At 39.9% G+C, this 144,179-nt stretch overlaps 1 protein-coding gene across 3 annotated transcripts; it reads right to left on the bottom strand.

Annotated features, from left to right (window-relative positions):
- Positions 1-71,391: 71,391 nt before the first annotated feature.
- IBTK (inhibitor of Bruton tyrosine kinase) lies at positions 71,392-125,813 on the bottom strand. 3 transcript variants are annotated; one of them, XM_061989878.1, is made up of 29 exons: positions 125,619-125,813; positions 116,595-117,261; positions 114,153-114,249; positions 112,872-112,996; positions 111,794-111,904; positions 110,828-110,998; positions 109,608-109,725; positions 107,685-107,865; positions 106,372-106,495; positions 104,112-104,289; positions 102,696-102,870; positions 100,748-101,338; positions 99,975-100,061; positions 98,661-98,743; positions 98,516-98,553; positions 96,737-96,833; positions 96,248-96,349; positions 95,412-95,529; positions 94,379-94,439; positions 93,549-93,676; positions 91,672-91,784; positions 90,906-91,048; positions 90,030-90,193; positions 88,119-88,211; positions 86,839-86,997; positions 81,720-81,872; positions 75,270-75,338; positions 75,036-75,168; positions 71,392-72,770 (listed from the first exon to the last, which is right to left on the bottom strand). In XM_061989878.1, the coding sequence occupies exons 2-29, from the start codon at positions 116,916-116,918 to the stop codon at positions 72,645-72,647; spliced, it is 4,062 nt and encodes a 1,353-aa protein (XP_061845862.1). In that variant the 5' UTR covers positions 116,919-117,261; positions 125,619-125,813; the 3' UTR covers positions 71,392-72,644. The 3 variants fall into 3 exon arrangements, with proteins under 3 accessions (XP_061845862.1, XP_061845864.1, XP_061845863.1); XM_061989880.1 differs by having other exon boundaries at positions 86,839-86,994; XM_061989879.1 differs by lacking the exon at positions 125,619-125,813 and adding an exon at positions 125,091-125,459.
- Between the last annotated feature and the right edge of the window lie 18,366 nt (positions 125,814-144,179).

Raw genomic sequence — 144,179 nt, 5'->3', positions numbered from 1 at the left:
AGAGATATCAAATGAGCAAAATTTTAAACTTGTATTGTTGTCATTGATGTAGATCCAAGCTCATATTCTTCACATATCCAAAATGCCCACTGGAGAAAAACTGCTCTTGAAAAACTATCTTGGGAGCTGATTTTGTTGTCAGCAGAATGACACAGATTCATAGAATCATAGAATGGTAGTGGTTGGAAGGGACCTTTAGAGATCATCCATTCCAAACCCCATGCTGAAACAGGTTCACCTAGATCAGGTCACACGGGAACTTGTCCAGGTGGGTTTTGAAGTTCTGTGAACATTCAATGGTTCACCACACAGAAACATTTTATGTTACTGATATCGTATAATCTCCTGGTAATTTAAAAGTAAAAATATGTCACAGCATATATTTTTTTTACAGAATATCTGTAATTATCATGTTATGCATGTTATTAATCCGTGAAGACATCCTATATGGATAAACTACTCTCCAGCATCTTAAATGCTGATTTATTTTCATAAATAAAACTTTACTTCAAATTCCCCTTTCCAGAGAAGATACACATTTCCAAAAAAAAAAGAAAAGAAAATTAAGCATTATTGCAAGAAAAAATAAAGATTAATCAACTTAATAGGCACAGACCAGATTACTTATAAGATGTGCACAAAGGAGATTCTTATTCGCATTTTGGAGGTGCACTCTGTAACAAAGTTGGTCTCCATCTTGAAGTACTCCAATTTTAACAGGCCTCTCTGTCCTGACAGTACTTTGTGTGCTTGTGGTTTGGAAGCTACAGCCCTCACCCTAACATGAAACATGAAACTAACATGAAACTCGGTACTCATTTAGGAATAGCTCTCAGAAGGAGCTGCTCTGCCTTGCCAAACCAAACTCTATAGAAGGACTGGCATTTCTTGATCCCATCAGTTACAGATGATATCCCCTTCCCTGCATTACATCCCTGGACCCTTCCATCCCACAGTTCTCATGTCCCAACCCACTTTGCACAAATTTCGCCTCATTCTTCACTGACAAAACTGAAGTCGTGTTTTCCTTGTTTTCCTTGCCCCTCTCTCCTCAGTCCCTTCCCTACTTGTGCATCATCCTTTGCTCTTTTTTATTGTCATGCTTTTTTACTTATAAATAGATGTCTTTTTGTATCTGACCTTTGATTTGCAAAGCCTTCTCCACCCTATGGCTCAGGAGAGGCCATTTCAGTCTTTCTGGTTTTGCAGTTCTCCCAAGAATGTAATTTCCTTGGGAAAAGGAAACAGAAAAAGAAAAAAAGAAAGAAAATCTTCCCTTTCATATCAAAATCCATTCATCCCCTTCTAATTTTAGTTTCCCTAGTGGATGCTATCCTGTAATTAAAATATTGGCAGATGAGAATATTATAGATCTTTCCAGTTCAAGTGAAACGTGATAATTTTGTTTCTGACAGTCTAGTAAACTGACTGTCTGAAAATATGTAAAGCTTGCAGGGACCGCTTTACATTACAATGTTGGATTAACTCCATTTCCACAGGTAGTATTAATAAGACTAAAATCAATGAACAGCTGATTGAGGCCAATATACCAGGGCCAATGATGACATCTACCAGCAGATGATTTAACTTCCTTCTCAGAGGGATGCTGTACACTTTCTTGGAAACACTTTATTCACTTGTGCACAGAATGTCAAGTAACAGCACCATTGCAGAGCCAAGTCAACAGAATTGTTTCCTTCCTGTGACCTAAGTCCCCATCTTCCACAGACCTCCCAGTTTTTCTAACCTGGGAAGAAGTATCCAAATTATTATGTGACAAGCTCAATGAAATAAATGCTAGTGTCCACAGGCATAGTCATACATGCATTTTTGCTAGTAGCTCCACTTGTATGAGAACTCCTAAAACCACAGATTTGTATTCTCACCCATCTTCCATTTCACTAGCCATTCCTTCCATCCCCAATCCCATTTCTGTCTCAACTTTAAATACAGATGCACCATCGAAACTGAGGAATCTGTGAGCAGCATTGCAAAGCTGAGAACAAATGCCTGGGGAAGGGCAGTACCTCTTAAATAAGCTTTATGACAGATCAGAGAGTTTCAAAAAGGAGCTATCCCATGACATAGAAACAATTAACCTTTTGTACTTGATATACACTCGTGACAGAAGTAACCAGGGTTTTTATATTTTTAGATTTACTTTTTTTTCACATCAGCAAAATGCAAGGGTACAAATTCTAGTTAGCTTCCCACCCATCTGTTTTAGAGATTCTAGTCTGACAACTGAAGTGATACAGCAGATACTTCTGTCAATGAGGATGAATGGCAAGCTCAGGTGGTCCTACTCTGGCAGGGAGGTTGGAGTAGGTGATCTTTTGAGGTCTCTTCCAACCCTTAAGATTCTGTGTGATTCTGTGATATGCATAAACTTCAAAGAGAAGAGCCCATGAGTGCATTAATAGTTTTATCAGTCCCTGGAAAATAAGCAAGGATGTGTCAAGGAACACCTACAGCATGGCACATGCTACCCTATAACTTCTTTCTGTCATCCACCTTACAGTGCAGAATCTTATCCAGTATTAACTGTGTGGATCATCTTCCATCTTTAAGTTTTCTCTCATAATCAATAGGAGTCAGAATCTCTCACAGGGCACATTAGGCCTTGGGGAAGGTGGAGGGAGAAATCAGTCATGTATCTTCATGCAGCACCACTCAGAGATAGGAATGTAGAGCTCTGCTTTCCTCTAAAAGAAGGGACAGAAGTTATAAGACACAGGCTGTCTTTTGTTTGAAATTGTGCAGATGAGCAGTTCTGTGCTTTCCTTTCTATGCAGGGCAAATCTATTTTTAACTATATAAACCAGGCTTATTTAGATAGAAAACAGAGTTGTGTTTTTAAGTTTTTTTTCAAACCATGTCTTACATTTAAGGAAAGGCTAGCTCTATGTTCCTAGACTCCTATCTTGCAGTACCATTTCACTGATGCAACACACCATGGTGAAACATGAATAGAAATATTCAAATTGTGCTGGCTCAGTTTTAATCGGATTTCTCTGTTATCACCTTAATAACTCTTCCTTTGTTGTTACCAAGATCCTGTAGGAGTTTGCTGGTAAATTTGCTCGGCCTCCCAGTCCTTGTACAGACAGTGTGTCATACTGCCTGTTTTGGTGTTAGCTATCCAAAGGGAGTGGTGGATTAGTTGGAGACAGACATACCTTTCAACCTTCAAATATAGTTATTTCACTCCAAAGCTTGCAGGACCAATCTTCTTAAAGGCTTCTGGGTAACTAAAATAAGAGTATTTTGACTACGGTGAGTGAATCAGAGACAGAGGTGACAGAGGACTGGAACAGGCTGCCCAGATGGGTTGTGGAGTCTCCTTCTCTGGAGACATTCAAAACCCACCAGGACAGCTCCTGTGTGACCTATTCTAGGTAATCCTTCTTGGCAGGGGGTTTGGACTGGATGATCTTTCAAGGTCCCTTCCAGCCCCTTAGGTTCTGTGGTTCTGTGTGATTCTGTGACAGAGATATTCAGTATTTCCTGTGTCTCTAGTGACCCACAGAGCAGAATCTCAGTGGAAGCACTCAGAAGGAAAGCAGGCTTTTTGTATTAAGGATGTCTTTCCCCTGCTCTCATGCGTATGCACTGCAGCTTGCCAGGAGGAGGCCTGCTTTCTCATTCATTCCTTCTGCCTGCATGACTTGGTTACCCTAGGAGCCTTCAGTGCCTTCTGCAAACCCATTTCTTACACCTGGGAATAAAGAGTTAGCCTCCCAGATTCCAGTTATAGTAATGCATTGGCTTGGTTTTGAAATCCAGTGTCTCTTTTGCATGTTCCCTCCTCCTGAGGATGAGTTCACTATACTAATCCCAAGAGATTTTAGTGCATAAATTACATGTCAGAGAACATTACACACCCAGCCAATGTGCACAGAAAGGAGGGTGAATTCAGTGAAACATTGCTTCTTGACATGAACTTTCTCTTGCTTGCCAATATAGGAATATTTTCAGTGAAGGTATTCAAGGTCATCTCGTACAGAAGAGACAGATCATACACACATGCATGATTGCTCCTTTAACTATAGTTAACTTAACAGCAAGCTGAGTTAATACTGGCAAAACTAAAATAAAATATTCAGACACTAAAATTACTGTGCAGGAGAGTTACAGAATCTGTCCAAGAGGTTAAATAACAGTACAAGATACAGTGGACAAAATGTTAGTGGTGGAGAACAGCTTAGGTATCCAGTCCATTTCACCATTCTTCATTATTTTAAAAGCAGGCATTTATAGTACCAAATTGCTGCACATTAGTCTCCCTTTTTTGCCCCAAAGGATCTTCCTCAGCTCATCTGAATGGTCCTTGTCTAACTGCAAGGTCAAATTTAAATTAAGTTTAGATATATGTGTGAACCTTTTTGTCAGTCATGTCATTGAATCATAGAATCATAGAATGGTAGGGGTTGGAAGGGACCTTTAGAGATCGTCTAGTCCAATCCCCCTGCAGAAGCAGGGTCACCTAGATCAGGTCACATAGGAACATGTCCAGGTAGGTCTTGAAGACCTCCAAGGAAGGAGACTCCACAACCCCTCTGGGCAGCCTGTGCCAGGGCTCCCTCACCCTCAAAGTGAAATAGTTTATATATTGCTATAATTGGTTATAGGAAAATAAAAATGAGGCTGCATGAATAGAAGTGCAGAAACATATTAAACTGAATGGGAGCTTCAAAGAATCACAGAATCTTAAGGGCTGGAAGGGGCCTTGAAAGACCATCCAGTCCAATCTCCTTGCCAGAGCAGGGCTACCTAGAGCAGGTCACACAGGAATTTGTCTAGGTGAGTTTTGAATATCTCCAGAGAAGGAAACTCCACAATCCATCTGAGCAGCCTGTTCCCTCACCTGAACAGGGAAGAAATTCTTCCTTATGATCCTTCGGAATCTCTTGTGTTCCGGCTTGTACCCATTGCCCCTTGTCCTGTCAAGTGGCATCACTGAGAACAGCCTGGCTTCATCCTCCTGGCACCTGCCCTTTATGTATTTGTAAACATTAATAAATCACCTCTCAGTCTCCTCTTTTCAAAGCTGAAGAGCCCCAGCTCCCTCAGCCTTTCATCATAAGGGAGGTGCTTCTGTTCAGGCTGATTGATGACATAGCAATACTGCATAGTAAAATAGGTAGGACTGATTGCAAGTAAATCCCAGTTCTCAAGTTGTTTACATGTCATTCATGTGTCCTAAATTGTTGTTAAATAGAGGTCCAACACTATTAATGTTCTCTCTTGACATATAGATGTTTTCAGACAGTGACAGTTCTTAATGTAAAATGTCATTCACGCTTGACAACAAAGTGGAAGACAACAATCCCTGTGCAGTATCCATCCCACCATCTCATCAGCCAGTCTTAAATGCCATCAAATTTGTGGCAATAAATTAATCTGATAGATAAGTAACATGTGAAACCTCTTCAATACTTGCAATATTCTAGCTTTTTGCTTTTTTTTTCCAGAAAAAATATATTACTGTTATTATTGTTCTTATTCTCTACAGCAGTGTTTGATCAACATTTTTCAATGTTCAGATCTGCTCAGAGGTATCCAGTCAAGCTACATATCCCAGCATATTAAATTTGAACTTGTGCTTTTGATAGCTACATTTTGGAAATTCCTTAGGTAGGAATTAGCCAGTAGACCATGGCTTGAAAAGCATCTCTCACTCTTAGCCTGTTTTCAGAAGCGTTGTCTCTTTTTTCTTATCTACAGTGGGTATTTAAAGGCAGTCTACTAATGGGCTCACATACAGCATAACAGCCTAACTATCCTTAACTTAAAATAAAACTAAACTCTTCAGCCCTCAAATGAAAAGATTGATAATTCCAGTGGTCACTAAAGGGGTCAGTATACACTGACAAAAGTGAATTTCACCTTGCAGCTTTTGCACAGCTTTTTCACCTCACAAAGTTCTTCCCTTCTCCTTTTCTCTTTCTCACAGCATGGCAGTCCTTCCTACTCATCTCCTGTGGAGAGGTTTTGTAAGATGAATACAACACGCTTGTCTGACTAAGCATGGATTAAATTATGAAAAAGACAAGATCATCATCTTCCCTGTAGGGAAATACTTACCTTGTTTCTTTGAAGGGTATAAACATGAAGAAAGTATATGAACTTTAATAATTTAGTTTTTTACCTTTGATCATGTGTAAGTACAGTCAGTGAGGAAGGACTCAGTTCTAGCCCAATAAAACTTTTACCATTTGCCCAAGAAGCTGCATACAAACTGTGAAATCACTTCCACAGGTCAAGCTAACATGGGGCAGCTCTTGGGTGAAGGCTGGAGAGGTACCAGTCATTTTTCTTGATATTTGCATGAAATTTCAGGTGGAGCTAACCAGGATAAGAAACACTGGCAGGGATAGTAGAGTAGTCAAGCTGTATTCTTCTAGGTGTATTCAGTAATTCAAAACATTCATTTCAATGCAGTTTGTCTCCAAGCAGCCTGATTTTGTCAAAAAAAAAGAAGCTCCTTCTGCTTTTTATATTAACATAACTCATAATCTGTTTCAGCACAGTAACAGCTCAGCATAGGAAGGTATTCAGTGAACTCAGGGTTATTTGCCTAAAGTCTGTCTTCCCTGTATTTCTTCCACATCTGTCTTCTGCCATTGACTCTACTCTTTCCACACATGCCAGCACTATACAACCATATCACTCACTAAATATCATGAGAGCTAATTTCAGTCACACATAGTATAAATGTTGGGCCTTCAGGGGGGCAATATACAACAGGAAGATGCTGACTTTGAGTCAGAAAATCAGTTCCATGCATGATAGGATAGCATAAGAGAGAAGACAGGTTTTTGTGGAGCACATTGGTGTAGCACTCACAAATTACCTCAGGAAAATTTAAATCAAAGGAAAGTAGCAGCATTATTTGTAGAGGTGAGTGGATTCCAGGCCCACGTTCTCCTCACATGTAAAGTGAAGGAACCAAATGAGAAAGGCTATTCAGAAGTGATCAGTGAATGCTGAGATGATGCTCAAAGATAAAATGTGAACTACTGTGCAAAACTCAATCTGTGTGGTCACTGGCATTGGGCAAAACTAACAGATTACACTTTAAAAAGGTCTGGAATTACTGCAAGTTGTTTTATGTTTAGCTACAAAGCATTTCAGGTGTTTCAGCTCATTTTGCAGTAGTCATTTCTTTCTTAAAGCTTGAATCATTTCCTAATGAGAAAAACAGTAGCACCACCACATAGAGTGATTAAGACAAGACTGGACAAGGTTTCTGTCAAAGACAGCAGAGCCTTAGCAGTGGGGAGTAGACTTAAGAAATCATTCCATAACTAAATGTTGTTCTGTATCAGACAGAAATTTCCTTTGGTTCTGCAATATTCTTTTTAAGTTCATGTCCTTTTGTTCCTGGGTCAAGTCAGAGATCATTACACATCTCTTTACACACAATTCTGTGTTTTACAGTACTTTTTCACAATACTAGCTTTTAAAGTCTTTTGAAGAATTACAGACTCAACTGAATCCACCAGACTACATCCCATAGGCACAGTCATAGAAATAGAAAAAGCAAAAGCAGAACTTCATATCTGAAGTGCAGTTCTACCTCATACAAACTGCGCCATCTCAATTTCAACAAGATATCATTAGACAGCTCACTAGACTATAAGAATGCCTTAGATTCATTAACTGAATGCCCAGTTTCTTCTTCAAATTCTGCTTTGAAATGTGATTTTCTAAGTAATTGTTTATTCATGGGTTTGCACATCCTTTATAGGTCCACATTTTCTTAGTTGTTTGCTTGACCTTATTGACCTGCACTTCTTCCATGGCAGTGTTTGGAAAAAAGAGCCAAATCAGTCTTGGCTTGAAAAGTTCGTGTTCTAATTGAGAATATTTCTGGAATGAGAAGTATTGCATTCCCAGAGCAGAAGAGGCCATACTTAATGTAGAGAAGGAGGTACGACTAACAGGATTCACCCAGGTACAGGACAGACCTCTGGAATAAGGTGACTCAGGAACAGACATGAGCAAGATCAAGCAAGTGGCCACAGGTCAGCTAGAGTCTTTCTCGATGGGTACTGGACAGAGCAGTAGTTGCAATAGAGATCACTAAAACAAGTCAGCTGGGGACTTAAGATCTGGATCTGGTTTGCAGGATTGATTAACTCTGACATCTTTGTCTCTTCTTCAAGGTCTTGACAGCTTTTAGCAGCTCTCTTTCTTCACAGGAGATCAGTCCTTGTCCTCATGGAAGCAAATAGATCGTGGTGTGTGTCTCAATAAATGAACTGAAGAAGAATCACAAACTTCTACCCATAGTCCCTTGGATATCTGACCTGAATAGATGGACGGGCCAGGTTACACTCATCAAAGCCCACAACTCTGGAATCAGCTCCTCTGGGAACAATCCAATTCAACAGAAAAATTAATTCATTCCAAAATGATTCGCAACAAAGTGTTTTACTCATTCTGAGTAAAGAGCTTTCACAGTTTTTTTTCCCCATAGGGAGAGCGGGAGAGATATTGGAACTTTCCACCCTAGTTCGGGTTGGAAAGAAGTACTGAAAAATTTCCCCAGAAATGGAAGGTTTGGGTTTTTCTGTTTTTCTGGTTTTTTCTCAGCTTGAATTCTGCATTTATAGGTGAGAAAGAAGGTAAGAGGGCAGAAGATAGATGAAAAAAAAATTGCAAAGGACTATGTTAGCACTATGCATCCAGTCTAACCTGTGGAGACCGTCATGAGCTCTTCGACATTGAAACATTGTAGATGTATACAATGCACCCACAAGCTTTACACAAGCAGAAGAAACCTCTTGCTCGATTTTTTTCTTTCCTTTACTCCTATCAGCATCAGGAACACAAGTTTTGCCCCTTTGCTAGAGGCTTGAATCGTTCTGGTGAGAGTTCTGGAGTATGATTTAGAAAAAGTTCTTTTTTTTTTTCACTGGCCCCATTACCTAATGTTTTGCAGCCCTGCCCAATAAAGATTTATTCATCTCATATGTTCCTGGTTGTGACCTTATGTTCAGCCACAGTTGGACTGCTTTGCGCTCCAAGGCTCTTGCCTCAGCATTCCAAACCCAGGAACCGCTGCGCCTGGGAAGACCAGCCTGCAGAGCCTCACTGGACAGTAAATTAGACCTTGAAGGCCCAACCTTTTTAAATCAAGCACTCAGCCTCATCTGTTTTGTTATTGCACTGATACTGCCCTGAGGAAAATCATGAATGAGAGTCCAATATATTTCAAATATGTTATTTAACTCAAGCATGTTTTGCTTAGAATCAGTTTGAATATGGCATGGTTTAACTTTCTTTTGAATATCCTTTCTCTATGTGCTGGTGTGATGAGTGTCTCTGATTCAGCTTTTGCACTGAAAATAAGGACCCATCATGTGTGTTTACACGACTGAAGTGGGCACTGTGCTCAGCTCATCAGCCCCCTGGTCTGGACTTATTTCACACATAAGTTTTCTGAAGTTAAATCTTATCCTTCCACAGACTACATGCAGCTGTGCGTGTAACTCAAATTTTTTCTTTCAGAATATTAGCCTCTCCTTTGCCAGTCAGAAGGTCATGGGGATCGTCTGCACACTTTGCTTAATCCCTTCAATATTCAGTCCCTCAATCCACCTAAAACCCGTGGCAATTCTTGGCCTGAGAACTAACAGTGGTGATACTTTCTCTGCTCAGGGAAACTCTGAAAAACACAGAGAAGGCTCAGAGCGTCCCATTGCACCGTTATAAAATGTACTGCTGCAACATCTTAGAAAAGATAATGTTTCAGTATCAGTAAAACAGTTCAGAGCTCCACACTTTCTAAGAGTTGATAATGATCAGAAGAACTTTGATATTAGTTACAGTTAACTTCTCGTATTTACTGTGCTGAAAATAAGACTCAAACTATGCCAGATTGACGGTCCATTGCCACTTATGAAGTTCTTTATGGTCAGTTTGACACCATCCATCAAGCTTTGTTCATGCATTTATTCCACAAAATGAAAAAGGGCTTTAACCAGGGAAAGTGAGATATTTAGTTAATAAAAATAATGAAGTGAATTTCTGAGGCACTCTAATGTACTCGGTACTTGAGCCTTTCAACTCGTATTTGCTCAGGAGAACATTTTATGAGATCTTCCGTTTTTTTAAATCATGTCATTCAGTGTATTGTTTATTCCATATATTTCACTATCTGAAATAAGAACTAAGACACCAAGCAAATAAGGAAAATAAAGCTTTCAGTATTACAGCAGTAGTTTGATCGGGGCAGGGGGGGAGTAATAAAGAAGTTATTTTCTCTGCACTGAATTCACTGTGGAGTTTTTAAGGGACTTTTTCTCTTAGATTAAGTAGCAGAAACTTGTGATTGATGTGCTGCTGGTATCTCAAAAGTACTCTTCATTGATTTGAGAAGGAACACATGAAACTAGAACCCTCATGTGTTTCTTCAAGAAGCAGAAGTCCACCACAATATCAAGCCCTTCCTTCAACTTTTCTCTGTGAGACAGTATCTAACAGGATTGCATTTCACTGTTCAGACAAATCTGAATTCCTTTCCCTCTGCCTGGATTTCTCTAAATAGGGAAATCCAACTCCCTTTGGATTCTTCCCCTCTGAGTGAGGATGAGAATGAGTCATCCTCCATTTTTTTGTCTTTGATGATGAATATTACTCTCAACCACTATACAATAATGTCAGGGATGAACACAGAGCATCTGGTGCTTGGTTCATTTATACATATAACTTTCCAAAATACTACAGAGAAAATAAGCACATGCTTGATTGTAAACACCTGAATAAATCTCCTGGCATTAGTTGAGATAATTCTAACATTAAAACTTGCTGGATTAAGACCATCATGCTAATTAAAGCCCTGCCCTATTTGTAATAATAATTTTGTATTGGTACAGCTGTGTCACTCTTTGCAGTGAAATAGGCTTAACAATTTGCTCTTTAGACAGTGCTTCTGCAAGCACCATGACATTCATGCTTTAACACAACCACTTATATTGCAGGTGCCCCCTTAGATGCCACCCAGGGTGTGTAGATATTTAGACTCGCCACACTTCATGGTCCCCCTGCAGAGTGCACTGCTAAGCTGTCAGGCTTAGACTGCTGATTCTATTTTTGGACCTGTGAGTTCAAAACACAAGGTGTGTGATGGAAACCTTTTGAAACCTTAGCCCATTCTGCATTCTGGAATTTTATATAGTCTTTCTTCAATGGTTCAAGTTTGGTTTAATCTGAAGCAGTGATAAAAACAGAATGCTGGGACCTTCAGCTATCCAAGTTAAAGGTAAATAATACTGTAACAGACTACAAAAAGCCACACAAAGAAAATAGTAATATTGACACATTACAGTTTCTATTGTCAAAGTCTTTTCTCCTTTGCCATCTTTTGCTCTCCTCAGCAGTGACATAAGCATTCTGTTGAGCCAGGCTCTTCTCACGACAGACAGGATGAAATTGTTTCCTTGGTTAGACAGCTCACCCTTGAGGTATGTTCAAAGAACATCCTTTTTTGAGCATCTATAGTTCAGCTTCCAATTACAGAGACATTATAAGCAGTAAGAAGCAGCAGGGGGGAGAATAAGATGTTCTTTCTATTCAGGCAGAAAATTCCATGCAGACAAAAAAAAAATAGGATTCAGCAGCTCAAAAAGTTTCTTTGCCTTTATTGTGCTTTAATTCATGTGAGAGAATTCACATATGTGTGCATGGTTGACTCCTTTCCTGGAGGCTGTTGGAACTGTAGCTCTCAGAATTTGAACTATTCAGGGAGCTGGGAATGTCTGTCTGATCCTCTGCAGTAACACTTTTATGGAGGAAAAACTCTTTTCTCCCAAGTATATTCTTACCTGAGAACACAGCACAGCCTATTCTCCATCTGATGATGGGTTTCCACCAAATTTGGTCTGGGCAAAACAACTAAGTAAATCTTGCTAATATTTCTACATGCTGCTGAGTGTTAGTCTTTTGTAGCCCTTTCTAACGCAATGTGAGATGAGAAAAAATAATTTCATTTTTAAACAGAGGATAACACAAATTCACTGCACAAGATTATTTCCAAGTTGCTGCCATCATTCAAGTATGAGATAGCTTGACAGAGACAAGGCAACACCAAGCAAGAAACAACTCTGGTTAGATATCCAGGAAAATTCTGCCTACCTCAGCTGAGATTCTAAACAATGCCTTTGAACAAATCTTTGGGAAAATCATCAGTAACGTTCATAGAATCAGAGAATCATAGAACAGTAGGGGTTGGAAGGGACCTCCTATTGCCACAGTTCATGACTTTTCTTGAGAATACAAGACTGACTTGATTATTTTCAGCCCGACAGTATAGCAGCCTGTGTTCATATTTGTAATAGGTCATAGAATTGGGGGTTGCTATGCAATGCTCTAGACTCGTAGAATGGTAGGTGTTGGAAGGGACCTCTAGAGATCATCTAGTCCAAACCCCCTAACCCCCTTAGTTCAACCTTTAATAAGATGCCTGTTGTTTACCTGGAAGCAGAGAGGCTAAGTAGCACCTACCTCAATCCAGCATACAAGCTTAAGTAGGTTTGTGTTGTTTGATCTCTTCATGTCACTTTTGCAGTTTCTTAGTTATTCTTTTACTTTTGGCTTTGTAGCCTCAGAGTAACCTCAGTCAAAATATCTGAGCATTGTCAAGTTTCACATCAAAAGTTTGTCAGAAGTAGAGTTTTATATGATTTCCACCCAATAGTAAATCCTTCCCTGCATCTGATATTCAGCAAAAGCTCACTTTAAAAGTTTCAAGTTTTGTGGTGAATGTTTCTCACAGCTCTAGGTTGAGGAAAGCTGTAACATTATAGTCCCCTCAGGGTTTCATCCAAATCCCTGTTAATTTGATATGCATCTTCATGACTATGAGAAGAAGTGGAAAAAGCAAAGGTTTTGCTGGTGTACAGAGTCAGATTCTCAAACAGCATGCTCAAGACAGTGCTGGACAGAACAATAAAACAAAATAGCAATGGTGGAGGTGGGGGGTTTCACTTGCTAGTTTCAAGTAGCAAATATTGAGGGCAAAGTTCCTGGGAAATGCTTTATGAGACACATTTCTTCTTTTAGACTCATTACTATCATAAACATAGGTTTAGTCACAGGAACAAATGTTTTCTGCAGATTGTTTAAAATACGCCATTTTTCACCCCCAGAGACAGTCAACTGCAAAACAAAGATGACACCCTCGTACTGCTCATCTCTGAGTGTGTATTCTGGTATAGTCTGCAAAGAAAGCAGCATGCAGCTTGCCTCATCAGTGCATCACTATATTTTCTAATACTCCAAGCACACAAGCTATCTGTTCAGCATTCAGATAGTACAGACATAGGCAAGAATATTGCTGGAGTGTTTATCTTAAAATCACAAGGGTGTAATCTATAAAGAGATCTAGGCACCTAAGAATCTCAACACTGCAGCTCAGCTGCTACTTACCTTCTAGCATGACCAAAGTCCCCTTTTTACTCTGTTTATCCCAAGGAAGTCTCCTGGGCATCTGCATTTCTGAAGATAGGTATCACAGAGAATCCTTTATCCCAACTACACAGAGCATCACTGTAGGAAATTTCTGCACCAGAGAGATCTGAAAGGATAAATGCTATCCTCCGGCACTAAACACACATAGCTTAGAGAACAATACCCTGAGATGACTAGAAGATTTTTGTCACAGGTGTGGTATGACCATATGCAACCTATGTCTGTTCAAGGGCACTCTGCTGGGTCCATTGTATGAATGTAGCTGTAAAGGCTTTTGGATGGAAGGTAGGGCCTAAATCTCAGGAAGGAGATGGTGTTCCATCCTACTGGGAATCTGTTATTCAAAAAGCAGGTTGCCTACTGCAGACTCAGGCAACATTTTTCAGTGTTAGTATCAGCCTTGGATGCTTGGAGAGGTCTTTTTATGATACTCGTGCTCCCTGGATAAAAACTGCCTCACAGATATGAATTAACCTTTTCAGTTTTGTCTCTCATTGTCATGAAAATGGAGAAGAGATATTATTTTACAACACATTTCATGAAAAGGAAATCAGTTAGGTTATTTCTTTTCTATTTCCTTACCTTTATTTCCCTTTCTTTTCCTTCCCAACCACTATCCAAAGGCCACGAAAACAAAAGCAGCTAAATACTAAAAGTTCTTTTCCCCATCTGAAAGTTTCAATTCCCTTATGTGTTTTGCAACACCAGTTTTAATTTAACATGTAGAGTACATTCAAAATCTGATTACACTTAAAACATTGTGAACCTGAAAAAAAAAATCTTTGCAACAGTCCTTGTTTAGATTATTTCAAACATAACACCTCATAAGGCAAATTCCCTTGCATCCTAACTCTGTGTTTTACAATCAGAGGCAAAGATTCTTCTTCAAGGAAGTGAACATTCAAGATTTCCCACCACTCAAAGTGTCCTACAGGAGGAATGATAGACCTGATGGTAACCTGATGGTAACTTCTGAGCAGGCACATAGCCTGTTAAGGTGCATTCAGAGGTCAATTTCCTGATCCTTACAGGCTTAACAAACAACACAGCCTGTTACACCAGTTGAAAATGAGGGCCCATAGGTCAATTGTACAAAATCACAAACATACCACCAAGTAGAAGGGATTACTAATCTCTATTCAAACAGACCTCTCTTGGCAGACTGTGTTATGCAACTTTTCCAAAAGCATGTTAGATATTGGCAGACACTGCTAAATATCATCCAAGTCCTTTTCTCTCTCTCTCACTCTTTTTCTTCCTCCTTCAGTCAGTGATTTTGGTGTCCTGGAGAGAGAAAAAATGTTCCATGAAGAAATCACTTTGAAGCTTAATTTTTCACTGCCAAAGTACTTGGGACACTTGTTTTTTCCAGTCTTTCTCTAACTCTTGTTATCACTACTGCTGACTCATCTCCTGATGCTGAGGGAAAAACAGTTTTATGGGAATATTAACAGGTCACAACTGAATTATTTTGGCTGTTATAAATGGCTCTGCAACTAATTCTCTGTGTTCCTATGAAACAGATTTTCATAATTTCTGGATCAAAGCTAGTATTCCAGGACAGAAAGATGCCCAGAGTGATGGAGAGTGCATAACCTTATCTCTTGGGCAGAAGGACCACCTCTAACTCAGCTGCAGTAAATACCTCTCTCCTGCATACTACTGAAGCAGTTCTTCACAACAATCCCATTCATCTTTCCCCAATGGGGAAAAAAATCTCTAACCTCCTCATAGGTGCTGATGAGGTTCAGTAAATCAGGACTGACACCTCAAGAATGTTCTGGAGAACACAAAAATTCTGTTCATTTTTTCCCCACCTCCAAAACTTTCACAGGGATTTTGTTTGTATAGAAGCAAAGAAACCATTGAATTATTTCTCCCTCCATGAAATCCCATGTGCTCTCTGCACACATAGGCACATAAATATGTTAGTTAAGTAATTGCAATAAATCACTATTTCAGTGACTCTCACCCTCACTTACTGTCTGAAAACCTTTGAAAAAGGAGTTAAAAAAGAAATGGTTTTATCAGAATTATTAGTAAATTTCTTTAACAAAAAATACCTGGACATTATGCTGTTTGTGAGTAGTTAATTGTACGTATTTATAACAACATTGTGTGTAACTGCATCCCATCAATCAATCATATAGTTTTATCCCTGTTCCCTTTCAGAGGCAGAACATTATGTGATGAGAAAACAAATGGACTATGCAGTTGAATATAGCATTGATCTGCAGTGAACCTTTAAGCCTTTCTGCTTTTCTCAACGTTTTTCAAGACTGTTAATCAAACAAGTGTGTTTTCATGTTAAGATGTCAGAGATAGCTCAGGAAGAGATGGGAAACTGAAAAATCATTTCCTCCTTTCAAGAACCACTCCTCGATATTTTCCTTACCATAAGATGCATTGTTCTAGCTACAAGGCATAGGTGAGCTAGTAAACCATGTAACTAACCCTTTTCTGGTGAAATTAAAGAACATTTTACAACCTGCATGTTAAAATGAGTCTTAAATTATTTTTAGGCAGAGTAGCATAGTCTCAGTAAGAGAGGGTAAGCTTGCTCTTGTCCTGATATAGGTTTGCCTTGCAGTTCTCACCTTCATCAGACAAAAATATCCCTCAAGCAGACTGAGCAATGGTATTCATGATGTATTATAGCATCTAAATCTCTCCTAAGTCCTATTTCAGTTGCCGCCTTCTTCAAATCAAGTTCTTGGTGCACTTCATTCTATGTCAGTCATTTGCTTGGAACTGTCGCTGAAATTTGGAATCTTTTTCATTGAGGTCTGCTGTGGCAATAGGCTGAAATATGTATAATAAAAAAAAGCAGGGAAGAGTAAATCTTCCCAGGATATGTTCAGCTGAGGGCTGATGTCTCAGATTACTGCTGGCATCATCTGCCTCTCGGCATTTCCAGTCCTAACATTCATGAAAATAACGATAAAATATGCCCAATGTCTGTCAATCCCTATTTCAACGGGGAACTTCACAGTTAAGCACGGCAGTTTGATTTTCTTTTCAAGCACGTACCTTCTTTGTCCCTTCACATAGAAATGACTTTCATGGGAAATTTAAGATAAATAGAAGAGAAAGTTCAGCACAGACATGTGGTGTTCATCAAGAGAACTTACAAATCAGCAGGAGTTTCCTTCACAGAGCTGGAAACCTTCACCATACCATCATCATCTCCTCATTTGGATCCCACCAGCTACCATGGCTGAAATCCATTAGTCCCCTCATCTGTCAGTTTGACTAGTAGCACTTTCAGGCCTGTAGCTTCCAGAGGCTGATAAAATGGGAAAATAAAATAACCTATCATGACAGCTACACCCCTATTTGTATTCCCAGGCGTGGGTCTTGAGTCAATTACTCCTTCAATTTCTATAAAATGCCAGATCACTGTAGCAATCTCGATAGAAAGTGTGCTTGCTGTGACACTTAAGAGTGCTCTTGGCCATGCATAGTACAGAAGCACACGTAGCTCCTCCCATAAAAATGGGTACTTGTGTGGCTATTTAAAATTTCCAGTGATGAGCAGTCTCTTCCTCTAAGCTTGAATGGCTTGTTTTGAAGTAGGCAAGGACAATCATTAGGCAGCATCTCCACACAAGATCACCATGTCTCCTCAGTCCAGTCTGCAGAAAATAGAGTAAAACAAAAGGGTTACTGCTTCTCATAGGTAACATCACACACAATTTTCAAATGACCTAGAAAGGATTAAAAGCATCACTAGCTCACATCTTTACTCCAGGAGACATTTCTAATGAAAAGCAATGTGTCTTTCTAAGGTCTTCAAGACCCACCTGGACACGTTCCTATGTGACCTGATCTAGGTGACCCTGATTCTGCAGGGGGGTTGGACTAGATGATCTCTAAAGGTCCCTTCCAACCCCTGCCATTCTATGATTCTATGATTCTATGATTTATCTATTCTTGTAGGTTTCTCCTGAGTTCTTTTCCCTGATGTTTCCATTTAAATTGCTTACTCTTTCTATTTTTTCATGACTGCATTAGCACCTGTCAGTTTTCAATTAACTGTTTTCAGTGTTCTTGCTCCTTAAAAGTTCTAAGTGTTTAATTTCTCCCATTACATTTCTGGTTTGCACCTTGCATATATTTACACTAATTCAGTAGAGGCTTTGTAAGCTGCAGGCCCTCACGTGATGCAATCTGAGGCACAGAGTATCCTGTAGGCTCCTGCAAAAAGGGAAGACACACTAGAGAAGCTCATTTCTTTTGTCAGCGTGAGAGATGCATTCCATGGCCTTGTTAGCTGAAACAGGACTGGAGGTGCCAGGTGAAATCCTGGCTCTGTCAGGAGAAGGTTTCTCACAGAGCTACAATGTCTCTATTTTTATCTCCCCTCACCACAGTTCTGTCTCAATCTTATAGAACGAACTTATCCATTCTCCAAAACACCACATTTCCTAATCTCATTTCAGGGTGTGAGGAACTCCTTTTGGAGGCCATAAATCACCTCTCTTGCTGCATACACCAAGCCAACCATTATGCTTTAAGCTTGGGACATTTTTCCTTTGTGGTTCACAACAGGGCATCTGAATCTAAAGCTCTTCCCAAGGTGAGTTACTCTGTACACATCCTGCACAATATCCTGGCAAGTAACCCAGAGCTCCCAATGGCAGAAGCACGGTGATCTCTAAAGGCCATTCACACAGAAGGTTGCCAAGAGATAGCTCTTTAGAACCAACTACAAATGTAAGGAGATTTTCTCTCTACCTTTGAGTTATTTTCTCAGGAAACATTTTTTCCTGAAGTTTTTCCCCAGCACAGTTGATCTCTGACCTAAAGCAGATTCAAGAAGTCCAAGAAAGTGAGTTTGTAAGTATAATAGTGGCTCCAAGCCAGCTGAGGAATCTCACTTGATACCCATAGAAGATGCTGTGCAAGTTTTCTAGTCTCATTCCTCCCCATTTATATTCCCAGTTTCCATTTCTCTCACTCCAATATAGCTCTCTGTCCAAGAATAATTATTATGATGGTATTATTATAAAATGAATGTTACAGGCCACTTTGATCATGTGCAGGTGTAAGGAAAATGTTTGATCCAAAAATCTGTAAAACTCTTGACTGCCTTTGTCAACAAAGTAGTATTCTTCTACAGTTTTTATAACATACAGCCAGCTATACTTGATTCTCATGGAAACTGGGCTTGAAAGAAGCTTTGATATCAATATATTTCCATTACAAACCCTTTGGGTATTTCAAAGCTCATTGACATTATGGTAATAACTTACACTATGTCTTGATGAAGACCTTAACCCAGGATGTCAGCAGCAGAGAAATTCTCTAGGATTAATAGTGCTGCACATAACACTGAACAAAAGTCCTTGTCTCTTTCTCTTTCAAGTTCTGATAGCTGGAGGATATAAGCAAAGGGACTGTGACACAGCCACAGGCATATGGGTTTCCCTTGCCTAGTTACCTTGCTAATGATCTGGATCAAAATTGGCAAAAAAAGCAGTTTGAACTCAGCTTTTTGTTCAAGCAGTGTTCAATCCTGCAGACACCACAGTTCTTCTCCATGGCAGTAGTCACTAGCATGATTCTTTGAACAGAATTCAAAACCTTTGTTCAGCATCCGAAAAGAATTAATTCTGTGACTGAGCTGTGGCAGAGTGTAATGAATAATCTCTCTGCAGTTGCTCATTTGTCTTGCAATAATCTTCACTACTTGTGTATGCTTTCACTTGTCAGTAGGACACTGAAACACTGATTACAGAGAAGTAATTGCCATTTATAGTCCAGCAGAGCAACAGACAGACCTGCACCAAAATCATTCACGTTCATACTGCTCTCAGTTCATTCTTTTTTCACATTACAGGGCAGAAGAGTCGAACCTGGATGTTTTGGGGACCGAGAAGGTCAAGGAAGGTTCTGCTCCCCCTCTCCTCTGACCTAGTGAGGCCTCATATGGAGTCCTGTGTCCAGTTCTGGGCTCCCCAGCTCAAGAGGGACAGGGAAGTGCTGGAGAGAGTCCAGTGCAGGGCCACCAAGATGATCAGGGGACTGGAACATCTTTCATACGAGGACAGGCTGCAGGAACTGGGGCTATATAGTATGAAAAAGAGGAGACTGAGGGAGGATCTTATTAATATTTACAAACATCTAAATGGTAGGGTATCAAACAAACATCAGGAGGTTATCTCCACTTTTTTGATGGTATCTAGCAGCAGGACAAGGGGTAATGGGATGAAGCTAGAACACAAAAAGTTCCATTTAAACATAAGAAAAAACTGTTTCACTGTTGAGGTGAGGGAGCCCTGGCACAGGCTGCCCAGGGAAGGTGTAGAGTCTTCTTCTCTGGAGTCTCCTTCCTTGGAAGTCTTCAACATCCACCTGGAGATGTTCCTATGTGACCTGCTCTAGGTGACCCTGCTTCTGCAGGGGGTTGGACTAGATGATCTCTAAAGGTCCCTTCCAACCCCTACCATTCTATGATCATAAGTTCATAGACCTTTTCTGTGTCTCCTCTCTAAGAGAAGGTAGTGGGCTCTCAGTGCAGACAATTAACCCGGATTAGGCCTTGATTTCAGACTCTGCCACAGCATTTGTGATTTTGAGCATAATGCTTAAGTTCTCAGTGGTTTTGCTCTCTTGTTCAAAGCTAAGTGTTCAGATTGCCCACTTCAAAAATGATTAATTTATTATTATTTCTACTATATTTGGCTGTTGCAGTGAAAAGCAGCATTGGGGGGATTTAAAAATGGAAGGAAAAAGAAAAGCAATGTTTGTTGTCTTTCAGCTGCAAGTAATTTAGATAAAATCGAGTCCATTTATCCCCCTTATTAAACAGTTGATTACAACATCCGTACTTAAAAAGGAACAGTTATCTCCACCAACAAGTTCTGCTGACAGTGTTAGCACTTCCTCCATAATCAGTTGGTTCACTTGTTTTAAGTAAATTAATGGTCTGCTCCAGAAGGAACAGCATCCTACAGTGCTAGTTTTGTGTGTACATACCTCTGTGAAACCTCTTGATACCGATATCCATGGCATTCCAAGAAATGAACATGCCAAAAAAAGCAAGAACTGTATCATTCCTCTCAGCTGACGAATAGTAATGCCACAGTATATTGAAAAATGACTGCATTTGGATAGTCTCCTATTTGCCTTTTCAGGGCTAGACATGTTATCTCCAGGTTCTGTGAGGTTTTGTTTCAATTGACAGGAGAAATGTTGTTAAACTTTTCATTTGTTCTCACTTTCATTCCATTTATTGTTTCTGAAACAATGAATGACCAAAACTTTAGCAAGGATGATAGTTCAGTTTCTTACTACGAGACATTGTTGAAAGGTCATTTATGGACTTCACATTAGCTCATGCACTTAGTTTGACTGACCCAGTGCCAGTTATTTAAGGACTCACTTATAAATGTCTTTCTTGCATTTTTTCCTGGAACTAATACCAGAAGAAAAACAATGGATAAAATAAAATAGAAATAGCTAAAATAAATGACCTGCCTTTGTCTTTAATGGAGAAGTCTATCAAAGGGAAGGAAGGAGATATGTGGCTAAGTGATATAGCTAGTATTTAAGAGAAGTGAGATGGAGCTGTCATATCCTTAGAGTCAGGTAATCAAATGGTGCAATTAGGTTCTGCTCTACTGATTTTAACAAACCTTTAACCATTTTCACAAGTGGGAAACTTGATTCTGATGCATCTGCAGATGCATTCAGCTACTGAAGCATCAGATGATACTGGCTTCTCAGAATCTGTAGCACATGTTGACCTGTTGCACAAGAAAAAGCCAGGGAAGTACTCTCTTAGGCACAGATATATTCATGTGAATGAAAACTGGCAGCTCTTTTTTTTCAATAGGATATAAAACTGATAGGAACAGGTCTGTAGTTTTCAAGGACAGCCATAAAAACTGTAATTACGGTACCAAATGTATACGGTGACCTTGCTAAACAAACTGCATACAGCTGTATTTTGAATGTTCGAATTGAGAATCAAGGAGAGTTGCTGAGTTCATGTAGCTTTGGGTAGTTATCTTTTGGTACAGTAGATGAAAGAACAGAAGGATTGTCATTCTAGTTACATTTATAAAAGAAAAAAAAAAAAAAAGTAGTTACACAAATATATTACAGGACAAGCAGGAAAAAAACAAACCAAAACCCCATTGTTTTTCTGGGCTTTCCTAAAAATATAATGTTCCCTGTGGGAAGAATGAGAAGTGCCTGGAGCATGGTGATGCTGAGGATTGTTTCTGTAGTGTGTAGTGCACAGATAGTTTATTGATAAGATTTATAAGATAAAGTGATACACCAGCTCTTTTGGAAAGGGAACATCAGAAATATCTTTTTTCCCTCCTGAGTCATTACCTTTAAATATAGTTTTCTCACAAGCAACGTGTGTTACATTGAAAGCTCACCTGCATTCCATGACATAACAATGGGGAAACAAAAATCTCCTGGAATGCCTTATTCTCAAATGTCAAACTGAAGTCATAGAACCATAGAATTATAGAATGCTAGGGCTTGGAAGGGATCTTTAGAGATCATCTAATCCAATCACCTGCAGAAGCAGGTTCACCTAGAGCAGGTCATATAGGAACACGTCCAGGAGGGTCTTGAAGACCTCCAAGGAAGGAGCCTCCACACTCTCCCTGGGCAGCCTGTGACAGGGCTCCCTCACCTCAACAGTGAAACTATTTTTTCTTAAATTTAAATGGAACTTCATGGTAGGGGTTGGTCCCTTCCAATCCCTACCATTCTATGATTCTATGATTTAAAATTAAAAAAGAAATACAATCTTTGGAAGATATTCAGATACTTCAGGTGATAATGCAGATTTTGTGTTAGAATGACCCTCAAACTCCTTGTTTAGACATCTCTCCTCCTGCTCCCTCTTTCCTCATTTAAAGAGGTTCAATTACAAAGACGAAACAAATATTCTAAGCAGTTATGCTTTACTGTGCTGATTAACATTCGTATTTACTGTGAACCAGAACAAACTTACCTGGGAAAGGAACTTCCACTGCAGTAACCTGAGCACTAAAGGATGTTTTTCAAGACCTTTTTCACTTGATAGGTTAATTTTCTAAAGTTATGTCACTATTGCATTGTTTGTTTGAATTTCAGGCAGTAATAGGATCCTTGAATTGGTTTTAAGTTCTTGTTGCATTCGTAGCGCCAGCTGAAGCCTGTCACAACAATCCTGCAGGAGAGTCTGCAGTTCAATTACTCTTTTCCTTTGCTTACCAGCTTCATATAAGTTCTACTGACATGTCCTCTTATCTTGTGATTCAGTCATAGGTAAAATGTGTATTCAAAAGAATCGAATAGCTGTCAAATACTATCAAATATATCTGGATTTCAAACTCCTTAGTGTGAATATATATGAACTGAGAAATCTGGGTTGGGACTCTTTTCTAGCTCTAACCTCTACGTGGGAAATCCTTACAGACTTCAATGTAGATAAACCTATACACCAGCCTTTACAAATGCAGGCACAAAAGATATAGCATCTGCTACAGAACAAGACTGCTAAAAAGAGTGGTTTCATTTAATAAGCATTGCTCCCTTTGGAGAGCATGAAATGTGCTTCTGAAAATCTGCTGTAAGTGCATGGGCACACAATGGCCGTGCTTGAAAATGTTGGTCTTAATTCTTGTTCTCTCACATAACCCTTTCAAATCTATTCTTCCAGCTGCTGAAAACACAGTATATAAACAAAACTCTGGCACTTACTAACTGATGTCCTTCTACTGAGAAAGACAAAGTGAGAACTGAGCTGCAGCCCTGTTGACCTCCAATCCTTGACACTTCTGAGAAAATTTATCCTCCAGAAGTGTCAGGAAAGGTAATAACTGCTTTTGATTTCTCAACTGGAGGGTAAATCTAGACATCCTAGGCACAATCTAAACAGATAGGCTACAAGTTATGATTAAATGAATGGCCCCTGCTGGTGTGACAAGTTTGTTTGGTTCACATTCCTGTACAGGCAAATATTTCTGTAAAACAGAGTCAATAATGGGAATCTAAAAACAAGGAAGGCAGGGGGATGGAGTAGGTATAAATGGCAAGGTGCTGGCAGCAGGGTCTGCAGAGTGGCCTCCGTGAGGACCTCAGGCTGGACATGGCCCTTTCCAGCTGAATCCTGCTGACCCACTGCACGGCAGAGCTAAGCCCAACAGCCACCTGCCCCATGGCACTTCAGGGACAGTGTATTTAAGAATGAGCGGTAAAGAACAAGGGGAAAAGAAAGAGAAAGAAAAACAAAGGACCTTGGAGGCCAGAGAAGTAGGAAATGATCCACAACAGAGTTGGTGACACCTCAGAGGACTGCAGCCCAGGAACAACCCATGCTGGAGAAAGAGAAACAAATAAGAATGAAGGAACAGGGAAAGAGTCAGGAATACGGACAGGTAGAAATAAACTGCTGATCTCAATGTCTTGTGCCATCCATCATCCCACCAAAAGGAATGAGCATAACCTACAGCAGTACAAAGGGGAGTAAGTGAGCAGCTGTGTGAGTGCTTGGCTGATGTTTGAGGTCAACCCAGTGCAGGAAGCTATTTACTTTGAGACTGCATGCTCGTTTTTCAAAGTAATAGTTATTTACCATGTATACCTTTCTAAAAGATAAAACAAAATGTCACATTGTTGCTGAGAGATCATTAGGTAAAATAAATCATCTTGAAAATCAGCTAAGTGTTCTAAGTTTAGATTTGTACCTACTTCTTCACAATAAAGCAAAGTGAACTAACTGCAAGAAGAGATCCTCAATTTGGGCTTCAGTGTAGGTTTCAAGTAGGAGTACCTGATATATAGCTGAAGGCTGCAGTTTCATCCTTAGGCTATAAGATTTACAGCTCCAGACCTCAGTGACAATTTAAAAGTTAAGTTAAAAGCCAAAAATGCAACAGAACCAAGTGGATCTTTAAAAGTCTTCTGCCGAAAAGCTTCAAAGTAGCTGAGGAAAATACATCATCCCAAAATATTTTGTCTCTTTTGCTTTAAAAATATCACCTTCAACACATCAATACCTGATACTCTTTCATTTTATACAGGCTTGCACAGTTATCATTGTTGACAGAAAAATTCTGACTCACCACTAACATTCAGCACCGTTTGATGCATCTCTAATCCAAGACGCTGTCAAAACAGGTGAAAACTCTTCTTAAAAACAGTGAGACAAACCCAATATATAATCCTCAGCCCATTGATATGGGGTACACCTGTCTGCTGTGTGCCTGGTTATCATTGACTGCATGTGCTCAGTATCTCACAGGATCAAATCAAACTACCAGTGGAAGTAGAAACATTGATTATCAGTCGAAATGCTGATTATTTTCATGCACCTGGAAGCCAAGTAATTCACTCTACATGTTTCAATTAACCAAATCAAATCAAACAATGTAATTTCTGTCTAATTGAGCAAAGATCACTTGCAAATCATTCTTAATTGTAAATCTGAACTAGGTTCCCAAACTTAAACAGTACTGATTTACACCTGTCAATTTCTATTTATTTTCATTTAGGAGTAATATTACCTGGGAGTTTGTTCTCACATTTAAAGGAGAAGAGATATCTAAGTGATAATTCATCTTTGGTGCTCGATGCAGTTTTCCTAAAGCTTTGCTTGCTTTACCATACAAAAGGCAAGCAAATTCTCTAAAGGAGAAGAATGGAATTTTATCAGACTCATTGCAGCAATTGGATTTCGGGTAAGTTTTAAAGCACAAAATCACTTATCTGAATGTGCCCTAAAAGCTAGTCTGTTTTCTCTAAATCTATCACTAATAATGGAGAAAAGTAAGATGATAACTCTCTCTAAAATCTTGTCCTCACTTTAAAATTTTATTTGATGTTCAGTGTCCTAGTAGAGATACAGGAGGAAATGCTCAGATGCTGCAGAGTAAGGCACCTTTCCCTTCATCTGAGCCTTGCCAGTTTTCACCTGCTGAGAATGTACCCCAACTCTCTCTCCCTAAACTTTCCTGATGTAGCAAACTGCTTACAGTGCAAATATTAGGTCTATGGTAGCCAGGGCTCAGGAGGAAGCAGGACAGATGACAAGATAAACAGAGCTCTTTTTCAGACAGCCACTGCAAACAGTACAACTTCTTCAGACCCCATAGCCCACAGAGCAGCACTTCAGCTGTGAATCTCAGTAGACCTCTTGAAAAAGGAGGTCATTCCACAAGAGCCCATGATTTTTCCAACCTATGTTGAAACTTAGGTTTAAACACATTCCTACTTCAGCAGAAACCAAGCTGGTTGCTGAAACAATTTGACCTACTGGTGTTGCAATGGCTGAAAAAGATTGTAGCTGGGCTGCAAGAACTCTCCTGGCAGCTCTCATCAACTCATCTGAATGCTAGAAGTCATTTGAACACATTTGCAGGTTTATTCAGGATTTTGTTATTGCAAGCAAAATAGAGAAATCATTATGTCGTGGATCTGGGATGGTAGTGATTTTCCACAGCAGCTCCTGCAGTGCTGTGCTTGTTGTTGGTATCAATGTTATGCCTACTGCTCGCACAGCATAAGGGCTGTCCCTCAGCATTCCTTCCCCCACCTTCACCAATAGCTGTGGGTGGGCACAACCTTGGGAGGGACCACGGCCAGAACAGCTGACCCAGGCTGACCAAGGAGATATTCCATACCATATGACGTCAGCTCAGTAATATAAACTGGGGGAGAGGAGCAGGAAGGGGAGGCGAGATTCATTTCTGGCCTTCCCAAAGCAACCGCTACGCGTACTGAAGCCCTGCTTCTCGGGAGGTGGCCAGACATCGCTGCTGATGGGAAGTAGAGAGTAACAGCTTTATCTGCTTTTGCTTTGCTGCTTATTTATTAAACTGCTTTTATCTCAACCCACGAGACTCCCATCTTATTTTCTCCCCTTCCCCGGCTTGCTGAGGAGGTGGGGGATAGAGCGGTGTGGTGGGCACTTGGCATCCAGCCAGGGTCAAACTACCACACATTAACAGGATGCTTTACATAAATCTACTGTTTAGTTGTATACTTCTTCATGCTGAAAAGGCACACACATAGGAGTAACTTCCATTCAGGTAAAACAGGAAAGCATTTCTACCCTAAATAAACAATGTTCATTAACTGCAGCACAGCCACAGTCAAGGAAAAAAAATCTAACCTTGGAAAATTTACAAAGTATTTCAAATGAAAGAGAATTCAATATCTAAAAGGAATTTACTTATTTATACCAGATACTGCAGATGAAATGCAGCCTTGAAAGAGAAGATGAATGCTCTCCAACAGTAAAAATGTCAGTGCTTTTTGAGGTGTGACCAGACTGTGGGAATCACAAAAAAAAACCCTCCTAACCATCTACTGAGCATCTTTTCCTGGGCTTTGAGATGATGAACTTGAAAAAACTTAGTTGAGTGTTTTACATTTCTGAGTAATAATAGCAAGCTGAACCCAGTGCAACCCATCTTTATCATACTAAGAAATACTTCTATTACTATAAAATGATATACACAGGCAGGGCATGCAATACAAATGAATATGAGACACCTCAGACCTCCATAGTCTAAAGATATGTACTTACTCATCGAAGGCAGAGCTCTGCAGTTTGCTTTAGTTTACAAGAAATACCATTAGTCAAGAGCATTTTAAAGCAGAAGATAAGCCAGAACAAAGTAAAAGTTCTGCTCAATATAAGCATCTCTAATCTGATAGCACTGGTGCATCAACCCTTCATCAGAAAGAGCTGTTGTCCTAAAATTAGAGCTACAAAACAGAAAAGGTAGTGGAAAGATAATGAAAACCTTTTCTTTTCCTGATCTTTTTGTCTCCTTTAGTTGGCTGGAGAGAAACTTACTTGTCTGAAAGGATAAAATCCTCTCTACCTTGATTATTGCAGACATAGAACCAGTGTGCTATGTTCTCCCTTGACTATTCAAATCTTAAACAATTCAGGCATAAACTCAATTTAGTAGCTGTTAAGAGTATGCCTTCATCCCCTGGCTTTGCAAGCAAACTCGAAGTATAGATTTATTCTCTGCCTTGTAAGCCATATGAGTTTGGTCTGATGCAATTTTGCTGGGCCCCATGGAAGTTCCTCAGGTAACATGAACTGGACAGTAGAAAATTTGTTGGACCTCAGGCATAACCGTTACTTTTTGAATTGGTTCAAAGACCCAAAATTACACTGGATATAAAAGAAAAAAAAAATCCTTGAAGGGTATTTGTTATAAAATTTAGGTTAGCTACATGTTATGTCCATGATGCCATTGTCCTGGAGGACTCTAAACACAGAAGAGATTTAAGTGACTTATCTGTATGGAGAGAAAGCCAAATCACACTAATAAATCAAAAGAAGAGGTCTTTTTGAAACTCTCTGTCTTTGACTTAAGTTGCAGTCTGCTGAATTCCAGAAAAAGGGAATACAATCCTTCACTGAAAAAAATCCCCAAAACAAACCACTTGAAAAACAGAAGGTCTTTATTTGCCATTAAAACAAGCCCAAGATGGTGAAACTGAACTCATATTATGGCTCTGATTTGTTATATGTTTACTGGGCTAATATCTGAGCCTCAGCAGTCTGCTGACTGCTCATAAACACGTTCTATTTAGCAACAGTTTTGCTGATGCTGTATAACAGATTTGTTGTCTTTTCCTTTCACTTTATTGCAAAGGATATTTATACAGAAATAGAAAGCTTGCTTCTGAGGAGTTTGTACGTTCCTTCTGGTGTTTCTGCCCCTGTTATCACAAACAGATGATCAAGACCTGACACAATCAGTAGAGAGGGCTGACAGGCCCCACTGAAGCAAAAGGACTTGCTGATGATTCAGAGCAGAATAGTGTCTCAGGAGGACTCACAGACCAAGGCTTCTGGACACTAGCCCAATTTGCCACAGATTTGCTAAGTAATCTGTCACCTCAACCTATGTATATAAGATTGTGTGTACACACATTCTTTAGTCCATTTGTTCCCCACATTTAATTGTTTCTTATTATTATTACCACTAATAATAAAAAGAGCAAGGAACTGTTTTGGCTTATTGCATTTGTCATTGCTCCTGGCAAAGTGTGGGGGGAAAGGCTACTCAGATCTGGTTTGAATCAGCTGTCATGGATTTTCCCACATCCATTGCATCAAGCACCCATTCCACCACTCATCTTCCATTGGGACACCTTCAACAGCTACATCTCTATATTTTTTATTTTACCTGCTACAGTTAAACATAAGTCTGGTAATAAAATGGATTCCAACTGATTAAAGGTATATGCCAGCAACCATGTCCACAGGCTTCTCACCATCTTCTCCCTACTGGCTGTCTGCTATAGGGGTGGGAGTAGTAGGTTCTTGAATGATTATTACATCATCAGAAACTATCAGTGTACAAAAATCTTTATCAAGTTTTAAAAACTGCAGAAGGTACTATCAAAGTAGTTGGACACTCTCTAAAAAAATTCAGATACGATAGAATCATAGAATCATGGAACGGTAGGGTTGTAAGGGACCTTTAGAGATCATCCAGTCCAACTTCCCTGCAGAATGTATTTTGAAAGAAAGAAACCTGCCTTATTTTGTCACTGGGAAACTGAATTAAGGCCATAGAGTGAAAATATCCTCAACACAATGTGAAAGTATGCTCACTAATTTCAGTTGTAATTGCAGAATTGTCTCGTGACTTAAGGCCTTGGAAGAGTTTTTAATATTAAAGTAAAAACCCAACAATCTAGGTTTTTAGATAACAGGGACTGCTGCACAGAACATCCCAGAACTGTTAGATTAAGGGTAATAGCTGGGTTACTGATGAAAAAAAGCACTTAATTTTACGAACTTTCCAAAATCAAAAGCTCCCACTGATGCCTCGTTCCCTAAAGGCTGTACTGATTCATCATTGATATTTCACCCACAGTTTTTGCCTTTTTAAGTTCAAAAACTGCTGCAGTCGCCACCTCAGGAGAGGAGCCTGATTGCTTAAAACCTGATAAAAAAAAATAGGAGGAATAAGCCCTCCATAGAGCTCTACAGGCATAGAACCCCAGAAGGGGGAAAGCACTATTGAAAACACAGAAAGTACACTGGCAAAGACCAAAACTAAATGTGTTTGCTTTGTATCTATGTTCAGTAAAAATTGGTGACTTTTTTTGTTAAAATCAGCTATGTTTTACCAGTGAGGGACCTGTGAAGCTAATAAAAACATAAAGGCAACTACTGGTAACCCAAACACACTAAATGCCCAAAGGGTAGATGCCAACCTGACCAATGTTGTGAAAAAGACATTTTCTTGGGCAAAGAACATTCCTTAAACTTCTCTTTAAAAAAAAAATAAAGAAAGAAAAAACCCTGGTTTGGATGCATCCTTTTTGTTGTAGACTGCAGATCCCATTTGTTATTCCACTTCATTCAAAGGATCAGAAACCCACTAAATGGCACAGCAACCTGAGGGCCAGCAGAGCTCCAAATAGCTAAAATAGCTAGAAAAGAGATGTGCAAGCAAGAGTATCATTTCCTATTCAACCACAGTTCAACAATAGCTCACAGGGACCTCTTCCCCCATTAAGAACAATGATTCCTTCTATCCAGAGGGAGCTGCACAGGCTCCAGAAAGCCTCATCCCTTCTTGCCTATCAATATCTTCTAAGGCAGCCAGCTGATTCTAAGTAGGACTCACTTGGGCAGGAAGAGTAATAACTGACTTACTCCTGCTGGGCCCAACAGCCCTTAGAGTAGGCCAGCACACCCCAGTTGAGGGAAAAGGTATAGTGCACAGATTTCTCAGGCTCTCCAAATTGCTTTGTATCTTTCCTACTGCAGTTAAAATCTGTTCTGTTAAGGTCTTTTATTTAACATGGTGCTGGTAAAGGTGAAAATGCTGCTCCTGGGAAACCTAGTCTGTCAGATTTTATAGCAAAGGCTTTGGGGTGGAGTGAGGGAGCCATGGTAGTTTATGTTTTTTAATTAAAGTGGCTGGAAAAGCAGAGTTTTGCTGCTGACTCTGCTGCTCAGTGCCCTGGAGAGGGTTATGGATTGTCTTTGCATTTTAACAGTTTTCACCCATTGCTTCTGTTACATCTCTCAGTAAATCTGATGGAGGTTCACAACACTGAAACATAAAACAACATTTCAACAATATAGTGCTCTAGCATCTCATTCCTTCCTCCTGCTATGTCTGTGGGAAAATAATGGAAATCTAGCACGAGCTCTAAAGTTACAAAAATGTGGTGTCAAGCCCTAACCGCTGAGACTCAAAACAGGGATGTGACCCTGACAGAGACCAGCAGAAGCCTATTCTGAGAAGTGAGGGATATTGTGGTAGAGCTCTGACACATCTGATGACAAATTTCAGAGCAGCCAGAGAATCTGACTCAGTTCTCACCACAACTGTCATGCTTGGATGGGATCCAGCAAGACAGATCAGCACTTGAAAATGAGTTGCTAGAGACGTAGGTGGACAGCAGATTACAGTTGCTACCGCAGAAGAAAGTTCACCTTTGGAAAAGAATTTCTAGCCTTGTAACTATCCCAAAATTTCAAGTACATAGTGCCCTATAAGTGTAAACAGCACTGCATACTACTGGACCCAACATATCAAATATGTTCAACTGCACTGCTAGCACTCTGTCATGAATGTATGGCTATAGTCTAGAATTAAGCAACACCAACAGCAGATGATGGGTGTACCAAACAGCAAGTCACTGGGGTACACTGTCTTCTTCCATCGTTTCAAGACATGATCTGCTTTCAGAAGTTTGACAGTTCAGAGCTCCAAGGAAAACATAACAAGAGGTGTGGGTGACTTAATAAGTGTGACTTTTCCTTTTGAGTAACGGTCCAATTGAGTGGTTCTTTCAAAAAGAAGAATATTTCCACTGATGTCAACAGAAGTTGACCACCAGTACGCCCTAACCCAGAGATGGTGAAACTTCTTGGTCTCTGTGGCAATATTGGATTTAAGAAACAGTCCTGTTTCCTTGTTGGTAACTCTAGATCAATTTTCTGACACTGATGTTAACAGTTTGCCATGGCTGTTGAGAAGGGGACCAGCCCATACTCCAGATCCTTGAATATTTTGTAAACCAGCTTATGGCTGCTTAGTGATGCTGTTAAGTCAAGGACAAGAAGGAAAATGCTGTACAGCAATTCCAGGAAAGGAGGTCATGGAAAGAGACTACAGTTCAGAAGATACAAGAAGAAAGTAAAGGTAAGTGGTTGTAAGCAATACAGAGTTGCTTGATGAAGCCTGTTTAAGCAAAGATGCAACTAAGAGTCTGATCCATCTCTCACTAAAGCCAACAAGATGCCTTCACATAAACCTAGGTCCAGGACTACAACTACACACACAAATAGAGCAGAATTATGTTTTCTGGTTTGGCTTTTACACCATGGTTTGCATCCTTCTCTACCCCATCTGCCTCTCTTTTCTCCAACAAAAAAGAACCCTGTCCAAACTGCTCATTAGGAATAACGTGCTTGAACTACATCAAGCGTGACCTAGACATCTTCTTGTTGTCATAGCCCAAAACAATCGCTGAGAGGGTGCTGGCAATTAAATGATCAAAAGAGAGTGCTCTAACCTGTGTCCCAGGCCTCCCAAACCTGTTCATATCAACAAATGAGACAAAAGCCCCATGAAGTCCAGCTATAGTACTCCTCACTTCTCTTCATTAGGTCTTAAATTACCTCGTTTTCCACTCTTCAGGGGGCTCCAAGTTTCATCTTGTGTCTTGAGACTTCAATTCGTTCATTCAGAAGCTACATTAATGTGGAATAGGATTATTAAAACAAAATGGTTTGTTCACATCTTAGAAATTTGAGTAATTAAAAAATACCACTACATTAGCATATGCTGCATAAAGAAACAACACACCAAGGTCCCTTCCAACCCCTACCATTCCATGATTCTCTGAAAAGGTGCACATGGCTAAAAGACCTTTTAGGAACGTAAATTAAGCTTGGACTCCCACTTATAAGAAACTGTATAGCCAGGAACAGTGTAGTTACATTCACAAGTCTAAGCTTTCTGGCCAGCATCTTTACCAACTGTTTGAGATCTTTGAGGAAAAACAAAGAAAGCATACTAAACATCTAGATAATCTAGTTATCTTAAGATAATCTAGACATTAGATTATCTTTAAAGAGTAAATTCTGGTTGGAATTTTAAACTTTTCCTGTTTCTGTGGGAATAAAAAGGAAAGACAAGCATTGAGAAGACAAGACAGCATTGGAATTTCCATTTCCATGGCAATTCATAAATGCTACCGTTCCATATGGTGACTTTTTGCAAAATACTTTGAAACGAAAGGAGAGCTTTCGAAGGAAATGTCATGGCCATGTTCCAAACAGAAAATGCAAAGAATTTTCAAGGTATATTTGAGATTTACAGCTCTCCTCTAAACTTTGGCACCACTCACAGCTGCTTTTTTTAATGGAATGATCAATTTGGAGGTTCTTTGGTTGTTGTTTTGGTTTTCCCCTTATGTTCCTCTAGAGCTCCTTTTTGACTCAGTAGTTTAACCTTTCTGTTCTTTTGGAAAAAAAAACCCTCAGAAAAGTATACGATTGTTATGGGAAATGATAGACTTTAACCTTGACAATTTGGGGAAATGAATTAAAGACAAGTGTCAAGATGAAGTATATTCTCAGGACAGGAACAGTCTCTGCTACTGTACATGATTTAACATGACATGTTGCTTCTGCACTGTTTGGATATTTGCATTTGTTCAGCTGTGTTTGATCTCTTATCGCAGCTGGCTATCAGCCTGCTGCAGCTGCTCCTTCTTGACCTTTTGCTTCAAGTGTATTTTCTTCCCAAAGCCTATTAGGACACACAGGGCTGGGCTGCACTTCCTTAGAGATGATGAATGACATTGGCAAGGCCTTCAATACCTTGCAAGGAGGCCTAATGCAATGTGCATTAGGAAGAACATATTTACATATAGTAGAACAACAGCATTGTGGAGCAAAAGAGGAAAGATCTATTGTCTGTTACTGTCTACAGTTCCTTACAGCAAACTGGTGAAACTGGAGAACTGTGCTAGACTAAATATGTAAATAGTAATACCTTAAAATATGTGTCTATATTGGAATTATATTTAGGGCTATGCTATGTAAAAGGAGAACAGCTATCAAACCATCTTATAATAAACGTATCTACAAACGGTCAATGGATCTCCAAACCTTGGATGCAATAACAAAAGGAAACTTTGCAAGAGGATCCCATGGTAACACTAGGGATATGAGGATCAGTTCTCTCTCCTGCAAATAAATAATGCTTTCCAGTTCTTGGTTTTCTACTATCTGACTCAGAGATTGTGTAGCAATGTTCAAAGCAGCAGACATAAAGCAGATCTCTGGATTTCATCTAGCCAGACTGGTGGGATCACTTATGTTGCCTGTAGAGCAGTAGAGGAAATGACAGAGGCACAGACAAAGAAGAGCCCCACTTCTGACAGAGCTACAACCATTCTTTTCCTCAGGCTCCTCATGAGACACTTCAAGTCCAATGGTGGGGTAAAAATACACCATCCCTTTTATAGTATTCCTGGTCCCTGTCAGAGAAAGCAGAGGTTAAGGAAAGAAGTTGGAGCTCAATGCCCTATGATTTTTTTTAACAAGGTTAAATGCACAATTTCTGCTTTTAGCCCCTGTCTATGCAATTCAAGTAATTTGCATATAGCTGGGGTCAGGCTAGGCACTCCCCCTAGTGAAAAGGATCTGCAAATCTGAATCTTCCCTGGCATTTCCAACCTGTGCAGGAATAGGAAACACTGAGCTCCGAGCATTTGCAACTCTGAACTAACAGGTACAAAGAAAGTTCAAGTTGCACCACCTCACCACCATGAACTCAATGCCTATGTCCGCGCATTCATGGAGGAGGGAGCAGGTAAACAGTAAGCATCTCTCCACCCCAGCAGCTTGTCTTTGTCAGCTGCTCAAAGGACAGCAGAGGTGATAGCTGTGAACTCTGGGGACTCTGTGGATTACCATTTTAATGTATTCATCTAACAGGGCTGACTTTCATGTTTGGGGGAGCTGTTCTTGATGTTGAAGAAGAATTTTCTCCAGAGACACACTGGGAAAGCCCTGTTCTTCCTCTGTGGCACATCTCATCCCTCAGAGCCATCCCAGTAACCTCTGGGACCTTCCTGACCAGCTGCAGGGATGCAGGCACTGGTGGTACTAATTTCTGCAAAACTTCCCAACGCCTCAGCTTCACCAGGCCCTTCAGCTTCTTCTAGGGTGACACTTTATTTCCCATAAATCAGATGCTGAGGTTGAGGCTTTATCATCCATAAAATTGAGGTACAAACAACTACTGTCTGGAGAAATCTAAAAAGTAGCTACTAGAAAACAACAAAAGACAAAGATGAAACAGAAAGAGCCTATCATAGAATGGGGTTTTTTGGAAAAGAGCTTATAAAGATCATCTAATTCTGACCTCTCTGCCATGGGCAAGGACACCTTCCACCAGACCAGGTTTCTCAAAGCCCCATCCACCCTGGCCTTGAACACTTACAGGGATGGGGCATCCCCAGCCTCTCTGGGCAACCTGTTTCAGTGCCTCACCACCCCCACAGGGAAGAAATTCTTTCTTATGTCTAATCTACATCTACTCTCTTTCAGTTTGAAGCCATATCCCCTTGTCTTATCATTACATGTCAAAAGTCCCTTCCCAGCTTTCTTGTAGCCCCCATTTAAATACTGGAAGGCTGCTGTAAGGTCTTCTCAGAGCCTTCTCTTGTCCAGGCTGAGCAATCCCAACTCTCTCAGTCTGTTCCCACTGGCAAGGTGCTTCAGCCCCCTGACTGTCTTTGTGGCCTTTCTCTCAACTCCAACAGATCCATGACCTTATGTTGGGATTTCAACAGATAATTAATTTACAAGAGTCTGGTAGGTTGGAGGGAAGATGAATTTGGACTGCAACACTACTGGGAAGGTCCCTTTTTCCCTTGCTAGCTGTCTTTTCCCCTTATGCCTGCCAAGAAGGCTCTTTTTCCCCTGGTGACTGCAGAGTAGTTCACAGCTGATAGCTGGAAGTCTACTTATTTTCACTCACGAAGTTAGATTATCTCTACTCTTTTCATTATACCTAGAATCCTCCTCAATGACACAATACAACCAATAGAAACATCGTGATTTCTTTCTTGGGGAGGGGGAGTAGTAATCTTCTCTGAAAACAGCAGAGTCTAAAAACTAGATGGTAAGTCTAAAATTAAAATTCAAGTCACTCCACTGAGGGTGCTGCAATATTTCCTGTTTTGTTCTCCATAAGGGAATTCAAGAAAATCAATATAGGCCTGCCAGTTCCCAGGCTCCTTGGTTTGGAAAGATCCTAAGGTGACTCAGTGGCCAGTCTAGCCACAAGTCAGTATCTCATACACCACACTAAGGATTTTGGCATGAGCACTAGAGAACATGCTCACATGCACACATCTGCATTTTATGACAGAGTCTTTGTTACTCAGTGAAGAAATGTTCAAGGTTAAACAATCCCTCAGTTTCAAAAGCAGACATTGCTATGACTAGTGGCAGCCTCTTCCACTAGAATAACCACATGTGAAAGAGCTCCTATTAACTTATCCAGATGGAACAGAAGTTCCTTGTCCCCCTTGAGCTGCTGGAGCCCAAAAATGGACACAGGACTCCAGATGAGGCCTCACCAGGGCAGAGTAGAGGGGGAGCAGAACCTCACTTGTCCTGCTGCCCACATTTTTCTTGATGCATCCCAGGATGCCATTGGCCTTCTTGGCCATGAGGGCACATTGCTGGCTCATATTTAGTTTATTATCAATCAGGACTCCCATGTCTCTCTCTGCAGAGCTGCTCTTCAGCAGATCAATCCCCAGCCTGTACTGGTGCATGGGGTTGTTCCTTCCCAGATGCAGGACTCTGCACTTGTCCTTGTTGAACCTCATGAGGTTCCTCTCTGCCCAACTCTCAAGCCGGTCGAGATCCCGCTGAATGGGAGCACAGCCTCTGGGGAATCAGCCAGTCCTCCCAGTTTGGTGTCATCAGAGAACTTGCTGAGGGTACACTCTGTCCCCTCATCCAGGTCATTGATGAAGATGTTGAACAAGACTGGCTCCAGAACTGATCCCTGTGGAACTCCACTGGCCACAGGCCTCCAACTCAACTCTGTGCCATTCATCACCACCCTCTGGGCTCTGTCATTCAGCCAGCTCTCGATCCACCTCACTGTCCACTCATCCAAGCCACACTGCCTGAGCTTTCTGATGAGGATGTTGTGGGAGACAGTGTCAAAAGCCTGGCTGAAGTCAAGGTAGATGACATCTGCTACTCTCCCCTCCTCTAGCCAGCTGGTTATGCACTCATAGAAGGCTTCAGTCTTCACTGCAAAGGCCAGCACTCAGCAAGCCCAGTCCCTGGAGGATATTCAAGGGTTTATTTCAGAGCATTCTGACAGTAATTCAGTAAGACAGCTAAAGCACATTGCAACACAGCAATATGAGGATACGTATTAGAATCTCAGAATTAGATGCATCTATAAAGAGCTTCCAAAAGTGGAACACACAGCACCATAAGCCCATGAAACAATGAAATGCAGGAAGTGAAAATGCCTTTTAAAGTTCAGGTTTTTTCCTGTCAGTATCCCACGAGCAAAAGGAAAGAATAAAGGGTATAGGAAAGATGAAGTGTTAAAAGCTTCTTCGGAAAGGATGTTTTGTCCTTAAAGAAAAAATGTACATCTTAAAAACTTTAATCACTATCCTTCCAACATTCGACAGTAGACACTTCTTGATCATTTATATGTCTTGATCATTTATATTAAATGTAGTGTTCTGAAAAGCAGAAAGATTCATATGGCTGGGAGACTGGAACATTTATAGGGTTATACCAAAAAAAATGCAGTTTATTTTGTATCCTGAGACCACATCCTTAATATCCCATCCCAAGATTTTTAAGTTGTCTCATTGATTTGATGGAAGTTCAGTGCATGGAACAATGATAGATGTGGTTTATCAAAATTCATATTTTTCATAAGCTGGAAACAAGCCTACAAAATGTAGAACTATATTTCAGCCTAAAGAACTGGAAAGACTCTGTTCTGAAATTAGTCACTTTTTGTAACATTTTTATTTACACTGGAGACCTAGTTTAGTACTAAAACAAATAACTCCACCTTAGAAAGAGCAAGGTCTTTCCTTTTTCTTTAGTGACCTACTTGAAGATAACCTGTGTGCTGCACAAAGTTACATTTTCAGATTGGTAATTCACAGAGAGGGTTCTTTTAAAAGACTGTCTACAGGAAATTCAAAGCAAAAGCCTTGTCCGTCTAAGAACGTTATGAGTTTCCTGGCATTCGTTTGGCTGGTGACAACAGCCAAGCTTAGGAATGCTGCTATTTCAAGAGACCTGGATAGAGAGCAACTCATTTTTCCAAGGTAATAAATCCTTTCCAGCATAACAGATAAGAGGCAGGTCTTTTGCTTGACATGTAGACCTGGATGTTCTCATCCAAATGGTGGGCTGGAAATCACAAGCCATCAGTTTGCTTTGGTCCAAGAGACCATAAAGTTCCAAGAAATCTCTCTGGAGCTTGCCTCAGAATCAAAATCACAAAACAGGATAGAGAGGATAATTAGGATTTTCCTTTGCCAATATATACAACATGTCTTTACTCTATAGCTAACATGGTCTCTTTTCCTGTTGGCAGTATGTACAGAGTGAGACAATATGAAGGATTACAGATAAACATGCTTTTTTTCCTTTGATTAAACAATGGTTGACATTTCCTTTTCTGGTGCCAAACAAATAAGGGCTAGTGGCAACGACTGTGGTAGAGCTCTGTTGAATCCCTAGACACTTTTTAAAAAACTGTAAAGATACTGAGTGTACAAGAGAGTAACACCACCAAAAAATCTCATAAGCAAGCTGCCAATAAATTCCAGCTTTCCTCTTATGAAGATGCCCAACCTCCTGGCTCCTTTAATTTGCCCACACTTCATCATTTCCCATCTTATTGCTTCTTCCTAAAATTTCCTAGTGCAGTTTAGATTCTATATAGACCGTTAGCAATGAGGCCTGTACAGATTCAGCTCTTTCTCACAGAGAGATGCCCAACAGATTTACAACCAAAAACTTCCCTGAAATTCAGTCTGTCTTGAATTTTCTATAAGTCCATCATCATGCTCAAACAGTTCATCCATCATGGCCGGACCTGTGCATGAGTAGACAACTAGGATTGAAAGAGCTCACAAGAGTAAGGATGCAAATTACAAAGCTACTGACAGACAAAGACTGGGAAGTTTTGCCTCTGAAACAGCTGTAAAGAAAGGGCAACAGTAAACATGGTCCATCAGTTTGTCATAAACTCAGAGCTCTTGTTGTCACGCAGTGGTTTGGTCCTTCTGAGCTAAATGCATGAATTTAACTGTGTGAAAAACATATCTAAATGGTGGATGTCAGGGGGATGGGAAAGCCCTTTTTTCTATGGTACCTAGCAACAGGACAAGGGGTAATGGGATGAAATTGGAACACAAGAAGTTCCACTGAAATATAACAAAAAGTATTTCACTGTGAGAGTGAGGGAGCCCTGGCACAGGCTGCCCAGGGAGGCTGTGGAGTCTCCTTCTTTGGAGGTCTTCAAGACCCGCCTGGACATGTTCCTGTGTGACCTGATCTAGGTGAACCTGTTTCTGTAGGAGGTTGGACTAGATGATCTCTAAAGGTCCCTTCCAACCCCTACCATTCTGTGATTCTATGATTGTATGATATCTGGTCATTATTTTTACAATATGTGGGCTGCTTGTTACTAGTAATGTATGTCTTCTTAGAAGACCTCTGTGAGCTAGGAAATGCTGTTATCCTCATTCTGCAAATATAGGCATAAGCACCAACGATGCTGAGGGTAAATGGGGCTTGCTCCTAGTTCCAGAGTAGGCACAGCATTGCAATCCTCACCTAGGGCAAAAATTAAATAGTCAGGCTTGAAACATACCTCAAATTCCTATAGGAAGCGTGAGAGTAGAGCAGTGAATTAAATTCGGTGCCACTAGGTCTCAAGGTGGTTCCTCAGCCATCAGGCCAGCCTCAAGTTTCCTCAAGTTTAAAAAACGGTTTGATTATACTACAAAATCTGTCACAAAAGCCCTTCATTTTGTTTCCAGTAACCACACTGAGGATGGAACTGAACAAACTTCCTCAACCAATTGAAACTAGCACAAGTTTTTCACAAAGGTAAGACTTTCTTCAGAGTCCATCCCAATGAACTCCGCATTAGAAAGAATGGATTGTGGGATCATTCATACTATTGGTAGTAGCTCATTTTTGCTCCAGATGAAGTTATTGCACCTGAACAGTCATTTGAACATTTGCACTGAAATCCAAGAGGCTGTGAAGAAGATTCTTTGCAGTTTGGTAGGAAAGAGCAATGTGCAGTGAGTTCCATGGGAAAGGCAAATCCAGCTCAGCACACACCTAAGGCTAGACACGTGGGTAGAACTGTTGAATTTTCTGGTGCCTTCTGAGTGTTTATTTGTTTAAGTTTCAAGTGGGTGTGGGCCAGAACAAGAGCAAACAGTGAAATCTTGATGTGTTGCAACCACCAAAGGTCCCACTGAAGTCAATGCTGTAAGGATGTCACTTGTTTAAGTAAGAGTTATACCTGGCAATGCCTAAAGGACTTGGGATGCAATCTTTTGTGCTGCTGTTCCAGTCTATGCTAGGAATACTGAGTTCATACTTTTGGTTCATTGCTGACCTTTTCTTTTTTTCCTCCACAGTGAAATGATGCAGTTGAGACACACGACTTATGCTATTGCATGCCCAGGGATTTTTCTGCAGTCCTACGGAAAGTGGTGCAAGTTATATTAAAAACCACTTCCATTGGGTTCACTGTATTACCTCATGTTTACCATGGGTTTATAATACACACATGAACAGTTACAGGGATTCAGATGCTCATTGTTCACTAGCTATGCCAGCCCACTGGCAGAGGGTAGATCTCACAGAATATGTATATGATGGTGTCATCCATCTTCCCTACCCATCACCTACCTTCTGGTAACTGATAAATACCTTAAATGTGACATCCATTTTAAGAGGCAGGGGGTGGAGGACTTTTCTAAAAAGTGTTACACAGCAAAACAGGAATAGCCAGGGAGCACATTAGGTTCATCAAGTCCAATAGGGACCATTTTTGTTCTTTTCTTACTTATTCCCTGTATGTGTTAGTGTTACAAGTCCAATTTCAGAATCTAGTGAGGCTCCAACATTTCTCTCTGCTGGGCAAGGCACTCTTGTGTCTTAGAAGCATAGAATCTTAAGACTCAACAGTCTCAAAATCCTAATTTAATACCCCTAACAGTCTCAAAACCTTAACTTTTAACACCCTTGTGTTACGCAACCTCAATTCTACAAGCCAACTAGTCATCAGTGTGTAAGAAGCATGCAGCTGGCTTGCCAGCAGACTTATGAACAGGTACAACAACAAGGAATCATTTCCTGGCAGGTTGTATTTTGCAACCAGGGACATCCCTACAGATATTTGGCTTAACTTGAATTCCAGACTCTGACTGAATAGCCAAGGAAAACACAGCTTCAGAGACCTGATGTTCCTTGTTCACTTGATTTGTTTCAAAACACTCATACATGCATACAAAATTCAACAGGCAGCTCCAATCATGCATCTATTCATCTGTGGTGAAGCAAAAAAAAAGTCAAGATCCCTACTATGCAGAACATATATACTTGAGTATCACAATAAATTTGTCCACTGAAACAACCATCATCATCCACCACTGGCAACAAATCCACTCAAAATGATGGTGCTGAAAGCCTCAAAGAGATGCAACTTTTCAAACAGCACAACAATGTATAAATAACAATATCCTAAATAATAATATCCTAAACTTACACCTTTTTTTTAAAGGAATAAACTATCCTACTGGCAAATACACAAACTGACTTTAAAAGAAAAGAGTTGGAAGGGAAATGGTCATCAGCACTTAATAATTTACAGTAGCTAACCTACCTAAAACCTAACCCCCTGGATTTGGGTGCTTGTACCTGTCTGCCAATTCCTGCTTTTTAACTAAAAAATAATCTCTTCTGTGGTGTGTGAGGTGTGTATAGTGGTAAACGCCAGATACACACATCAAACTTATTCATGACTCATGGCTTTGTTAAACATTTCAAAATTCATTTCACGTCTAATTTGTTTCCTTTTGTAGAGGAGAGGAGGTCTCTCAGACCAGCACAATCAACCTTATGTATTGTAGTGGTGCAGGCAATATTCATTCAAAGATGTAGAGAATGTAGGCAATGCATGTGCAGAGATACACACAGGCAACATAGTACAACCAACAGAGCTGACTCAAAGCCACCCTTCCTTGGCTAGCTGCTTCCTTACATGCTGCTCCTGCCCATGTGATCACCCAGGGGCCAATTGATTAATTCACAGCCCCTGTTTCTGATAATTGGAAGTAGCTTGCCAGCTGCTTTAACTTGTCCCTACCATCTTTATTCAAGCTGACTGATACAAGTCACATTTGTGCCTACACTTATGCTTATGTAGGACTGTGAGATGTATGTAATAGCAAATCACAAAATCACAGAATCACAGATTGTAGGGGCTGGAAGGAACCTTAAGAGATTATCTGGTCAAACCCCCCTGCAGAAGCAGATCCACCTAGACAGGTGACACAAGAATGCGTCCAGACGGGTTTTGAAGACTGCCAAGGAAGAAGCCTCCACACTCTCCCTGGGCAGCCTGTGCCAGGGCTCCCTCACCTCAACAGTGACAGAGTTTTTCCTTATGTTTAAATGGAACTTTTTGTGTTCCAGCTTCATCCCATTACCCCTTGTCCTGTTGCTAGATAAAACAGAAAAAAGTGATGTCCCAACCTCCTGACACCCACCATTTAGATACTTATAAATATTAACGAGATCCCCCCTCAGTCTCCTCCAGACTAAACAGCCCCAGTTCCCACAGCCTTTCCTCACAAGGAAGATGCTCCAGTCCCCTGATCATCTTGGTGGCCCTGCACTGGACTCTCTCCAGTAGTTCCTTGTCCCTCTTGAGCTGAGGAGCCCAGAACTGGACACAGGACTCCAGATGAGGCCTCACCAGGGCACAGTAGAGAAGGAGAAGAACCTCCCTTGACCTGCTGCCCACACTCTTCTTGATGCATCCCAGGATGCCATTGGCCTTCTTGGCCACAAGGGCACATTGCTGGCTCATGGTTAGTTTATTATCAATCAGGACTCCCAGGTCTCTCTCTGCAGAGCTGCTCTCCAGCAGTTCAACCCCCAGCCTGTACTGGTGCATGAGGTTGTTCCTTCCCAGGTGTAGGACTCTGCACTTGTCCTCATCAGATTCCTCTCTGCCCAACTCTCAAGCCGGTCGAGATCCCGCTGAATGGGAGCACAGCCTCTGGGGAATCAGCCAGTCCTCCCAGTTTGGTGCCATCAGGGAACTTGCTGAGGCTACACTCTGTCCCCTCATCCAGGTGGGTTGATGAAGATGTTGAACAAGACTGGCCCCAGAATCTATCCCAGAGGAACTCCACTGGCCACAGGCCTCCAACTCGACTCTATGCCACTGATCACCACCCTCTGGGCTCTGTCATTCAGCCACCTCTCGATCCACCTCACTGTCCATTCATCCAAGCCACACTGCTTGAGGTTTCTGATGAGGATGTTATGGGAGACAGTGTCAAAAGCCTTGCTGAAGTCAAGATAGATGACATCTGCTGCTCTCTCCTCCTCTAGCCACCCGGCTATGCACTCATAGAGGGCTATCAGGTTGGTCAAATAGGATTTCCCCTTGGTAAATCCTTGTTGACTCCCTCTGATAACCACCTTTTCCTTCATATGTTTAGTAACAAATGCAAGATGAGCTGGTACAACCAGCAATGTCAGTGCTTGACACATTAAGCAAGTGAAAATATTATCCCAGTATAGACTGAGTTACCCTCTCTGTTTCCATTTCTTCCCAGTGGCAGCTGGGCCTCCCAGGGAGACCACAACACAGGTCTTGCAGACTCAGGTGATGACTACAGTACTCAACCTATTTCTCCTCTCTCGGTTTACTCTCTAATCTACTGATTCTTGTTTTGACACAGGGTAGTGGTTCACTGCATCACTAGGATTTCAATCCACATCTCAGTGTTTCAGTCACCAAAGGTGTGGCAGTATATCAACATAAATCAACAGAGCTACAAGCAGCATCTGTACTCACAATAATTCAACAATCCAGCGATAAACAACAGCTACATTTCCTAGCTTTATGTTTTCATAAGTTAATGAAGAGAGATGGATTTCCCCTGAGAGGTGCTGAAGCTCCACAAAGCATTATTTACCCTTCTTTGAAAAGCATATTTTTTACCAACGGAAATTACTCAGAATGCAATAAAACGTGTTTTTCTAACGAAACTAAGTCCAAATCCTGCTTCCTGGACCAATGTGAACTTTCCAGTGGAAGACAATAAAGCTACTTCTTCAACTAGGGAAAACATTATTTGAGCCTTTCTTTGAACCATACAGCAGCAGTAAATAGAGACACGTAGGTTTCACCTCATTATGCTTTGGTTTATGGGTAACACAAAGGTTCTTAACAATCTCGGTTTGATTCTGCTTAAGAGATACTAAAAAGTTTTCTCCGCTTCACTAAGCCCAGTCCAGTAAGGACTGTCCCAAATATCTTTCAACAAAACCACTTACATCTTTGTTAATGTTTTCAAAGCTTAAAAAACAAAAAATAATGATATTAAGAAGCCTTTTTTCTTGCCTGGATTTCTTTAAAGCTGTGGCTCATGCAGGCAAGAGTACTTTTATTAGTAGTATATCTTCCTTTATACCATGGAGCTGTTTCCCTCTTAACTGTATCATCTCAGGTTTGCACTAGAGATTTTTACCAGTTTTGTACATGGGTGGGATGATCTATTTCTTTTTTAAGTGACAAAAGCATAATGGATTTTCAGTTATATCACGAGGGAGAAAGAACTTCAGTTATGCGTTGCTTGGTTTATACTTGCAACTCCATGAAGCTCTGCCAGCAGAATTGTTCTTTTGTCATAAACTGTGTCTTCATTATATGAGTTCAACATCCTGATTAGAGACAAAGCTTTTCTAATGAGACTGCGAGCTCATTAAAACTTTTCTTATGAATGAATGGCCACGCTGTTATAAAACACAAACACATTTCTGTTCAAATGGCCTCGTCATATTGTATTTTGCTATATTATAATCTTAAATGTTTGATCCCAACAAGCAATAAAAAAATACAAGTCTATCTAGTTCTTCTCATGTATCTTCACAAGGACAAGGCATATAAACTTTTATGTTACTTGTTTTTTAAAGTTAAAAATCCTGAGAAAGTAACAAAATTATAGCTAGTCTTTAGCAGTAATGATGACCAACACTGAGGACCAGGGATGACTCCTTTTTTCGTTGCATGGATATTACCTTTCTTGTTGCAAAGTCAAAGAATATTAGCCAGATATTGTTTATGGCTGTTTAATAGACAATTATGCAGTTCTTTGGGAAAAAAAAAAAACAAAACACAAAACACAACATAATAAATATGTCTCAGTAGGAAATGTGTCATATTAATGTAATTGCCTGATATCCCAGACTTGCGGGCACCGAAGACCACTGCTACCAGCAGAACTGGGAAATGCAGAACAAACAGAGCTTTTGCACCAAAATAAAAACTGATAGTTGAACCAAAATGGTGTGTTATCTTTCACGGGCCAAATGAAATCTTTTACACAGATTTCATCACTGACCTGGCTTTGTAGCCTCTGAACTGATGTCTTTTTAAAAAATGCACCTAGTTGTAGATGGATGCAACAGCATGGACAGGTTCATACCTACCCAAATAAATACCCACAAGCATTTCTGAAATTATCTTTTGAACACTCCAGAGAAAGTCTAATTCTCCAGAAGTTATGGCTTCTACTAGAAATGCAATTCCACAAAGTCTATTCAGCCAGCAATCATGTTCTTGCCCTTAAAAAACAAAGTCTTGCTCTTTGCAGGTATTTGCAGTCATAGAATCATAGAATTATAGAATGGTAGGGATTGGAAGGGACTTTTAGAGATCATCTAGTCCAACCCCCCTGCAGAAGCAGGTTCACCTAGATCAGGTCACATAGGAACATGTCCAGGCGGGTCTTGAAGACCTCCAAGGAAGGGAGACTCCACATCCCCTCTGGGCAGCCTGTGCCAGGGCTCCCTCACTTCAACAGTGACATAATTTTTCCTTATGTTTAAGTGGAACTTTTTGTGTTCCAGCTTCATCTCATTACCCCTTGTCCTGTTGCTAGCTACTATAGAATAAAGGGATGCCCCAACCTCCTGACACCCAACCTTTAGATGTTTGTAAATGTTAATGAGATTCTCCTTCAGTCTCTTCTTCTCCAGACTAAACAGCCCCAGTTCCCACAGCCCTTCCCCATATGAAAGATGTTCCATTCCCCTGATCAGTGGGGCAGTGACTCCTGATGGCTTTTTTTTTATTACCAAACAGGCATTTTTTTGGCACAATGGGAAAAGTTTTCTGAACATCAACAAGAAGGCCCTGGGTGTACAGGTTTTCAGAGGATTTTGTGATGAATGTTGACAGAGATGTGGGCCCAGAGTGTACTACATGTAGAGTCCTCGAGTCATGCAGAGATGCTGTGCGGCAGCACCATTGCCCTAACAGAATCCCACTCCTATGTCACAGGCTCAATGCCTAACATGGCCCTGACTGCTTCCATGAACAGTGTGGCTGCTTTTCCTGTGCCATGGCACCTTCCAGACTTTAAAAAATAAAATAAAATTTTAAAATATTTTTTTAAAAAAAGATTTTTTTTTAAATCTTACAGTAACTGTGTAACTCTGATCAACCACAGAATCACAGAATTACAGAACGTTAACGGTCAGAACGGACCTCAAAAGATCATCCAGTCCAACATCCCTGCTGGAGCAGGACCACCCAGAGTAGGTCACACAGGAACTCAGCCAAATGGGTTTGAATATCCCCAGAGAAGGAGACTCTACAGCCCATCTGGGCAGCCCCTTCCAGTGCTCCCTCACCTGAACAGGGAAGAAGTTTCTCCTTATGTTTCTTTGGAACTTCTTCTGTTATAGCTTGTACCTGTTGCCCCTTGTCCTGTCATTGGACATCACTGAGAACAGCCTGGCTCCATCCTCCTGACACCCACCCTTTATGTATTTGTAAACATTAATGAGGTCACCCCTCAGTCTCCTCTTCTCCAGGCTGACGAGCCCCAGCTCCCTCAGCCTTTCATCAGAAGGGAGATGCTCCACTCCCTTCATCATCTTGGTGGCCCTGTACGTAACTCTCTCCAGCTGCCTGTCCTTCTTGAACTGAGGGGCCCAGTACTGGACACAATATTCCAGATGCAGTCTCACAAGGGCAGAGTAGAGGGGAAACAGAACCTCTCTACACACTGGGACTCATTCAGCTCAGGCAGGTAAGATTGGGCTGTTTTAGTAATGCTCAACGGTGTGCCCTGTCCCACTAGTAAATACCTTATGTACTTCTGTCCCTTTAGCATTGAAGGAGTCCAGAACACAAGGATTTAACACCAGGGAAAAGAGTTAGTAATCCATGCAAAAAAAAGCTTCTCAAAAAGCCTGGTTGCTGTAGATTAATTAGCCCTTCTGTGTTCTTACTGCAATTACTCATGTGGATCCCACCTACTAGTTATTGTAATGCATAACTCCAAGCACATTAAGGTTTTCTTAAACATAATCTTCCAAAATGAGCATCCACACAATCTTCCAAAATGAGCATCCAGTGTGGAAACCTAGCCACATAAGGAGTGTTCAGCATATGAACTGAGACCTAGAGGTGCTTTGGAAATTTCAGAAGTGCAGCTGTTCTTCAAATCAGGCAACAGATTCTTTGCAAAGTATACATGCATTTTTTAATACACTTGTCCTGCCTGACAAGTTTGACTTGCCAAGATGTTCTGAATACCAAGAAAACAGGAGCTTCTGACACATCCAGTCTCCAAAAAAGGAGCTCCTCCTCATCTTTGGTGTGCTGTGTTCCTCTTCTATTGCCTATCAGTGCTTGTGTATCTTCAGATAGGGATGTCCACTTATTAGGCAAGCAGGTTCTAGGTCTCAGATGCTGATAGGAAGGCCATGTGACTGAAGTCTATCCTCTTATTTGAAAAAAAACCCTTTAAAGAACTCCCTATCTATTACAAAGACTTTTTAAAACAGAGATAAAGGTAAAAGTTTTAAAATATTTGATATCTAGAATATTGACCAACATGATGAGAAGAAAGTTCACATAAATGAGAAGGAACATACTAATTAGCTAAAACAACTGAGCTGTAAACTCTGTGAGACTCTGCATATCACAGTGACATTGAATGGTAGTATGACCTAATTTAAAGATTGAAACAGGATCAGCCTTCCAGGGTTGGGGTCTCAGATGAGAAGTGGAATATCATCTATAACAGATACTTTATAGCATCTCCAGTGGTTGTTTAAATTATTAATAATAAGACAGGGGATTTTTTTTTAATGCAAAATAGGAGTGTTTTTAACACCCTCTGTTTTGCTGCAAAGCCGTTCTAAACATGTTGGAAGAACACAAAGGTATTCAGATCAAAAGAAGAAAAAAGTAATGAGTGAATTAATAAGATTTATTTCTCTTGAAAACATAACAATCCATAAATATTGTAAGGCTCCAATAAATCAAATCATTTACTCCATGAAAGAGAATTTTATGGTCTCATTGCCACTAACTCTTTCAATGCCCAATTAGCTATTAATTCATCAAAATTACAAGTAGAAGAATTACTGGTGTGCTCAGGCTGTCTTCAGCTCTCCCAGAATTTTTTCATTAATATTAATATGCCATTAAGAACACTCTACACTCGAGTTAGTGACTCACAAAATTTGATACAGCCCTAAAGCAATCAAAAGCATCACAAATATCTCACAGCACACTTTAGTGGAAATGCTCTGTAAAATATCCTTTGCATCTGAAATTCATCGCTTCCTAGGCAACCTCATGGAAAATGATAACTGTAGAGATGCCTGCAGCAATGCAGGCTGTACACAAGCCCCTCTTCCACAAGTCACTTCACAGTGCTGTTATTTGCATTTGTGAGTGGTAGAGCTGGCTGGTAGGGAGCAAAGTGTTGTCATCTGTCATCTCATCATGTTGAACTGGTCACCACCGATATGAGCCAGTGAATAACATAGAATAAAGTGAGCACTGCTGCAGAGAATAGCAAAGCATCAAAATGATAGTAAGGTCATTATTGAGTGTAAAGCATGATACTTATTTCCCAGTGTTTTTTATTTTTCATAAGACTGACAGGGACTAGAGTGTTTTAAATGCAGTAAAAATGGCTGTCATTTGTTGGCATCTTAATATGAGGCATTAGAGAAATCGAGCATGATGAAGAAACAACCAGCCAACCAAATTCAAGAAATCTTTGATGGACAAAGAAGAACATAAAGACACTTTCGGTGGGGAAGAGGGATGTAAAGATATTACCAGTTCAGTATGATGCTACCAAGCGTTGAACTCTATAATCGACCTGTAAAGGAGATTACCTGATGTTATCTATACAGTTTTGTCACTTGCACAGCTTTCCCCAGGCTCTAATGGTTTTTATTTATAAGAAAATATTATTGTTCCTTCAGTACCCATTCCACTAGCGTCATCAACAGCAGTGTTGATCTGTAATTTATCATTGCATGCTTTCACCCAACTTCAAAGCACTGACTCCATGTACAGACACCAGGACTTCCCCATACTGTACCAAATCTGATATGGAAATAAAAGAGGTTCTTAAATTGTGTGACAGAGACCTAGGAAGAATGTTCAAAGTATTCTAGGAGCTCTGTGCTGTGCAGGAAAAGTAGAAGAACAGATTAATATCTCTAATCACAAAATGTGGATTATCTTTAAATGTTTCCATTTGGATGTAACTGAGATAATGGTTGCAAATACATGGCCCAAAGAGCTCTTATCTTTCATGTTAAGTAAGGCTAATATCCATAAGGAGGAAATGTTCTCAAAGCATACTTACCACATTAATCAAGTCTTGCCATGTGGGAGGACAAATTCTTACCCATAAATTGTGGAGCTCTTATTCTGGCTTTTCTCCTTAAGCAGTAGGAATCCTACAGTGATTTGGTGTAGCGAGCTTGATGGCTTGCCACTTCACTAAGATTAATCCATCTCCAAAGCAGATAATGTTGTTTCAGTACTCATTTGCAGGAAATACTGTAGTGAGGAAATAAAGTTGCATTGCATAGCTTGCTTGAACATTAGTCTTTCATCAGTCAATTGATAAGGCACTGAAAAAAACCCCCTTTGATTAAGATAGAAAGATGCAGTTTATGAACACAACCACCATAAGTGGACACGAGTCAGGATTTAGATTTTTTCCACAGATGTAATAAAATCTTAATAAAAGCCTACACAAGTCACCAACAAGGTGTTTACTTTGTTGATGTAAGTTGGATAGCTGGACTGGAAAACAGCTAACAGATCTTAAGGCAGGCAGGTAAAGATAACAGATAGAGCCACATGTTTTAGCTCAGCAGTCCAGGGGAACCAACCAGAACGTCAGACTTAGACCTAACTTGTGGAATATGTCCTTTTTCTGTACTTTGCAGAATCACAGCTTAATTTGGCTTGAGTCAACACATGACACATCACATTCCAGAAAGCTGGCTTTATCTTCATATCCGAGCTTGGCCACTTCTGCCCACAGCTAGTGATAAGGGTGCTAGGTACATCGTGCTAGAGATGTAGCAAAGGCAAACCCATCCTTTCCTGGGACCTTTCCTGCCTGCTCCATGCTTCTGAAAAGCATAGCCATCAGCAGATACAGAGAGGCTGCTGCTCACCTGGAGTTCACAGCTGGGGATGAAGTGTCATAAACACAATCAGAAGCTGACACACCATCTGGCAATAAAAGCTAGACAGAACATTCCTCCCCCAGACATTCAAACTACTCCATATGCTCTTCGTGGTAAGATGAGTGGCTGCAAACCCCCACTTACACAAGAGTCAGAGAGTAGCTGAGCAGGGAAAGAGTCGTAATGTGCTATGGCTTCCAGCTGCTACCCTATGCCCTGACATTTCTGGAGGAGGTGTATATTTTGTGAAACAATACCCTCAGGCTCTCTGCAGAGAAGAAGATTGTTTTCCAGAGCAGCTACCATCAGTCTCTGTACATTCCACAAAATTTCTGTAACACTCATTGTTCTAAATGACTGCCTCAGACTCACAAAAAAACGCTTTGGTTGTATCAGATAAACATGGAGATCTTAAACATATCTGCTGAGAGACTGGAGATGTGGGATTTGAGATCCAGTAAGCAGAAAAGCAGCAAGAGGGAAGCAAGGAGGGACCTTCAAAAATTGCAGGAGATTTTGTCTCCAAAACACATTTCTGAAAACAAAACAAGGAAGAAGCATTTCCTGCAACGATGAGATGACAAGAAATTGTAAGAAAAAGGCATCATATAGGAAGGAGACAGGAAAAAACAGAGCAGTCATCAAAAGGAGGGAATACAGCAGTAACCCAGATTGTAAGCAACTGTGAGAGGTTTAAATTCCAGAGGTAATGGTCAGACTAAACTAGAAATATATGCAAAATATATTCAGATCCTGTTCATCCATAATGATCAAAGCTATGTTAGCTTTATTCTCAACAGTTCCTGATACCAGTACACAAGGTTTCACTTCTGTATAAAGCTCACGTATCTACCCACGTCTCAACCACTAGACAATCTGGGATCTTTCCTTTGCTGATTTGTACCATGAATTAAGCCTGCACCTTTTACCAATTGTCAGCCCTTTACTCTAGTGATGGCTTCTGAGGTGTGGGCGTGTGTGTGTGTGTGTGTGTGTGTGTGTGTGTGTGTGTGGGCGTGTGTGTGTGTGTGTGTGTGTGTGTGTGTGTGTGGCGGAAAGGAATAATGAGGGAAAGCATAGCAACAAGCTCTTTTTCTGGGCTGGCTTGTCAGAGTCAGTTTCTATTCCAGTTTCCAGACCAAGAACACATTTATTTGTGGTCCATGGAGACCCAACTTGTTAAAGGTTTTTTGGCTCTCCTCCTCATTTCCACTTGCTAAATTGCCATAAAAGGCAGTTATGTTATGGCAGGAATTTTCACCTTTGGCATTTCTGAAATGTTTAGTTTTAAGACTCCTTGGTTTTCACATCAGTCCTCTGTGTCAGCAAGTGGAAATGCTTCAAGAAACATGCTGTATAGTCCAGATTAGCAGATGAAAAGTCCTTTAGCACTGCGAACTGGGAGGCCAAGGAGAAAGTGTGATCCACTAGCTGGTTAGAAAAAATCCCTGCTTAATCATTGTGCTTTTGAGGCAACTTTATCTATACTCATCCTTCTGATAGCCAAGATAAATGTACCTAGCTCTCTCTTCAGCTACCAGAATTTCCAAATCACAGTCATCCTTTTTAAAGAACGTAATATGTTTCTGAAATCGATGTTTTACATAAATTCACACAAGCATACTAGTGTCAGTATGTCATTTTCATTGAGATAACACCAAGCTTTAGCTGCTTTCAATGGAACTTCAAGCACATAGATGCATATTAAAAGCCACTTGGTGAAATAAACTGAAATAATGAAAATTACTTCTGATTATGCTTAAAGTCATTTCAGAGTAGCAAAAATTGATAGTCAAATCTTGTTATTCACCCATGACACATGAGATTTATGTTTTGATGTCTGTTAGTTCTTTAATTGTTTTCCCTTCAAGCATTGATTTGTTAATATTTGATAGAGCTCTTGTGTTGTTATCAACTCAAAAACAATTTGCCCTGAAAAAACTATCAGTTTTCTTAATAAGTGGCAAGTCTGGGTGTTTAGCTGCATGATTCATAAATATCAGCTGCTAATAAGAACTCATCACTAAAAATACCTAAAGTTCATTGCAGTAATAACAGCCTTTAATGCAGAACCTTTTCTCATAGTAACCATCTCTATGCAAAGGTCTCTGTTTCATACAGATGTCAGCAGTGACAGTGTTTCATTTTTAGGAGGATGCTGGTCATGATTTCAGGTGAAATACAAAGCAGGGGAACATCCGAATAAGAAATAAAAGAAAGGGCTCAATACCTAGTTCACCTTGTCCTGAGGAGGGATTAGTTACACCTGACTTCATCCAGCCTATTCTTAAAGACTTCTGGTATTAGGACTGCCTAGGGAAGTCATGGCAAGGCTGTAGTATACTTGCTATTATAAGGTGTTTTCAAGTGTTTGTGTCCTTCATGGTCCAGTTTATTTCTTCCTTATTCACTGGAGACATCAAGCAGCAGTGATACTTTTTCCCCTGTGCAGTATACACTTATTGCTTTGGAAAATTCATTACTATTCTTTTCTTGAGGCTAAACAACTTTAATTTTTCTAGTCCTTTTCCAGTGGTGAAATTTTCTACACTTGAAATGATTCTTGGTAGCACATCTGCACAGGAAAGCAAGTCCAGATAGCTTTCATAGGTAGAATTTTACTACAAAAACATAGAAGGAAGTGTCCCAGAAGCCCATTGTGACCTTTGAATGCAACTGGCACCATATGTGTAAGTACATAATAGATAACCTCATACATTTACATAAAATCATACCTATAGGGTAAAAGATCATAGAATCACAGAATCATAGAATGGTAGCGTTGGAAGTGACCCTTATAGATCATCTAATCCAACTCTCTGCCAAAGCAGGTCCACTTAGATAAGGTCACACAGGAACACATTCAGGTGTGTCTTGAAGACCTCCAATGAAGGAGCCTCCACAACCCCTCTGGGCAGCCTGTGCCAGGGCTCCCTCACCTGAACAGTGACATAGTTTTATCTTATATTTAAGTGGAATTTATTGTGTTCCAGCTTCATCCCATTATCCCTTGTCCTGTTGCTAGCTACAATAGAATAAAGGGATGTCCCAACCTCCTGGCACCCACTATTTAGATATTTGTAAATATTAAGAAGATCCCCCCTAAATCTCCTCTTCTCCAGACTAAACAGCCCCAGTTCCTGCAGCCTTTCTTCATATGAAAGATGTTCCATTCCCCTGATCATCTTGGTGGCCCTGTGCTGGACTCAGAATGTTACTCTGCTACAATCTTTAGGATTATAAATACACAGAGGTCCTGCACACAACTCACTATTGATACAAGTGCTTGGAACATGAAGCTAAGGAAATAAGATTCAAAGTCATTTCAACCCACTAGTGGAGGAGACAGCATTGCTTGGGTATTTCACTGGATCTATAGATGTGAGAGTAATTGTAGACTGTGTGCATTGAATGTCAAGAATCTGCACTTGTATCAAGACTTGATGTAGCAATTTCCAAACTTGTTGAGTTTTTACATCTTTGATTCACTGGGTTGTGCCCAGTCTATCATTTTACTTTGTTCAGAGTGACAAAGGAAGGTAAGATTATGAAGTTTTATACTGGAAGAGCCACTGACATTTTTAAGTTGAGAATCTCAATTCCAGTCTTTTTCATCACAAGAAAACAGGATTTTTTTCATGTGCAAAAATACTAAATATGTAGAGAAAGTTTTAACAAACACGGATGAGAGGAAACAAAAGCATTACAGGCTTTCACTCCAGCCTCCTATAACTCAAATAAAACTCAAACATGGGCCTTGCTGACAACCAATAAGGCTTCATTCATGTTCCTGTCACTCTCCTGTTGCAGTCCTCTGTGCTTGTTTATTTCTTCTAGGACTGGAAAAATGTGCTGCCATGCCACCCAAAGTAGCATTTCTGACCTCTGAACCATCAGACAGTGCGTGAGAAAGTCTTTTCCAATATCACAGTCTTGCAGTAAGGCCAACAAGGAGAGGCAACTCAGCAGAGATCTCCTGAACTCCCCATTTCTGCATGTGGCATGGCCAAATACCCTTCCTGAGACAGAAGTGTGCTGTTCTGCTTCCCACAGCAGGCTCTACACATGCTCCTCTAGTATCCACTCACAAAACCCTATATCCCCTTTCTCCAAAATCATATCAGTTTGTACAAGTCAGGATGAAGGCACCAGGTTGGTAGTGGTATTTTCTGCTAGTAGTAGCTGAAAGACTTTTAATTTCCTGAGCTGGCAGAGTTCCTCTATTGATTTACCTTATCTTGCTCAACTGTCATTGACTTCTTTTGATTTGATTTCAGATAATTCATTAAGCTACTTGAAACACTAACACTAACTGCTGAAAGTGCATCAGATTAGAGGGATCCTAGGTGGGTATGAAATGTTTTGATTGTCCCATGTGCTGGCTAACGATTAGCAAAATACTGTGGGAACTGAAAACTTTCAAGATGTGTCTGACTGCAGTTTTACAGACCCTTGCAGAAGCACAGAAAGAAAGTAAACTTCAGTTTCTAAATTGTATTTTAAAAACTCTTCACATGGGCTAAAAAAGACAGACAGCTGGTTGCATCCAGATCTAATAAAAAGGCTAGAAAATAACTGGAGGGTGTTTCAGGCTTCATGGCGAAGCAAAACTAGAAATGGCTCTAGATGCAACACTGCAGAAACAGGCATCAAATCAGATATTGTTGCAAGGGAATGTATCAATAAATTAAACCAATGAGGATGTTAGTAGATCAGATCCTTGCTTCCAAGCAGATGAATTTTAACAGAGAATTGGTTTAATAAGTCACATTTCCCTAGATGGTGAGAGACAGTATGAAATTGCAGTAATAGAGAAAAAGGGCAAGAGGGGAGGAAGCCAAGTGCAGCAGAGCAAGGAGCAGCAATTAAAAACTGCTGCTACACAATGTCACAGAGTTTAAATAAAGCAGAAGACTGCAGAGGATGAGGGAGGGAAATCCTGATAGTTCTCCACAAGTAGTTTCAATCCACACAAAAGCAACATGTGTGAAAGATATTTTTTAACAGTGTTATGAAGAAGTTGAAGGAACCACACAATAACATTTCACCAAGCTACGAAAAATGACAGACTCGTGTTTCCTGAGTTGAACAGATGGCACTAGTAACAGAAATGGAAAGGGCAAGGGCTGAAATGAAAGCACAGAAAGTTGACACAAATTCTATCAGAGCAGAGACTCACACAAACCTGATATACAAGCCTGTACACAAACACAAGTCACAAATCAAACAGGGGCAGAGACAATACACTGAAGGGCAAGCAGGTGACATGGAAAATCAGCCATCACTCAGTCAACAGAAAATGCACAAGATGCAAAAAGAATACTAGAAAAAAATAGTGATGTGTAGAACACTGAATGGAAAAACCTTATAAATACAATCATTGTGTCGAGGGTTTCAAAAACAGATTCACCTGTCAGTGACTTTGAGATTTCTCACATAAGACATTAATGAAACACAGAAATAAAAAGTCAAAGGTTTGCCAGCCCCAAGTAAAAAGTAAGGCAGCAGTAAATGAACAGGAAAACAGAACCCAAAATCATCACTTTTTTTTGTTTTTACATGCTAATGTCTGACACTAAATCCTGCAAATTTAAACTGTACAGTAAGGTGAGACTGAGAGCTTTATTATAAACAACAGTTGGACACACGTAAAGGTATAAAGAGTGGCATTTCACTTAGGCAGAAAAAGTCACATCTTCCAACTAAAAAACAATTGTGTTAAACTTATGCTAAACTTGAGACATACAACAAGTAAATCTAAAATTAAATAAAACCCAGATGGCTATGAGTCAGTCACAAGCTCATCACTGACACATTTGTTTATCACTGACCCCGAGGAAGTGAAAATGCTACTACAGATACTCATCCTTAGTACTATCAGTGCAATAATCATTAGAATTTTAAGCTATCTGATAGCTTCCAAAAGACCTCCAAGTGTGTTCACCACCTGAGACAACACATGGAGTGAGCTTCTACAGGATACTGCCTCAACACACTGTAACTTCAATGTTGACAGGAGCTGGAAGCCAGCTACCACATCCTGAAAAATAAACTGGTGAATGAAAAGGCAATCAGCACACAGGCAAGAGCACAAGTACCACTCCAGCAAAAAGGCAGTGAGCTTCTGGATCACACGTCAGCTTCATTATCAACAGATGGTCAAGAAATACTTGGAAAGAGCATCTGAAAACAAATGTCTACTTGTCAAAAGCCAGCCAGAATTTTTAAGAGTAGGTAAAAACTAGTAGCAAAGGAAAATAGCCAGTTATATTTTTTTTTTCCCATTTAGTTGATTAGCAGGTTGTGGGAGTTTTGGTGTGCTTGGTTTTGGGGGTTTTTAAACAAAAAAGTAGCACAATTAAAAGAGGTACTTCACTGAAGTGATTGAGGTGTTAAATAGCTAACTGCTGAAGCAGAGTGGCCTTGATACACAAAAACATATCAACTGAACAAGAACATTGAACTCACAATCAAATGGACAGCACAAACCATCCCATCCAACTGAGAATTTTAAGGCAGGAACTAGGAAACAAATAGGAAAATGCAGCAGAGGTATCCAAGTGCTCATATTTGTTGTTCTGTCAAGCTGGCTCTGAAGGAGGAGGAATCCTTCTCTGTGTCCATAAAGGCAGGAACCACAAAGACAAGCTAGGCCAGCCTGAAAGCAATACTTATAAGACAGAGTGAACCACTGAGAACAAAAGCCTTGCCAAAAGTCAGAGCCACTATCAGAGAGAAAGCTATTTCTGAAAAGCCAGAACTGCCATATTCAGCCAAGGACACTGGGGTAAGGGGTCATGACACTTGCAGAAGCCAAGCTGATTGGAAAAGCGACGTTGGAAGCTCATAGCACTAGCAGTAGGTCATGGAACAGCTGAAATGGGATTTTGCTGCAAAAGTAAGTGGATCTACCTCTCTACAACATTACATAATATTCAAAATTAAGATTTTAGAGTATTTCTGGTCCCAGGAACCTGTATTGAAAGAAAAAGGAGAAAAAAAGGGAGAAAAAAGGAAAAAAAAAGGAAAAACAAAACCAGCATTTTGAAGTGAGTTTGCAGAAATATGTGCATGTCAAACTGCCATTATATATATCACACGATCAGGAAAACGAAACCTTTGATTAAAATCTCAAAGAATGTTATTTTTTAAAGTGGACTTTTGGGTTGAGCAACTCTCCCAATATCATAAATGCCAAACTACTTCAAAACATGGTATCAAGACAAACATATCTATGGAGCTCAATGGTTACAGTGTGTCTACAGACAGGAACAAGAGTAGGACTGATCATTCAGAAGAAAGATGACTGCAATATGCCCAAGAAGTCCAGGACTGCTAGAAATACAAAAACTTGTCAGCATCAACTTTTCTCACTGGGAGAAATTGCAATATATGTAGAAAAGCTTATTTCTATATTTCCCTTCAGTGTAGAAGGAAAGAATCATAGAATCATAGAATGGTAGGGTTGGAAGGGACCTCTAACGATCATCCAGTCCAACTCCCCTGCAGAAGCAGGTTCACCTAGATCAGATCATACAGTAACATGTCCAGGTGGGTCTTGAAGACCTCCAAGGAAGGAGCCTCCACACCCTCCCTGGGCAGCCTGTGCCAGGGCTCCTCACCCTCACACTGAAATAATTGTTTAAATAGATTTTACTGTGTTTCAGCTTCACCCCATTACCCCTTGTGCTGTTGCTGGATACCATCAAAAAAAGGGATGCCCCAGTCTCCTGACACCCCCCATTTAGATATTTGCAAATATTAATGAGATCTCCCCTCAGTCTCCTCTTCTCCAGACTAATCAGCCCCAGTTCCCACAGCCTTTCCTCATATGAAATATGTTCCAGTCCCCTGATCATCTTGGTGGCCCTGCACTGGACTCTCTCCAGCACTTCCCTGTCCCTCTTGAGCTGAGGAGTTCAGAACTGGGTACAGTTGAGAACTTCAGAGAGCTACCATTAGTTGGGGAGTGTTTCTCTCAAGTGAGAGAGAATTTTGTATTGACAAATATATAAAGAAGTCAGCTAATCTACCCTAACATAAAGGTGTTTGGGTTTAATTTACTGTCTCAAACAAATGTGACAGAGAGACAAGCTGTGTGGACTCCCCTTACAGGGCACTATGACCGTACATAAAGAAATTGGAAACAACTTGCAGGACTTTTTTACTTGTTGAGGACAGAGCATCTGCAAGAAGAAATAGGACCAGGACACTATGCTCTGGTTTTGTGTGAGACAGGAGTGAGGCACAAGAGGGATCTGAAAGAGTCTATGGGATAACTTGTCTACTTGAAATGCTTTTAGCCACCGGTGACCAAGTCAATTTTGCCTGGAACTTACTCTGCTCATCTTGAAGCATTTTCTATTATGGACATGAATGTGTGAAGGTACATGAGAAGGGAAATGGTTTCTGCTTTCAGTCTGCTCTCCATCCTGTTCTTTCATGCTTAACTGCCCTATACCTCCACACCATTATCCAGGAGTTACTGTAACCTCCACATCAAGAGACCAAAAGTGTAAAATGGTTTAATGAGAAAATAATTTCTTTCTTTTTTCTCCCTTTCTATTCAAGGAAGCTTTCTGGTACTATATAATTTTTACTTACTGTCAAAATAGTATCAGACAACTGTAAAACAGTCCTTGTTAATGTTATCATTGCAAGGCAGTTCTTTAGTCAGCCTTAAACAACACAGTAAAATACATGGAACTTGATTTTTTCCTCCCTCTCCACCTGATCCAAAATATGCTAAACCCTGGTGACAGAGGATACCGAGAAGCCAGAGTTACTGAATGTCTTCTTTGCCTCTGTCTATACTACTGGAGACTGTTCTCAGAAGCCCAAGGCTCCAGAGGAAGGCTGAGGGAGCTGGGGCTCGATAGCTTGGAGGAGACTGAGGGGTGACCTCATTTATGTTTACAAATACGTAAAGGGCAGGTGTCAGGAGGATGGAGCCAGGCTGCTCTCAGTGATGGTCAGTGATAGGACAAGAGGCAATGGGTACAAGCTGGAACAGAAGAGGTTCCATGGAAACACAAGGAAAAACTTCTTCACTGTTCAGGTAAGGAAGCACTGGAACAGACTGTTCAGATGGGTTGTGGAGGCTCCTTCTCTGGAGATATTCAAAACCCACTTGGCTGAATTCCTGTGTGACCTACTCTGGGTGATTCTGCTCTGGCAGGGGGGTTGGACTGGATTATCTTTTGAGGTCTCCTCCAACCCTTAAGATTCTATGAATGCCAAAACATTGCAAAGGCTCAAGTTCGACATTTTGCATCTACAACTGAAATGTCTCACAGCTGCAGCACCATAGGAGAGCACACAAAGAAGCAAACATACTTTCTGGAGGTACTCAAGGCACAGATACTTTTGGAAAACTAGGGCTGGAAAACTGGTATTGGATTTGAATGTGGGAAGCTGCAACATAAATATTCTATGTATACAGCTCAACAGGACATAGGACTGAATTTGTTTTCCACTTCTGCCTCACACTTGAACTTCAGAAAACTTAAGCTTTAGCTTCTCTCCCCATGAACTGCTCTACAAGACTAATAGGAATTTAATGTCCAATAACTGAAATTAATCATCATTATGCTGTCAGCAGTAGAATCTAAAAGAGGTGCTATTTAAAATGTTAGAAATATTTAGACAAGAGTAAGAGTCAAGAAGCCAGTTCTGGAGTCTGTTGGATGTCAGCAATTTGCTCAGAGTCCAAAGCAGCATTACAAACATTCAACCATGATCTTAGTGATGCCACTTTTAATAAGTTAATTAAAGAAATGTTAAATTCCTATTAATAAAATCTTCCTTCTTCCTGAATGGACATTGATTCATTAGTTGTCTATAAATAAAAGATCATCAGCTTTTATTCTATGACAAATCTTTCCATTGCCATGTGTTTGCATTCTTCTGTACTACTCACTGCATCTCTTCCAGCTGCTATGACCTATTAGTAATGTTTCCAGAACGAAAACATGGAATTGTTCCTGTTTCTTCCCAAATGCCAGAGCTGATAAAAATGAAACAGAGAGTGACATTGCCAACAGTTGTTACCTGATCCCATTGTCCTTGTTGAAAATAAGCATACAAATAATGCAAGGCATAACTCAATCCTACTCCTACTTGGGTTAACCTAACTCCTCCTTTGACTGAAGTGGGAGTAGACTCTTAATATGTCAATATACGATTCCTAACTGGAGTAGATGTCTTTAGTAGATGTCACTTGTAACTTCATTTGGAGCGGACATACACACACACCACAAAACAAAACACTCAAAGAAGAGGTCATGAACCCAAAGAGACAAGTCATGATCCATACATCACAGTCGAGTGAACATCTGGCCATGGTAGGCAGTCCACAGTGGTTTACAGGGCCACGTTAAACAGCAGAACGTCTAACTTTGTTATCTCTACGTAGCCACATGCCTAGTTGGGGCTGACCATGATTCTTCAGTGCAAAAAGCTTGGGAAGCAGTAGTCTAAAGCAGCTCGATTTTACAGAGAACTATCTTGCCAAAATATTAGATTTTTCAAAATATTCCTTGGCTCTGTAGCCAGAGACTCCTAAAGCCAACTTCCTTACAGTTCCTCAGGAGAATATAGTTAGACAAAGCCAAACTCCTACAAAGAAGCAGCCACAAATGTGTGATAAAGCAAGCATTGATTTCCAGTCCACTAAACTGCTCCTTTCAAAGGCATCCACCTTCTTACACTGGCTACATGGGAATATTAAGTTCCTGTGTCTTCCTTGCCTAAAAACACCTGATGCAGAAATCCTCTTCTCAGGTTTACTTATTTCCACCTTACCCATCTTACAGCAGTACCAATATGAAGTGCTACTCAAAGGAGATTGCCTTAAATAGCTCATAAATTAATTTCCTTTCCTATTTATCATTCAACACATTTTGTTCTAGCAAAGCTTTTTCTGCTAGAGCTTCATATTTCTGTCCCTGCAGTAAAAAGCTTCTGAGATTCAGGTGAAGATCTCACTGTAAACACAGAATCACAGTAATAGCAATTCATATTTTATGAGATTATATAATTAATGACACAGAAATCTGCTTTAAACTTTTCATAGAATCATAGAATGGTAGGGGTTGGAAGGGACTTTTAGAGATCATCTAGTCAGCTTTTGTTCAAGTATAATTCAGACTGTGCTGACAATCTCTACCTACAACTTCTCTAAGCAAAGCTGAGAAGGACATACAGATTTAGGGGAAGAAAGTGAACAGAGAAAGCTCATTTTCCACTCCTGAAACAGCCAAAACAAGCAAGTAAACCTTTCCCCCTAACTAACACATTACTAACAAAGGAACATGGAGGTGCGCAAGTCGTGAGGCCTCAGATGAATACAGCCAGGAAAGACTCCTTTCATCCACCAGTAGTGTCCCATCCAAACTATGAGGGACAAAAAGGCAAAATGGTACATCCCTTTAATGAAAATGAATACAAACACTCTCCTCAGCAATCGAAAAAGATGGACTAAGAATAGTGGCATCAGTTATATTCTACTTACCTGTTCTACTGGTGCATTTCCCAAAATGTGAGGGTGAGGGAGCCCTGGCACAGGCTGCCCAGGGAGGGTGTGGAGGCTCCTTCCTTGGAGGTCTTCAAGACCCGCTTGGACACATTCCTGTGTGACCTGATCTAGGTGAACCTGCTTCTACAGGGAGGTTGGACTAGATGATCTCTAAAGGTCCCTTCCAACCCCTACCATTCTGTGATTCTATGATGATTCTATAATTGTCCTTCAAAGATCTGACTGTTTAACACAACCTCTGAGTACCCAAACTGAAGAGTTTGGAAATTAATCTCCACAAAGGTCATAGCAGTGGTCAACACACTTAGAAACAGAAGACATGTGAGAGGTTCACCTTGAGGTTCCCAGATGATGGGGCAGAGTGCGCTCTCAGCAAGGCTTCAGATGACACAAAACCAGACGAAGTGGCTGATACACCAGAGGGTTGTGCTGCCATCCAGAAGGACCCTCAGCAGGCTGGAGAAATTGGCTAACAGGGACCTCATGAATTCAACACCAGGAAGTACAAAGACCTGCTGCTGGGAAGGGACAAACCTCGGCACCAGGATGGGCTGGGGGCCAAGAGGCTGGAAAGTAGCTTTGCAGTAAAAGACCTGGGGATTCTGGTGAACTCTAGATTGAACAGGAACCAGCAATGCAACCTTGTGACAAAGAAGGCTGGTGGCTTCTTGGAATGCATTAGGAAAAGTGTTGCCAGGACATCAAGGGCACTGATCCTTCCCTTCTACTCAGCAATGATGAGGCCACAGCTGGACTCCTGTGCCCTGTTCTGTGTTCCTCAGAATAAAAGAGACAAGGGTATACTGGAGTTCCCAGCCAAGGGCCTTATAACCTCAACCACTCTGTGATTCTGTAATTTCACTTCACAACGTGGAGACGAAAGTTTGAGTAGCAGCTATCAATGTAGCATAAATAACAATCACATTTTGATGCCACTTATGGCAGTTCTAAGGCTGCCCATTACCCTCCAATGGCTTTTCTAGTTGGGGCTCAGCTTGCAGCAAGTGATCTCAACTAGAAATTTCATAGTAGGTTTCTGTGTTTTGGTGTGTGTGGATGCACAGGTGTGCATGCATACACCTGCTTGTTCAGGAAAATAAGGCAACTGAGCTGTAGCAACACAATACCACACAAACAAGGGCAGAATAGTCAGTATCCAGGTGAGACTGACAAGAGGAAAAACATTTGGTAGTTACATGTTCAAAGCCAGGAAAGAAAAAAAGAGCCTTGTAACTTGCACTTCTGACTCAGCCCAAGCTGCCACAGGTGCATCTTGGCAAACTCAGGGGTGGATAATGAAACCTGCACGGAAGGTTACTACAGAGGCACAGAAATACCCAAGCATTCTACAAGGTCTTAAAGTGGTGGTAAAGGTGTATGTATGGGAACTTGTAACATGTTGCAAGAAGTGACTTCATGGTGTAAAAATGTTTGCACTAGTTCAATGGACTTAAAACACTGGTTACAGTATTCCACCACTACTGCATATCCCTTGACACAGAAGAAACCAGAAGAAAACCACATTAGGTTTATAAAGCTGTGGTGGAGACAGACTCCACTAAAACATTCATGGGGTAAGAGAGCCAATTTGAAACATTCTGCCTAGAGCTGCTGTGCCAAAGCCATCAGCACTGCAGGCACCAGGAGAAGGGCACGTTGGAGAACCAGTACATGGTTATGATGCCTCTGGTCTGGCTGGTTATTTTGCTGCTGTGTTTTCATAAAGCCATTTCAGTACTTAGTGTAAATCTTACTCTATATAGCTCCTTTTGGAGGGAGTTTTTTCAGTCTCATCCTCTTAATGGGCTAAACTTTTGTCACCAGAGGAGACTTGCTCATGCTCTAAGTTAGATGAGGTATAAAAGCACAACCCAGGAGAAATTAAATTCAGCTTCGGAACTACAGGACCTTGGACATTACTGAAACTAAGGTGGTAATTTCAGTCTCTAAACAACATAAAAACTTACACAGCTTAATGACTTCTATGGAGAGAAGACTTTTACAGGAACATTAGAAATCTTTGTGTGCTTTTTGTACCAAGAGCAATCTTCAATAAGAAACACATCATCACATACACATTTTGTCACACAGTGAAAGCCTTCCCATTTCTGCAGCACTTGGTACATTTCTAACACATCAAATAGAACTTCACAGAATAAGTTAATATTGACACAATATCACATAAATCTTCACATTTCCTTGTCCACCAAAACTTTATCAATACTACCCCTTCAGTTGTTGCTTCTGCAGCAGGGAGAAAAGCAGTAAAACCCGAGGTTTGTTGTTTCTAGGAAAGAAGAGCTTGGAAACTGAAAGATGAGAGTAAATATAGTGTAGTATACACAACTGCAGCTTGCAACTCACAATGAGCTTTCAGAATTTCAACCAAAATCTCTTTTTTGATGCCATTATCCAGCAGAGAGAGTACCTGGGGAGTGCAATTTCCACCTTCCTGCTTGTATCGCTGTCCAGCCCTGACGGGATGCTCTGAAAGCTCACACACATCAAATAAAAACATGTGCTTTGAAAAGTAACCAGGTAGCACTTCCCTCCCACCTCAGCAATCACGTTAGGCTCGTGCTTTTTTACTTTTATTGTACTGTTTTTCCACTTCCCTGTCTGTCTGCTGCTACCCCCATCTCACCTGCCTCCCCTCAGCTTAACTACTGGGAATCATTTTTACTTTATTGCTTCAAATAACAGAATTTAAGATCAGAGCTTCCCTAGATTCACTAGATGACATTTTAGAGACTCAAAAGATACTTCCTGTCCTTACAGGTTAGCTGAAAGATGTTAACTGTTAAACACCTGGAAGGAAATATCCGTGTTGAGCTTAATACAAGCTGTGATTAAAAGCTTCACTTTCTCTTGGCTGTTTTTCTTGACTAGGACAGTACCAGTACCAGGATAATACAAAACATTGAACACAGAGATGGGGTAAATTTGGAATGTCAAATTAAAAAAAACTCACTTCAGAAAGGGGGTTGAAGAAAGAGAGGGAATTAGTTCTGGTTGATAGAAATTTCTGTATAGCTGACCCCAGAAAAGCTTACAGCCTCCACATGGATTTGGAACAGGTAACTGGAAAAAGAGGCTTCCAGATTCTCCTTCAGGACATGACTATAAATTTACAGTGGAACCTTAGACTAACAAACTTATTACTTGTATGTTGATAGCTACCACCTGGAAGTTGGATAACACTTCAGTTGTACCTCACAAACATAGTGAGGCTTAACTGTTAACATTCACAAAGCACAGAGCTAAAGTTCAGATGCAAAGGTTCACTTCCACTCAGTACATACAGATGGCGAGAGCAGATAACAGGTCAACTCTGTTTGCTGAAGTGGTGCAATATCATTAAATTCTACAATGGCAAACAAATCAAATGAAGAGTTATGGCTATGTACACGTGCACACACACACATTCTCCTTCAGTGCTGATGCTATCAGCTGTTTGTGCAGTACAAAGATGTCATCCTGAAAACCCCATTTTGTTCTTAGCCTTACAGTCAATTCCATCTTCACAGGGTACACAAATGTGGGCTGTGTGTCTTGTAAACATCTTGAAATACACACATTGGGAAAGGAATTAAGATTCTGATTGTTTTCCCTTCTATTGCAATAAAGGCAGCACACAAAAGGCAGGATAAACAAAAATATCTGTATGTGTGCATGAGGAAAACACAAGATGACTTTATGCTCAAGACATTCTTTGTATTCTTTTATTTTTGCAAATGTATCACTTGTGTTCCAGGCCTTGTGCCACCAAATGGCACAAGCACAGTTCTCACAACAGTGCTGTGCTGCCATCAGTGACATTCAGCAGGAGCGGTAGGGTCTCAATCAGAACAAACCTTTAAGAGGAGACAAAAGAATATTCCTGGGAGCTCAGTTACAGTGCAAGGCAGTCACAGCTGATGAATCAGGATGACTGGAGCGAGCTGAGCAGGAGCAGGTAGAATATATGCCCCATGCAGCTATCATGACCTCTTCATCTACAATACAGAGATTGTAGCCAGGCTCACACAGCAGATACAGCTTCCATGCTGAAAGCAAAGGGCACCTGGCATCCTCTCACCTCGAACTGCACAGCCTATGAGACAGGCAGCTGCTTCCTGGTAGTCAAGGTTCACTGGCTGACAAACACCTGTGACACATTCCTGCAGGATTACAGGATGGTGAAGTGACTAGATGAGGAAGACTCATCTTCTATTTTAATGGCACCTTGTTCTGAGGAGACAGAGATCTAGAAATGATTTACCTCTACAAGAAGTTAGTTGAGAATCCAGGCTCAGGGGCTGCATTCTCTGTATCTTCCTGGAATAAACTTTTAATTGATGAGTGGGAGAAAGAAACCCCAAAAGCAAGAAATGTTAAGAAGTACTGAAAGCCATACAAAAAGCTGTTGGATCAGTTTTCCCTGATTACTTTCTTATGATGACTTTTTTTAATAGGGGAGGAGAGTGAGCTGACCTTCAGCTTTCTCCCAGTTGCACATTGCAACCTGAGAGCAAATGCAATGGGCCTGTTAAAGTGTGCTCTCACATAAACCTGCTTTTTGTTTGTTTGTTTGCTTGCCTGCTTTTCATGTGTGTGATTTCCTCTATGCAAACAAAATTTAAAACAAAAAACCCACACCAAACCCTAGTCAGGATTTTAACAGTTCCCTTCCCTTTGTGATCTGAATAACTCAAGTTGGGAAGAATTGACTCCTAATATTACAACCATGTATTTTAAAGCCATTCTATAGATCAATGAAGAACTTGTTTATGCCAAGATCAAGGAGAACAGTGTGGTTATCTGTTCTGAGCCATCACATAGCTGAGAACACGTGCTCTTCCTGGGTCACATTTTCCCTCAAAACCCTTAGCTGCAGTTGAACAAAACCACTGTTTCCCATTCTGTGAGATTACTGATCTTATAGAGGGGCTTGACTTTGATTGGATATCTTCTAGTGAAGAGCATCTTCCAGGAAGAGTCACCCAAACACAACACTGATGAAAAGCATAAGCTTTTTCATAAACTCATGGTGTTCTCATGAAAACACAAAGAGTTCTCCTCCCTCTTTGTCGAGGTTGAGGCATGCAAATTCAGGCACCTCTGTGTGCTCTGAAGAGAGCTGGACAGGAGCCAGCCAAGGCAGGTAACTGGAAAGAATGCCACTGACCAGTCCTCCAGGATCTTCACATGCTTCCTTCACTCGATTGCCTAACTCTTTACTGTCTGTAACAGCAGCTTAGTCACGTAACACTCACGCTGGGGCCCAGTTTCAGCCTTCAGCTGAAATCTATATGCATGGCATCAACACAGAAGACTGTTAGCATTCCAGCCACTCAGATTACAGTAAATAAAATGTGTTTTCAGCAACATCGTGGGCATTTCGGTTACATTTCTCAAGGCTGAGCTACAGAGCAGAGTTACAGCTTGCATTATATATTGAAATTAGTTCCTGCTAATCTTTACTTGAAGCCCTTGGTAAAGTTTGCTCAGTTTCTTTTCTCTTTTTATTCAAGTGATGAGAGAAAAAAAAAGAGGAAAAATACCACGGCATGGTAAATAAATAGTGTTCTATATGTGCTTCTGGGGGAAAAAAGGTTGGGGGGATGCAGGGCAGGCAGAATCTTTGCTGGAAGAATGAAAAGAGCTCACCTGATCATTGTCTGCAGGAGATCTTGTTTCTTTACCTTCAACTCTCCTCCTGCAGGCAAGGCCTTTGAGGCTCCTAGTGCTGCAGCACTAGTCCAACACAAATCCATGAAGGTTTCTAAAAGCTCCTGTAAAAATGGTATGTGTTTGGCACCATGATACATGCCACAGTGCAGTAAATAGTTGCTAAGTGGGGTTAGTGCCAGACACCACTCTCCCATCCAAGAAAAATCTCACACAAGCCCTTAGAGGGACTCACTGAACCATTGCTGCACTGCTGCTAAAAACGTTTCTCATTTCAAACATGTACTGTAGGTGGGTGAATTTGTTGGTGTTCCACAATTCATAAGTTCTTTCCCAAGGTTAGGTACCTAAAATGACACTACAAAAATAATCCCTTCCTCTCAGCATTTCTGAGCTTGGCCACAGCTAGAACCTTGACAGAGGTCTCACTTGACCACAGTCAAGCATCTTCAGATATTAGAAAATGAAGAATTCTCAGTTTCAATTCTTCAGTTTCACTAACAGGCTCCTTGGTGTTTTACAGACTCATCTTGGAGCACATTGGGCAGAACCCATGCTGAGATCATTTGATACCTTCATTAATCAGTTTCCTGTTAATGCAAAGGGCTTCAGACAGACCTCTGCATTCTCAGATGTCATGCAAGCCAAGAGTTAAGGGTTAAAGTTACTTCACTCCAATATGAATCTTTTACCTTTACATTTGGAATAAGATCTAATAATCCAGTATTCTGTTCTGACTGCAGTTGTCATTACATTAGATCAATCATCTCTTCAGGATTGGTAAGGGACAATGATTTCAGTAACAGAACAGCCGATGAGCATCCCAAGTCAAGCATGAACAAAAGAGATCAAAGGGCCCCTTTCTGTATTATTTCCCCACTTGAAGCACTTAAAAAAGAAGGGGGGGAGGGGCAGACATCAAAACAATTTGAAGTTCAGTTCCATAATTTGACCATAGCAGAAAACTTCAGCAGGGACTTTGTGAATATTTTCAGTGTAGATTATGTAACTAAAATGTCCTGTGGCCACCCAGAAATGACTTACTCATCATGGGGGGCCGGAGTGTGTGTGCTAAATTGAGTTAAAATGCATATGGTAGGAAGGTATCATCACAACTTATACTGTAAGTTTAATTATCAAATCAGTAATTTTTTGTCAATGTTCTTCTGTGAAAAGCTGCAAAGTCAGTCCTTCTAGAAAGATTCCATTCAAGGACACTCTACAGTCAAATTACTGATTAAAACCAGCCTCTTTTTTTATGGAACAAAAGTAGTTGTAGATTCTGTAAGTGACGAAGTCTCCAAGTTTACAAGCAACAGAACAAGAGAAACAGCCTCATGTTGCACCAGAGAAGGTTCAGGCTGACTATGAGGAGGAATTTCTTTGCTGAAAGGGTTGTCAGGCATTGGAAGGGGCTGCCCAGGGAGGTGCTGGAGTCACTGTCCCTGGAGGAGCTTCAGAGAAGTTCGGACGTTGCACTCAGGGAAATGATCTAGTGGTTGATAGGGCTGGGACAGAGGCTGAACTCGACCTTAAAAGTCTCTTGCAGCTGAAACAATTCTATGATTCTATGATTCACAGAATGGTAGGGTTGGAAGGGACCCTTAGAGATCATCTAGTCCAAACCTCTGCCAAAGCAGGTCCACCTAAATCAAGTTGCACAGGAACACATCCAGGTAGGTCATCTTCTCTAAAGCAGTTCCCTGTCCCTTTTGAGTTGGGGAGCTCAGAACTGGACACAGGATTCCAGATGAGGCCTCACCAGGGCAGAGTAGAGGGGGAGTAGAATCTCCCTGGTCCTGCTGCCCACACTGTTCTTGATGCATCCCAGGATGCCATCAGCTTTGTCTGCCTTTGAGATATTTGTTCGGTCACTAAAAGCCTTGTGTTAACTTTTATTTCTTTAGCCAACTAGCTATAATAGGTCTCTCTGAAATTATAGGACAAGGGGCAACGGGGATAAGCTGGAACATAAGAGGTTCCAAAGAAATACAAGGAAGAATTTCTTCCCTGTTCAGGTGAGGCAGCACTGGAACAGACTGTTCACATGGGTTGTGAAGTCTCCTTCTCTGGAGACATTCAAAACTCATCTGGATGACTTCCTGTGTGATCTTCCTGTGTTCCTGCTCTGGCAGGGGCGTTGGACTGGATCATCTTTCAAGATCCCTTCCAACTCTTAAGATTCTGACAGACCAATATGCTAAATACTGTTTTTGCTGCCAACTCCAAGGTGTTGCTTTATATTAATTAATCTGGGAGTTCCATCATTTTGGTGCAAGTTAAAGGAGCTGACAAGCCCAGAAACGACACGATGGTGTTAGAGCTAATTGAGTAAAGATGGAATTCATGTTCAGCATTACAAGAAAGGCAATAAACTCCAGCACGTGAGCTAGAAAATGCCAGATTTTTTGTGTTGATCCAAAGTTAACATAGGCACTAGGTGGTTAATTTACTGGATGCTATTTGCTAAACTCTACATTTTCTCCTTGCCAGGAGTAGAAGAAACAGACCTACACAGACATCTAAAACGTGATGTTTCTCTTTACACAAAGCTTGGGTATGGATACAGGATGGTAACAACTTACACTTAAAAAAAATATGCAGCAAATTTCAATACCTAGAAAACCCTTCCTGTGGGATTTTTATTTTTCTGGGAAAAACAGCCAGAAGAAATGAAAGTCTGAACAGTGACTCAGCTAACACATAAAAGATTTCCTAACAGATGAATGGTTACAGCTTTGTCTCCCTATGCAGTTATTAACGTTCACTTACTTCTTTGGCTTCAAGAATCCTGATACATTAAAACAAAAAAGGACTGTAAAAAGCTCCATGAATCCTCTTAGAATGTCAGAACAACATTTTAAACTGCATATTCTACTCAATTTTGGAGAAAAAAAAATCTAAATGCAAATTATCAACTTCACAATAATTTTATCTTTGAGAATTAGGTTCACACCTGGCAAGGCTCACTGCTTTTATGGCCATTTCTCACAGTACAGGGCAAATGCAGCACAGGGCCACCAAGATGATCAAGGGATTGGAACATCTTTCATATGAGGAAAGGCTGCGGGAACTGGGGCTGTTTACTCTGGAGAAGAGGAGACTGAGGGGAGATCTTATTAATATTTACAAATATCTAAATGGGGGGTGTCAGGAGGTTGGGACATCCCTTTCTTCTGCTGTATGCAGTGACAGGACAAGGGGTAATCAAAAGAACCTGGAACACAAAAAGTTCCATTGAAACATATGGAAAAACTTTGTCACTGTTGAGGTGAGGGAGCCCTGGCACAGGCTGCCCAGGGAGGGTGTGGAGGCTCCTTCTCTGGAGGTTTTCAAAACCCGCCTGAACACATTCCTGACTGACCTGATCTAGGTGGACCTGTTTGAGCAGGGGGTTGGACTGGATGATCATTAGAGGTCCCTTCCAACCCCTACCATTCTATGGTTCTGCTTAAGCTTTCTTTTACTGCAGAAAAACAGTTTCAGCAGGCCCTAGACCCTAGAGTGCATTAAGGAAAGCACTTGAAGCAAGTATGCTCATCAGGAGTTAAGAATCTCTAAAGGTCCCTTCCAACCCCTACCATTCTGTGATTCTATAGTGAATGAATCATAGAATGGTAGTGGTTGGAAGGGACCTCTAGAGATCTAGTCCAACCCCCTCTAGAAGCAGGTTCACCTAGATCAGGTCACGTAGGAATATATCCAGGCGGGTCTTGAAGACCTCCAAGGAAGATAAAATTGAATTAAATCTTACATCTTCCTTTGCCAGTGCAGCTTCAAAATGCCTACAGGTCTTGTTTCATACACAAAATACATAGTTAAAGATTACTCTACAGTCACCTAAGTGTTGGATATATAGAGACAGCACATAACAGTATACTAAATTTGTGTAAATCAAGATTCTATGGTTTATTGCATTTGTTTACAATTTTCGTGGGAGATTTTTTTGGTGTAGCTTGACCTGAAACCATTAGACGTATCTACATAGTTTTGTTTTCAAGATTCTTTTATCACACAGTGATCAATTCTCTACATTCATTTTCTGTAGCTCTCTCAGTTCCAGTTTTCCAGAGTTTGTGAGCACTGACACTACTGAAAAAGTTCAAGTTCAAACACACCTATACAAACACACAAACTAGACAGAATATTGCAGGTAAGGCTACTTTTTTTTTTCCTTTATATATATATATAAATTTGTTTAAACCAGGCACAGAGAACTTTGGAACACACAATACTGAAAGCCACCTATGATAATCTTTGAAGGTTAGGTGTTTGCAAATTCCACAGTCAAGCATTCATCCCTACAGCTTTGACAATGAATACACGATCTTTTATTTCCTCAGCACTTCAAGTGAACTGTACCTTAACCACAGTGGTTCTAAAGCGGTACCATATTTACCAGAAGAACACTATAGATGAGCTAGTTGAGTGCCACCACGTTCTATTCAACTGTGTGCTTCACAACAGAGCTGGCTGCTCAAAGGCCAGTCTCACGACAGTGAAAATACATGCAAGGACTGAACCAAGAGCAGGCAACGGCAGGGTGCTCGGGTACAGCAGAGAGGTTCATCATGGAGCATGACAGTAAGGAGCACTGGCTGTAGCAATCAAGAGAACCAGTACTTGCACACATAACTTAAAGACAACTGCATTATCAAACTGCATTTTTACAGGAAGTTCAAGCACAAACATTTTCCAGTATCCCCAATTTGCCAGAAAGCTCTGAAGAACGTTATCCCTCTCCCAAACTTTAAAGATGTGTAATTCTGCACATTCAATTCCACATTAAAATCACAACAGAAGCACTCATTTTTTTTTTCAGCCACCTGGGAAGTTAACAAAAACCTTCACAATTTAACAGATGCATTTCCAATCTACAGCTTCGTGTAACATCACTAATAATAAGTCCTGTTGAAGAAATTCTCTCAAAACACACATCCAATAAATACTGTGGGTAAAGAACACAGTGAATACATTGATTCCATTCTCTCTAACAAATACCTAGTGACTACGTGCAGGGCTTTAATGCTGATGTTAAAAACTACATAATTCCTGTTCTTCCCGTCCCCTTTTAGTTGTAGAGCACGTGCACTTCTGAAGTTCTAATTCAACATGGACTGTGAAGAGTATGAATTAGTGCTTGTTCCACATAGGTGCTGCTATAGGTCCCTGTGGAGCCCTTTCAACAGTCACAAACTCATCAGGGTTGTCAAAAGCTTCATAGTGGATTAATAAATCTTGAATAGCACACTCCTCGATCTGGAAGGGAAAAAAAGAACACGTCTGTCAGTGTCAGATCTACATTTACAGCAGCAGCACAGTTATGAACAGACTTTTTGAATGCATGTCTGCTCCAGACCTCCTAATCATGAAGAAGTAGAGGACCAGGTCTTCTTCAGACAATTTGAAGAAAAGCTCTCCTGTTTGCAGGGCCTGCTCCTCGTGGGAAAGTTAAGTCATGCTCTGGGAAGGCAACAGAGCAGGGTGAAAGCACTGCAGGAGGTTTGCATCCTGACACAGATGGTCAAAGAGCAGATAAAAGGATACACTCTGCTGGATCTCATAACTAACAAAGAAAGGAAGACTGGTCAGAGACGGGAAGGTTGGGGGCAGCCTTGGCTGCAATGACCATGAGATGGTGGAGCTCAGGATCTTGAGATGTCAACAAGAAGGAATGATAACAACCTGGGACCTCAAAAGAGAAGCCTATGATCTGCTTGGAAAAAAGCTCACGGGATATAGCCCTGGAAAGAAAGAGTGGTCTAGGACAGCTAGTTATTTTAAGGATCACTCCTCCAAGCTCAAGAATGGTCCATGGCTATGAGCAGGAAGCCAAGCAAGAGTATCAGGAGGCCTACATGGACACAAAAAGAGCTCCTGACAAAACTGAAACAAAAAGGAGGTGTACAAGAGGTGGAAGCAGAGAAAAGTGACTCGGAAGGAAAACAAAAACGCTGTCAGAGTGTTCAGGAGCACAATTATGAAAGTCAAAGCCTATCTGGAGCTGAATCAAGCAAAGGACACAAAGGGCAAAAAGGCTTCCACAGCAGCAAAAGGATGATGTGGCCTGGCTGCTGCATAACAAAGGACATGGAAAAGACTGAGAAACCTACAGCCTTCTCCATCTTGATCTTTTATGGTTAAGATCAGCCTTCAGCAGTCCCAGGCCTCTGAGATCAGAGCTGCCCAATAAGACTGAAAGTCCACTCTCAGAAATATCTTTGAGAGGTGGTGGCTATAAGAGAACAAGTCCTTTCCTGAGGATTGAAAGGAAGCAGATGTCATTCCTACCTTCAAGAAGAGCAAGGAGGATTTAGGTGACTGCATATCACTCAATCTTACCTTGATCCCTAGGAAACAGTATAGAGCTTAAGGACAGACTAAGAGCTTAAGGGGACAAGCTTAATCACAGACTATCAATACAGACACTGAGACAGACTGAAAACTGGCTGGTGATCTCAAAGGGATGGGATCTGTTGCATAACATCCAGCCATAGGTCAGTCACCAGCACCAATATTGAGATGAGGGTCAGTGCTGTTTAAACACCTTCATTAACTCCTCATCTGATGGGACAGAACACACCCTCAGCAAGGCTGCAGGCAATACTAAATGGGAAGGAGTAGCCAATGCACCAGGATCTGGGGTCCTGATGGACAAGTTGACTATTAAGCCAACTATGTGCTTACATGCAAAGAAGGGTGACAGCCTCCCGTTGCTCTACAATGGATAGCACTGCCAGCAGTTTGAGACAGGTGATCCTTCCCCCTCTACTCAGCACTGCTAAGACACATTTGGAGTGCTGGGTCCACTTCTGGACTCCTCAGTACAAGACAGACATGGACATAATGGAGACAGTCCAGTGAAGGGATACAAAAATGAATGAGAGCTTGGAGCATCTGACATGAGAGGAGACGCTGAGCATGCTGCAGTTGTTTACAGTGGAGAAAAGGCAGCTTGTGGAGATCTTATCAAAGTGTATAAACACCTGATGGGAGGGAATAAAGACAACTGAGACACACTTTTCTCTGTGGTGCCCAGTGACAGGAGAAGCAGCAAAGAGCATAAACAAAATACCACATAAAATTGCACTTATATATAAAAATCTCTTTTTGTATTTACAAAACCCCTGTGAGATTGGTTAGACACTGGAACAGGTTTCCCAGAGGTGCCATGCAGTCTCCTCACTCTTGCAGATACCCACAAGCTGCCTGGACACAGCTTTGAGCAATCTACTCTTAGTGACTCTGCTCTGAGCAGGGGTTTGGATTAGACAATTTCCAACCTCAGTGACTGACTGATGCTGTGAATGCATTAATCATGGGCTCAGCAGTCAATTTGAAGCCTAATTTCCAATGGGCAATGTGAAGTTATTATTAAATGATATTTAATATCATTATGTAAATGATACTAAATGTACCAATACGTAATTAATCCCAAAAAATTATATCTGAAACAGCCACTGAAAAATTATATCTGAAACACTCCTTGTGTTACTTAACAGATGCAGCAACTTAGCACTTTACCTGGATCAAAGCCAAAGGTTTTTCTCTCCTTCTAATAAGAGCAGCTTCTTGCTGGAGCTCTTCCTCTACAATAGCTGAAAACATGACAGGTGCTATCACAGGAGAGTTACTTGGTGATGCTGCTAACCAAGGACTGGAAAAAAAAACAAATGACATTATGAGGCAACATCAGGAATAAGATCAGCACAGAACACAGAAAACAAGCTCAAGAATCTAAGCGACTGTCAAACTTACTTATGACTCTCCAGCTGTGGGGCATCCAGAACATGGTCTTCCAGACTTTGGCTACTTCTAGTGGAGCACCTGGAAAAGGTAGGAGAGTGAGTCACTAACAGAGCACTCTGAAGCACATTGTACTTCAGAGTACAAATTTACAACAGGCAATTATAAATGTGCAAGATTTTTCCAGAAGAAAAATGTCTTTTAGCGTGGTACTATGACTAGAGGAGATACTGAAGTGCATTTCTGACTTTGAGAACTTCATGGATTTTCAGTTTGGATAGTAATTAATTCCCTATTCAGGCGAGTGAGCACTGGCACAGGTTGCCCAGATGGGTTGTGGAGTCTCCTTCTCTGGAGACATTGAAACCCAGTTGGATGAGTTCCTGTGTGACCTACTCTAGGTGGTCCTGCTCTGGCTGGGGAGTTGGACTGGATGATCTTTTGAGGTCTCTTCCAACTTTTACGATTCTGTGATTTCCCACCATTTAAGCATTAAACAACTACAAAAAAAAAAACCTTTGTTCTTTTTAAAAAGGAGGATGTTTTTCATATAAAATATTCAGCTGAGTTGAATAGCAGTTGCATAGTAGTCAACAGCACTGACTACTCAATATGAAAATAATATGGCTTCAGACAAAAAAAAACCCAACAAACTGTCCTGTGTTCAAATTAAGCATTCAATGTAAAAGAAACAGTGCTACAACAGCACAAGTAAGTTACTTCAAGTGTAAGTCCAGAAATTATGGGCTTTCAGAACATATCCTGCAACCACTTTCCACATTCATAAGGATGGAGTAAAACTAGAATCATTAGAATGGAAAAAACCAGAAATCCTAAAATATCAATAGAGCTCCCAACAGGAAGGTATTTTATTCAATTGCAAAATGTTAATCTGTCACCAAAGAGCAGTCACATTTGATATACTGTATGCCTTAAGGGAAAAGCATGTTTTTAAAAAAATCCCTGTATCAGCAGGGAGAGGAACCTTCTGTTATTTAATGCCTATCTTTGGTCACTTTTGTGATTTACAGAACCCTAAAAATTTGCCATATTGTGAAATGCTAAAAGGACCTTTTTGATTTATTCTGTGGCATTGTAAAAAACCTCTAAGGGTGTAGGTATTTCAATAAATCTGTCTCAGTTTTCTTTAAGGTTTTAATAATCCTCCATAGCTGGCCACAAACTCTTGGAAAAGAGGAAAAATCTATAGAAAGCTAAGAGAATTCCAGGAACTGTTGAGTTCTGGGCTTAAAATATTTTCCCCAGGACAAAATTCCAAGGACAACACAAAAACCATGATTCCTACTGCTAAGTAATGAGGGCAAGATCTCAAAAACATCTGAAATGCAACATCCATCATAAAAAATGGCATTTAGATATTCCATGCCCAGTTTTTGTCACTAAACATCATTTTGCCCACCAAACAGCTAACTATTCAAAGAACAGAACAAACAGAAATCTATTTGCTTAAGGAATATATATTTATATATCTCTGCAGCAACAGCTGCAAGGGAATAACACTGGACTTCAAAAGAAGCTTGCTACAGTCACTCCCTTGAATCAAACCCAGCAGATAACACCTTCTGACAGGTCATTCTGCTTCTGTATTTCCAACAGGAAAACATAGTTCACGTTACCTGGTTAATAATAAACTAACCATGAGCCAGTAATACACTCTCATGGCCAAGAAAGCCAAAGGCATCCTGGGATGCATCAAGAAGAGTGTGACCAGCAGGTAGAGGGAGGTTCTGCTTCCCTTCTCCTCTGCCCTGGTGAGGCATTATCTGGAGTCTTGTGTCCAGTTCTGGGCTCCTCAGCTCAAGAGGGACAGGGAACTTCTGGAGCCCAGCACAGGGGCACCAAGATGTGACTCTTGAGACAGTGTCTTACAGAAGAATTACAAGTTTCTAATACTTCTCCTACCTAGCTAATTCCTTATTCACTTTGCATTTCATATAGGCAACATCTAGACTGATATCTGATACATGAGGACAGTGTCCTCCAAACACAAAACCAGATCATTTCAACATGTCTTAAGTCAAGGAAGCATGGCAGAAGGCTGACAGGATGCAATTTCAAAAAGAACACACATTAACAGTGGGAGCAGGGATAGTCTACACCACAGGAAAGCAGCAATACTACTTCTGTGTACAGGGACAGAATGCTAAGAGCCAAAGCCCAGCTAGAGCTGAAACAACTGAGATGTGCAGGACAACGGGAATTTCAAAGGCAAAGTCCTCTAACTGTATCCAGTTGGATAAATGAAAAAAAAAAAAGTTCTTACATATAGGCAAAAAGACCCAAACACAAAGCCAGATCTGCTACAGGTGTTATCACACACTGGAATATATTGCCCAGAAAAGTCAGGCTATCTTCATATTTGGAAGCAGTCACAACTCAACTGGACCAGGCCCTGAGTAACATGATCTAATTTGACTTATGCAGGAGGCTGAACTAGAGAAGCTAAATTACTCTCTGATTACAACAGCCGGGGACTACTTTTTAGTTGAAGTCTAGATAAAAAAGCTTCCAGCTTTTATGACAAATAAGACAGATAACATAATGAAATGAAGGAAAGAATCAGAGAAATGGAAGTAAGGAGAAGAGAAGGGGAAGGAAGGGGTTTTTTTGCTTGCTGGTTTAATTAAGAGTATGTTTGTACAAGTTGCCAAATGCTTTTATGCTGGTGTCATCTCTCGACTTTTATCTCTTTTAACACCTGCTTTAACAGTGCTCACCTTCCCATACATTTGACAGTAACCAAGACCTATCCAGCTCATTTGATAGCTACACAATCCTTTCCATTTGCAATCCAAAGAACTCACAGCATGACTGTAAATGAATCATAGAATGGTAGGGGTTAGAAGGGACCTTTAGAGATCATCTAGTCCAACCCCCCTGCAGAAGCAGGGTCACCTAGATCAGGTCGCATAGGAACATGTCCAAGCGGGTCTCGAAGACCTCCAAGGAGGGAGCCTCCACAACCCCTCTGGGCAGCCTGTTCCACAAGCAGACTGTTACACTTAACAACCCTGTTTCAGTAGAGATAAAAAGTTCTTTCCAGAGTAAGACTTCTAAACAAACTAACAAACCAAAAAGCCCAAAGAACCACCAAAAAACCCACCACAACAGAAAACTCAAAGAAAAATGGAATTAATAGCTCCAGTGTCACAGCACACTCTAGTGATCAATTAAAAGACAAGTTTAAATAGTGTCATCTCCCTCAATTTAAATGTGGCTTTAAATGTAGGAAGTAGTTCAGCTGTTTTGAAGCTGTTTGTACATATGTACATCTGTGCTTCTTGCTAGCAAGATACTCGGTCCAGATATTAAATCAACTGCAGATATTTCAACATGCTAGATTAATTCCTCAGCTGGCATCAAAACAACAAGGAGAAATGGAACAGACAGGAAATGTGAAGCAAGCCTATACAGAAAAATAAGCCTAAAAAATATACAACTTGGAAACCTGGATGTCTTGAAAATTAAAGACTGATGTAGAGACATAAGCAGTTCTGCGTGGAAATAAACCAGCCAAGTATCATCAGTACTGAACCAACCTAACTCAGTTGGCTGAACTTGCCATGACTCCAGCACAGCCACCAAGATGTCCCAGTGCTCAGCTCCCCAGTGTTTCTGAAGGCTTTGTTGATTTGAAGCCAGTTCAGGTCCGGTGCCTCCCTGTTCTGATGACTGCTCTCAGCCTGGTCTCCTGCAGAACCTCTTGGGTTTTGCTGTACTGTTTGAGTCATGTACTACTTATTAGCTCATTATTAGCCATGACAGAACTAGGCCATTCCCACATGAAGCCACAAAGAGTTGTTTCCACTAAGGCTTTTCACTGCTCCCTGGAGTAACATAGTGAAGACAACCCAGGCTGCCACAACAAAGTCGAGTTGTGGCAGGCTTATGTTTTTAGCTTGGACTATGAGCTACACATGCACAGCTGCACAGCATAATTCCCAAGTCTGAGTTGAGCTGCCCCTGGAAACAATGCAGCCACATCCACACAGCCTAGATTTTGGACCAATCTGCGTCTGGACTTAATCCAGCTCATCTCCACATTCATGACACGGTTCATCTAGAGAAAAATTCTGGGTTGTATAAGTTGGAAGGTGACAGCATATGGAAAAGTGTTTACACAACCCCCAAAAAACTCTCATCCAGAGACTTAAGAAAACTCAGTTTAATTACTGCATGGTTTATCCAAAGCCAGACAACAAAGCAGGAACGGTAGCCATGCAAATATCTTCAATGTCCCATCAGAGACTCTGACATGAACAGATGAGGATTATCTATGCTCTATGTACAGGCACTGCCCTTTCCTTAAAAAGGAACAGGTAAGGGTGTGGATAATTCATCTCAAAAATAGAAATAGCCCTTGAATGCTGCAGGCAAAAAAGAGAGCTGACTGTGACAGGAAGCATAGTCAAAGAATAAAATTTCCTCAAACTACAAACTCAACTCCTAACTTTCAGACAGATGAACTAGTCACCTAGGCTCTTTAGAGCTAATAGAGAAATGAGCATCTTCAGATACAATTTAAACCAACCTGAAATAGCTCTGGAAGTGCCATCTTTTCCAACTGATTATAGTCAATCTAGTCATCCCAGTTCCCACTAGCTTAATGTATCATTTTCAGACAGCTAACATATCAGGCCTGGATTCGGCTCAAATAATCTACTTTGAGAGCATGCAGACTGGACAGACTACACAGACTAGAGAGAGCATTGCGAAAGGAAAATAAATGACTTTATGGAGATCACAGAGAAGGTGTTACAAAGCTAATAATAGCATCCAGTGCAAATTCCCGTATTGTCAGCCCTTGTTATTTTCCCCTAAGACAAAAAGAAATTATTATTTGCTGGTAAAATTAATGATACCTGGTTTTCTGCAGATTTGTGCACTGTGCCCCTACATCTCCACTCACCACAGCAACTTGAGCTTTAATCCTCTGATCCTGAAAAATGGCCACCAATCATGCACACTCCAAATCCCTCCTACCTCTCTCCTCTAACACCATCCCACACACTATGTTCCTACGTTTCTATCCTCATTTTGTTCTTTATCTACCAATAAGACACATAGCACTACTGTCCTAGGGAAACATCAGCTTCTATATACAAGTTGAGCAACATAGAGGGAGGCCCAGCACTACTTTCTTTTCCTTATGAAAAAGACAGTTTATGAAGGGGGGTGGAACAGGAGTTCATAAGAAAAACTGGGAGGTGATGGGTGTCAGAGCTCCATGTGTACCAAAAGGCTTTGCAAAGTTTTCTCCCTCCCTGTGTAAACCTGAGTCAGGCTGCTATGAAAAGAGTTGAGTTGTCAGGAAGAGCTGTGCAAAGACTCATGGGAGCTCCACTCTTTACTCAGGAGCTGCATTTAAGCTCAGTCCCTCAGTCTTAAGCTTTTCCAAGCCTGGCCTTACTGCTCCTGACCCTGACTTGCAGGTTTGACTTCAACCCTGCCCCATCCCAATGGTCCTGTCTGTGCTCACTGACCATGGCTCACTCCAGTTGCCGTCACAGAGCCTGCCCTGCTCACCTCACTCCAGCACAGGCCACCACTCAGCCCATCCTGCTGTCCCCCTTGGCTCCCTGCCGCCACGGGGCTGTTGGCTTGCACAGACTTTGCCTGGCACTGCCTGGAAACAAACATTTTGAGGCCCTCTGTCTCAAACACATTTGAAATGTGTATCACAGAATCACAGTATCTTAAGAGTTGGAAGGGATCTCGAAAGATCATCCAGTCCAAATCCCCTGCCAGAGTAGGACCACCTAGAGTAGGTCACACAGGAACTTGTCCAGGTAGGTTTTGAATGTCCCCAGAGAGGAAGGCTCCACATCCCATCCAGGCAGCTCATTCCAGTGCTCCCTCACCCAAAAAGGGAAGAAATTCTTCCTTCTATTTCTTTGGATACTCTTGCGTTCCAGCTTATACCCCTTATCCCATCACTGGACATCACTGAGAACAGCCTGGCTCCATCCTCCTGACACCCACCCTTTACATGTTTGTAAACATGAATGAGGTCAACCCTCAGTCTTCTCCAAGCTGAAAAGCCCCAGCTCCCTCAGCCTTTCATCAGAAGGGAGGGCTCCACTCTTATCTTTGTGGCCATGTGCTGAACTCTCTCCAGCAGCTGCCTGTCCTTCTTGAACTGAGGGGCCCAGAACTGGACACAATATTCCAGATGTGATCTCATGAGGGCAGAGGGGGAGGAGAATCTCTCTTGACCTACTGCCCACAGCCCTTCTAATCCACTCCAGGATTCCATTGACCTTCCTGGCCACGAGGGCACATTACTGGTTCATGCTCACCCTGCTGCCCACCAAGACCCCCAGGTCCCTTTCCCTTGCACTACTCTCTAACAGTTCATTCTCCAACCTGTACTGGTACATCGGGTTATTCTTTCCCAGATGAAATAATGATTGATCAATTACGCAAATACTGCTGTCTTACCTTATGGTGCTTTGGACTGATGAATCCTCAACTCCTTTATATCCAGCTCTTTTGATAGCAGTACCAGGTGAATTACTTGCACTCATACATTTTTCTTCTTCCATTACAAGATCACGGAATGACTTTGGCAAAGCAGAATGCAATGAAGATGACCTTTAAAAAAAAAGGAACAACTCATTTTATATTTGGATTTTCCAAGACAACTTATTGTTCCATGATTCAGATTGCCAAGAGGGCCTTTTCAGTTAAAAATACAGCATTAGTTAGCTATTGCATCTCACCACTATGTCTGCTAGATCCCCTTCGTTCAAGCCACTTTAAGTCAAATTGGTAAACATCAGAAAATAAATACATATGAGAACAGTATGGAAATTTCACTATAAGGAAAAAAAAAAACCCACAAACAAAAAACCCCCAAAACCTCAAATCACTTCTCCATCCGTTCTTCCCCCAAAACCCCTTCTCTTAAAAAGCAATCATACTTTCACAGACACTTTGTCTTAGATAACAATACTGTTAGCAAAGGTGCAGGTTATCACACAATGCTCTAGTACTTTCATTCTGTTATTTTACCGCCGTGAAAGTAAAGTATCTTTCATCAAGCTATTGAATGAGTCACTCACACCTGCTGGAGGCTCTGTGAATCACTTAATCCACATGGCAATTCATAAACCCCATGCTTCGTTTCCTTTTACTTTTTCAAGTATCCCGTGTACTGTCGCTGAACTACAGCCTGTACATTATCTTTAAAAATAAATCAGTATGAAAATATAACAATTTAGAATGATAGCTATTCTGAACACTCTCTGATACAAAAGCCAGTTCTGGGCTCCTCAGCTTAAGACGGACAGGGAAGTGCTGGGAAGAGTCCAGCGCAGGGCCACCAAGATGATCAGGGGAATTGAACATCTTTCAATGTGAGGAAAGGCTGTGGGAACCGGGGCTGTTTAGTCTGAAGAAGAGGAGACTGAGGGGAGATCTTATTAACATTTATAAATATCTAAAAGGTGGGTGTCAGGCGGTTGGGACATCCCTTTTTTCTGTTGTGTCTAGCAACAGGACAAGGGGTAACGGGATGAAGCTGCAACACAAAAAGTTCCACTTAAACATAAGGAAAAACTATTTCACTATGAGGTGAGGGAGCCCTGGCACAGGCTGCCCAGAGGGGTTGTGGAGTCTCCTTCCTTGGAGGTCTTCAAGACCCACCTGGACATATTCCTATGCAACCTGATCTAGCTGACCCTGCTTCTGCAGGGGGGTTGGACTAGATGATCGCTAAAGGTCCCTTCCAAGCCTTCCATTCTATGAAAATTTCTATGAAATTATTTACAGAATTCAAGGCAGTTGCCGTTAGTCTATCCCTGACCCATCAGGACTTTGGAATTAATTCTTCATATATCTGCTTACATTTAACTTCACTAAGCAGAGCAGTCCTGCTCACTGTCAAATCATATTGGAAGAACAGCTCTACTTATTATGTACTCAAAGAAAGATCAATGATAAATACCGCTGAAGTAATAATGTTTCTATACAACGCTAATTGTTTATGCAGCTACTGTAAGCAGGGAAGCCAGAGACGTCTATGGGGTATCCAATTTAAAAAAACAAACAGAAAAGAATTAAAACATTGTATCTGAAATCACAGAATCTTAAGGGCTGGAAGGGACTTCGAAAGATCATCCAGTTCAACCCCTCTGCCAGAGCAGGACCACCTAGAGTAGGTCACACAGCAACTCGTCCAGGTGGGTTTGAATGTCTCCAGAGAAGGAGACTCCACAGCCCATCTGGGCAGCCTACACCAGTGCTCCCTCACCTGAACAGTGATCTGCTGTCACAGAGGGTTCTGCTGCCACTAACAGTTCAAGTAGCCTATCTATTTTCATGAAAATTCTGTACTGCAGTCAGATCCACTCGCAACACAGTCTCAATCCTCCAGTCCCAACCCAAAATACAACAGTCCCATCCTTTCCAAAAACCAGTAACAACTCTAAATTTTAGCTTGTTCTGCCAGATACATTGTAATCATCACCTAATTTGCAGCATTAGAAAAAAAAGATGTATATATTAGTTAAAAAGGGGAATATGACTGAATTTCTCTAAGCTGCAACAGCAAGGTAACAAAGCATGAAGTACCAAAACAGATGTTGATGTTACAGTGTAAGCTGGATTACTGACAAACTGGCAACCTAGATATTAAAATTGTTAAATCTCAAGAGAATCTTCGAATTTCTTTAGGTCTTTACTCTTGAAAAGCCATAGCCTCTACTGAGCTAAGAACAACCCCAAACAAATAAACCAGAGCCCCTTCCCTTGATCAAAGTAGGTTTGGAGAACTAAGGAAGCTAACATCTAGCATCTTGCAGGGCACACTCTCCAAGTGTGATTTCCATCACCCCACCCTGTCTCTTCCGATTTCCACTTTTCTTCAAAGGAGGAAACACAGGTTCAGTCCCCTCTAAAACTATGAAACTGGAGGCTTCTTTTGGTGGAAAAGGTAGGGTATTGTGTAGGATAGACTCTTTCAGTCAACCAGAAAAGAGCAGGAAGGTTCCACACCCTTCTGGCAACCGTGCTCACTGCACATCCAAGAGGAGTATCTTATTTCACTGGAACACAAGTTCTATGGCTTTGACTACATTGCATGTGTGGAAAGCTCCATCTGTTGCCAAATACTCTCTAACAGTCTGCTGTGAATTTACAGAATATAACTTTGCAAATATAATATTAGAGCAGATGAATAACACCATTCTACCTCACATACAGAAATACTTTGAACAACTATCAGGGGCAATCAAATAACTGATGGCTTGCCTAAATCAGCTTAAAGTTTATTCAACAAATGCTCTCTTCCAGGAGCTAGGCAGAATTTTAAATATTCATATACCTCCCACTGGTTCTTCACTTGAACTCTTGAGCTACCAGCATTTTCCAGATCAGCAGCCAGAGGAACGTACAAAATCATGCATGATGACCATATGAGTGTTAGATTGGATTCCATCCTCCTGAAGCATATCCTGGCCTTTCCACTTAAGATGGTTTGTGTAACACAGTAGAGTCCAGCTACTTTCCAAAGCTATTTAATCAGAACCTTAAGAGCTCAACATATTTTCTGGAGATGTATTAAAAAAATCAGCCTGCACTTGCTTTTTAAATGCAAGGAGCAGTCCATAGGCAACTGGCAGTTCAAAATTAAACAACATCCAACAGGTGAAGGATTATTTATCAGAGAGCAGATGAACAGCATGAAAAGCTAAACTATTCAAATGTCACATCAAGGAAGTTATGCCCCATATTTTTATTTGCCTTTTATCAGACCTTCTCTTAATATCTTATTTTCTGTATTAAGTAGTAAATCATTTAACTAGAGGCATTTAGCTCATATGCTTCAGCCAATCAGTACATATGCTTCTAAAGATTCATTATCTTACATGGATAACAACAAAAATCTCTTCTGAGGAAGCCCAGAAAACTAGGTAAGCTATGCAATGTCCTCTAAAACCTACTTTAGGCTTTGTTGTATCCAAAGTGGTGTATGAAAGGGAGAAGGCTGGAAAAAGACAGATGCCCTACACAAACATCCTCCTGCAGAGACCTTCATAGTCCCTTCCTTTGATAGCCAAAGTCTATCAGAGACAAACGACTAGTAAAACAAAAAAGGAATATAGCTGATGATATTTAAGATGATGGCTTGAAAATACTTGAAGAAGAAAGATGAGGTAACAGACACATAACATGAAGCAGAAAAGCAAGCAATTCCAGATATTACCCTAAAGCTTTTAACACTGAACACCTCTTGGGAAGCAACTACTGTCAGGAAGCAGGAACCTTTTCCTCGGCCAGTTAGTGGTGTGGTTTTTTTCTCTCCATATACTCATTAAATAGCTAACAAGCTACATGTCTGTTTTGAATTTACAAGAGCATAGCAGGAAGGCAAAGATTCCAGCAGATTCTCACTATTCTTATTTTTGAAAGAAGCAATCAATTCATACATAGGATCAAAGGAAAGAGGTCAAAGATATAAGCAGGAGATGGCTCTAATTGTGGGAAATAAATCTATGCCTTAAAGAGATTCCTATTTTACTTTGAAATCTACCCAATACAAAACTATTACAATACCACTTAAAAGGGCTAAATTGTCTAAAAGAGTTAATTTAAAATACTGTGACTGTGGTGAGTATGCAGCAAACTTTGTTCCTACTGAGGCACAAAAAGGTAAGCTCTGGAGAGAGGAGACTGAACCACAATTCTTCCAGAACACCACTACAGCAGTAAGCTGCAATAAAAGATTAGACTTCTCAGAACAGGGAAAAGGGGAGAACTGCCCAATATTTACCTCAGGTTAAGAGCATGCACACAGGTATTTATTCTGTAGTAATTAAACAAATGTACAGTTTACATAACTTTTACAGTTATGCCCTTATTGCTTTTATCCAATACTGACTGTAAAGGTGAAGAACACTGATGAATCAGGCAGGCACTTCATTACTTTCATTGGTGTAAACCTGGCTCATTGAACAGTTGATAAACCATTTTTCTATTGCATACAGTGACCTTAATTTGAACATTTCAACTGCATGTAACTGGCATTAAAAGTCATTTTAAACCCATCATGCAAACTCCCACTGTAAAAATTCTGAGCAGCATCCACCAGTCCCTCCAGCTCCTAGACATCCAGATAACTTTGTTATCTATAATTTTAGCCAATTTCGCTCTATGCCAAAGTCATTCCAGCCCTTTCTCTCTGGAAGGCGTAACATGTTTCTTTATGTCTTTGATGGAGAAAAAAACAGCATTCATAATGGTTTTCAATAACCTCTTCCTGACCAGGTTTCAGAGCTTCTGCACAACCTTCTTTCTCTTGGATACCATCTGCAAACACAGGCAAGAACCAGATGGGATGCACTCTTCTGACTCACCGTAACGAAATTTCAAGTAACTGTTAAACTGCAACCCTGTTCCTTCTGAATGTTTAGATTACTAGCAAATGTAGATACAAATACAATGCTGGTCTTTTTAATTATCAAAATCCATATCATTTTTACTTAAAAAACTGCTTCTAAGAGACTACTCAATGTAAAAACCCTCCAATGAAAAAAGTTATATTTGACGTGTAACATACCATGCATTCCCTAGTTTTGCCACTTTTGTAGGTGGGGGTGGTGTGGTTGTTAGCATAGTAGGCTCCATGCTGCTAGTTACTGATCCGTTATCTTTTGCTGCCAAGGCAATCATTTTCCTTTGCTTCTGAGAAAGCTTGTTTCCATGAGATGTCATTCTGCTGTGAATTGATATTGCAAAGAGAGAAGATGTAAGATTACTGTGCTTTGAGATGACTCACCTTTAATCTTGCAAATTAAACTGAGAAATACTTTCTTAGATCAAAATACTTTGTCCAGAGTGGAAAAAGGGGAGTATAGGTAGGGGGAGGGGTTGGATGGCTGGAGAGCAAAAGGAGGATCAATGTATATCAAGAGTGACAGAAGGAAAAGGATCATAAAACTACTCTTCACATGGATATCTACAAATGAAAACATGCAGAACAGGAAGTCTCCAAGAGATGGACTAACACCAGATGAAGACTATTTCATAATTTTGTGACTTTTTGGAGACTATCAGAAGCTTAGCTTCCTTAAACCAAAAAAATATTCATGTATAAGAAATATATACAACACCATATAGCCATTGCTTGCTAAGTTCTTGGCTGTTTTGTTCACAGCTTCTGAATCTACCAAACGAGTAATCCTCTACTAGGTTCTGGAACTACTATCCTTGCTCTCCTTGACAAGAATGCCACTGTTCAAAGGTCATGAAAGTCATGCCCCACTCTCTTCTATATGTTGCCAGTTAAGAAACACTAAGTTTAATCCACTGCCTCCCGAAAAAGTACATTTATCTCCCTGCATCTCTTCTTTGAGCAAGAATCACTCTTGCTTTTCGTCAGAGAAAGAATCATCATTATCAACACATGAGTGCTGGGGGAGGTCAGAGAATGTGAGACAAGAAACAAACTTCATGATCAATTACAGTACTGGTCCACAAGTAATTTCTAAAGTGCTAGGGACAAGAAATCACTCTTTTTGTTGGGAAACAGGAAAGCTCATCAGAGCAGGCCACTGATTTAATATACTAGTTTCTGAGCTCTTTCTTTCACACTTAAACAGCTAAAACATGCTTTTTGCAGTGATTGACCAAACAAGACTACAGTAAAATAAAGGGATACATTTTGTACTCTCACAGAAAAACACCATAATGAACTGAAGTAAACAAAGCCAGTCAAAACCAAATAGAACAGCTTTTCTCCTGCTTTTTTTAAACCCTGAACTGCCTGAACCACTAAGTCAATTCGTAATAGCCTGGTCTATCACACTTTTCTTTTATAGATTCTGGTTTTATACCAACCCTGAATTTGCTTTTGGCATGGTTCCACATTTCTGCATACTTTCTTCAATTTCCATGATGGTTCTTAGATCCATAGCAGGAGGGCTGGCAGGGCTAAATGAAAAATAAAAAAGTTACCTTACAAAGCACTCATTTCTGCTTACATTCCACAGTTTCAGCCTTCACTAAAATTCTCTAAATCATACATAAGATTGGTAACCGGATGTATAATTTATGTCTGTTTCTTCAATTATGGCAAACCTCAAATAGAATGTTTGTGACAAACCTTTTATAAATACATACATACTTAAAGGCACACTATAAAAATACTTTCAAGACTCATTATACTATGAAACAACAAGATGTGAACTATGATTACTTTAAAAAGAAATAGATATCTCAATCCAGGATAGTTAGTAGTAGTCAGCTGCACATGTTAAGTATTAGAGAGGCACTGCTCACAGCTCTTTCATGAACACTGAATTAGATCTTTCTTTGAAGAACAGGATTAAAATTATTTCACATGGCAAACTGGATACTCTTTGCATAGAGCTCTGTGCACGTACCAGCAACATTCTCAAACTTTAGGAAGCACTTTCTTTTTTTTAAATGGCTTAATTTTCAACAGAAATGAACATGAATTAAATACAGTCATTTCCAAGCTTTACATAAAACTATAAATTGAAGTCTGTGTACTTAAAGGCATATGTAAATCATGTTACAACTAGATTCAAGGTCAGGCTTCCAAATAAAATATAAGCAGCACTCTCTTGTCTCTCTGTACATAAACCCAACTGCTATAGACTAGTGAATTAATCACTGGAAGGCCACACCAAACCCTGTTATCACTGCTCCTTCTCAACAGTTCAACCAAATAGACATGCACTACAATATCAATCCTTTAAACATTCTATTGCAACAGTGCTGTCTGCTTTTTCTGGATGTCCTATGAGCAATACCAGAAGAGCAGGGAGAAAAGCAGGGAAAGGGAAAGTCCATAGAGGCACAGTGACATTATAATGAAGTCCTGTTGTTTTATTTGATCCCCTTCCATGTAGTCCTCTCAAAAAGATTAAAAAATAACTCTAAGACAGCAGATGAAAGTGAAGCTTCCCTTCTAACCACTCTAAAGGCCAAAGAGTTGGCTGTGGGATGTGATACCATCTCTGCATAGACTAGGCTTGCACAAATACAAAGCCAGACAAAACAAGAGATTCCTAATGGACTCCGCTCACTAAACAATACTCTTCAGAGATGTAACTTTTACTTTCAACGGTTGTATCACCTGTATTAACAAAGTCCACCAGTCACACACCCATAGAGCCTGGGAAAACTGGGAAATTATCACTATGATTCCTTAAATCCTTAAACTCTTCTCTATTCAACCTTTACCAACATCTGTCAGAGAAAGAACATCAGGCAAGACAGAATTTCAGTGTAATCACAGCACTTCTCAATTTTCCTATCAGATACCATTACAGATAAAAATGAATAACCAATTTTTACGTACTATATCAGTTAAACCTGTGGTGTTGCTTTTCATAGACTGTTTTAAGTCTAAAGGCACACCTTAAAAATGTCAAAGTAAAATGGTGCTTGTAACAGCTTCAAGCACGGTCTGATTCAGAAAAAAAACATACAAAGCATTGCACAGAGTTAATCAAGCAGGCCTCCTAAAAAAAGACACTAGAAGTTCTGACTGGCAGCACTTAAAAATAGACAGACAGATAAAGATGTATCTAGCAATTGAAAGAATAGTTTAAAAATCTAACAGTTTTATTAAACTATAAAAAAAATCTTTAACACACATCAGGTCATGTATGATCATCTTAAAGAGTTGATAGCTTTTTAGTCTAAGTAGAATATTAGCATTCACTACCAAGTGTGGAACAGTAATTGTAAGTTAAGTAGGCACCACAACTAGTACTCCACCTGAAACCAGTTGCTACCCAGTTGGGAGAGCTTGCAGAGTTAGTTTTGGCATTGGGAATACGCTGTGGAACAGACTGTGCCAATGCTGATGATCCCTTGTATGGCTTCATCTCCTTGTTAGGTTGAGAGGGTTTCATACCCTGACTGCATGCTTTGTCCTTCATCTAAAAGAAGAAAAATGTAGAATAAATGTTCTCACTTATTTTCATTTAGAAAAAAGTGATGCTACAAACAACTTGAATGACACATGCAAGTGAAAAGATTCAAAAGAATACCTCAAAAATAGCAATAACATAGTGAACTCCTGATTAGTTTGCTATTTGTGCCTTTTCTTTTTTTCCACTTCACTCTGAATCATTTAAGGCCAAATATGCATCTTGACAGTGGAAAATTAATATAGAGGTGTTCACTTCTAAAGCTTTAACACGTAACATGGGCACAATTCTCTCAAACTTAATTCTCTTTGCCAGTTATGGCTCAGTTATACTGTTTTGTTCAATAACAGTACGTGAAGAAAGGCAGGGTTTTCCTGGAGTGTTTTGGCTTCTGGTTTTGGGGTTTTAGGCTTCTCAACTTCCAATTTGCCTTGCATTTTAAATGAAATAGACTTTACATAACTGCTCTTTTGGTTTGAAATTTCCTGAATACTACAGCATATTAAAATTCTTATACCAGTACCACAAGAATAAATTGCCCATAGAAGATTTAATAAGGAATACTCATTTCTATTTGCTTTATTGGACAAACAATAACTACTCTGAAATTGCTTACTTCATTTTAACAGCAGCAGCTTCCCAGAAACACTCAAAAACACAAGGTCTGCTTTTGATGGACTAGATTAACATAAATACATTGCTAGGAACAAAGAAATCCAACCTCATTCTTCTCTGGATGAAATCCTTTTGTGAAGTCGGGGGACTGCAAGTCTCTGGGACTACCCATTCCCATGTAACTACCTTCAGAGTCAGATGTTAAGAGTTCTGGGAGCGATTCTATAGAGTTAGTTTTATTTACTGAGCCTAAGAAATAAGAGAAGAGTAGAACTATTAAGTCATGAGAGCCACAAGTAATCCAAAGTTACTCATTCCAAACGATGAGCACAAAACAACCAGAAGTTTACCTAGTCCAATATACTAGTCTGTAATAAGTATAAGCAAATTGAAGAGTATCTTGAATACTTTTTCAGATTATAATTACTCCCAGTTTTCTTTGTCTCACAATATAGTGTTTTAGGAAGTGACACTGACTCTTTTCTGTTGAAAATGAGGGCTTCTACCACCTGTTCAATAAACAGTGACTAATTTATTTTTTATATTCCAGGAAGAGCAAAAAAAAAAGCCAAAACCCATCACATTAGCAGAAATGTTCCACTTATTAAAGCCACATGGGAAAGTGTCCATTTACTTCATTTGATAAAATAGGTGTTTTCACAGAATCTGAGCTTTAAGGCATAGGCTTAATATGATAACCACTCTTTCAAACAAAACTTGAAGTAGTCACTATTCAACTTAACCTATGTTGTTCAGTACAAAAAAAATACTCTTTGCAAGATTTCCTTATTGAAGTAGAGAAATCACATTGCATTGAATATTAAACTTTATGTTCTGGTTTTATACCTGAAAGGATCCTCTTTCTCACTGACCTGTAGAGGCTGGACTCTGAATAATATCAGATAGATTATATCCTCCAGAGCTGTCAGAACGTTTTCGAGGCTTCTTTTTTGCCTTAGTTTTTGCTTTTTTGAAAAGAGCTTCCCTATTAGAAAAGCAAATCAAGATAGGTTAAAGTCAAAGAAATTGAGCCTGAGAACCATCAGTACCAATTGCAGCAGCAATTATGCTTCACGTAGCTGGTCCAGCTGATAGTTGGTCCCACCAGCTATCATTAGCCACGTGTTTCTGCTCTGCTTATGCACTGCCACAACTATAGAGTAAACAATTTGTAGGGAGAAAACGAGTGAAGGGGAACATCCAAGAAGAAGAGAAAAAAATTCTTCCAATCTAGATCTAGTCTCAGGTTTAGTACACTGTACAAAGACTTCTGCTTGGACAGTGCAAGATACAGCAGCTGCATAGAATAGCACTGCCACCTAGGTCAGACTAAACCTGCTTCACAGCACAGCAACTGACATAAAGCCAGTTACATTCAAATCTCTCTTGACTTCTCCTAAACTCCACAGCTGGTTTCATTTTTCCCCAACACACGTATTGCCACAAGTTAATACTACTTCTACAATAAAGCAGGTATTCGGTTATGTTACTAAAATGTCCCTTGTTCCTACATATGACATTAGGAAGTGAGGAATCAAATAAAAGATATCTTTCATTTTAACAAAACAACTAGAAATTCAGAATTATATGAATCACAGCTACAGTAACTTTATTTTAAAACTCTTATTTGAAAAGCTTTTTGTGGAATAGCCATGTATCTATTTATTCATTCCCATATTACAACTGTGACCTTACATTGCTTGAGAGTTTTTTCTTAATGCTTGGATTGTACTATTCCCTAAAAGCTATCATAGAGGTTTTAAAGAAATCCTTGAAGCCTATTATAAAATAGACTCCCAGTTCCCTTGATCTACTAGCCCTTATCTGCACTAGTTAATTTAGCATAACTTCTCTTGACACAAGTGCTCAGGATATTACACAATCCTGCAGGTGAGGTCTCATCTGCACAGTGACATCATATTCCACTATTTGGAAGTATGTTACCAAGTCATCCTATCTAATTAACTTTTCACAGTTGTGATGTCATGCTAAATTTATTCAGTTTAAAATCTGTACCAAAAAAAGAAGTTGTAGTTTTATTATTTGCCCATCAGAGAAAAGCAGCTCATTAAGCTAGTCTGACAAGAACTTAAGAGATTCTATTGTCAAATTTTTCTGACAAGACTTCACAGATCTCCCTGTCTTCAGAACAAATATTCAAAGACAAAATACCAGAAGTCCACAAAACCACTACCAAGGCCAAACTACCTGATCTACAGTTGTTTGGATCACATTTTCTAACATTTCTCTTTTGTTATTCTACAGTCAGACAGTCGCCACTGACAAAACTCAAAGCTACAGATTGACAAAAACTCAAGCTACAGAACTTTGTATTTCCATGACAATTCTGTTAGTGCTAAGAAATGTAGATTTCCAGACAGACTTGTACTTTGAAGTTTGAGGGAGTTTATCTTTGACTTCTCCTACTTCAGTGAAGTTCAAGGAACTCCATAGTTGGTGTCACAGACATTCTCATCACATGTATCATTTGCAAATATTACTCTGAATGCTTGTTTTGCTACCTTCGCTCACATGCTACTTATAAATTCGAAAAAAAAGTGTTCCACTGCAGCTCTGTAACATTTCAAAATACTTAAGGGAACTGAGAATGGTCTTGGAAATCTCCATTTCTCCGATTTCTTAACATTTTAATTCTGAACCCAAAGGGAGTCAGGCACTATCCAAAGGGGAGATAAATACCACAAACAGCTCATCAAGTTAAAAATGTTGATGAAAACCAGATACTTACTGAGAATTTTGTTCTGTATTCATTTCTTCCCTTAAAAAGACAAAGTTCTCTCCATCTTCAGGCTCATAAGAACTTATGTCAGGTCCATCTGGATATGGTGTAATTACTCTCCTGACCATAGCCGGAATCTGTAATTGTAAAAGGTGTTAACACTAAGTTCCCTTAAGTTGTAAAGTTGTATGCTAGCAAATATCTGATCCAAAAGGCCCAAAAACAAGTCTCATTCCGAACGCTTTTACAGACCAAGCAATTAATTCTTTAACCAGCTTATAAACTTAGGTTACATCTTTAAACAAACAGAAGGAGAATTTTCTTAAGTGACTGACTCAAAAAGCGTGTTTCCAACACTTCTAACTCCTGACAAAAAAATCCTTTCAGGTTTTGTAAACATTCATCTTTTGCTCCTGTACAGTAAAGAATATTGGATTACAATGAGCCACGGTTTACTCTTTTGCATTAAAGTTCAATTTTCACATGATTTTTCTTGCTTTACACTGAAGAAGTCCAATCTGCTTTCCTTTCTTATAAGTAAAAGATGCTCTTTTCCAAAGGTTTTACTTATGTTGCTATCTTGCAACAATGGTCAATTAGAGAACATTAATAGGTTTCATGTGTTTCCTTAATTAATTTAAAGGTCATGATACCATTGCAGCAGTAGCTAGAGAATAATGAAATATCAACTCAATGACAGTGGTACCAGCAGCAGCTAACCTTTAGAGTTGTATGTTCTACATCCAGCCTACGTTTTACAAGCCCTGCAGGTATGTATTTATCACTCATCTCCTACCATTTTAAACTTAATCAGCTTATGCTCAAGTTGGACAACTTACCATTTTCCTATAATAAACAGAAAGATCCTTTACAACTTCATCACTTAAGACATCCAGAGTCCTAAAAAAATAGATACAAATTTATCTTACCTGTTGGGGGAGGAGATGGAAATCACATTGATGAAAACTTCAAATGAACATTTTTAAGAACAAGCATTATTACTTATGCATTGCAATGACAGGGTCAGAAGGAAGAAACTGAACACAAAATATAAACTACTCAATGCCCTTGTTGTGGGCAGGATTAAACCCACACCCTTTCCAGATAGCCTACCTTTACTTAAGGTCACAGCCAATGTAGACCCATGTGGTTAAGTTCCCACAAACTGGTCATTACTTTACCAATTTCTGCATATTTTTAAGTCTTCCTGACATGTATCTAATATTCCAAGTCTATGTAAATTCTTCAGCCACAACATCACTTGACATTTACACCAAAAAATTTTACAGCAACAAACTGCTCAACAGAACTTTCTTGCCCACACAAGCAGGTCTCCTTGCACAAGGCTGTTATGACTAAGTTCTGCTTGTCTCGGCTGTCTCAGATTGAAAGTCTTGCTACTCAATAATGCCATTTTCAGATTTTCACTAAAATGTAGATACAGTCTTCCTTGTAATAAGAATGTTTATTTTAGTGATGGGCCAGGCAGTCTGAGGTTAGTGGTTGGACCCCATGACATTAAAGGTCTTTTCCAACCATAATAATTCTATGATTCAAAAGTATTTAAAAAACAAAACAAACAAACAAACAAGACTAGGCCTAATGTCAAAGCCTACTGAAGTCAGGAGAGGTTTTTCCTCTTAATTCAGGCTGTTCATAACAGATTGTAGATAGGGTTTTGTACTACACAACTGGTACGGTATGTACTGATATTTAACTAGTTCCTCCTTGATGGCAACGAGTTCCCTTTTATACTAGCTACATTCTATTATATTTTAACATTTAACTGCTCCTATTAGTTAGTCCAACCCATTTCCCTCCTGCAATGTTTGAATTTACAGAGTACATCAACACATTTGCATTCCTTCTTACCTTGCTTCAAGCAAAGCTGCCATATTGAGTCCTATGAACTGCAAGCAGGACAGTTTTAACTGTTCAGCATTATACATTGCTGCAAACTCCAACAGCTCAGCAGCATTCTTTAAAGTAACTGCAAAGAAGAAACATAACCACGTTGGAGAACATGCTGCAATATCATGCAGCAGTTTTTTAGATTATTACACACCATCATCCAGTTATTGAAACATATCATATATTTCTTCATTCCTAGAAAAAACACAAATGCTCAAAACAGCCATCAACTACAGCAAGCTCCATGTAACTTTCTAGCAGCTTGAATGCAATGTCTCCTTCACAGAAATAGAAAGACTCCACCTACAAAAGTATCAGTTTGAACAGTGAAACTCAGCAATACAAAGCCAAGAAGAAAGTAAAAAAATATTGAAGTTTCAGACAAAGCATAAGCAGTTCTGAAAGCTCCAAATGTTCCTTCAGCAGCAAAAAGAAAAAAGAGGGGGATGAAGAAGTAGGGGGTGGGGGAGAGAGGGAGAAAAAAAGTAATAGAAGTGCCAACAGAAACACAGAATTCACTTTATCATGCTTCAGAGACAAGAAGTTTGAATTCAGTAAAATAGGTTTGGTTTATTTGTTGAGTGGTTTTGGGGTGGTTTATTTTTGCTTTTTAACTTTATTTTTTCTTTTATTAATGATGCAGCCAAAGAAGCAACTTTTAACAGCTATGTAATGAACACCAAAGTAATCAAAGGAATACAGGCAAATAACTGTGCTTAAATAGAAAAGAGTATCAACATCTAATAAAAAGGGGTTTCTATTCTCTAACCCTTAGTAATACACGTGGAAGAACTCACGTTTTTCTGCAATGGCTAATTCACAGATTTCCTTGAGTCTGGATATCAGAAGCTGGTCTGCTACCACAAGGACATTACATATGAATTCCACGTTCTGAGAATCTGGAAAACAAAGCATCACATTAACACTATGGCAAGGTCAAAAACAACTGTAACATATACAGCTCCAATGAAATTTTACCAAAGGACAAATGTAATGGCTATGTAAATTATGATGGGATTTTCACAGCACAAAGAATAGCTCAGAATACCACAGAGGGTCTTTTCCTTTTTTTGAAGCAAAAGAAGAAGGGAAAACTGAAGTTTGACTAACTAAATAAAAATGAAAGTCTGGGGTATAGTTATCACCTCAACATCTAGAACAAGAGTCACATGGATTTTGATTTTGTACATAAAAGTTCAATGGAAGCACATTAAGTATTGAATTTCTATTTTAAAAATATATAAATTGCCAGAGGTACAGTTGAGTGGAAAATATATTAAAGGTACCTTTGACTGCATGAGCTTCATCTGTATACAAGTAATCTATAATTATCTCCAGTATGTCAGAATGGATTGGCATTTCCAGAGCTGAACAACAGGAAGCCTAAAAAGACAAAAGGATTTTTAAAAAACCCACACACATAAAGAGTAAAAGAAGCTGACTACTTGGAAGAAAATACAAAATTAAGACAGCAATTACCTTTAGCAAATGACTAATATTGAGGGTCTCATTTTCGATGTTAAACAATTAACATAAGAACTTGCACAAAATGCGTTAACATTCTTTAATTAAGAACTGATGGTAGCAATTGAAATCTGCCCAAACTTCTGAACCCATTGACCAGCCCAGTGCCCAGTGTTTCATCTGTTTGAGTATCTTCTCTAACAATTATCCTTGATTCTGTTACTTTACACACAATTGTCTAAAAGCAGAACTACAGGAATCCACTAGGCAAGTACTGAACTTCTTTCCTTTCAAGGTAAAAGCTCTAGTGTAACCATAAGTTCCCATGCAAGAATAATATGTATGTAGCCATTACTATTAACCACTCAGCAGACAAGGTCCTCAGCAAACCCGCCATTTGAAGAACTACCTTAACCATTAAGGCAAAGTCAGATAACTGTCACCATTCAGTCTATGAAACATCACTGTTCAACAACAAAGGTTTATTTCTGGCAGCACCTAAGCAAAGCTTTATACTCAAAGATTTCTTTTGCTTCAGAACATGTTACTGGTACTGACATATTTCTCTATTACAGACAGTAAGTTTTTTATACATCATCTAGAGAATTTAGTACAAACTAGATTTACTTACAAAACAATAGATAATTTAGGAACTACATACAATTGATACAGAAATCAATGATACAAATGGACATTCAACACTTAAAAAAATTAATAATTATCATTTGTCTCACAGTGTTTCAGATATGTTTCCTCGAGGATAATTGAGGGAAAAGGCAGCACAGTAGCTTATAGGACAGGTGAAGTTCTGTTACACCACAGAACTGACAGTACTTTGTCAGGTTCTGAGATTTACACAACACTAAAAAACTATGAAAGCTGAAAAAACTCTTGCATTCTGCTTCAGCTTTCAGTCTCTGAAAAATGCTTCTCCCTCTACATCTTTCTTATCTTTCAATAAACAAAATCAATTGCATTCAGATATTTGAATGGAGGAGTTTAGTGAAATTACAATGTCCAGGAACATTGACACACAGCTAGTAAATAGAAACCAAGAGAAGTAAGAAGATCTACACCCTTTGAAACAGCAGCTGGTGACTAAGTAGAATATTCCTTGATATCCTCTATTTTATTAGCAGTCAATTCAAAAAGAAATTCTGCACTCTTTATGATGGACTCTCAATTTTGCTGCATCTTTCATTCAGTATGTTTAAAAAGCTATTCCATATTGCATACTATTTAAATTGATAGATTTTCTACAGAAAGACAATGAAAACTCATCCAAAACAGCATCCCTTAAGAATAGCTCAGCAGCTTTTATAAATATACAAACTAGCTCAAAATAAACATCTAAAACAAAAGTAATACTTTAATTTCCTTTGATATACGTGACTATATTTATTACTCTCAGTGAATACACAATCTCAACAACACAAATATAGAATCGTTGTTTTTGGTTTTTTTTCTTGAAAACAGGATCAAGAATCCAGCCCTTCCTTGTTCCCAGTATTTAGGATATGCTAATCTAGGAAAAAATGAAAAGCTATCACTTATCTGATGCAACAAAACATACCACCACACATGTTTATGGTCAAGCTTACCTCAATCCATGAGCTGCTTAACATGCTGTGAAAATAATCTGTAAAGAAAGGCATTTCAGTTCAAGATGCAATAAAATTCAGTTAAAAAAGAAGACAATATAGTTTAATTTTATATATATATATATATATAAATACACACACATACCAAGTCTTGCACAAAGTACACACTTATGACACGGGAATTCCTTTCCATCTAAAGATTTCAAGGTCACATCGCAGAGGTATGAACTAGAAGATATTTAATAGGATCAGATTGTGACTATTCAAAAGAGTTACAAGTAAACAACTTTACAAATAAATACTAACTATAGCAAGTGAGGATTTTCCCTTTAAAACAGAACATATTTGAACTTTAGAATTGTATGAAATTAACCTATAAATACAGGTGTAATAGTTTCAAGAGATAACTTTTTTGTCAAAGTTAAGCTCTCAAAATTCCATCTGAAGTAATTTCCTCAAAACATAGTCAGTCAGACAACCACACAGAATCACAGAATCTTAAGGACTGGAAGAGATCATCCAGTCCAACTCCTCTGCCAGAGCAGGGTCACCTAGACCAGGTCACACAGGAACTCGTCCAGGTGGCCTTTGAATGTCCCCAGAGAAGGAGACTCAACAATCCATCTGCACAGCCTGTTCCAGTGCTCCCTCATCTGAACAGGGAAGAAATACTTCCTTGTATCTCTTTGGAACCTCTTATGTTCCAGCTTATACCCATTGCCCCTTGTCCTATCATTGGCCATCACTGAGAACAGCTTGGTTTCAAAATTGCTATGATCAAATAAATTAATTATAGCTAATTTTAGTGCATCATAAATGGTCTCTCTTGAGTTAGTTGTTGCTCTTACATTAGTAGCTACTACAAGCTATGACAATGCATTTTAAGTGCATCATAAACCAAATTCTGTGAAAAGGCAACTTTTATGCCACAGGGCTTTTATTATGTAAGTAGACTACTCATGCCTTTGGGCATAAATAACCTAACCACTTAAATGCAATTAAAAAAATCCAACATCACTTTGATAAAAGCATCAGGAATTTTTCTACTGAAAGACATTTCAGAGATTTTCTTAATTCCAAAAAAACATTCCACACTTGCTTACTTCCAATCCAGGTGGTCTTACTGTAATAGTAAGCACATTTAAGCAAGTCAAATTGCTTTTGACTGGACTGCCAACAACATTTCTCCTGGCATTACTGTTCTATGACACAATTAATCCACAGAACAAGTTAATGTACAGAAAAAAGAAGTAAAAATACTGCAATCTGAGATAGACTATGTTTGCTAACTCATAGATCAGCCTATAAGCACCTATAAAGAACTTACAAATGCGTGTTACTGTGAAAGAGACAAGCATAAACCAGAAGTCAAAATACAGCTTGTGAACACTTATCAGGTAAAGATATGATATAAAAGGAAGATGGTGGGAGTGGGGGAAGCTTGATTTTAAAAGTTTACCATTTCTTCTGATTTATCTTTGGTTTGTTTCCATTCTTCTTGTTGACAACATTAATTTTTCCATTTTCTAACCTGACTCCATCCAACCTGCAAATCATTAACATGAGTGAAAAAGCAATACAATAAGTGTACAGTTTGAATCATTAAGAACAGTTTCACAAAGTAACAGTACTTCAGTGAGCTCATATTGAGACTATGGAAAACAATCAAAATCATCCTTCCCACATCTTTTTCGGTTTTATATGCCAAATATGTTCACTGTCTAAACTAGCAGACTCAGACCACAGCATAGAAATTTATCAATCCAAAACATTGTTAAATCAGTTGACTCCAACAAGACAAGTGTTGATGTTATGTAAGTCAGGTGATTTGCATCAAGGGTCAACTCTCAGAAAGCTCACGCCTTAAGAGATACAGAGGACAAGTGTTCTAAATACAAACATCCAAGAGATTCTAGGATGTAATAAAGGTCAACAGCACATTTCTATCACAGAGAAGCCTACTGAAAAATAATGCTTTAAGCTGTGAAAGTCTTATGATCTTCCTGAATAATATCACAAGTGCTTTCCCTTAGCAGTGAGCATCAGAACAAACTGATGCTGCTTTAAAGAGATGACACTGTGTGTGCTGTGAACTTTTATACTTACAAACAGTAAAACAAAACAAAACAAGGCCAACTTGTCATCCTCAACTAGTCTTCTACTTTAGTAACTAAAGTTACATCAGCCTACATAAAAGCCTGCCAGAATAGAAATGCGTTTCCTTCCACCTACCTTCCACTTAAATTGCTGAGTCCAAACTTCTTTGCAGCACTTTGCAACATTTTTATGAGGTTAGCTTCTTCACCAACAACTTTGCCTTTTTTAGATTTGCTCTTCTGTTTTTCATTTTGCACTTGATTATTTCTATAAATCTCAAATGCAGACTTTCCATTAACATTTTCATCAAAACTCATTTTGCTCAGGTTAGAAATTAAAGTATCCTGATATTCCTCTGATTTTCCTTTATGCAGGAGTTTTGGTTTATAACCATGAGTTAAAAGATCACACGTATCAGTGTACATGAATTGCAGAAGGTATGCAAACAGATCCGGATGAACTTTCTCTATAACGTAAAGATCACATCCAACAGCATCTTCATCTTTACGGTAGACGTCCGGAGTGTCTAGCTGATTGTCATTGGATACAAACAGCTTCTTGAAGAAATCAGAGCGTATGGCCAAGATGTATTTGTGCACGGGGTAAGTTCTTGTGCCAATCTGAAAAGTCACATCATGGATGCTGTCCATTTCATCAGTTTCGTCTAGCAGTTTGCCAAAATCCTCTCCAAAACTTGATAGTGATACACTTGGAATTTCATAGAGACTGGAACAAAATGAAACTCATTAAAAAATCCACTACTTACAAGCTCCATAAAATTTTACACATTTAATGAAGAAAGTGAAGCTGCTTTCATTTTCTCTGGGTTTTTTCTTACATTGCTCAACTTTGTTTATCTGATTCTTTACCAAAATATCTAATATGATATTTAGGCACTAAAACACATATCTAAGACCTGTCTAGCTTCAGAATATCAAATATAGTATTTTATCTTTATAACATTGACAGTAAATACCTATCATGAGAACCATCTTGCCTTCTGCTCATATTTCCATCAAGAAATGATAGTTGTGTTGCATATTACAACAAAGCAATACAAAAAAAAGCTAGTATTTACTTATCAGATCTATTGGAAACTATGAAAGCGTAAGGAACGTGTTTCAGTACTTTTATTCATTTACTTCTGTAGTGGGTCTGGGATGGTAGTGATTTTCCACAGCAGCTCTTGCAGTGCTGTGCTTGCTGTTGGTATCAATATTATGCCTACTGCTCGCACAGCATCAGGGCTGTCCCTCCAGCATTCCTTCCCCCACCTTCACCAATAGCTGTGGGTGGGCACAATCTTGGGAGGAACCACGGCCAGAACAGCTGACCCAGGCTGACCAAGGAGATATTCCATACCATATGACGTCAGCTCAGTAATATAAACTGGGGGAGAGGAGCAGGAAGGGGAGGCGAGATTCATTTCTGGCCTTCCCAAAGCAACCGCTACGCGTACTGAAGCCCTGCTTCTCGGGAGGTGGCCGGACATCGCTGCTGATGGGAAGTAGAGAGTAACAGCTTATCTGCTTTTGCTTCGCTTCCAGTGTGCACAGCTTTGTTGTTTCTTTATTAAACAACTTTCATCTCGACCCACGAGACTCCCATCTTATTTTCTCCCCTCCCTGGCTTGCTGAGGAGGTGGGTGATAGAGCGGTGTGGTGGGCACCTGGCATCCAGCCAGAGTCAAACTACTACAACTTTCAACATTGTTTCCAAACAAAATGAACTTTTCATTTTTATTTTAAAGCAGATTACAGGTGACTACGCAAGGGGTAAATTTCTACAGCACTCAGAGCTCAGAATGTGTTAAGAAATAGATTGCAAATGTTTGTCTTAAACAATTTAGACAAAAATTCAACACTACTTATACTAATCATGTAAATATTTAAGCTGAGGTCTTGGGGTAACTTAAACACAGTCTACTAACTTGTTTTCTAACAAGTGCTATTCTTTAGCAGTATGGATAACCACACTTACTGTGACTTGTGTATGAGCCAAAAAATGGTTTTGAAAAGTAAATCATTTAATTTCAGTCACATTAAAAAGAGAAAAACTAGAGTTGTTGATACTTTAAGTATACCTTGTTTTAGGATCTGACTGTAAAACAGCAAAATTGCAGCCGTTAGGATCAGTGGCAATACTAACAGCTCGGTGGACAAAAGTAAGCTTCTGAAGTCGAATTCTTTCATACACACTGTTTGTATCATGTTCACAAGACACATCACATGAAGAATTGTGAAGACTCGATGCAAGTTCTGCCAAAAAATAAAAAAACCACTGAAATATCCAGCTAATTAAAATGGAACTGATAAAACAAAAAGGCAAGATTTCTGACTTAAGTCCATTAATAGAGTCACTGAATAAGGCTGAATTATGCTGAATGTTTCAGCTTGGTCAACTGAATGCAGGATGATGTTTTAAGAATAAGATTTGATATTATATATAGGAGGCTTTTATCCAGAACTTCTTGTGGAAGTGTTTCACCACTTCTTCATATAAGGGAAAACACTCAACCTGGCATTGAATGCAATCTCTTGTAGAATGAAACAAGTTGTGCAACAATGTAAAGCAGCGAAAAACTGTGGGGTTTTCCTGTCAGTTGCAGCAGATACAATATAATTAAGTCAGAATATGTACTTGTTTAAATGATATTCAAACTAACAAAATACTATTAAAAAAACATGAAATTCTTTGACTATTGGATTATTTTTCAGCATCAAGATAGAGTCAAAAGGAAATGTGTTTGGTGCCTCTGTAGTGAGGGAACTAGAGAATAAACAGAAGTAACAATGGAGTAAAACTGGTATGCAACTCTGGATTTAGCCAGAGAGGAAAGATTTTTACTGTGAAAAAATCCAAAAATAGATTATTAAAACTAAAGACAGATCCTTGATATCAAAGAAAGTAGAACTGCATCATAAAGCTAGAAAGTTCATACACATTCCAGGTGGAAGGAAATCCATTTCTAGGCACAGTGTTGAGATCCCTATGTGAACAAAGCTGTCTTTTTCAATTAGTCTTGTCCTACAGTAGAGAGAAACCTTCTTCACAATAAAACAATTCATCAGAGCCTATTTTCAGCAATATGAACCAAATTACTAAGCTGAAATTTGCTCTGAACCCTGAATTATGCCCAGATAAAGATCTGGGAAAAATGTAAAGGTTTCACATATACATTTAGCAGTGCAAGTACATGCTCCTTACTTTGTGTAATGCTACACTCTTAGGACTGTTCATTTAGTGTGTGACAAGATTAGACTGGACCTTTGTGCAACTCTTAGTACTTTTCTCCCTAGAAATCTCCATCTGAATGGAAGGCTGCACAGTAACTACATCTTAGTATTATTGAAGAAAGGCAACACTAAAAACGCTACCAACCTCCAGACACAGAGGAAAGGACAAATTCACCTCACAAAACTCTTACTGACTGTAAAGACTTGCTTAAACTTTTATATTATTTAAAGTAATTAAATACCATTAAGAAATTACAGCTAACCTTTCTTTTCAGAGATTTTTTTCCCTTCTTCCATCCACTCCCCTGTAAAGGCTTCACCATCCTGGGTGACAAACATTATTTCGTTCCCATTTAAAGCAATATCGGACATGAAGACTTGCCGGCCATACACCCAACGGCATTGCTTCATGGAGTTGTTAGAAGACTTCCAGCAAAACACCTATAGTATCATTGGGTTTTTTTCAGAGAAAAGAAAAATGTTCATGTCATATAAAAGCAGTTACATATGATACACAACTTTCCTAAACACAAGAACATGCCAGTTGCATATAAAAGGAGAAGTTCTTCAAAATTATATCCTGAAGTGTTTACAGGCATCTATTACAAAGAACCCACAAGTAGAACAGGGACAACCTACTATGGTATCAAGATCCATTTGCCCATGAAGGGCATTGGAAAAGCTTCTAAGAATTAGGTCAAGAAACAAGTTTAATCTAGTTTCTAATTTACAGATTTGTTCAACAGGCCTGCTTATAAATCAGTCAAAATTCAAAACTAGCACATCAACATTTTTAACCATTTCCTGTTAATCGTTTGACTAACGTCTCAAGTTTGTCTGTATCACTTAAGGTTTTTGGATGGAGATCATGACCAAACACAAACTTCACAACATTCAGCAGAACTGCAAGCACAGCAGGACCCCAACAAAGTATACTATAGATATCTGAAAGAAGCAAGCATGAAGCAACAATCCCACAGAAAGTGAAGCCCAGATGTGGCAGTCTGCACACGTCTGTTAACACCTACGTAAGGAAAGGACAAAAGAATTTGAGTAACCAATTTATTTTCCCCTCTGTTGAGTGCTACAGAATCACAGAATGGTTGAGGTTAGAAGAGAGTTCTGTAGGTTATTTAGTCCGATCCCCTGTCAAGCAGGATCACCCACAGCCAATTGCTCGGGACCATTTCCAGATGGCTTTTCAGTACCTCCAAGAATGGAGACTCCAGAAACGCTATGGGCAACCTGGGCCGGCGCCTGATCACCCTTACAGTGAAAAAGTGCTTCCTGATACTCAGACAGAGCCTCCTTAGTTTCAGTTTATGCCCATTGCCTCTGGTTTTGTCACTGGGCACCACTTAAAAGCCCGACTCCATCTTTTTTTACATCTTCCCTTCAAGCATGTATAGACATTGATAAGGTCCCCTTTGAGCTTTTGCTTTTCTAGGCTAAAGAGTACTCTAATCTTAAAGAGAGCACCTATCAAGCCAGGCCAGGAAGCACTGATTAAGGTAACAGAAGTATTAAGACCCCACTCATCTCCTTACTTGATGATTTGAAATGTCTAAAAGCACTGAAGATCCCAGTGTTTTCCCAGTATTCAATATGGAGAGATATCAAATATAAGTTGACATGGTTCCACTGATGCAGGAAGACAAAGTGGTTTCTTACTGCTAAAACAGTGTCTCTAAGATGTTGAAAGGGCCCTACCAATGTTACAGATGCGAGAGACTAAATCTCACCTGAATACTGAACTGAAAGTTTATAACCTCTGAAATAACTAATGACCTAATAAATGGATAAGATCATCCCAAAACATAATTCCATCAAATGCAAGGAATGAACAGGAAATATCCACATTGCTCCCTATTTTGACTTTTTTTAACATTCTTTGAAGCAACCTTTCAGAAACAAAACCTCTTTATAAATACCACTAGATGGCACTGGAGATTTAGATTTCCCAGCGAGTAGACCCTAGAAAAGGCTGAGGTCTTGAAAGGTCCTATAAACTGTTACTCTATGAAGACAGACAGAAGAAAACAATAAATCCAACATCATAATCCCATCCTAAGACAACACAGTGCCTGTACTTAACTAAAAATACTAACCCACTAATCAAGTTTAGCTTCAATTTTTCAATAGTAAAGGGACATCCCATCTACAGAATAGCTGGTTAACAGCAAAGGATCTACAATTTCAAGTCCAGAGACTACTTCTGAGACTCTTTCCAGAGGGTGTAACAGTGACTGGGTAGGTGGGATGAGTGTAGAGACAGGGAAAGAACCCAAACAGACCATGTACACTCCATTTGTAAAAACGAAGGAGGTTACACTTTGAACAAAAACCCATTAGCTGTTTGGAGACTTAAAAATAACACTATTGTACATTAATTTGGTAGATTCCCCAATATCCTTTAAAAAAGGACCCAATCAGTAGCAGTTCTAGAGAAATAAATTGGGTTCTAGTTTGAATAATCAGTTTGCAGCTTGCTATACAATTATGATTTCCAGGGACACAACTTACTCTTCCAGCTTCATCCAGTGCCAAAATACAAATCTTCTCACCCCCATTTTCTTGAAGATGCTGGGTATCCACCTTATAGTCCAAATATCCTCCATTAACAAGAACTTTTTTAAGATTCAGCTGTCTGAAAGACCACAAAAGTTTAAATTAGTGTTTCTTTATTGTGCATTTACGTTCTTTCTATGACAGTTGCCTTTTTCATTTAGAGAAGCAGTGAAAAAATTTGACTGAGGTAGTGACATTGTACTTAGGTTTAGTTTCTCCCTACTGGTATTACTAACACAATTGCTAACAAAATACTATTAGTAGATTGTGATTTTTGCTTTGCTTTTAATTATGTCACAACATATCCACGGGTCCTTTCCAAAATTCCTTAAGTGAAAACCAGTATATCATTTAGCTTTGACTTGCAGCATGACAAAAGTTATAGTTCTATAAATTTCATTTAGCTGTTTGTCTTAAAAGACCTATCTTATCTCAGAAGGCCTTTTGTCAAGTTTTTGGTGGGTTTTGGTTTTTATCTATCTGATCCAAACCATGCACATTATCTCTTCTCAGTTTCTTAGTATAAAAGCACAGTATATAGTGTTAAGTTTCTCCAAATGCCAACATCTGCACTTACAACCACGTACAAAATGAAGAAAATAATCAGTAAGCTGTAACACATCAATAAGTATTGTTTGAATTTGAAAAGAAGCTGAAAACCTAACTGGGAGTTAGCTGAGCAAAAATGCTTCTTGCCTCTTCTAATCTGTTATTGTCAATTAAGAAGGAATGAGATCAAATAACTTCCTAAATGTATGCATCATGGGCTCAGTTTCTTCAACTGGTTTAATGTTTATTGTCATGAAGTTCCCCTTGCAATCTAAATTACCTTTTATGACATACTGTATGCACACATTAATTAAAACAATCAGATCCAAATTTGTTGACTCCAAATCATAACAATTTAACTAAACAGGGGGATTGGAGATCTGCTGCTTTATCAAGATGCATTTATACAAATCCAGGCTAACAAAGGACCGAAAAAATATCAGTTTCTGTATCTTTAAACCTACGACACAAAATATTTCCTCTTAGTATTTTTTTCTAAAACATCTTTAGTAAGCACTGAGTGGCACCTTAGCCTCATCTAATAACAAAAAAACCCCCAAACAAGATAGTCACAGTTCATATGAAATAACTGCAAATGAAGAAAACTCAGGGCAGCATTGTATTATCTCTATGCATAAATATCTTTAAAATAGCTTGCAAGTACAAGACTACATTGAAATCTTTTGTGCTTTATGACAAATCAGAAAAGTAACACATACTTTGAAGCCATCTTTTTGCACTGATACTCTGCAAGTAAATAAATATCTCCTCTTTCAGTAACACATACTGTAGCGCCATCACTAGCAGAGACCAAGGACAGAGAGATATCTTTATGATGTAGAGCAGAAACTTGGCGAGGACCTGTCACACATTTTTCTCCATTAGGATCTAGCAGATAACCTAGAAAATACAACACACCCCAAAAACATTATTTTCTATTCCACACATAATACATTTAAAGGACACTTTGTTACATTACTTTGACAAAACCTTTAAACTCTAAAAAAGTAGTGAGACAGTTCATTTTCAAGATAACTAGATAGTAAGACAAATCATTTTCAACATAAGTACACAGCTAAGAGATTCTCCACAGAAATAACTTTTATTTCATCATATACAGTTCTAAACACTAGAGATACTATCACCCTGGCACAAACTATAGATTATTTCAGCCACTGGAAGATACAAAAAGAAGTGTGTCATAAAAACTACTGTGCCAGTAAGCACGGAGACAGCCAGTTATGTGAAACAACAGACAAGGTTGGAGCTGTAATGTAAGACCTCTGAAAACATATTTAAAAGTAAATAAATCAGGTCCTTGCTACCCTGTTGCATCACAAAGAATTCTAACACAAAGCATACCCCGCCCTGTGTGCACTTACCTCTGCAAGTCAGAGTGGATCAAGGGCACAAACATCCAGAACAAGCAGCAGAGCTACATCTAAAACTGGAAACAATCCTGCCATGTTACTATATAGTGCTATGACCAAAAACCTGAATGAAGCATGGCTTACTACCACAGGTTTATCAGACTGCCTAGTTGACAACTACACCACTTACGATCCAATCACTATCTCCACATGCTGCTCCACTGGGCCATGTGCACACCAGAATAATCTCAGCAACATAAGAAACCATAAAAACCCCAACTTATATGATAAATGCATATAAAAAAATATCCAAAACCCACAAAAAACAGTCATTAGTAAGATACTTCTCTGATAAAGATTTTTCTTCCCACATATCTTTGTAACACTAAATAGGAACACAAAAAGTCTGAACCTGATGTCAGAACTGATGTAGATGAACTGTTAAGTACCAGAGCTAACTATTAGGTTTGTTTGCACACAGATACAGAAATGCAAATCCAAACCAACACTGCAATACTTGTTTATTCAATAAGATAAAAGCAACTAAAGTATCCCATTCATATAACAAATCAAGAAGTTCATTAGTTGGTAATAGATTTTTATTAGTCTTTCTTGACTTCAGAATAAGATCAAGTTAAGTAAAGTTAAGTAAAGATTCTGGTAACTGCACTGAAAAAGAAATCTAGATGGGGCAAGTACCTCAGTTTAAAAAGTTAGCATGAAAAATGTTATCAGGAGCATGTTGACAGTGTGTGGTGAAAAGACATAGGCACAAAAGCTGAATGGTAGTTTATTGAGGGTAGTACTAGCCAGACTGCTGGAAAGAGACAAGCACGTCCTGCAATAATCTGTGACATACACAGCGACACATCATTTCCTGAAAGTGTGGCAGGACCACACAAGATATATGGAAGGCAAAAGAATTATAAAGAGTTCAAATAAGACAGCTAAATTTGACTAGCTCTCATCACATCAAAATGTGAAAGTGATTGGCAGTAATGAAATATATTCTTCCAAAGAAGTGTGAAGGGCAGATGTGAGACTAGTTCTAAAAAAAGAAAGAGAGAGAGAGAGAAAGGGAGAGAGAGAGAAAGGGAGAGAGAGAGAAAGGGAGAGAGAGAGAAAGGGAGAGAGAGAGAAAGGGAGAGAGAGAGAAAGGGAGAGAGAGAGAAAGGGAGAGAAGGCTTCCTGTTGTACAAAGCAGATAACAGCTTTAGTACGAATAACATCTTTTAATGGCTGGGTTTTACTTTCAGAAGGCTTCTACCTTACCTAGTTGGCCGCCATTCAGCCCCATCGTATACACTGCTTCCTTAGTCCATAGCACTGTATGGAATCTCCCTGCTGCCACTCCAATCACCATTCTACCTTTCAGGTTTTTTGCCTGAACCTAAGCACAAATCCAAAGTACATCTTAATATTAAGCAGCAACAGGTGAATTTCACATGATTAAGAATGAAGCATCAATCCACATACACTATAACGTCAGGTTTATTACAGAAGTTTGTCAAGTCCGGCACTATCTCACTAGAGACAAAAAGGAGTAAACTTCTTGCATTATCTAATCAAAACTAGAAACAAATCCCTTCAGGCTGTCTTCACATGTAAGATGTTGAACAAGACTTCACAGGATGTATATGTAACAGTCAAAGAAGACTAAGGTGTTGCAAAAGTGTTAGTTAAAAATTTTCAGCTTGTAGAGTCCTAATGCTTTAAACACACTGTCAGAACATTACATTACCAATTTCACACTTCAAATTTTACTTGATTTTCCAGATCAAGATCAAAGCCAACACTGGGGATACATAGCTATCATTACACTGTTAAAGACAAGTCAGTGTACCCCAAAACAATACTCTGTTGCACTTGGGCCAATTATTCTTTCCTACTTCTATAAAATTGGTAGTGCAACGTAGTTTTACTCCAGATGAAGCTTCCTTTCATAAAGGGCAGTATAAATCTTATTTACTTTAAAAAACACAATAATTAGAAAAGGTTAGAGACTGAGCATAGAAATATTGTCGAGTTGCTAAGACACACACTCTCTTTTCCCTGTCAATATTTTTCCCAAAGCTTTATGGACTCCAGAATCAACATTGTTTCCATCAAAGGACATGACCATCAAACCCTGAGATCCATCATCCAAAAGGAGTGAAGTACATGAATCTCAAGTAATATATACCTATTACTTTTACACCATCTCATCTACAGAACAATTTGGACAAGAAAAGGCTTTTGGCAACTGTACCTTGTATCACACTTATCACTACAAACATTAGTACAGTTCAGGTTACAAACTAAAATGTTTATCAGGACACAGCTATTTAAGACTGTGATATATTGTAACAGGGAATCGAGATTTGATTTGATCTCACATTTGACTTTATGCAACTTTTATTTCATCCTGAAGAAGTTTAAAAGTTATTTCTGCAATCTTCACATTTTACTTTCTATTATAACAAACAACTAAGCTTTGACTATGTTAGTTTTACCTGTCTAGGAACAGTGCAGTTAGCAGAAGGAGGATTAATACCCAATTGATGAAATGTATTTAAACCAAATGTGTAAACATATCCATCTTCTGTTAAAACAACAGTATGATCCTTAGCTGCAGCTATCTGGGAGCACTGATGGCCAGCTAAGCCTTCCACAAGTCTTGGTACCTGAACAAGAAAAAAAAGATATTGATATAAAACTGAGGTCATATATCAACAGAGAGTCGTGACCAAATATTTAACTAGAGATGAAGATGCATTTGAATGTACAATACACTCATTAATATAATTACCCCATCCAGTGAAATAAGACAAAGGATTTTCATTTGAAATCCATCCTCTGCTATCGGGGGAGACGATTTTTTAACAACTTGCTCCAAAGTTAGGTAGGAAACTGTATTTTCAAGACAGTTGGACAAATACTATTCCATTGCTTCTTTCACTTTTCTTCCTGAACTACCATGAACATTAACGGTCTCTCCCTCCAAATCCCAAGATACACCTAAGAAAATTCTAAAGAATAGGGAAGCAGTTCTGTATCTTTGACTCTTTGAGCACTCCAATGCAAGTTCTCCATTATTCAACTGGGTAAAATCCCAATTTCAAAACAGCAATTTGCAAATCCATATAAGAAGCCAGTCCAGACAAAAACCATTTGCTTCCACTTATCTGGCATCAGATAGGCTTTAAAAGAACTTGGACATAACACGCAAGTTTGACCACAGTATCTAGTTAAATTAAACTATATTTAAATGCATGCTCTTCTTCTCTCTGCCAGATCACCAGAAGAACAGAGAATGTTTTCTGTTATTTGGTGAAGAGCAAGAGGATTGTGTGACATCAACAGCAGACTTGTTTTGAAATAAAAACACTCATAGAAACTCCAATTCACGTTTTAGACTCACTGTTTGAAATAGAAAAAACATCATGCCAGACTACATGAGATAGCATAAGACAGCATACCAGGCATGTTTGTTCATCACCATGACCCAAGCGTCCTCCTTGTCCATGTCCACATGTATAAACTTGACCTTTGTGGGAAAGGAATACAGAATGGAATTTGCAGAGTACCACCTGAAAAAAAAAGGGCCAAAAAGGGGTTGGTAGGAGGCAGTATAGGACAAATTCATTTTCTTGGATAATCTGGAAACATCTGTCAAAACTACTTTGTGAAGAAGTTCAGCTTTAATAAAGAACTGTCATGAAAATACAAGTAAGATACTAGGATTAAAGCACAGGACTGCCAAATTGAGTCACAAGGAAAACAAAGTATTTGCCTTAAATTTATTATGCACTGCCTTAACCTACTTGAAGAGACCTACAGCTTGTATTTATTAAAATAAGTTGAAGCACAGCGCTCCAGACTAACAGAAGATGAAAAGATTAAGTTTTAAGAGTAACAATACCACCTTGGAATAGCTGAAGGAAACACGTTAAGACTGTAGCACAGATTATCTGTCCTAAATGCTTGTTCAACTTGTACTTTAACCTTTTAAATATTCTTAAATAGAAATCCCAAGAAGTTATTATGGACAAAACTACTGCTACAGGAGATGTGCTTAACAGCACATGCTGCTTTCAACACAAGAATTTTAATTCAACATGTATCAAACAGGTTCATCACCCCACATTAGTTCTCTATGGGCGTTGCACAAGAAGTCAGAAACCAGAAACAGTTACAGAAGTATCATATTTTTTAATTTATTTAGTGATATACAAGCCATACATCCAAGGTAAATTGTATTTAAAAAAAACCTCAAAACATTCTCCCCACCAAAAGAGAAGACCACACTTTCACTGAGGGTGATGGTGGGGGCTGAGGGAGAAGCTGCAAGACTATATTACAGCAGGCCTGCTCTAGCACTCACTCCTTAGCTGCTGAAGACACTTGCAGAGAAGTAACTAGGGAGAAAAAGAGATGAGGGGAGAAGAAAAAAAATAAACACAACCAAAAAAACCCCCTTCTTTCACGAAAATCTTCATAACTTCATAATATCTTCAATATCAGTTGCCTCTCATGTACACCTCCACTGAGAAATACCTGTTTGATATAAATGCCGTTCCGAGGAAAAAGGTCCACCAGTTCAGGATGATGTTTACCCTGTTGACCACCATGACCCAAAGTAAAATTTATATTGTTTCCCCAAGTGTAGACTTCTGTGGGGTCTGCAATGAAAACAAAACACATCTCTGCAGCTTGGAAATGTAACAGTCTTCAGCATACTGACTTTGAAAAGCAAATCCTGCTGTTTCCATTTAAAACTCCAAGAAGAAAGCTGCTTTTTACATTTTTTGTTGAATTTTCCAAATATGTATTCTTATGACAGGTGAGATGACAAAATAACAATAATGTACAGATAAACAAACATTACTTACATATATTTTTCGGTTGCAGGAAATGAAAACACTCCTCTGCAGCAGATTCATTTTATGTGTTTTCAGAAAACAACTACTGCTACCTTCGTTTATAGATGATTTCCCCTTCAATTTAGTAAAAAGCTTTCCCCAAAAATTGTTATGCACTTTCAAATCAGAAATGTGGCCAAAAACTAACACTTTATGTTTTTTAAATAACCTCTCAATTACAGTGATATCTGACCACCATTTTTTGTTGAGTAAAAAACTGAAATCAATGTATGTTTGATCAAGTTGCACCACTATTACAAAGACTGAAGAATTTTCACACATTTTACAAGATAAAATTTAAAATACACAAAACTCAGGATTTGTGTATCCAAAATTACTAAAACTGACTGGAAAGAAGCTGAAAAGTACAAGTTTCACTGTAGAACAAGACCAAACTTGCAAACAATAATGAAAGGAAAAGAAGGAGGGTAAAAAAAGTATAAAAGAATATACAAATATATAGAAGCTACTGGAAAAACTACTCCCCTGTCAAACAAAAACTTGTGTGCTCAGGGTTATTCTCACAAACTCATTTCCTACATGGAGAAATTGTATTTAGAGTGATTGGAACTAGCTTACACCAAGTTACTTTATCTAAAAAATACTTTGAAGAATCAAGACTGTATTTCTCCTCTTTTTGAAAAGACATAGAAGTGATCTAAACTTGGCTTTTTTTTTTGGATCTCAAAGTCAGTCATTATTCATTTATTTTTCCTATACATGTGTATTCTGTGCCTACTGCCACTCTTCCGCATCTGTTGTCTTATGATATTAGTGACCCCATATCTTCTAGTACCTCATGACTTACACAGTCCTAATTAGAAACACAAAATACTGTCTAAACTGGTACATACATTAACACATTGTTGAAACATATCTCCTTGTAAAATACAATCTAAGCTATTTGACTTCCTACCAGTTTTCTTGAACACCACGTGGATTGGTCTATCTTTCATCACAAGATCCAGGGCTGACAAGCCTTCTTTATCCTGAATGTACAAACTAACGCCATGCTAAAAGACAAGGAAAGGAGGGGAAGAGAAGGACAGAAGTTAAAATTAACTCCATAGCTTGAAGTAAGCCATATAAACATTTAAGAAGATAAACAAGTTTTTAATTGAAGTTTAATATTGGTAAAAGAAAATCTTCAGATTCAAGTAAACTGTAAGTAAGTATGAAAAAAACAGTTCAGTTCTGTTCAGCCACGTATACATCATGTTGGTCTATTAACTGAGATTTTACTGTACGAATCACAATTGAGTAAGAAGAGGTATTTTAATATAGATGACATACAATAAGATGTAATATATAATTTAATATGTATAAATGTAATATATAATGATATATAACAAGATGTAATCAGTGAAACTCACTTTAAGATAATGCATTGACATCTAGGAAGGGCAAGTATTTACCAAAAATACATTTACCAGCTTCAAGGAACACATCTTCTTATATTAGTACATTTACAGAGTCAGTTTTGACAAGGTAGAGAAGTGAGAAAATTTTTAAAAAAAACCCTCCTGTGGCTTTGAAAACAAGCGGGGAACAGTGCTTCACAGTTGCTGTGAAAAGGGAAAGGGACACAAACAGACCAACAAGATAGCAGCAGGGATGCTTCAGAAGCACAAAGCATGAACAGGGCAGTCTTTCAGAACTCAAGAGACACATAGACATTCTCTCTAAATACCACTTTCTCAATACAAAACACAATACAAAATGCTGCTATGTCAGCATTAGCTTTAAGGAAGTCAAGTGTCATCCATTGCATCCCTGAATACTGCAGATGTCTCCAGGCAGAACCTAATGAATAATACAGCTGTACATGTACATACCACAGTTCATGGTTAATATAAAGGAAGATCTTACAGAATCTGACACTTCAGAGGTAAAACATATGAAATGCAAAAACTGAGGAAGCACAATTCATTTAAGCATAGAGAGACAGCTAGCCAGATTTGCAGTAGAGGTTTTAACCCATAACTTCCTTGGAAAAAACACTAGCCAGCAGAACAACAACATAGATACTACAAATTATAAATGCAATCCTACCAGTAACAGTGCTGGTGTAATTCACTACACAACACAACGACTGACCTATTTTTGTGATTTAATAGGTAGTTGGATAGTCTTCTCTGTGGCAGCTAAGTCATCTACAAGTAGAACAGAGGCTGCAGTGATATTCACGTGGTCTGAATTTGTAAAAACAAACCCCAGCCATTGAGCAGCAAAACTTGTAGTTAATTAGAGTCTGAGAGGAAGCCGTAACTGCCTTCAGCCCACAACAGAAGTCTGTCATCCACACTAGTTAAATACCCCAGGGATAGATTCTGGGGCCACTGCTGTTTAACATCATCAGTAACGAAGGGGATGACAAGACAGAATGCACCCTCAGCAAGCCTGATGATGACCCAAGACCAGGAGGAGTGGCAGGTTGAGTTGCCAATCAGAGGGACCTGACAGATTGGAGCATTGGGCCAAGAGGAACCTCATGAAGTTCAACAAAGGGAAACGCAGATCCTGGCCCTAGGAAGAAACACGCCAGGGTCCCAATACAGCTGAAGGCCAACCGACTAGAAAGCAGTTTGGCAGAAAAGGACTTGTGGCTCTTGGTGGACGAGCAGTTGACCACAAGCAAGCAATATGTTCTCACAGCTAAGAATGGTAAAAGCATTCAAGGCTGCATGCCGGCACGTTGCCAGCAGGCATTACTCAGCACTGGCAAGCTACAGCTGGAGTGCTGGGTTCAGATCTAGACTCCCCAGTACAAGATAGAAATGAACCTACAGAAGTAAGTTCAGCAAAACTTGTGGTTGAACTCCATGATTCTATGAAAAGACTATGAAAATAATGGCTGAAGCTGATACATACAAGGAGAGGCTGAGAGAGCTGGGATGTTTTAGCCTGGAGAAGGTCGGGGGTGGGGGTGGGGCATGTCATCAGTATGTGTAATAAATACCTGATCGGAGATGAGGAGTGAGGATCACGGTGATAGGACAAGTGACAATGGGCAGAAATTGAAATATAAAAAAATCCGTTTAACTCTAAACCCCATTTTTCCTGCACTGATATTAAAACATTGGAACAGAGATGTCTGAATCTCTGTTTAAAATTCAGCTGGACACAGTACTGGGCAACCTGCTATAGCTGATCTTGTTTAATATGGGGGTTGAACTAGACAACCTTGAGACACCTTCTCTTTCAAGCTCAACTGAAAAACAAATCAAATATGAGTATTAAGACAATCCTCAAAAGGGTTTCATTCAAGTTTAAAAACAAAAAAATCCCACTTTTACGTAACTGGTACAACTTTAAAAATCACAGACACCAAGGAAAACTACAGTTACAAACTACTCACCTTCAGTAATGACAGAACACAATCAATGTATCCATAAAATATACTTCTGTGCAAAGCTGTCCATCCAGATTCTTTGTCTTTTGCCAAGAGATCTACTCCTTTGCTCTCAGCCAACCAGTCTAGTACACCTTTTTTGCCACAAGACGAAGCTAGATGTATAACATTTCTACCAAAGGCATCCTTTATGGTTGCAGCATTGTAGCAGTGAGAAGAGAGAAAGGCCTTGATCTGGCCTTCACTTCCTCTGGTTACTACAGAAATAACATCCAAAGCATGCTGTAGAGATCGACACTTTGAAGTGCAGTCTGGCAGGAGAGAACTCATCTTCACTTCTGAAGCTGCTCCTCTCCTTAAGGGGAACAACCCTTAACTGTACCAAGGCACTCCAATTCAGTACACAACACAGTGCCTTCAAAAATTTGTAATTCCAAAGATGTAAATCCAGTTTTAGTGAGCTGCCATTTGAAATCTTTGTACTGCTATGTTTGGCACTTGATCCAAATAAATATTTATAAATATATATTTTAGAAGTCTTATTTCACCATCTTATATAACAAATATTTTTGTCCATAGAAAATTCCAAAAGTTAACTACCTCAGGTGTGCAGAGGGGGATTCCCCCTCCACACTACCTTTTTCTTTTAAAACTCCATAATTGCACGGGAGACCTGCAAGAAAACAAACCAGAACAGATTAGTGAACAAAAATTCTTTTCCCTAGCAACTGTACCAATTTAAATGCATCTGAAATCAGCTCTTACAAAAACAGAAGCAAGGGTTAATTGACCTGTGCCATGCCATCTCATCTTAGATATTCAGTCAGTTTAAAAACCCATGACTCCCTTCTCCAGACTCCAAAGACATCTCCTTCCTTTGTTTGACATAAGTCTTTGAGGCTACATGGAGAATCAGATCCAAAAAAAAAAAGTCATCTGAAAGAAAAAAATAGTTTGCTTTCCCAGTCTAAAGGTCCTTAGGACCCAGACAGTTTACCATTTAATTATATCATTACATTGTGATCAGAAAGCAAGAACTGAACTAAAAGGCTGCTTGGGAGAGGAAAAAAAAATAAGGAAAAAACCTGCCAAATAATCCCCCCAGTTGAGTACAGCTTGACTAACAGAAGTTTTGTCAATCACATCCAGAAGGACGAGGGACCACCACAATTTCCCTTAGCAACTGCAAAATAGGATTATGCCCCACTTCCTCTTCCCTGGCCTGAATGCCTACCCATCTCCCTCCCAAGTTTCTTCTGTAGATTCAACAGTAAGGCTCCTATCCAGCACTCCCCAAGCTGCTGACAAACCTAAGAGGAACGATGGCAACAGAGTGAAGAAAAGCAACTTGTACATGAAATATGAATCCAGGCTGTTAGTCCTCATATAAGGCTGAGGTCTAATGCTCTTAAAAACAGGCAGAAAGAAGCAAAGGCAGAGGTTGGACAGAGTAAGGGAGGAAGAAGCAGCAAAAGGACTCAAAGATACAAATCCTTCTTCATGAGAATATATCTACAGTTTGGGGCACACAGCACTTCCAGTTATCTAAGTATATTTATCTTTATCATATCCACCTTTCTCTGGCATCTACCTTCTCCAGAGTAAAGAAGGCCTGACAGAAGAATTCTGTAGTTATATTTTAAACGGCTCCAGCACACAAAGTGCAGACAGCAGTACAAAAATCAGACATAAACCCATCTAAAACAGAAGAAGTGAACTCCATGTATCACTGATCCACTGCCTAATTTCATGTGAACTGCTATTCACAGAAAGCGTCACGCTTCGATCTTTCAAGCGCGAGTTGCAAACTGAGCAAAGCAGCACTCTATCCTGCGTTATACAGCTTGATGCTTTTGTTTGGTACACAAATTGTAGTTTAAGGTTGTTCTACCCAGAACTAAAATATTCCAAAAGAAGCTGGATGCTGCCATCATGAAAGCTGAATAAATACAACTGTAAACAAATTCTTTACTGTAAAAAACCAAACAAAACCATAACAAAAAATCCACCTTGCTACCTTTGCAGCTCAGCAGTCATTACAAATGTGCACACCCCACATCTGCCTTCCACTCTCCCCCCCAAAAAACTCCATTGAGCTTGGTTTCCATTGCTTTTCAGGCACTGAATATATAACTACTTTTTTGTTAGTATCTCTATCTGCAAAGACATTTCAGGGAAAGATGATTTTGTTTGGAAAAGAAAACAGAAATCCCTATCTTCCTCCAATTTCAAGAAATATCTACAAGATCTCAATAATATCTACAAATAGCTAAATGATGGATGTCTGTTGTATCCAGTGACAGGACAAGGATGGAAATGGAAAGAAGCTGGAACACAAAAAGTTCCATTTGAACATAAGGAAAAACTATTTTACTGTGAAGGTGCCCAGGGAGAGCGTGGAGTCTCCTTCTCGGGGGATCTTCAAAATCTGCCTGGACATGTTCCTGTGTGACCTGATCTAGGTGGACCTGCTTGAGCAGGGGAGTTTGACTAGATGATCTCTAAAGGTCCCTTCCAATCCTACCATTCTCTGATTCTATGATTGACAGAAAGCTGAATGCAATCAGTTTAGAGCAAGCACTAGTACCAGAATCTAAACTTTGAAGAAAAAAACAAATTCATTTCTAATGCCAGAGTATTCATTTAAACATCTCATGACAAACTCTTCAGCAGTTATTTTTCTCCCTTGTTCAGAAGAGATTAAATACTTGGAATAGAAAACTGCCTATCAGAAGATATTCAATATCTGCCTTCAAAGCAAACAGCAGGCAAACAAAAAAAACCCAACAAAGTAGTTTTTATTCACTACAATTTAGTCTCTCATCCATGACAAGGAGTAACATTCAGAAACCTCTTAGACAACAAAACTGACCATAGCTGTTTAGCTTACATTTGTCATAGCAAGTTTCAGTTCATTCTACAGAGCATTTTACAAACAACAAACAAACTTCTGTAGTAACACAAGAAATTTAACATATACTTGTGTGGATACTTCTCCTTTTCTCTCAGACTATAAGGAAAAGTGAATCAGTCTCTCAAGCTTGAAGAAAAGCTCTAGTTTCAAGAACAGAGTGACTTGCTCCTCCAAGGAATCAAGGTGTGGCAGGTGACTACGATCAGCAGACTCTGATTGCCAGTGCATCAAACATCCCTCTAAAGAGTAATAGTCTTTTAAAAACATTCTTTAGGAAGATCTACGGGAAAAACATCAGCAGTGCTATTGACCTCAAATTGTCACATCCCATCAATATGTCACTAGGCAATAAAACTACGCTGTGGAAGAAGGATGAATTTTACATATGCCTTGTAAGGCACATCTTCACAATTATTCATTAAGATATTGTTATTAGTGCTACAAAGAATTAAAAATAAAAAGAACATAAAGAAAAATTACTCAGTGGAGTCATAAAGTCGACTAACTGCTTATGTAAACTGGTATGAAATGACACCACCACCCAGGGAAGCATCCCTGCCGTGCCCCATGCCCTGCCTCCCCTTGTGCACCTACACACCTATTTAAGGCACACAATTGCATGAGAAAATTATTCAGAAGAAAGAAAATCTTTGGTTCCAAAGGAACTTGTGCCATTATAAGAAAGGAACAGGGAGGCCAGAGAAAAACTTCTTTAAAACATCTGATCTCTAGCCTCACCAAACATCAAAAATACCGTCAACAACAAACCACACTTTAGAAGAATAAAAAATTCTGCTACTAAATAGAAATGCAGCCCTGCCCACCTCACACTAAGCCCATCATGGTGACGTTGACTGCAGCTATGTGAAATCTGACCCTGACAAATTATTGCTTTCTAAGTCATTCTAACCCAACCTTCGTCTACTATAAACATTCCAACACAAGATACTGTACTTGTACACTGATATATACACCCTGAGTTTGAAGATAGAAGTCTGTAGGTAAGTTTCCACCCCTCCACAATAAAGACCTGCATACCAATAACATACTGTCACATTGTTATGACATCTGAAAGGGGTTAATAACTGATCCGGCTATTTTTAAATACAACAGAAGTCCTTCCATGAAACCTTAAAACTTTAAAATGGTGAATTGAGGCTTATTCATGGCTGTTGAAAACTTTTGTGCTGTCCAAATGCTTACTTCTAGTACAGAAAAAAACTATTTTAGTGTGAGGGTGAGGGAGCCCTGGCACAGGCTGCCCAGCGAGGGTGTGGAGTCTCCCTCTTTGGAGGTCTTCAAGACCCACCTGGACATGTTCCTACGTGACCTGATCTAGGTGACCCTTCTTCTGCAGGGGGGTGGGACTAGATGATCTCTAAAGGTCCCTTCCAACCCTACCATCCTATGATTCTATATGGAGTCCCAGCTGAATGATCAAGAGTAAAATAAGCCAAAAACAGAAACAGCACCAACACTTTTTAAAGGCTGAAATGCTTGCAACACAGTGACCTTTTGATTAGATGCCTCTGCTTTTATTTGCAGATATTTGTGTAGCCTCCTCAGCACTCATCATATTCAAGTAAAACACCAGTGTCTTCCTAATGTTGTAATTATTAAAAGACATCAATAGCTAAATAAAATTACAACCTCTTAAAACATGTTTATGATACAATAGGTATCATTTGGAATTAAAGTTATTTTATTTCTCACTTCCTGCTAACAGCTGAAGGCAGTTGTGAAATCTTGAGATTCTGTTCCATCACTGGTAAAAATGAAATGGTTTGGCGGAGTCACATAATCTCAAGGGTTGGAAGGGATCTCATCTAGTCCAACGCCCCTGCCAGAGCGTGACCATCTAGAGTAGGTCACACAGGAACTCGTCCAGGTGAGTTTGGAATGTTTCCAGAGAAGGAGACTCCACAAGCTATGTGGGCAGCCTGTGCCAGTGCTCCCTCACCTGAACAGGGAAGAAGCTTTTCTTATGGTTCTTTGGAACATCTTATGCTCCAGCTTGTACCCATTGCCCCTTGTCTTATCATTGGATATCACTGAGAACAGCCTGGCTCCATCCTCCTGACACCCAACCTTTACGTATCTGTAAAGATAAATGAGATCATCCCTCAGTCTCCTCCAGAAGATTCCCACTGTAAAGTCTCAGAAATCTCTGTTTATCAAACCTGTTTTTAAGGGATTTCTGGTAGGTTAGTGCCCTTGGCATCCAAATGTTCTGTTTACCTTTTTTGTCATCCAAGATACTTCCAAGAATACACAAAAAATATAGAATCACTTGTGTTCTGGTGATACAAAATTGAAACCAGAAGAAAGAGATGATGGAAGCTTTAGGACCCCCCACTATGAATGTGTTTCTTTGTCTCTGTCTTCAGAGGATAAACCCAGTGAAGGCAGACTATATTCAGCACATTTTTTTTGGGATGCCTAGAACACTGACACATCTGGTGCAGAGGCATCACAAGCCACTGGACAAAGGAAAATCTCACCTGAGAGGCACACACAGGATTCTTATCTCTGGTCTTTCAGATTCTTCCTGATGAAAGCCTGTACCCCATATCAAATCTAGCAAAATCTGCCTAACACGGATGTGGATACCAGTGCCAAGGCAGTGGTTAGTAGATGCTGTTGCAAGTTTTTTAAATCTTAAAAAACACAATGGTCTCACACTGAAGAGAAAGAGAACACAGAAGAGATTTGGCTAGTTACAATTCAATGTCACTTGAAGACAAACTGCTGGTTTTGCACCTTCCATGTTTCCTGCATTGAAGTAACTCAATTGCCAAATCAGTGACCTGGCCTTGAAACTCCAGCTGTAGACTGCTTTACTAAGAACATATTTCTCCAAATCTTACTTGATTTTTAAACAGCCAGAACCTCATTACATTCATGGGTTTGGGTTTTTTTCTGTTGGGAGGTGTATTTATTTGAAGTGGTATCAATTTTTTTCTAATTACCAGTTGCAACCAGGATGCATTTGGTGAAGAACTACCTAGTATTTGGCTCTTCTAAAATGGAACTAAATAATGGTTTATATTCTCCATATAAAAGAAGCTTAGAGCTTTCCTTGTCAATCCTAAAGCCCTTCCTTTAAACAAAAAAAGTGTAAATAACATGGCTTTTCAAAAGGTGCACAATTCATTTGCTCTTCCTTCTGATAATAAGTTGCTAAATGAAAAGAGGTATGACTGGCAGTATAATACACCTCGGGAAGGTTAAGTGCATCCTTATAAGAGTATTGCAAGTTCTTAAAGATTTCCAAGGTGGAGTGGAAGGGAGGTTGTTTTTTAAACAAGCATGCTGACATTTAATAATATTCTCCAAGCTGGTCCATTCACACTTAGTTCATAACATCACAAAAGACCTGTAACCATAACAGCATAGAAATCCTGAAAATATTTGTACCTAAAACAAACTTCACCATGCAGACTACTTGATTTATAAGCTAATAAAAACCCCACAAACCAAAAAAAATACAGCCATGGCAATTTACTATCAAGTTACTGATTCTCCAGGATTTTCTGTTGGCTGTGGTCTTACCTAAAGGCAACTTTCACTAATGTATATTAAAGTACTAGTTTAGAATGCGAGAAAGTGACTAGCAAATTGAAGCTGGGTAGTAATATAATGAACAGAGTACTGACATGCAACAAACCCTCAAGGAAACACAGATGAATCTCTAGGTAAAAATAACAGTAAATACACCTTTCAGCTCTAAGTAGCACATTGTCCAAGGCTTTGAAGAACAGCTAGACTACTAATTTCTGCTCAGAAGATTACATATCTGCAGATAGTTTAAACTGCTCAGAAACTCCTTGCATTTTTTTTGGTCTGGGCATAAGTCTAGGCTTTTCAATCCCTTGAACAGTATTGTCTGAAATAGATAAAATAATTTATGGCAAGAAAGTGATTGAGTATTTAAGGAAAAAAAGATAAATCTAAGTTGTGTGGAAGCTTAGAGCAGTTTGACAGTAAGAATTTCCCACATAGTCTTCAAAAATGAGTTTATTCTTGACAATGCTACAGGAGCAGTGCAATACAGGGCACAGAAAGCAAGGTTTCTGCTCTTCTCACCACACTGAACTTCAGGGAGAGTGCTGGCTCCAGTTCAGAGATCAAGTTTTAAGATAAACAGTTAGGTAGAAGAAAACTTTGGAAAGAGCAATTAGGATTCAGAAAGTTTACATAACAACCTGTGAGTATAGGCTGAACAAATTGGATCTATTTTCTCCTTCATCTGTGATTTCTACAGAGCATCTAGAATCTTTGCATGAGGAAGCTGTTACGTAAAGAAGAAAAAATGAAAACTCTAGTCCATTTGACCCCTGACAGTGGGATAACTAGTCATATTTTAAGGCTACATGGCAGGAAATATTTCCAAATGATACACTGAATGCTAATGAGGCTCTCAAAATGGACTCAACAACATGCAATCTGTTTGAGTTTTAAATAGATGTGACCTGCCTAGAAGTAAAGTCAGGAAGGAAAACTAACTTGCATTCTACCTTGCCTGCTAAGTCTCCTGTGTTGCAGCAAATCCAAGCTGTTTCATTTATTGGGCTGAGGCTTCTGTGACACTGCTTGGCAAAAAATACACTCCCAGAACAAGTGACCTTTACAGGTTCTCTCTCTAGACTTTCTAGAAGTTCTGCCTTCACAGTGACAGCAGCATAATCCTTATCAGGATAAGATATTCAGTGATCCAGCAACTCTAATCCATTTGCTCCTAACAGTGCTGTCATGTACTACCAATTAAAGGCAGACACGTCTGTCAAGAAAATATCAAAGTACCATTGGTAGCTAAATTCAACTACAACACGTCAGGGCAGATCTATTAGTCAGAAACCAGAGTGCACAAACAGTAAACTCTGAAATACTGTGCTTGGCTTACATAGACTCAATCAAAACTACTTGCATTTAGTAACTTAACACTGACCAAAAAATGAAAACATAGCAAAAGTGGTATAAATAAAAGTACAGTGAGGCATTACAGGCATTTCCACAATACACGGGGAGCACACTCCATAGGTTTTGGTGAAATGGATAACCTGAAGGTAAGTCAACAGAAATGATTCACAAACGTACTTTGGAATTTCACCACACTTAAAAAACTATATCTGATAAATACATCAAGTCTTATGAAAAGCTGACTATTCTGAATGAACTCTGAACTTTTGGTACAGTATTATTAAAGAGTATCCACATCAGATGTTGTAGGGCAATTATTACTTTTTTGTAAACTACAAATTGTGGTCAGTTTCCATGAAGACATTGACCATGTCTGCAAAAACAAGAGCTAGAATTCAGAAAGCAGGTGGTCGGCCCCCGAGAAGACTGCACAGAAATATCCTTTTAAGCTAACTACGACATTTTAGCTCTCTGGTGCTTACACTGCTCTTCAAAGCCAGAAACACTGAGCTGCTATCAAAAGCTGCAGGAAAGTATCACCAGGAGGGCCTGAAGCACAAGAAGCTTACACAAGCAAAAACTATTTCACTGCAAGGGTGATGGAGTCCTGGCACAGGCTGCCCAGAGAGGGTGTGGAGGCTCCTTCTCTGGAGATTTTCAAAACCCACCTGGACACGTTCCTGGTGGAGGTGAATCTTCTTTAGCAAGGGGGTTGGACTTGATGATTTCTAGAGTTCCCTTCCAATCCCTACCATTCTGTGATTCTACGATTCTAAGACTTATGGGAATCTAGCTAGGAAATCTGGAAGAGGCTGCTGCCAGTGTCAAGGGGGAGGAAGGTCTGAAGTATTTCACAGAGCTAGCCACAGGCTAAATGCAGGCAAGGGGAAAAGTGGTGGTTTGGACTCCCATCACACATGTCCACGTAGCCGGGAAGAGACTTAAGTAAACAGTCGGCCGAGCCACTTTTCTTCCGCCTCGAAGCCGCTCCCCTCCCATTCTACGTGTCCGGCTGTCCTTTATCCCACCACCCCAGCTCTCCTGCCTGAGGCCCTCCTCATTCCTGCAGCCCTCCACCACCGCTGTCCCTTCCCGTGCCGTCCCATCCCCTCCGGCAGGGCCAGCTGGGACACTGCCCTCCTCCCAGGCCCGGCTCCCCCTCCGGACACATCAGCAGGTCGCGGCCCGCCCCTCACCAGTCGCTAGATGAACGGACTCGGGCGGGCAGGGCGGGAGGCGCGCTGGGCAGCGCGGGGGCTCATCCTCAGTGACAGCGGGGCAGGGTCAGGCTCAGGGCCGGGGCCAGGCTGCTGCGGCTACCGCGGTACCTCAAGCAGCGACAGCGACAGCCCGAGCCAGCAGCTCACAGCGGGGCGCAGGGACAGCAGCCACCGCCGCACCCCCGAAGAAGCAAGCAGCCGATTGGCTGCGGCATGCCCACAGCTCACACGCCGATTGGCTAGGAATACCGCCTCGTTTCCGGCCCCCGCGTCGGAGCCCGGATTGATTGACAGGCCGGATCCGGCGGCGGCGGCGAGCGGGGGCGGGGCCGGGAGGGGGCGGGGCCAGCCGTGACGGGGTCAGCCGTGACGGTGAGGCGGTGTCAATATGGCCGCCGCAGGGGTGAGGACGGAGGAAGACTCAAATCACTGCCCTCACACTGCCGAGCCCATCATTAAACCATATCCCTCAGCGCCTCATTTATGTATCTGTTGAATATCTCCAGGGATGGTGACTCCGCCACCTCCCTGGGCAGCCTGGGACAGTGTCTGACAGCCCTCTTAGAGGAAAAGTTCAAGTGGCAGGGAGAGATGAGGTGTTTCAGTGCCTCAGGCTTCACGAAAGAAGCAGTGCCCTGCTAAGGCCTCATGGGGAGTCCTGTGTCCAGTTCTGGGCTCCTCAGCTCAAGAGGGACAGGGAAGTGCTGGAGAGAGGCCAGCACAGGGCCACCAAGATGATCAGAGGACTGGAACATCTTCCTTAAGAGGAAAGGCTGCGGGAACTGGGGCTGTTTAGTCTAGAAAAGAGGAGACTGAGAGGGGAATCTCATTAATATTTACAAATATGTAAATGGTGGGTGTCAGGAGGTTGGGGCATCCCTTTTTTCTGTGGTGTCTAGCAATAGGACAAGAGGTAATGGGTTTAAGCTGGAGCACAAAAAGTTCCATTTAAACATAAGAAAAAACTATTTTACTCTGAGGGTGAGGGAGCCCTGGCACAGGCTGCCCAGGGAGGTGTGAAGGCTCCTTCCTTGGAGGTCTTCAAGACCTGGACACTGTCACCTGATCTAGGTGGACCTGCTCCTGCAGGGGAGTTGGACTAGATGATCTCTAAAGGTCCCTTCCAGCAGCTACCATTCTATGATTCTATGTGGCCCGCTGTGAAGGAGGAGGATGTATTTCTGGCAAGGCAACACCTCTCCAAGATGACTCAAAAGAAAGAGTTAATCAGGTTGCAGATGTCTAGAAAATAATTGAGGAAAGCATCGAGAGGAGGCATGTAGTCTAAGCCAATGTAGTTTCTGTCTCTCACCTAATTTATAGGATACAACTTGGTTTTTGTGAGGCATTTTACGCCAACTCAGGACAGTCTCATAAGAAAACTTGATGTGTACACAAGTGTGAAAAACTGCTGTTGCTAAGTAATTACCTGCCATCCACTTAATGTGTATTTCAAGTAAACTCCATGAGAGCTCTACTCAATTCTACTTTTCAATTAATATATTGAATCATGCTTTTACCTGAGAACCAGCTTCGCTACCCAGTGTGCCACTTGGAGAGACGTTGATTAATTATCTCAGGTTTGCCCAATCCCAGGTGCTCAGTGCTCTCCCACAAATTAAGCATCCCTGATGGGATTTTCTGCCTGATATTTATATAAAATAAACTAGTATCATTTCAAATCCACCTCTTCTACAGCAATGGGTAATTTACACACTATTATAATGTTGCTTACATCAGTATTTTACTACTATGTATGCTCAGGGGCATCGTCTTCACCTAGGCAAGGGTCTTATTGACCTGTGGCTGTGATTTTTAGCATTATAATGAGGGCAGTTCAGTTGAAGATACATGGACCTTAAGTTTTTGTGACAAGTTTTGGCAATATATACAAAACATCCTTAAAACATCTTTATTAAGTACCTCTGGTTTTTTCTCTAGGCCTAATCTCAGAGCTTCCTTGGTTATGTGATACTAACTACATACTTTTCTGGTTACAAATGGTAAAAGTAGCACCTTGCACAGAGCAGACAGGAAAACCATTGTTCTACAAATCACTTTGCATTTAACCCTCAACAACACACAGCACATTTCTGAGTTAACAATGTAAAAGGTGGTATGGATTACAGATTAATCTGGAGCAAGATTAGAGTGAAGCATTTTAGAGTGAGAAGCCAGGAACCAAGACAGTCAGTACCTAACATTAAACACAAAGTAAAAAAATCACACATCACTTTTTCCAAAGCACAGAAATATGTTAATGATGCTATTAATGCCAATGGCTAAAGTTTCTGTGTGTTTCTTTAAAGCCACAGTTATCTATCCTGTGAGGTGCAAGCATTAAAGACTTTAAACCAACCTAGCTATTTTTAAACCACAACACACTGAACTTGAAAAAAAGTTCTGCATGTTCTTCAGCAGCAGAACAGTTTGGGAAAGACTGAGTAAAATTTGTATGTAGGTGAATCTCAAGCATTTTTACCCATGCTGTCTGACCCAGTTAATGTGAATTGGGGCATCTGCTTTCTGTATTTCACTGTATAAATATTTCGTTTGCCAGCAGTCATTCACTACTGTAACTAACCCTGCATGCTATGTAACATTTATTTATTCACTGTTTTCCTAGTGATAGCTTCTTTCTGCTTCAGTCATAAGCATACCTCAGAGGTGGCCTTGCTCCAAGCATGCTGCCAGCTGGCTTAAGAACAGTAGTGACCATCTGGGGAGATAAAGAGGTCCAAATACAGTTGAAGTCAGTCATAAACAATGCTTTGTTGTACAATGATGAATTCAAGTGAATAGCTGGGACAAGCATTCTCTGGAGAGGTAAACAGCTCAGTGGAAAGATCAAGAGGCTTAAAAGGAGAACAAGGCACAGGACAACATGAATAGATTCTATGTGAGAAAAATAACTTCTGAGAAGCTGGACTGCCCCTCAAGTCTTTCATACAAAATAGTACTGGAAAGAATAGAAAACTACAGTAAGGGACACAGAAATGTTGGAAAATAATACTGAGTCATGAATATGACCTCATGGAGTCCAAGTCAGCCAAAACCTTGACAGAATGATCAAAGGCTTTTAGCAATATGTTTCCGTGCAAGAATTTTATGTCCTTTGCAGGACTTTTAATGTTTTCATGGAAAAATAAGACATTACTTGAGTAGATGATCTCTAGAGATCCTTTCCACCCCCTACCATTCTGTGATTAACAACTTTGCCTATTGTTTATTTTTTCAGGCTTTTTAAATTGTCCCCAGCTCATAGGTCAGTAGTAGAAATTCCTGCTTGCTGTGCAGCAAACTAATGAATACCATTCACAGAATCAGGGTGATATAGTTTGATTTGCAGAGATCTGTTGAGGGGATGGGGTAATGTTGTAAAACAAAAATAGCTCAAACAAGTTAACTGGAGCCCCTGTTTAAATTATTGGGGTTTTGAGATTCTTTTTCACCAGTGGAAAATGACAACATTGTTGCAGAAAAATATACTGGTGCAAGCCTTTCAGGAGAACCTTACAGGCAGTGGAAATGAAAAGCCAGTAATGAGTCACTGAAGAAGTCACTTTTTAAATTTAGTAGTCCAACGGCCAGATTTATGAGTTCCTGAATGGAACATCTTTCATATGAGGAAAGGCTGCGGGAACTGGGGCTGTTTAGTCTGGAGAAGAGGAGACTGAGGGGAGATCTTATTTACATTTATAAATATCTAAAGGGTGGGTGTCAGGAAGTTGGGACATCCTTTTTTTCTATAGTAGCTAGCAACAGGACAAGGGGTAGTGGGATGAAGCTGGAACACAAAAAGTTCCACTTAAACATAAGAAAAAACTATTTCACTGTTCAGGTGAGGGAGCCCTGGCACAGGCTGCCCAGAGGGACTGTGGAGTCTCCTTCCTTGGAGGTCTTCAAGACCCACTTGGACATGTTCCTATGTGACCTGATCTAGGTGAACCTGCTTCTGCAGGGGGGTGGGACTAGATGATCTCTAAAGGTCCCTTCCAACCCTGTCATTCTATGATTCTATGAAGCATGTAATACACACCTGAGAGTTAAGAACTGTTCATCCTTTTTTTTTCAGTCTGTAGCAAAAATTTCTGAATTATCGTAAATCAACATATAATTGTCGTATAGGAAAAAAAATGTCTCTGATCACCGTTGCTACTTTTTATGGTAGCTCTAGACTGAGGCAAAAGTCCCTCAAAAAGTGGAAAAAGCAGCAGTTAAAAAGAATAAAACCAGTATACTTAGCCATCTTCAGAATTTGAGGAAGAACGTCAATTTTAAGAGGCTTAATTAGCCTACAAAGTGTATGGTTTTTTGTCTTAGTGTGCATCTCAGTTCATTAACCATTGGAAGGTATCCTCATTTGAGGTTAGGGGAGATAAATCTAGTCTATAAGGGAGACATTTCCTCATTAGGGAGATTTCTGGTGACATATGGTGTCTGTCCATCCATTTATCCATCCATCCATCCAGAGTGGTTTGCAGGTGTCCGTGTCTTGTCTGCTGCACCAGACTTAGGCTAATGGGAGGAATTAGGGGAGAAGATGTAGGCAACAGTAAGGAAAAAATGTGCTCTGCACTTCCTGCTATCACTGTATGATCTCATAACAGATTTCTGAAATGGATTCTGAATGTTAAATAAAGATGGTAATTACTTTTATCAGCCAGTACTCAAAATGTTCAGTCTATATATCAAACCTGAAAATAATTCTTTCCATTTCAGCTATACCAAGTGTCAAGGAACAGATTTCCCCCTGCACATTTCTATTTATGTACCTCAGCTGGCCTAATTATTACCAGTGTCCTCTGGAGCCTTGAGTAATAATTCTTACTGGCAGCAGTGATACTCTCTGCTGAAGAAAAAATTAATCAGCTCCAGGCTTACCTTCTGCTGATACTAAATAAGTTCTTTATGAACCTGAAAAAAAAGATTATAAAGTTCTGGGAGACTTGTAATGCGTAACTAATAAAGGAAGATTCAGTGGAATGCTTCGTAGAAGGGAAGACTTGCAAAAAACCCAGACTACCATTTATTTATCAGATAAATAATCACACACTCAAAAGAAGCATTTTTATACCAGTAAACTATCTCCAAATTTATTAACAATTTGTGCATCTTGCTCCAAGAAAGCCTGTCCCCTTACTCAAGGAGACAGGTTTACTAAGTTCCATATACCAATACTGTTTGAGAAAAATATGGAGAAATACAAGGATCAAATAACAGAAGGGAGGGTGGCAAAGTATGGGAACTCTCTGAAGTCCATTCTGTCTACTTGAGAGTTCCCCTGGAAAGGTAAAGTAAGAAATGGAGATGCAGTGAGCAATCAGGAGCTTCTACTAGACAAACCATGGCTTCAGCAAAACAAGTCCTTCATCTCCAAAGACTGAGAACACTTCTATGAAGCTGTGCTGTCAAATACTCTGACATCTCATCTATAACTCAAAAGATGCCTGGAGAAAAGAAGGCTGAGGGGACATCTTATCACTCTCTACAACTACCTGAAAGGAAGTTGTAGTGAGGTGGGGATTGATCTGTTCTGCCTAGTGACAAGCAACAGAACAAGAGGAAATGGCCTCAAGTTGTGCCAGGGGAGGTTCAGACTGGATCTGAGGAGGAATTTCTTTCCTGAAAGAGTTGTCAGGCATTGGAAGGGGCTGCCCAGCGAGGTGCTGGAGTCACTGTCCCTGGAGGATTTCAGAGGCGGTGTATATTGCACTTAGGGAAATGGTCTAGTGGTTGATATGACTGGGACAAAGGCTGCACTCCATGAGCTTAAAGGTCTCTTCCAGCCCAAACGATTCTATGATTCTATGATAAGATTTCCAATTTGTCTAATTAGACTTTGAGAGCATTTCTAATGCCCAAGGTATGTGTTCTGTTATTATAGTAGTCCAGATAGCCAAAGAGCAGAGTTTGTCACCAGTGATAGGAATGCCTTGTCCCACATGTACAGAATTGCCATGTTTTAAAAGAAATATGACAGTTTTACAAAAATAAAGTTTCACATTAACAAAAATTGCATTTGCATACCCAAGGTAGAAAAAGACTGGTAAAAGGACAGATACTTTCAGTGGCTGGAATATCACCTTCAATACAATTAGGAATCATAGCACATGTGAAGATATTATTTTGTTGCGGTGTGAAAGATTTTGCAGGAGAATATGATTTTAAACCAAGTGTTTTCTTATTTTGTACTGATAATTAAAACATCTCAGTGGTAAAATCTTAGAATTAAGTGTGCAAAATCAGGATACTACAAGACTTGGTAAAGCTGAACAACTTTATGAATGAGTATGTGTGCTGAGGCCCCAGGCCACAAAGTTCAGGATGACAAAGCACTGGGAGTAGTCTTCAAGGGAATTCTTGTCAGAAGGGAGAGGAAATTGGCTTTCCTGAAGCTAACAAAAAGGCTGACAACAGGGATGACACCCAGGTGCAAAGAAGGTACTGAAGTCAGTAAAAGACTAGTGACATTGACAAGAATGTCACTACTCTCCCTGAGTAAAAACTTTGACTTTGACATGAGAAACAGGAACTGACCAGAGACAGAGAAAGGAAGAAGAAAACGTCAGACTCAAATATTTCAGTTGGACAGAGTCATCACATGAGGGTAGAGGAACTTGAGTGGTAAGGGTATAATAACCCAGGGATTTGTTGGTTTAATACCACTCTTGTAAGGAGGGATTCAGCTCAAGCTGAAATAAACAGACCCTGTGCCAGAACCTAGAGTCCAAACCCTTCTTTACAGTCAGGGGCTGAGACTGGATCCAGCCACACCTAGACTCCTCTTTGAAGGAGTTTAGAAAGCAAGTGGATCCAGTCTGAAGTTCATGACTTGTCAGGAAAAGCCCTGCAAAACTCCTACAACATTTTGTGGGAAGTTTATTGTATTAGTGCAGCAAGAAAATTCAGCTTGTGGTCTGCCTTTCCAGCACGTTGTCCACCTTGATCTTTCTGAATAGAAGGAGCAAAGCTGCAGACTACCTCAGAGCATCAGCCTCCTATGGAGGGGAGAAGACAGATGGAAACACATGAGAATCAAAAATGTTCTCATGGGCTTCCTAAGGACCTTCTAGGGCACATCTCAAAGTCCATAGCCATTGCAAATAACAGCACTGGTCTCGTGGCAGTCTCACAGATAGGGGAGAGGCAAGGTTATGGTGTTTAGGAGGCACAAAGGATTTGCTTATTGCTTCTGAACTTGAGGGAACAGAGGGGAGCTGTCTTTCTTGCCTTGTTATGATTATAGGAAAAAAAGAGGTTATTTTTAAAAACATGTTGTAAAAATTAGGGAAACATACTGTTTACAGCTGATTTTCTGTCCATTTCGTGCCCAGATGCAGCTATTTGAGCTGTGTCTGTGTTATCCCTGAACACGGCATCCAACACCTTCTCTGGCACTGATTACCAGGTAATGGGATGAAGCTGGAACACAAGAAGTTCCACTTAAACATAAGAAAAAACTATTTCACTGTTGAAGTGAGGGAGCCCTGGCACAGGCTGCCCAGAGGGGTTGTGGAGTCTCCTTCCTCGGAGGTCTTCAAGACCCGCCTGGACATGTTCCTGTGTGACTTGATCTAGGTGAACCTGCTTCTGCAGGGGGATTGGGCTAGATTGGACTCTAAAGGTCACTTCCAACCCTACCATTCTATGATTCTATAATAATTGCTGCTGCTGGCTCATTCCTGGTCCCACTGTGCTCATCCTGAGTGGCAGAGGGTGCCCACCTACTACCATACCATGCAAAGTGCTGTGGGTCAGGAGGCACCTCACAGCACTGGGCACGGTGGGACACAGCCTGTCTCTCTGATGCTACCCGTGTGCTCTCTGCAGACGTTCATAGCCCAGCTGAAGTGATGCCTGGGAACCCGGATTTACTTGCTTCAGCTGTGTGACCCAGGGATGCCAGGAGCTTCTGTTCATCTCTGCAGTGACCCACCTCTCTTGTGGGAGGTGTCAGTTCAGCAAATGAGATAGCCCTGCATTAAATGGTACACTGGCAAAGACAGCATTGTGTTCCCTTTACATTGCTCCAGACAGATCTCCTCTGGCCTTATACCTTTCTAGATCTTATCTGGGTCTTTAAAAGCTCCCATGAGAGTCTTTAATCTTCCAAACATTGATTTCAGAGTGATTTCATTGATTTCAGACTGAGGAGAGTAAAATTCCCACAGCTACTACACTCACCTTTGCACTTACCTTGGAGTGCCATCTACAGTCTAAAAACTCTACTGATATTCGGATGATGCCACAGTACTGTTTGGTTACAGCTCACTGGCTCCGCAAAATGATTCTGCAACAAAAACTGTATCACTACTGTTTTCTTCACAGACAGAGCCCATTAAATGTAGTCTCAGGACTCAAGGCAGTTCTCTGGACTTAGCCTTAGCCATGTCAGTGGCTTGCTGAGCCATCAGGCAGCAGGGAAAATATTCATCCTTCCTTACTCACAGTATGGTCTGTCTCCATGCAGAATAACCTCTACTAGGGATGCCGAAAAAAGGAATTTAGCTTACCTTCTTTAAATTGTCCCTTTCATGAAGCTGTTTCTGATCACTGACTCTCCTTCAAAACAGTAGGGGATAGTGCTATCTAACCTATGAATGCAAGGCTCTCTAAGAAATGGTAAATATTTCAGTACGTAAAATTTGAGGTTCAATTTTAGTTTAGTGTATGATGAAGTTAGAGATGAAGATGCAAATGAAACTATAAAAGCATGAGTATCTCTTCCTAGACTTTTAAAAACAAACATATGCCGAAGTGTAAAGAGAAAAAAACCCCTTAAAAACTAAAAAGGTTCATTTTTTTATATCAGGCAGTTCCAACCCACTCAGCTGTCATTTAAGCCTGCTTTACAAAGACCATGAATATGTACATGTGTGTGAGACAGAATATATCAGGAAATTTGTAGATTTTTTTTTAAAAAATAAAAGCTTTAGAGATTTTTGAGTAATAGCTTTCAACATTCATTTTATCAACTTTGATGCATCTCTCTCAGTTTCTTCTAAGGATTCTATTAGCAAAAGGCAAGAAGCACTATGTCCATGAACTGCCATCCTAATGGGCATAAATATTCTTTTTCTATGACCTATCACCATAGAACTGTGGTCATAAACTGTAAGGATGACAAAGATTTATGAGCATTTTTCTATTAGAAAAAATATTGCATTTTCATATTATATTGGAAGTTTATTGAAAATTAAATTATGTACAGTAGTTGATTAGCAGTCATGATGGAAATGATCATTTGTATATTTGTTCTGGTTTCACAAACAGGATGCATAATGTTTGATGGCTTTCAAACACTCTGATGATTTCTAAGTTTTGATAAATCTGATAAATCCTAAATCTGATTAAAATATTTTATTATTTTTTGGATTTTATAACTTCCAAATATGAAGAATGAAGTGAAGTCAACCTGGCTTCACCAAGGGGAAATCCTGTTTGACCAACCTGATGCCTTCTATGAGTGCATAACTGGCTGGCTAGATGAGGGGACAGCAGCAGATGTCATCTACCTTGACTTCAGCAAGGCTTTTGACACTGTCTCCCATAACATCCTCATCAGAAAGCTCAGGCAGTGTGGCTTGGGTGAGTGGACAGTGAGGTGGATCGAGAGCTGGTTGAATGACAGAGCCCAGAAGGTGGTGATCAATGACACAGAATCAAGTTGGAGGCCTGTGGCCAGTGGAGTTCCACAGGGATGGGTTCTGGGGCCAGTCTTGTTCAACATCTTCATCAACAACCTGGATGAGGGGACAGAGTGTACCCTCAGAAACTTTCCTGATTACACCAAACTGGGAGATCTGGCTGATTCCCCAGAGGCTGTGCTGCCATTCAGTGGGATCTCGACTGGCTGAAGAGTTGGGCAGAGAGGAACCTCATGAGGTTCAACAAGGACAAGTGCAGAGTCCTGCACCTGGGAAGGAACAACCCCATGCACCAGTACAGGCTGGGGGTTGACCTGCTGAGGAGCAGCTCTGCAGAGAGAGACCTGGGAGTCCTGATTGATAATAAGCTAAATATGAGCCAGCAATGTGCATCAAGAAGAGTGTGGGCAGCAGGTCGAAGGAGGTTCTTCGCCTCTCCTCTGCCCTGATGAGTCCCCATCTGGAGTCCTGTGTCCAGTTTTGTGCTCCCCAGCTTAAGAGTGGCAGAGAATTTCTGGAGAGAGTCCAGTGCGAGGTCACCAAGGTGATCAGGGGACTGGAGCATCTTTCTTATGAGGAAAGGCTGTAGGATCTGGGACTGTGCAGCCTGGAGAAGAGGAGACTGAGGGGGGACCTCATTAATACTTACAAGTATTTAAAAGGTGCATATCAAGTGGATGCGGCAGCACATTTTTCTGTTATCTCCAGTGACTGGGCAAGGGGTAATGAACAAAAGCTGTTTAAGTTCTACTTAAACGTAAGGAAAACCTATTTTACTGTAAGGGTGAGGGAGCCCTGGCACAGGCTTAGTCTCCTCCTCTGCCTGGACACATTCCTGTTTGACCTGAACTAAGTGGACCTGCTTTAGCAGGAGGGTTGGACTAGATGATCTTTAGATGTCTCTTCCAACCCTGTGATTCTGTGACTTCTGTCTTTTCTTCCAGCACTCGTTCGTGCAGTGTGAACACCCAGTATCAGACTTCAGGTACTAAGAGATTTTTTTAGTAGAACTGTAGGCCAAAAGATCATGAATGCCTCAGAGACAACATAGATTGAATAACAATAGTACAAAAAACACTCAGCTCTCTTCTGCTTTCTTTTTCAACTGAACAGTAAAATTCAGTGACCTGTTTCTAGGGCCTGAGAGAAAGACCTCCTAAAAAAGGGAGCCCTTGGAATACAACTGCAGCATATCTCACTGCACTCACAGTTGTATGTCATTTTCATTAAAGTTTTCTCTCAAAAGTCAAGACAGCTCCTATACTTAAATTAATTCTAAATTCTTTAGTGCTCCAGGCCAACTATGTGTGCTGTCTATAGGTGTACTCCATCTGCTCCTCTCCTTCTGACTGAAAGGATACATCATGCTGCCAGATAACAAATCAAGATTATGATCCACATCTTCACCACAGTTTTGCATTGCAGTGAACACACCAGAGCACAGTAGCACAAACATTAGCAAGGTGAATCCATTTGGAAAGAGAAAAAGACAAAAAAATTGGGATTTTTTTCTCTGTCTTTTTAAAAATAGCCCTGTAGTTTAAGAGTTCCTATTTAGCTCTGCTAACAAAGACAACATTCTGCTAACCAAGACACCAGGTCCCCACAAAGCACAATTTCATATTCTGTATGCTGATGTAGTTTGACTTCTTGTATCAGGATAGATTAAAGAACACTTCTTTCTTGGAAGATACCAATCTCCTATTATGAATTCACTACACAGGCAATATTTTTAAGCATGGAAAGGGCAAATATTTCTTAGCAATTGAACAAAAGACATGGACCTCTTCTCCCAGAGAAACACGGATGGCCTCATCATCTCCTCTGCAAACTGCTAGAAGTACTCTCTCATCTGTTCTGGATGGAAAATGTCTTCAAGTCGCCTGCAGGGAGGCCTCCAAAAAAAAGTACAGATCTGTGTATCAGTCATTAATCAGTGTGTAAAAGAAAGTGCCGGTAGCTGTCCAGCTCAGCTCAGCTCTAAAGGGCCTCTCATGTATTTTGCCACTAGATGACACTGTCGAGACACATTTGTTTTCCTTTCATCTTTCTCCAGAGGTATTCAGGAAAACCAAATTTTAACAACAGTAAGATATATTTGTAAGTAGCATTTTGGAAAGCCTTATTCTTAAAACATGAGGGCAAAATTCAATTGAAGAAGCAAAAATTTCTAGCGAGTATGGTATAATTTCCTGAAGTAGAACCAGGGACAAACCTTTTCAGACTATTGCAAGCGAATGAGTTCATTGTGCATTTAGCCATTCTGAATAGTTATCGTACCATTTAGGGACAGAGTGAATTTCTTTCACCTAACCACAAGCCTATTCAAATGGTGACTTGTGAGATTTCTCTTCAGTTTTTCCAGGAAAAAAAATAATATTAGTTCTACCCTAGTTTTGCCAGAGTCCTCTTAGCTGGGAATATCATAGAATCATAGAATCATAGAATGGTAGGGGTTGGAAGGGACCTTTAGAGATCATTTAGTCCAACTGCCCTGCAGAAGCAGGGTCACCTAGATCAGGACGCATAGGAACATGTCCAAGTGGGTCTTGAAGACCTCCAAAGAAGGAGACTGTACACCCTCTCTGGGCAGCCTGTGCCAGGGCTCCATCACCTGAACAGTGAAAGAGTTTTTTTCTTATATTGAAGTGGAACTTTTTGTGTTCCAGCTTCATCCCATTACCCCTTGTCCTGTTACTGTCTACTATAGAAAAAGGGATGTCCCATCCTCCTGACACCCACCCTTTAGATATTTATAAATGTTAATAAGCTCTCCCCTCAATCTCCTCTTCTCCAGACTAAACAGCCCCAGTTCCTGCAGCCTTTCCTCATATGAAAGATGTTCCATTCCCCAATACACGCTTTCCTTGCTCAAATGAGAGAACTCTACTCTCAAATGAAAGACAGCTGAAAACCAACAGCCAGGAGCCCATCAGCTGTACTGATCTTCCCCTTCTTTTCCCAATAGGGAAGAAAATAAGACGACTCGAATTACCTTGAAGGTATTGTGTGGAGTAGGAGGACTCCATCCAGCTATTTGCCTGGGACTAGAGCAAATTTGCAATCCTATTTCTAGACCTTGAAAACTGAAATCGCCCCTTGGTCATGTGCAGTTCTTCTGATGTGGAATGTGTCCACACGCTCCTACATTTGTTTAGTCTGGTGGTTATCTGAACAGCTATCCTTGTGCTAAATATTGCTTAGCTCCTGCCAAGGTACTTGCAGGCAATAGGGACTGTGTCCAGGCTCAGACAGACTAGCAGAACAGGGAGACTGATGCGATGTGCCGAGAAACAGTGACATTCTGCTGTAATTCCAATATCGTTTTGAGCAAACATGAGATGGCTTTAATTTAGCATAATTTGGAAAGGAAATAAAGGAACTTGTGCTCAGAATCTGCCAGGGCAATTCAGTGAATGTTCATTATTTTGAAAAATGACATAAAAGCTGTAGTATCTGAAGTTCAAAAAGATGTTAAAAACATAGAGACATTCGTTCATTCATTCCTGCTTTTGAAATTCTTTTTTTACCACGCATACACCTTCCCTAGCTGTTGCTGTTTGAGAGTTTAGTCAGCAGTAAAATGTTGCCACAACATGTGGCTGCTACTTCTTGGAAAAGCCTTATCAGCCTAGTTCTTTTAAAAATGTTTTTTAAAAAGAGTAAACCTGTGAGGGCAGATTACATGCAGGATTGGATTAAGTTTTTATCAAGCCAGTAAGTAGTTTCTCAGGTCAATGAAGGTATCGTAGTCTTGTTTCACTACCTCTGTACTACATGTGGAAGTGATGTGGATTTGTAGGATCATAGAATTATTTCAGCTAGAAGAGATCTTTAAGATCATCGAGCCCAGCCTTTGTCCCAGTCCTATCAAACACTAGACCATTTCCCTAAGGCCAACATCCACCTGTCTCTGAAACCCCTCCAGGGACCGTGACTCCAGCACCTCCCTGGGCAGCCCATTCCAATGCTTGAAAATCCTTTCAGCAAAGAAATTCCTCCTCACATCCAGCCTGAACCTCCCTTGGTGCAACCTGGGGCAGTAATTTGAAAGATTAAAAAAATACTCTTCTTTTTAAGCCACGTCAGACCAGATTTTATCTTCAGCACAATCTCACAAACTTAATTGAGCACAATTTGAGCACAGATATGGAAATGGATGTCTAGGACATCTAGAGGATAGGATGGAGAGGTAAGAATTTCATGGTCAACATGAAATGATTTCATTTGCCAACAAAGAGAACATTCCAGACTGCATAACAATCTGTTACACAACTTACAGCACCTTTCTGACACCTCTCATCAGTAATTACACTGGTATGCTAGCACAATACTGCCCACACCACAATTGTATGTTTTAGCAGAGGTATATAACATTTTCCAGATAAGCAGTAAAATACTTCAAAATTTCTGAGACAGCCAGGAAGCTCCAAGTCAGCTCTCTGAATGTATTCTATTCATTTCAGCTGCCTCATATAATAACAGTGTAAATGGAATAGAGACCACCAAGAGTACAGACTTCTAACCTGCAAAATAGTAGAGAAAACAATTAGGTAAGAAAAATTCAATGAAGAAAACATTTTTTTAACAACAACAACAATACTGGAGGCAACTCTCACCTATAAGTGTTGGGATCATTTCACCCACCAATGACCTGGTTAAGAAAACTCCAGGGTTCTGCTCTGGTTGCTGGCTGGGATGGTGGGATCTCTGTCTGTGAGACCATGGCTGCCCCAGGAGAGCCCCTACCATTACAGCCCTCAGCCCCACTGTGCCCAGACATTTCTTCATTTGTTTTATCTCAAAGAAGGGGTAGGAGAGTGTAAGGAAGAGCTGTTTTGGCCATTTTTATTTGCCACCAATCATTGCTTCTCTTTGAATATACCCATTGGTTTGCCAGGTACATTTCCTTGCTCCCTCAGCATTATTTTTATAGAAAATAATAGAAAGAAAGAAATAAAGATCATTTTTCATGCCAAAGCTCATTAAGCAAATTTGGTTCAGCTCCCAAAAAAAAGGAAAGGAAAAAAAGTAGCTCAGAAGCCTGATTTTCCCCATACTTCAGTAGCATCTTTAATGAGCTGACCTGTGAGAAATTTTTTTCTACCTTTTAGTTGCTTTAGTAAGAGTTTGCAGCAATGTCTCACCTCAACGTTGTCTTCTGTCTTGGCTCAGCTACACAGCAGCACAACAAAACCTTTATGATGTTCTTACCAGTGCAGGCACATATTATATTAAGTGGCATTATTCTATCCTTCCACCAAAGCACATAATAACAAGGCTGGGGCAGAAGATGCTCAGAGGTGGTATTCTGAGATTAGAGACCCATTAAGGAATTTTCAAGTGACAGGTGTTGCACAGCTGTGAAAGGAATGAGACGCAATACACAATTTTTGTAATAAACAAGTCCAAATAGATGGGGTTTAATGATATCATGTAGACAAAGTGATGATTCACTGGTTACTCTGTAGGACATTGCTGTTACAAGCCCTCCTCAGGGTCCTTTTCTTTCTGCAGTCTGCTTTTGTATGACTTACAGCTTTGTGCTCAGCCTTTTTCAGCCTGAGCAGATTACAGCCAGCTTTTTCTCAGCTTCCTCCAACAAAGGGCTGTCTATTACCAGTACAAGCAATATCCTTGCACAACCACATTTACGCTGTCCTCACACATAACCAAACACCGAAGCTGGCATAGCTTTATGCAAAGGAAAGGCTGGAAGGCAAAAAAATAACATAAAACTTTTTATAAAGGCAGCATCTGAAAAGTAAGATGCATAATTGTCTGCTCCAGTCTCTTAAGGAGTATCTGCCTTTAACAGCTAGTAAATCTCTGATCTGGGGCTCAGCTGCTCCTCGCATAAAAATGGCATATGCCCTGAACTTTCAGATGCCTCAGCACCTACAGATATTTTAAACTCATAAGCACTCACAAAAAGTTGTGTCCAGATGGCATAAGACTTAAACATAGTTTCTCTCTCTCCCTGGGGCTTGATTATCTCCTGTCTTGCTCTTTATATTGCTTGTACTGCTTGTACCTTCTAATTTATCTCTCTGTAAAGTGTTGCCATTTTTGTAAGGTGACACTATAGACACACCTGTAAGTGGTTGCATAGGATTTAAAGTAGGAGAAGATTAGGTCTGTGGTTGCAATCTGTCCTGCTGAAGGAAAAAACAATCTAGAGAGAAAAGGAGGAGTTACCAGCTGCCTCAGACAGCAGAAGAGAACCAAAATTATTATTCTCCCTTCAGTCAGGAAGCAGAAAAAAAAATTCTGCAGTGAACTCAAACACTTCTAGGATTGCTTTTCTGTGGTCCCCAAATGTAGGTATATGATGAAAGAAAGGGCATAAAAATGTTTTCAGGAGTTTTTCCTGAAAGCATATGAACCAATGACATCCTGTTACCTTCAACAGAGTACTCAGTCACTCCAACAGCAGTGATTCATTCTATAGCACGGTTTACGTGACACCATGTCCATTATTCACAGCAAGCACAGCAGTGCCTGTAACAATACAGCTGAAACACCAGGCACCTGCCTCATGCACCTGAAAAACTGGTAGGGAGGTAATTTCTTCTCTCAATGCAAGAGAGAATATCCCAGCACATCTCTCATGCTGCAAGGGGAGTATTGAAGACTAATGCTTCTGAATAGGAAGCCAGGCTGTCAACAACTGCCCAGGCCATTTGCACAAGGAGAGAGGAAAGTATTGACATGACAGCCTCCCCTTAAGACCACAGCTGCTGGAAAAGTTCAGTTCTGTGGCTCTGTAGTGTGTCTAATTGTTCTTTTTTACCAGTAAGTGGACTAAAATTGTGCAGCAGTAGGTACTTATGGTGTTTGTGCATAGTTCTGCAATGCATATATACAGCTTATATGCTAGTATACAGCAATGCTAGTCAGACTTTCTACATGCAGCTAAGCAAATGGGCATGACTCAAAGCACTACAGCTCTGACTCCTTCACAAGCCATTTTACCTCAGAACATTGTTTTATTTCTTACTAAATCTATCCCCCATGCCCAATTATATCAACATTTTAATCCTCCAAAGATAAACACCTAAATCCCAATACTGCCTATGAAGGACTCCAGTAAAACTGAAAGAAAGAAAAACAAAATTTTGCACAAGGTTGTAACTGTCAGTATGTGGAAAATGAAAGTTTTGAAGCAATCCTGTGAGAAATGCTCATAATAACAAACTGATTCAGCTGGGTTCATAAATCTGGAAAACATTAATACTTAATGCATCTGTTACACTGTCTAGAGGCTGCTCTTTATGGGGAGTTAAGGAAAAGCATTGCACACCTCCAGATGCTCTACCTACCATCAGAGAAGCTTTTTTACAGCTGAAGAGCTACTTTGTCCATAAGGAAAGTATCAAAGAGACATGAAAGTCATAGACACATTCAGGATATCAAAGTACCAAAAAGGAATGACATCAGTCATCAAATGTTGTGACCTAAGCAATACAATCTGGTGAACAGCTGTAATCAAGCTTTCGGAAATGTCCAGGATTAGACAGGAGAAACTAATAAGGGACGGGAAAGAGTTAAAGAGCTCAGCACTAGATCTGCTTGAATGGAAATCAGTGCCAGAGGAACAAAGCAGGATAGGGGTTTTTAAAAAAACAAATACCTGTAGTTCTTTCTCAATAATTATGTGTTTTCCTACAGTAAAATTCTCCTGTGGGGTCAGAAATGAGCACTGAATATTCCAAGAATCCAGATTTCCATTACTCTTGTACTGAATAACCAGTAAGTAGAAGTATTTAGGACATGTTCCTATGTGACCTGATCTAGGTAACCCTGCTTCTGCAGGGGGGTTGGACTAGATGATCTCTAAAGGTCCCTTCCAACCCCTACCATTCTATGATTCTGTGATCCTGTGATTCTATTTTAGTTGATACAAATGCTAGTACAGGGCTGCTCTTCTTTCTGTCTCTGTATAGACAGTGCCCAGTTTGAAGTGCAGCTCACTTTATGAGACTCAGCTAGGAACTGAAACATAACACATGGAGCTGTTTGTAGAATCAGCAGTGAAATTCAGTCAAGCAGCTTCTGTAATTTTAAATCGATTTTAACCCAGCAGAGTTATTCCCTTTCTATAATTAAGTCTATTGTAACTGTAACAGGAGCCACATCTGAGGATGAAGAAATGCTGCTTCTGCAAAAAAGGACATGATTAAGAACTGCTTCATCAAAAGTGGAAAATATTCAAAGTTACTAACTTTTCAAAAAGAAACAATAAACAAGTCATTTAAACTGTCAAAATAATATTTTCCCTTATTTTCACATTATTGTGTTTATACAAAGACCATCTCGTAAGTAAAATAATATACTCTATAATTTGCATTTAACATCCTACCTGAAATAATTTCCACCCATTGGAACAAAAGTGGGTTTTTCACTTCTGCTTCACATAATGCATCTCTGAGATTCTCAGGCTGTCAAGTATTTTATATGACATGCTTATAGCAAAAAAAAAAAAAAGAGAAAATAATTATGCTCCATTCCTATAAAAATAGTGTGTCTCAGCATATTAATGCAGTCAAAGCAACTTGAAATGAAAAAGAATGCAAAAGAAAGGAAAACAGCTACAGGAGGTCGATAAGGAACAAAGAGTATAGAAAACAAAAGAAGTCAATATAGGTGATAAATTCTGAATAAAGTAAAAAGTTAAGTTTTACTTAAAACATACAGAGTGTGGTCATCTTGTTGATTGCCAAAGCTGTCTCGACAGTGCGTGGAACGGTTCAGCGTAACTTAGAGGCAGGAATAAACAGCATTTCCAGGTTACACATCAGGACCAGTTTCAGGGAGGCAAATGTCAGTGCCAGTGAGGAAATGGTTCACAGAAAGAAAGGAATCTGTGTAGTGGTTGAGGGTACAG

Source organism: Colius striatus, chromosome 2, assembly GCF_028858725.1.
Source record: "Colius striatus isolate bColStr4 chromosome 2, bColStr4.1.hap1, whole genome shotgun sequence".
Lineage (NCBI taxonomy): Eukaryota > Metazoa > Chordata > Aves > Coliiformes > Coliidae > Colius > Colius striatus.
The sequence above is the reverse complement of the archived record's forward strand: the minus strand, read 5'-3'. Positions and strand labels throughout refer to the sequence as shown.

Coding starts and splice junctions, on each gene's coding strand:
- IBTK (XM_061989878.1), bottom strand. CDS start 116,918: ATGAGTTCTCTCCTGCCAGACTGCACTTCAAAGTGTCGATCTCTACAG. Junction 88,212..90,029: donor TGGGTAGCAACTGGTTTCAG/GTGGAGTACTAG, acceptor TTTTTCATTTAG/CCCTGCCAGCCCTCCTGCTA. Junction 72,771..75,035: donor AACCTTTGGCTTTGATCCAG/GTAAAGTGCTAA, acceptor TTTCCCTTCCAG/ATCGAGGAGTGTGCTATTCA.